The 124,143-nt window shown below is 50.3% G+C and overlaps 2 protein-coding genes and 1 long non-coding RNA gene across 5 annotated transcripts; 2 read left to right on the top strand and 1 right to left on the bottom strand.

The window, feature by feature from the left end:
- Positions 1–30,693: 30,693 nt before the first annotated feature.
- Positions 30,694–98,806, bottom strand: LOC308192630 (uncharacterized protein). Of its 3 annotated transcripts, none has more exons than XM_080586418.1 (5): positions 98,671–98,806; positions 69,113–69,188; positions 67,372–67,862; positions 45,735–45,788; positions 30,694–33,126 (listed from the first exon to the last, which is right to left on the bottom strand). In XM_080586418.1, exons 1-5 carry the CDS (start codon positions 98,734–98,736, stop codon positions 32,998–33,000), a joined length of 816 nt encoding a protein of 271 aa, XP_080442544.1. In that variant the 5' UTR covers positions 98,737–98,806; the 3' UTR covers positions 30,694–32,997. The 3 variants fall into 3 exon arrangements, with proteins under 3 accessions (XP_080442544.1, XP_080442543.1, XP_080442545.1); XM_080586417.1 differs by lacking the exon at positions 98,671–98,806 and adding an exon at positions 86,535–86,912; XM_080586419.1 differs by lacking the exons at positions 45,735–45,788; positions 98,671–98,806 and adding an exon at positions 86,535–86,911.
- On the top strand, positions 93,948–98,743 carry LOC308192776 (uncharacterized protein; the record flags this gene model as incomplete). The annotated part of the gene is made up of 3 exons (XM_080586689.1): positions 93,948–94,007; positions 96,190–97,823; positions 98,625–98,743. 2 exons carry the CDS (start codon positions 93,948–93,950, stop codon positions 97,294–97,296), a joined length of 1,167 nt encoding a protein of 388 aa, XP_080442815.1. The 3' UTR covers positions 97,297–97,823; positions 98,625–98,743.
- Positions 98,807–106,739: 7,933 nt separating the features above from the next.
- LOC308192633 lies at positions 106,740–119,944 on the top strand. The gene is made up of 4 exons (XR_013948949.1): positions 106,740–107,243; positions 108,493–111,935; positions 115,418–115,625; positions 116,108–119,944. It is a non-coding gene; the product is annotated as an uncharacterized lncRNA (long non-coding RNA).
- Positions 119,945–124,143: the final 4,199 nt, after the last annotated feature.

Raw genomic sequence — 124,143 nt, 5'->3', positions numbered from 1 at the left:
TATATATTATGCATGGATCCTCTTCTGATGTGTACTTGTGTACATATTGCATACATTTAGAAAAAAAACACAAATGATTTGAATACACATCCATAAATGCATGGGTATAAACTGGATTAGCACTTTAGCAGGAGTTCAAGAAATGGATGAAGTTTACATGTGAATGGAGATAGCTGAATGAAGGCAGAGGGCAGGATCGCGTGCCCTGTTTGCTGGGACCAGAGAACAGGCCCAGCTTGGGGTGCCAGGAGGCGGAGCGTGCCCCAGGGCCAAGGGCCCTTGCCAGGAGGCCACCAGGAGGCTGCGGGCCCCTGGGGCACTGCTGGTCCCCTGGGGCACTGCTGGGCCTGGCTGTCCCTGCCCAGCCACCCCTGGGCCCTCCCCTGCTCTGCCTAGGGATCCGTTCCAGCCCAGTGCTGCCCCTGAGCAAAAGCAGTAGAGGTGGTGGTTTTGGTCTCCTGTCATGGACCACATTCTGCTCCTTCTGACAGGCCTGGTTTCTCTCACCCTTTCCTTGCTCCTGATGATAGAGCTGCTCTGTCATGCTCTTTTTAGGGTTGTTGCAATCTGGATTTACGCTATAATCTCAGCAGACCTTCTCCAGAGCCTAGTTCAATTCCAGGTGTTCACAAGGGCTCTTTATTTTAATCACTGTAGATGCAGAGGGCCTGCACAGGTGCAGGACAGGAGAAACAACAGTTCACTACTTATCCTTTTGGGAAACAGAAAAAAAGAGCCCACCAGGTGGGTACACCTTTACTCTGACCATCCCAAAACAGGCGGTCAGCATGTCAAGTCTCAAAACAATGACTTCTGGGTTCCCTAGGGGACGTTAGTTTTGCTTATGAAAGGATAGAAACTACCAAAACCATAGTATGCACAAAGCTGTATCTTTTCATTGGGAGGCTGCTTTGTAATACAGACAAATTGCATTTGCCCTGCTGCCAACAAGCACGTCTCTGGGGATCAAGGCCTGGGCAGTTGGTGCTGGCTAAGCCCATGAGCTCCCCATCTGTTTCTTTTCATAGCAGCTCACTTGTGCTCCCATACAGATCTGATGTTAAAACCCGCTCTCTGTCGGTGGTCCATCTTTTGTTGCATTGTGTGTTACGAATACCCAAAGGTGGTCCCCAGAGGATGGTTCCAGTAAATGTCATGGTAGCTGTACTAGCTGTGGAAAAATCACCCATTCGAAAGCTGTTGGCACCCCATCAGTGATCATCTTGCCATTCAGAAATTAGTTTTGTACTTGATACCCACCACCACGTAACAGGACAAATCTGAATATTTCCCTTTTCAGCCAGGTACGTACATCACTGAATAGGGGAGACTGGATATCTCTTTCTCCTCTAAAGATAGCCATAAACCAGTATGTGGCCAGGCAAGGAGAGGCCACCACAGTATATGAGAAGGGATCTGTACAGCTATAAGCCTTCCCCCTTTCCTTCTCACAGCCTGTGTGATGGGTCATCACTATAATCTTATGCCTGCGTGCTCTGCAAGCCTCCCTCAAAATTTTTATATCCTGTTGGCAACAGTAACCAGTTCTTGTTGCAAGTCAAAGATCTTCTCCTGATGGTCTGTGTATGTGTCAAGAACTGCTTTTTCTCCTTAGCAGCATGCTGTGCTCCCTGTTACAACCCTGCCATGGAAGAAGGCCTACATAACTGATTCTTAATGGTGCTGAAAAAATGGAGGAAATAACCCATGCAGCCCTCGATACCCAACACTTGGAGAAGGCTGCTTAGTTTCATGGGTAAAAAATGTAAGGAGTCTATGAAATGTAAACTCAGGCTGGGTACTTCTCTGCACATCAGCTCACCACCCTGGGCAATTAATTACACAGCCATTTTTTCTCCCAGCAGCTGGCTGACAACCAAGCTGCCATTGTAGCTCGTGGCCTTACATACTAGAGAAGCTCAGCTCTTAAACTTCAGCAGGTTCAGCCTTTGGACTATTTGAGATGCTTTTCCCACATAAATCCTGCACTTTTCATGTAAAATTATAGCTGAATAACATGTCGTGTTTTCTTTTTAAGTAGTTAAGGCTTGTGCCTCTGTAACCAACCCCCAGACCTGCACAGCGGCCTGGGGCTGGGGCACCTTATTCTCCTGACCACATTAAGTGCCCAGTCAAGCAGCAAGCAGAGGTGGCAACAATATGAACAGCTATGGATGTGATTATAGACTGTATGACAAAGCTCACAGAAGTTTCTCACCCCAAATGCAGTCCTGGCCCCCCTAATGCCATAACGATGTTCACTGTGTCAAAGGAGGAAAGAGGCCTGGGGAAATACAGAACAGTTGTTTGGCTTAATAATCCCCCAGCGTATGTTGCCCTTGGACAGGAGGATGACGAGCGTATTAACTCGCAGCAGACCCTCAGACAAGGGGATCTCCCTCAGCGTGACTCCCCTCTGCACAGCCCGCTCCAGTTTCTCACGGAGCTCATTTGCCCCGCTCAGCAGCTCTGCATCAGGCAGAGCCCTCGCTGCTGTAGGTGCTGTGAGGCTCACAGAAAAACAGACGATTGCTGGTGGCTTTTAGGCCCCTTTTTGTCTGTAACTTCAGAACGGTGATAGGCCTCAGGGTCCTGCGCAGCCCACCCCCAGCAGCTTTTACTGTCGCCATAGCTGGGTGGAAAGTCTGAGCCCACCTCAAGGCTCTCTTACTTTGTATAAATGTACTCACCCTGTCTAAAACTTTTTTTTTTTTTTTCTGAATTCACACTGCTTAAATAAACAGTGGAAGACTACATATGAATCTCTGCATGCTGACAGCTTCACAGCAGTGCTGAGCAAAATCACCAGGACTGGATATCTGGCGTAAGTCATCAGAGACTTGCTCTACACCCCAAGCAAGTGCTCTGTGAGCTTCCTGCAGCAGTAGCTTGCTGATTTTGACCCAGTACCGTTGCATTTTCTCTCCACTCCTTTCAAAAAGCACAGATTAGAACAAGCAACCTCCAGATGGAGCTCATGATGCACAGACCTCACTGTACCTCAAGTCTCTTCTGTCTGCAAGAAGGGAACCCCAGCTGTAACTGAGGGTGTGTATGGGCCCCTGAAAAATACTGCTTCTCATTTCTCTAAAGAAAACTGACACTATGCCCATGCTCTGCTTTCTGGAATGAAAAGGAGCATTCACACGGTCGTTCAAAGCCTTCAAATGAGCAAAACACCTTTCGGTTACCTACTTGTGAAACTGGGTTTGCAGCACTGGAAAAAAACTTCAGGACACAGAGGGATGTTATTAACAAGTGTGCCATCCTGTAGCCAGCTCGCCAGGCCTTGCTCCAGCGTTCAAGAAGTGACTGCTTAAAGCTGCTATTTCCTGCACAGATCACACGATTAGTTGGTATTTTCTTTGCAACATGTGTTTACCTCATTATCATGCTTATTTTCCACTGCTACGAAACTTCCAGTTCTGTATTCACCTAATAAATACTCCTAAATTTATAAGGCATCAATGCCCTAAGGTCCATGAGCACCTAATATTTGGGCAGCTGGCTGCAAGACATTTTGGTTCGCAGCCTGTGCGTAAAGAACCATATATTTTGATATCTGTATAGCAGCACATTCTGCTGTTCTGGGGCACAGAATTACGCATACACACCGCACATAGCTGTAGACATGATATGGGGGTTTTAGGTTTCTTTTTTACATTCTGAGAATGAAGTGCTGTCTTAGGAGCTCTCATTTTCAGAGTGAATGTGAGGGACGATGTGGAAAGTGTTCTTTAAGTTAGAGGGAAGGCCTGTATATCAGCCTGATCTGCTTAATTATGCTTTTAAATTGTGGAAGTGTTTTGTTGATTGTGCAGCTGGGTGGATGTATACGCAGGTGTATGCACACTTTCAAACACGAATATATTGGTTTGTTTTTCTCTTTTGACCTGTCAAACCACTTGAAACTCAACTTTATGCTTTTGCTGGATGCAGTCTGCTGAAACTGCAGTCTGGGCATTTCAAGAGAGGCGTCTGTTTATGCTGAGTACCTGTTTCAGATCCAGTTTCTTGTAACACCTAGAAATGAGTTATTCCTGCTAAGAATAGCATATGATATGACTCCATCTGGCAGACTATTGCTCAAGGGAAGCTGTGTTGATGTTAGGCTGCTGGGATAGGAGGTCAAAACCCACCTGTGCTGACCCAAGTGATGAGAGCACTTGGACACACAGTCCGAGTGCTCAGCAGCTCCCACAGTCTCGAGTCAAAAGCACTGAGCCCCACTTTTTATAGGAATCATGTTTTACCCTCTATATAAAGATACATTTGCTGAGGTCTTGGCCACATGGCCAGCACACAACGTGTGCCGTACTTTGGTTTAAATGCAACATATGGACTCTGACAAAAATTAATGTCCATGTGAACTGCAAAGTCTTCATAAGTAAGGAAATCTTAAGAGCTGGCACATGTAATACAAATGGAGCAGAGTCAAGTCAGTTCCAAAAGGGAAAGATCTACCAAGTAGGTCATTACAGTTTCTTGTGTTTGGCAATGGATTAATTTATTTTTGTGCAGAATCCAGGGACTAGCAGACACCTTTTTTTTTTTTTAACCATATACGTTTTGAAACCTTTCCTCAAAAAATAGCTTTCCATTTGAGCTTGTGTCTTTTCCCCCACCAGACTGAATCTGGCCTGTTTTGCTGCTGCTGGTGCTCCTCTGTTCTGCCACTGCTTCTCCCATACTTTGAGTTCAGATCAAGTTTCCCCTATGGGGCAGAATCGCGTTGTGCTGAGCCACTTCCTTCATTAATCTTCATCCTCGAGCCCACCTCCACCGTATCTTTGCTCCAGAACATCCCCTTCCTCCTTCTGCCCTGCTCCTGCGTTGCCCAAATGATTTTGCAAGGGGTTGAACTGAGCCAGAAACCAGTCTGAACCATGCTCTTCTTCCTCACCCTCACCTCCCCAAGCAGAAGCTGAACCTGAATCTGTATTTTGAGGTTTTGAGTGGGGCTTTCGGTCGCAGTGGAACCTGAACCAAATATTTCTTTAGCTGGGTGCCTGTCTCTCAGCTGCCCCTTTTCTCTCAAAGCCTTTTTCCAGAGAGCCATCAAGCGCAGGCCAAAGCAGCCAACTCCCCGGGTAAGCCAGGTTCTGCCTGGTTTAGATCCAGCCCCGTGCTGATTCTGCAGGGTGCGCGTCCACCTCAGCCAGGCATCAGCTGGAAGGGTCGGCTCCCAAACTGCAAACTGCCCTGGGCAGGAGGTACGCATGCCCTCTGAACAGAGCTGAGCAGGCCGCTGGTACTGAACAGGCAGAAGGAGCAGGCATCAGGTGAGGGAACTGGGTAGCTACATCCCTGCCGTCTTCTCCCTAACCAGAGCAGAGTCAGGGAAGTCCTGAGATCTGCTCTCCTATGTTTCTTCAGGGGGGAAATGACAGAGCCATCACCTCAAGGTAGGGTGGGATGACGTTTCTTTGCGACAAGCTGGAAGAATATTGATGTGAAATCTCATAACTTACTCATTCATCTCCGTACTCCCCAGCCATAAATAACCACCCCATTCCCATTACACCTCTTCAAGAAACAGCAACCCGCAAGTCAGGAACATCCTCATTGCTCTTCCATGCTAAGGTAATTATAATGGGGTCTGTGACAGAAAGATGATTTATTTTCCAGCGTTGAAAGCACAGCTGTAAGTACACAGACCTTCTCTGTGCTTCCTCCTGAAACAGCCCTCTTGGCTTCTCAGGTGTCTCACCGCAGAACAGACGAAACCGTTTTTTCTCTCCAAATTAGCAGATTTGCCTGAGAACTGTCATCTGTGCTTGTGAAGCCATCACATGAGGAAACATACCGTGAAGCGCTGATGATCTGCAAATTCTCTTCTGCTGTTCAAAATATGTAGATAAGTATTAAAAGGTTTAGGCTCAGGCCCAGGCAGAATCAACTACTGACTCACTAGCAGCCTCTGACTTTCCTACAGCATTTTCTTCTCCTTGCCTAATTTGCCCAGCAGTAAAATGTGGTCAGTTTCACAGAAATGCAGATGTACCCGGAGAGTGAAATCTTGGTCTTTCTGAGGGATGCTGGCACTGGCTCTAGGACTTTGCCATGTTTGTGTAGAGCTTTGTTTCTTTGACTGAAAGGTGCCATCAAGTATCTTACCCCCTGAAGATGTGGGTGGTGTTCGGGGTGGGAGGAAGAGTCGAAAGAATGACTGGATCTTTCTTGTGCAGGAAAAGGCAGAATACAAACTGTGCTTGAAATGACTATGGGAAAACTTCTGTGGTGGCTATGCAGAGAGAGAGAGAGATGCAGGTATCTACAGCCAATATCGCTATCTTGTTTAAAAACAATACAGAATTTACAGCAAATCAGATTTCCTTGTTGTGTCTCCCTTCCCCCTATCTGTGACTTGCTGATATCCAAACCAGTTAAACTCTATAAGAGCGATTTGTCTCTGTACCATGTGCAGAGGCTTGTTTAATGTTGCTGTGTTTTTTAGCAAGTATCCAGCATCAGCAAGACTTGACCAGCAGGTTTTTTTTTCATGTTTAAGGAGGAAAGAAATGTCATGTCCCGAGCCATGAGGGAGGCACATGTCTAAATAATACAAAGGAACTGAAGCTGTGCAAAAGCCGGAGGAGGAGGAGGAAAATGCCAGACTTTCCGCAGCCACTCGGAGCTTACTAGGAAGAAGAATAGCTGCACAGGGCCAGACCAAGGCTTTGCTTAGCTTGCTGTCTGTTGGCTGTATAGAAGAAGAAGAAGCATAAGAAATCATGCCTATATGCATGTCAGAAGCTGCAGGAAGGAAAATTCCAGTTAGATATTAAGAAAAAGTCTTCCCCATGAAGGGGAGCAGGTACCCAGAGGGGTGTGGGGTCTCCATGCCCGGAGGGGCTCAGCACTTTGCTGGACAAGGGCCTGAGCAACGCCACTTAAGTTGGCTTGGTTTTCTGGGTGCTAAACGTGATCACCCCTGGAGGTCTTTTTCAGCTTCAATTATTCAAATGCATATACGTGCATATAAGTATACGTGTGCATATAAGTATACATATTTTAAAATATTTATCTATATGGTACCTCCTCTCTTCAAACTCATGTTCTTTGACACTTAACCTGTTGCGCTATTTGCTTGTCTTTTCAACGAAACGAGAAAAGTCCTTTTAACACGATCCTCCAGACGTACTTGCTCAGCGGTGCTGCTCGTGCAAAGTTCAATGAAGAGATGGTTCCTCCGGCCCTCGGTAGGGTTCTTGGCATGGGCAAAGCTCACGGAAGTGTTCCCAATATCTGATTTAGAACTATAATTTGAAGTCAAACTCAAAAAAGCACGCTACAAAACAGATTTCCAGGACCAAACCTCTGTATTTTTCTCTTGTGAGTCCAAGTAGGTGTCTGGCCAGTGGGTGAGGATGGTTGTTGTGGAAGTGGATGCTCAAATGTTGAGGAAAATTATGACCTTTATTCTGTAAGGAGTGATAGTGTGGAATGAGGGCTGTGTGTGAGGGAGTGAACGGGTTGTTGTCAGTTAAGCTCTGTTTTTAGTTCTTGCTTTGGATCCTATTACCTTTTGCACAGAAACTGAGTTTATTTCTACATTCCCTCCAGCCTAAAGCAATTTATAGCTCTTGTTCTTCCCCTGGTGAGTGGGTGGGAAGCTCTTATTTCAGAGTCCTTTAAATAACCAGACTCAATTTCACCCTCATAAATTTGATCTCCAACACACATCCCCTTACTAAATAAGCAAATATTTTTCCTAAAACCAGTTTGACTTATTCCTAGGTTGACCTTTTGTCAACAAAACATGAAGATATTATCGTGATTGGAAACACTTCTCTCAGGCCCATAAACCAGGCAAACAAAAAGGGGGGCAGGGAGGGGAGAAAGGCTGGGGCTTAAAAACTTCATTTTGGAAATGTCAACTGGACAACCAAACAGCATGAATCATAAAAAACAGTGAAAGAGGCAGAGAAACAATGTGTGAACAATTACTGCACTGAAAGAGCTGGTAATTCATTGTATACATAACAAATCTCTCTGTTAAGCTGGGAAACGGTATTTCACTTCATCCTGTGGCACAGCCAGTGTTTTTCCATGCAGGGGCTGGGTTCGGGTGGCATCAGAGGATGGTTCGGCTGGGCTCGTGCCCTTGGGCAAGCCTGGGCACAGGGAAACCTTGCAGAGGTCTACAGCTCGTGTATTGTGATGAATAGCTCAAGCTGGCTTTGCCAGGAGGGACACCAGGGGCACGCAGGATCCCTCCCTCCTCCATGCTGCAGTTGCCAGCCTGCCAGGCAGATTTTGTGTGCTGTGGGCGAGGGAGCAGCTATTCAAAGGCACCCAGCGAAACTGAAGGTGAGGGGTGTTTGCCCTCCATTTCCCCCACAGGACTTAGCCCGGGCAAGAACACCAGTTGTGCTGCCTCCTCCAGAGGTCCTCCAGCTCCTCCTGCCTCCGCCGGGCCCCAGCACACGCAGGTTTGAGCCATGCGGTGGCAAAATGCCCCAAAGCAGCCAAGGGTGGTTGGCGGGCACAAGCTGGTCTCAGCGCTTCCTGTCCCAGCCCAAGCCCAGGCAGGTGTCAAAGTGAGGCGAGTGATTTAAGCGCAGCCTGTTCAAACTGGCAGCATCATAAAATTCAGATCTTTCCAGAAGCTGAGAAATGCCATTCTCGTGACGTTCATGGTTTCAGCGGCATTGTGAGGAAAGGCCTGGGGTAAGCGAAGGAGAAATGGGTCAGTGAGCTCAAGAGTGGTGTAATTCCTGCCAGGAGACAGCTTGCTACTCCTCATGCAGGTCTTCAGTGGCACTGGTGCAGGGGAATCTGTCCCAGCGACCTTTCCTGGATGTGCCCTCTCGCAGGTGATTCCAGCCCCTCATCACAGCAGCTCTCGCCTGCTTTAGACGAGCTGCGTGCTGAGCTAGCCCCTGCACATCGCCTGTGCTGTCATCTGCCCCGGCGTGATGTGAGAGGGTTGGTGGAAGAACTGAACAGCGAGTGGGCAGTGCTGCAATAGTGGGTAAAGATATTGCAAGGAATACACCCAGGATCAGGTGTTGGGTCTGTTTTTCCATAATTCCCATTATCTGCTGTGGTTGGTAGAGTAACAGGGGTCTGTCTCTGCTTGCATGTCCATGTTATAGCTTGCTATGCCTTCACTGGATGTCATCCTTCCATCAGGGAGGTTAGAGAGGAGGGGGAGATGAGAACACAGTTCTTAACAGATTTAGGGAAAGACTGAAGCTGTAAATCAAGATCTTCAATACATTTCATCTCCTTTCCTTTCAGCATTTAGCAAGAAAACAAATGCATACACAGGAAATAAGGAACAGATGCGCAGGCGCATCTTGGGACAAATAAATTAACATGCAAGTAAGCAGTCAGGCGAGAGTAGCAATAAAGGGTAATTAGACCACACAGGCACCACCAGCACGGGGCTGCATCTCCAAATACTGCCAACACTCACAAGGGCCACAGCGAAGTGAACTCTTCTATTTTGGGCTGTGATGGCCCCAGGCCAGGACTTGGGCTATCAGTACCTGTTGCTTTGATGACTGGGTGGGTAGTGGTGCTATCCAAGCATAAGCAGTCATTGAGGGATATGGGAGAGAACCACAGACAACTCACCCTGCTTCCCTCCTTTTGGGACAAATTTCCTTTCCACAGCAAGTAGGCAAACTAGACGGAACTTCTGGCAGGGATCAGAAAGACATCACATCCTGTAGCTGTTCTTGGGTTTGAGTGTGGCCAGTACCTTCCCTCTCCCACCCTGCAGACAGAAAGATTTTTTTTTCTACTGAATCTACTGATGCTGAGACATTTTTCCCTTGTCCCCCGTTCTCCATAAAACCTAACCCACCAGCGTCCCACAGCACCAGCCTGCAGTACTGTGCAGAACACAAGCCTGCAGCACCCACAGAAATACAACACAGCCTTGATGAACTCCTCAAAGGCCAACAGCAGCCCTCAGGCATTGTACAGTCCTAGATGGCAGGGCAGGGTTTGGCTCTGAGCACCTAGGTCACCACAAAACCATATGCTTACCTTGCTCCCGGCCCCTTCTGCATAGTTTCCACAGCGCCTTATGTGCATTAGGCCGGCATCTCTGCATGTGTTTTACTCAAAGCTCTGCCCAGCCCTTTCTGAATAAACTAAAGGCGCAGTCACCGCAGTGATTTGTGCTTAGATCCAAGGGAGAATTAAGCTCAGCTTTGAGTGTCTGTTTATTTTTTTGCATTCCCCCCAGTTTTGATTGCATGCGTAGGAATGTGTGTAGGAGGAGTTTGTATTGCACTTTGCACCATCCACTGAGCAGCTTCGGACACCTGGTGGACTGCAGGCACCACGGGCTGGCAGATGCTGTGCTGCATGAGGAGAGGTGGCTGCCCTGCCATACGGACACCCGGGACGCTGTTGCTGTCAGAAAATGGTAAAAACATCAACGCGAACACAACAGTAGCTGCGTGCCATTGCTGTGCCCAGCTGTTGGAAAGGCAGTGCTGCTTACCAAGTGCTGAGGGAGAGGCTGGGAAGAAATGGGGTCGGCAGCCCCTTGGGCCATCAGAGCCCACGGGTGACTCCCAAAATGTCCCCACTGCCCCACCTTCAGGCCATGCCCACCCCTCCACACGCTCTTGCCCTCCAGGCAGCTTGTGCCAGCTGTGCTCAGGGTCTGAGATGGCATCTCGTCACCCCGGTCTGCCTGCCAAGCCTCCCGAGGTTGTGGCTGGCCAGGGCTCTCACCCAAGGCCTGGAGGCACAGAGATGTCCTGTGAGCCCCCAGGGGCATCAGAGACCTGGTGGAAATGTTCATGTCCTCCCTGTGGCCAGCCTGCCTCAAGTGCAGAGGTGAGCTGGTCAGGCCTCACTTGCTCCAGATAACTGCACTGCACTTTCCAGCTAGGCCTAAATGTTTGGTTAATAACTGAGCTAATTGCTGTGTTCCCCAGACAGGGAGGAAGTTGGGCTTTTGGAATTAAATGTCTCTTACAAATGACACAACTGTGCCCTCTCTTTCTTTTACCCCTTCCTTCCAACCACAACACACATTGTTCCCCCTCTATCTGTCACCTACCTCCCCAGGACCTTGCTTTTTGAGTCCTCACTGCACTCTTTTCTCCCGATCCTCCCTGCTCTCCTCCCTGGCTGTATGTTTCACAGATCACTCGGACATTCACGTGGAAGGAGCTGGACCTCACTCAGTCTCTTTGGTTATCATGCCTTTTCATTCCCAGAGGCACGCTGGTAACACCCTGCATACTTTCCCTCGCTGTTCAAGCATTTTGGTGGGGCATTGGCATGAAGGACTTCGCAGGCCACTGGTAACAGGAGCAGTCTGGAGAATATGTAGCACATATACTGCCCATCTCAAGCAGAGCACAGCGGGCAGGCAGGAGTGAGGTGGCGCTTCCCATTGCCAGAAGGCCATTTTGCTCCATGCCCCCCAGCCTTTTGCTGGAGGAAATATTTATCCTTTCCTCCATGTCTCAGGATCAAAAAGATTATTGCCTCTTCTGACCAAACATCCCACCATAGTGCACATGTATGTGGTCTCACCAGTAATTCCCACAACACCAGCTGCTGGAGCTTTTTGCTGCCATGTGCAGGATTCCCTAAGCAGCTCGTTGTGGTGAGTCTTGCTCCATAACCACAGGACAATACAAATGGAAGGGACCCGCTGGGCTGTATCAAGTCCTTTGCTGTCACAGGCCACAGTGTTGTAAAGACCTTGCAGAGACTTGTCCTTCGCTCTGTGGAGATATTCAGGGGAATGTTTGGTCAGCAGGAGTAATATTTATGTTAAGTGTGAACCAGAATCAAACCTCAAGCACAGGTTTCGGTCCTGGTTTGGCATTTCCTGAGCCAAATCCCAAACACATGTGAAATCTCTAAAACTTGAAGTCTGCATTTCACACTGTCTTACATGAGCGTGTGCCTTCAACCAAGCTATCTCGGTATTCTGCAGAGTAGAAATGACAAGCTTGCATTTAGCTGAAAGGTCCTGCCCAGGACTCGGTGTATTGCCCACGCAGTGGGTCCCAAAAAGCCTGACAGGCTATGGAAAGGTTTCTAGAAATCACTTGGGGTCCTGCTGAGAGGCAGCCACCTCTGAACACATTGCAGTACTCACTGAATGGCTTCCAACCATGTGAGAGCTTCATTTGTGAGGCTTCTAAGGAAATTGCATCCAGTTGTCATTGCAAAAGAGGGAATTTAAGGCATGCACAATGTAATTATTCCCACTGGGAACTGCCAAAACCAACAAGGGTGGCACCCCATTGCTGTGAAAAAAAAAAAAAAATTTAAAAGGAAGAAAAAAAAAAAAGAAAAAAAAAAGGAGGAAGAAGTTGTAGAATATCTACTGCTGTGTGTGGCCAGGACTTTGATGTCACATCTCCTCTGAGCGCAGCCTTCCCCCTTAGCCACCCCAGGAGCCCCCCTGGCCCTCCGTGCCACAGGGGAGCACAGGCCAGGTGGGGGGCAGAGGCGAGCCCCCCCCCAAACTGCCATGTGTGGGAGCACGGGCCTGCCTGATTTCCAGTTCTCATGGATTTCACTGGGAGCCTGATGTTCAGATATTTTTGAGGCTCCCTGCAAAAATGAAGATGACAGCACCCCACGTTTTCACTACTGAAGAGGCAGTAGCCTCATTTGGTGAGGCAGACAGCGGGGCCAGGCACAGAAATGCAGTCTGGGGGTGCTCTGCCCTTCTTCACCAGCAGCCACACTTGGTGCCATGGCCGGGAGCTCCCGAGCCGAGACCCCAGCAGTGCCACCGTGCTGCTGCTGCCCTTCTGAACAGACCTGGGAAGCAGCACCTGGATCAGATCTAGGTCTGATGAATCTGTAAAATATCCTCTCCTTTCTTCTCTAACCAAGCTCTTTTCCTCTGAGTGCGTGAAACAAAACATCGCAAAGAGCGAGCTCTGGGGGAGGCTGGGCCTGGAAGAGGCTCAAAAGAACCTAATCTCATTCTTGTGTGTATGTTTTTGCTTTGTATAGTCTTTTGTATATGCTGTAGCTCCAGATGTCATCAGCAGAGCCCAGCAACCAAGCTGTCAGTGACAGAGCAGCCACAGAGGCAGCAGGGCTGTCAGAGGCGTGGGCATCCCACACAAGGCCAGCACCGCCGCCATCTTGTCTTTACAGAGGGCCCGCGGCTCTGCTGGCATTTGCGATGATATTGCCAGGTATGAGAGAGCCCAGCGCCGGGTTGTTCGGAGGAATTACGTCTCATCTGAGCTCCCACAAGGAGGACAGCTCAAGTAAAACCACTGGATGGGGCTGAGGCCAGGAGCGATGGTTGGAGGTGGACATCTCGGGCACAGCACATTCCTGCCAGCTGCCAAAATGCATTGAGCATCCCACTGACAATCAGTTGTACAGTGAGATGGCTGAAACACAGCCTGATTCATCTCCAAGATCAGCTCTAGACTGCAGTAGTTGTTTTGATCTGTGCGTTAAATAGTACCAGTGCCTTACTGAGAGTACATTTGCAGAGGTTTAACAGCAATTAAACTCAGATGTATCTCTCACATGGGAGCTTGGCTTCAGTCAGTATGGTTTCAATAACGAAGTGGTATTTTGTTTACATGCCATAATTATGATATTAAAATCTATACACAAACCTCACTGGAAACAACTGTCTTTTAGTGTGTGGTGGTCTTTGCAGCTGACGGCAGGATGCGGAGGTAAAAGGTGACAAGACGGATCTGGTGTGAGTTTCCATTTGGTTAACCACCACAAACACAGCTGAGTGGGGTCCCTGGTGACTGGCAAGATGGGCATCGCTTCCAGCTCTTCATCCGAGAGGTACTAGATGCTAGCTGACATCCCCGAGCTCCTAGTGTGCACAATTGTGTCTTCCACTGGCACAAAGCATCCCAAACTGGGGGTGTTGAAACCAAACAGGGTCACAGTGTGGATGACGTGTTTTTCTTCATAGTGGTGGTTCTAAGTGTCACACAGCTAGGGCTCACGTTTAGCATGAAGGCAATGCTCCCCTCAAACATGGGGCAAGAGGATGTAGGATCCTGAATCTTGGCCCTTAAAAAAACATTCTGTAGGGCTGCTAGAAAAGACACAGAGTTGCATAGAGGAATTTACACTGTGGAGCATGAAGTTTTGGATGACCAGGGAGAACTTCAAAGAACTGACAAAGACAGTATGGCTCGGTGACTGCAGACATAAATGGGCCACAAGTGGCTCAGTGCTAGTTCTGGTTCAAAATCCTTTAGTACCTCATTTTCCCTCTCCGGACTCATATCTCCCACCTTGTGATCTTCTTCTCTATCTGGAGTGTGAACTTTTGGAGGAGGAAGCTCTGTCTATACTGAATGCATGACACAGAGATTTTGCCTTGCAAACTATACCCAGCATCCCAGTGAGGGCACAGCCAGCACATTTTGCCTAGGAGGTTATCAAGAAGAGGTAGCGAGAAAAAGCATTTTAAGGTCTACTCTTAGTGCTGGGTGTGAGCACCCAGCACCCTGCTCCTTTCCTGGGCAAAGTCAGACCATGATGGCTTGAACTGTCCTCTATCTTTTCATTGGAACTGGGGAAAAAAGCTCAATGCAGGCAAGGAAAGATGAAAAGAAGACATATTTTAGTGCTTTAAAATCTGTGGCCAGAAAGGAGAGTTAATTTCTTTGTCATGTGTTGAGTTGATAACTTTTTTCCAAGCAAAGGACTTGTGGGGAGAGAAACAGTCAGGGGCTGAGATTAAACGGTACCTCCAGTAATAAAAGCGAAGCAGATTTGCCTGTAGTGAGTTTTCCTTTCCGAGAGCCATGCCTGGATAATCTCAGTTTCTACCTAAGAGATAGCAGAGCTGTCAGGACATACTCCATGTGGCCACACAAGAAAGCACAGACCTGACCCCGTGGCTCTAAGGAACGAACGTAAAGGGGGAGGGGAAAAAACACCAGCAGGGGAAAAGAAAACAAAACCCAAATTCATATAGCAAACAAATGTACAGTTCCTATTTTTACTCAGTAATTTACACGCCTAGCCCCCTTCCTATTTCATCCATTTTTAATCTGCAGCAAGTATCTCTGAACTGCGCTGAGGCAATAAATCTGGGCCCCTTTGAAGACCTTGGGCAGCAGTGCAACAACAATACACTTTATAAACTAAACATTTTAGAGATTCGTTTTCCCTTTGATCTGCAGCACGGTACCTCCACTGCATACGTACGCGCATACATCCTGCTGAACCTGCCATGCTATTGTTCCCCTGCCAGTGACGATGGACATCAGAGAGATCCAAGCTGGACATAATACACAATATGCAACCTCACAGAGCACACACATGTGCACAAAGCCTTTCTGGTGAAAGAACATCATAAAAATTGTGACCACTCAAAAACTGATAAACAGAAGAATTGAAAGTCACGGTGAAAGAATTAATTGTTCAGAAGAAGGGACAGGAAGTGGTTGCAAGCAATTTTAGCGTTTGTTTATTTTTAAAGCACAGTGAGAGAAAAGGAAAGACATTTTATTGCATGATATCTTTCTCATATCCCCAGGGACCATTAGCAGGGTCACATCTATGAGATCTGTTACATAGATCTCTGCCCTTGAACTAGCAAAATAAGCAAGGCCAATAGCTATTTGTCATACTTTGTGTAAGCCTGCTCTGGACACTTTGCCTGTGGTTTTCACGGACAGCTGTTGACAGTGAAAAAATAACAAGGCACCAATGACTTTGCCACTCGAGCGTTCTGTCTCAACAGCTCACAATTTCATTGCCCCTTTATGTGTTCTTCATCCCAAATCATTCTCCAAGCAGAAATCCTCCGCCTGTTGAATGACACCATTCACAGCCTCTGCACCCTTTTTGTTTCAGAGATGAAAACTTACAGCCAGTCAGGTTTTTTTTCCTCAGTTTACCTTCTTTGTAGCCTTGTACTGACACTGCAGTAGCTATACATCTGAGTCCATGTGTCTCCCACAGCCACCCAGCTGAAGGGATGCAAAGCATTTATGAACAAAGCATTGATCACCAATTCATCACCCACGTACTTGTTAAATGCAGCTTCCCTGGACCAGCAATATGGCTGTAGATTAGCCGTTTGGGGCAAGAATTTAAAGCAAGTCATATAAGAGGAATCCATGGTTTGTGCTTAGTGTGAATTCCTGGGAAATTCCTCTCACTCTTACTTATTTTCTTGATAATCCAGCCTCCCTCTCTTCCTTGCCATTCTGTAAGCTGTGATTCAAACTCCAGAATACCAACTTCTGTTGAAGGTGAGGAGCTCAGCTGCATGCCTATATGAAGGCAGGCTCAAAGAGTGAGATGAGTTTATTTAAAGTAAGGTTGTCTTCCTGAATCTGAAGAGAGCCTGAAGCAGCTCCAAGAAGTAGAAAAGCCTTTATTCCATATTAACTTGTTCGTTTCTGGGACCACAATTGATTTAAGTAACACTGCTTGACTTATTAGCATTTTAGCAGAAATATCCAGCTCAGACGTCCATGCCAGGTCTTAGACAATTTCCTGTTTTCCTTGCTGCCATATTGCCTTTTGCCCAATTGCCTGCTCAATTGCCTTTTGCTCAGTAACAAGGTCTTCAGTTTCTCCCCTACATTTTTTAATGGAGATACAGTTTGCCAATGCATTGATCCAGTAGTGTGTCAAAACATGGACCCAAAGGAGTGAATGAGGCAAGGGAGAAGAAAGCAGGAAGGATCCCCAAATGCAGTTCAACAACCAACATGCTTTTCTAGGCTCATTCCTGCCACCTATGCCCAAAGCTGTGAGCAGGAGCTTGCCCCTCACAGCTTGCTGCCTGGGGAAGAGCTGCACCAGGCACTTACAGCCATGGGGCCGGAGTAGCAAGGCGGTACCTGCAACTTATTGAATCAACAGCTTCTTCCAACCCCTGCCCTCCAAAAAGCAAAGGAAGGACAAAACCCCCTCATCTGACACAAATTAATTTCATGGAAAGACTGCTGAGTGAGTTAAAAGCACACGGATGCATGCAGAGCACAAGCTCTGAAACCTGACCCAGTGCACGCTCCAGCGAGCCGGCCTGACGGGGCATCCCCAAATCTCCCCATCCCCTGGGTGCACACCGTGCTGCCCCTGGCTGCTTGGTGTCAGCAGGCGGAGGAAAGCACCGGTGTTCAGGCAGATGCAGGTGCTTTATCGCAGACAGAAGGGCTGAGCAGAACGCTGTGTCCCACGCTGCCCATTATGGGTTCCCCCTGTGGTAATTTTCCAGGATCCTTTCAGCCGTCCCCAAAGCGCTTGCTCTCCAGCTGCTTCTCAGCTAAACACCTGGGGCGAGGAGGCAGCAGTGCCGAGGTGCATGGACACAGTCGCTGGCTGCCTCGGGTGCCCCCGCCGAGTGGGAAGACCTGGCTGAGCACCAGGAGATGGGGCAGGGGGTCAGACAGGGCTGCAGACCCCCGGCTCCCTCTTCTCCACTGGTGCTTCGGGCCCTGGATTGAGTTCTTTGCTTTGCTGCCTTGTTCTGAGGCTACATACAAGCTCTCCTCTCCCCTCAGGAGCTCGGTTACCACTGCTGCGAGGAAGGGAGAGATGAGACCCATGTGTAATCACAGAGCTCCAAGATCTGGGGCTTCACAAGTATTCAAAGAGAAAATCCCAACGGTTAGGAAATGGGGTAAGTTTGTCTCCTGTATATCAGGTGGCACAGTGCAGGGTCTGGATGTGCAGTGAGATGAGGAGGGCAGTATTTTCCCCCAGACAATTAATTCTGTTTTCAAACTGTTCAAGTGGAGAGTAAATATGGGACTAAACAGTGCCCACATCTTCTTTGTGGCATAGACTTCACAGGGATGTCCCTTTTGACCCTCCCTGCTCCCAGTTTGCCCCCAGGTGCCATCCCAGCACACCAAGTCACTGCGCAGTGGTGACTGGCTGCCACACAGCAGAGATATGATGCCCATGAGCACAAAGCAGATGCCAAAGCATGGTGAGGTGCTGCCACTGGAAACACCTAAGAGCATTCCCTGGTCCTGGCTGTCATGCTCTCTGCTGAGGACCAGAGAAGCTCAGAAATTAGGGCTAGAAAGGATTTCAGGAGATTGTTTAGTCCAACAACAGTCTCAAGATAGTATCAGCTATCCCTGCACTGCTCCCAACATGTGATTGTCTGACTTCTTTAAAACATCTCCACTAATGGTTTTCCACCACTTTCTGGTGTGAGCCACTAGCAGGGATGACCTAGGACAGGCTCAACAGACTTGGCAGGGAACAAAATGAAGTAAACACTGAAGTGACTTTACTTTCCAGATCAAGAGAAGAGAAGAAAATCAATCAGAAGTAAGGAAAAGCATGGGAAAGTTGAGAGAAGCAAAAAAAAAATCTATAAAGATTTTCATTCTTGTCTCCTTCAAACACCCAAGAGCTACACAAAGCCCTGTCCCTCTCTCGTCACATCTGGAGGCCCGAGAGGCTTCCAGATGGTCTACAAATGAAGAGTTAGAGCCCTGTCAGCGCTCCACGAGGTAACATCACCACTGGGAGCTTTTGGGAGGTAACGCGTGAGTGTGACTATAAAGCCCCAGTGTTTGCCACAACCCGGCGCTGACCCCACGAGCAAGGCTGTGCTCAGGAAGTCAGTCTCTGCTCCCTCCCATTAAGGCAGCCCAAACCTCCTCGGGTCGTCAGGTGGTGGTGGAGCAAACGCCGGGGCCTTGACGCCTCAGCAAGCTCTAGCAATTGGCATGTTCACGTCCAAGGTTGCCCAGCGGTCACAGCGCTGTAAAAGCAGAGTAACTCCACTCAGTACACTTTGACATTACCACTGCTGTTGATCTTGGCGTATTATTTATCCATCTTCCCAGCCATAAATTTACTTCCTGGACTCTGTGACTGGCTTTATAACCGTAGTCTTTGCACTGAGACTGCGGAGCCCTCGGGACGAGACCTTTGCCTCTGAGCTTTCTATTTAGAGCTCTGCAGCTTTATGACACTAACAGAAAGAGCAACTTCCCAGATGACACTGCAGTGAGTGCCGAAGTTTTTGAAATGCTACTTTTTGGCTACTTAGAAGGTCACCGATAAGAGCGGGAATAAATCTCCGTCCGTCCTCGCATAAGCTACTACGTGGGGAGGAGGAGATCCTGGTGGCTCACTTGCAAGTACAACCCACAACAAACCGTAAAGTCGTTCCCCTGTTCTCCCAAACAGGTCAGCGTTGAAGTCCAGCCCAGCATCTCATTTCTCAGATGCCATTTCCCAGGTTTAAAGCCTCGAAGCAGGCGAGTAGCCCCACTGAATTATCTATCACCAGAGGCTCAGCTGTCTGCACCCTTCTTTGCACCAAGCTTTGGGAGCTCGAGCATGACCAGGGTTTGCACTGCACACTCTAACGCCTGTCGCTCAGAGAGGCCCAGAGCTCACCCAGCTCCTGGCTTGTGCGGGTGACCTCAGAAGGCATCTGATAACAGCACGGACCAGCATCCGTCAGCTCACACGCTGGTGCCCCTCCTGAAGCCAATGCTTCCTACCAGCCTCCTCGCTCTGGACCTCTGTGAGCAGTCTGCTGTGGGTCTCTTTTCATTTGGGTGAGTAAATCTGAACAATGCTTTCAATCACTGCCCGCCTCGGCTCACAGGGGTCCCCTGAGTGCACCATGAAAGAAGAGGCACATATGGGCTGGATTACAGGGTGGTGCAGTGGCTTTTATAGCTACAGATTCCTGCATATGTTTCTGAGCAGGACGTATATATTCGTACGTCAAAATGCAGAGAGCCCCCAGGGTTGAGGGCCTTCGTTTCCACAAGTCCTTCCTGGTTGCCCTCTCTTTGGAGGACTTTACAGACACCTTCCAGAGCCTGTGCTCTGTGCTGCTGATAATCAGCTGTCCTACTGGGCACGAAGACTTGCTTTATTTTCAGAATAGAGGCCAAACTGAGGGAGTCATTTAAGCCCGTGAGAAGTGGGTGTAACACCATGATTTACTGGCTTATTACAGCCACATAGGCACTGATTTTGCATGGGTAAGGACAACTGCAAAAAAAACAAGGGAGGAGACAAGGAGACAGAGAGTAAATCCACAGAGATCAATAACGTTACATCAGATTCACGCTGGTTAGTAAACCAAAGGTTGCTGTCTGCTCTTCACAAAGTTGGTTTATCGCAGCTCTAAAGTTTACACCACAGTCATTAAAACCAGGATCTGGCTCCTGAGGCTTTAGAAATAAACTCTTTCTCCCAAAAATCTCTTCTTTAGTGATCCGTGGGCTGAGAAAAAGAGACAATGATCTGTGGATGGAAAAGCAACAAAAAATAATTAAAATTAAAAGGCGGCAAGGCTCCAAAGAATTTACAGATGTCTCTCCTCTCCTTCCCCCCACTTCTCCGTGGTCAGCTGTAAATATTTATCTGGCAGGCTGCAGTGAAAGGCATGGCCCAAAACACTTAATCACAGTTTCAGTGTGGCTGCCCTCCAGAGCACCCCGAACTCGGGGGACGGTGCTTTGTTCTCCAGCTTTGTTTGAGGAAGGCACCTCTATTCTTGCTCGGGCAAACACAGGCTTTGAAAAGCAGCTCATAACACCTTAAATATCAACTGCTGGATTCTTTTATTGTTTTCCTCTTTTTAGGATTTTTTTTTTTTTCTGAAGGGCCTGATTTTCTGTTTTAAACCCGAGGGAAGGGGGTCAGCTAACCCTGCCACCCAGCTGACAGCACCTGGTGCTGTCTGCCCAACAGAAGTGGCAAAGGAGAAGTGTGAAGTTGGACTGCATCAGTCAGGAGCTTTGGGAAATCTTCCCCAGAAGCAGAAGGATCATTATATTTCTACAATTCTCCCCAAAGTGTTTCACAGGTGTCAATCAGACACAACTCCCTCTACTCCAGTGAGGGTGGCTGCTCTGGGTGCAACCTGGTAGCCCCTACATGTTGGCTGGCCCAGGAGAGGAGTGCTCATGGTTTTGGTCACAGGTGTGGTATCGTGAGGTCTCATTACCTCATTTTTAAGTCATCTGTGCTCACACGACCGATAGCCCAGGGGTTAGCCTTGCTTGGGCAATTTCCTGTGCAGACCTGGCCTGCCCAGGACATTGGGTACAAATCCTGCAGGACCAGGGGTCTGCCAGGTTCTCGCCCCACCTGCGAGTCTGGCCTCCTGACACCGACCTCCATGAGAGGCAATTGGGAAGATTTCCCAGTCCTTGATTGCACCTTCCCCCACCCCGCACACAGCAAACCAGCCCTTAGGGCTCTAAACCCCATATATTCACTCTCCTCTACACTGCTACTTAAGTTTGCTCCTGCCTGGGCAGTGGACCACGGCCAAAATTCCCTTTCTGATAGCTCCCTGGGGGTCCCCGCGTCCCCAGGCCCCACAGGCCCCGGTGCAGCGCGCTGCCAGCGGCCGGAGCCGAGGACTGCTGCGCTGAGGGCCGCCTTCAGAAAAACAAAGGCAAAACGCTTCCAGCAAGCACGCTTCGTGTGGCTCCGCTTGCCGAGAGCAGCTGCCTTCTCCTTGGGTTGAGGTTAAGGGAACGCGTTTTGTGTTTAAAGGGGAAAACAAACCAGGAGCTTCCTCTGGGCCTCTCCGCAGACACCAGCTGGGTGTGGTGGGCAGAGGTGCCGATGCGGGCTGCCAACGTGACACACGGGCTGCTCCTGTTTTGTCCTGTCCAAGCTGTCCCTCCTTTTTATTTCTCTTCAATTCTTCCTGCCCCTTCTTCTGCATTCAAATCCAGAGCAGTATCTAGAGGCCATAAATTCCCAGCAAAATGCCGCTGTTGAATTCCCTCAAAGGAGCCTTTGTGCTGAGCCTCTCCCGGGGGCGCACTCTCCACTTTTCCATGGAAGAGCTGGTAGAGGAGAAGGGGAGGACAGGACCACAGCACGCAAAGCTGCAGCCTCCATGAAGCACAGGCAGCCCCGTGGGGCCTCCCTCGAGGTCTCCCCCAACTCCTGCTCAGCCCCACAGCAGCTCAGAGGCAGCCGGCAGCCATTTGGTGTCCTGGCTTCCAGCCGCCCCGACCAAAGCGTGGCCCAGTCTTCCTTCTGAGAGGAGCTGAGACGTCCAACCAAAAGCCCTATTGCCACTTCACTGCAATGATTATTGCCTCTGTCCCCAGCTGAAACACAAGTGTATTTTGTTTTTCACAGCTCTTTGCAATTTTCTGCAGGGAGGGACGCGCATTTGCAAAGCAGATCCACGCGTGGCTTCACATTTCCTCGCTGGCCTTCACTGCGTTGTCATTGCCTCACCGCTTATTGCACACAGGTTGGCTTACCACCTGATTGTTTCTCAGTCAGTCTTCCTGGGCGATGAGATCCGCTTCGCTTTTTCCTTCCTCGCCACAGTTTCCAGTGGAAACGCTGCTCTGTCGGCACATCTGCAAACGTGCAGGGTTCCTTGAAAAGGCAACTCCACTCATTTAGACGGGGTGATCAGTAACCACACACATAATTTGGTCTGAGGTTAATCTGTTATCATATCAGTGGCTCTTGCAATTTTTAACAAAACTCTCGGGGCCTGGAGAACTGTTAACCCCCCCTCCCCGTAAATGTAAATACATGAACATCTCAGTTTCCTTCAAAAAATAAACAACCAAGCAACTCCCTTCTCAGCAGTAATTATTGTGACCTTGCAACTGCGATGCGAAGGGAAGCTGAAAACGTGCCCCAGCTGTATCCAAAGGTTTTAAGAACCGAAATAGAAGAAAAGCAATCAGACTTCAAACTGCAATTTTTAATCTTTTTGTTTTGTTTTGTTTTGTTTTAAGACAGGGCTGTGAAATTGGGGGCTTTATTTGGGATTTTGAAGTCTCTGGGGCCAGTAATACTGTACTGGTTAATCCCATGCTCTGACAGATTACAGCGTCATTAGCCGGTGGGCCATGGGATGCTCTTGGAGCAGCATCTCCTCTTTGGGCAGGCTTTCCCAAGGGGATGTCTGATTTGACCAAAATGGGCTGCTGGCTTTGCATTTCTTTTTGGGCACTGCACCATCAGGAGTTTCCAGTCTCCTTAAGCCTGCCTTACCCGTGAGGTGACTTCCCAGCATCACACCCTGTAATCCACAAAGGCAACGGGTCCACCTTCACCACTTTAATTTTGCCCCCACGTAATAAACAACCTGAGCTTTGTGCTGCATGCTTTCATCCCTGCTCCTTGCAGGACAAGCCCAGGTCATTTATCAGACACAGAGCGGAGGGCAGAGCAACTAAAGGATCAAGAGACTTTTGCTTTTTCAGAGGGAAGAAAGGCAATCCCACTCTTGTGCAGTGTATCACCCATCCATCCATGCCAGCACCGTGCCATCCACTCGTGCAGCTCAGGCTCCTCTCTGGGCTCTGCACAGGGGCACAGCTGTCACATGTCCTGGCACATGGACGAAGCTGCCCGGAGGAGAGATGCGAGGTGTGAAGCCTCAATAAATACCTTGTTCGTAGTCATGCACTCGGGCAGCACTGCCCTAAGCCAAAAGCGCATGGGCAGAGGCACAAGGAGATAGGATTCCTGTGACCCACAATTACAGTGTACGTTCTCCTCTTAACTGCTGAGTTAGGAAATTTGGTAGCAAATGCCTCATTTATAGAAAAGCAGCCTTGGGAGCCAGGGAAAAGCACCCTGCACCACTGAGGGAAGATGACATCCCTGCAGCGGGACCATCCAGATGGGCTCTGGAGATGCAGGGCAAAGCCTTCGTGCTACCAACAGGTTTCTCTGAGGACCTGAATGATTTGCTGATTTCCTCAAAGTGAGGGGCTTTTGTTTGTGCAGTGCTATAGCACTACCAAAATAGCAGGAAAATTCAGTGTTTTGGTGTGCTCAGGAAGTATACAAATCCTATTTACCTCCAATATTGTGTTGTCTCCCAGAGGCAATCACAAGGCTACAGTCCACAGAGCACCACAGCATTGAAATCCACGGGAAAACAGAGATAGAAAGTTTAGGTGATTTAACACGAACCATACGTGCTGCTCAGAGTTTTCTGAGTAGTCCAGCTTCTACACATCCTCACTGCATTACAAAAATAAAGCATCGTCTCCCCTTTTCTTGGCTTTGTTACAGGGAATGAATCTCCCCCGAGATCGTAATTGCTTCAAATGCTCTCTGCTCTATTTATATTTGATTTTACCCAGTGGTTTCAAACAATTCTGATCCTGAATGACTGTTGATCTAGGGCTGTACCCTGTCTAACATCTGCTTTGAAGGAGCTGCGTGCAGGTCTCTTTGAATAACATTACACAGGGCACGGAGGACTTGGCTCTCCAATTAAAGGCTTTATAAAGATCCAGTCAGTACAGTGTTTATCTTCACAGACAGAGGCATGCGATCACGATGCTTTTCATATTTACGGACCCAATTTCAGGCTAACATCTGTCTTTCCACTCTTTGCGAGATGAAATTCTGCCCTCAGATACATGACTGCAGCACGGAGGATTTACTCCGTGCAATGGGAAGCAGGACTCAGGTGTCTATCTCTAGATCCAAGCCCTCCATCCTGCTCACGGCCATGTGCCCAACACAGACATGATCCTGGTCCTCCTGGGGGTCTAAGACATGCAACGGGCTTTGTAGCCTGGGCTCCAGCCTTGGCTCTGTCTCTTTCCCCCTGTGCGACCTCAGCAGGAGCAGGGGACAGCAGGGATGAGCTCAGCCTGTCACAAGAGTCAGGTCCTTCCCCTCACTGCTCTCTGACTCAGTTTCCTCCTCTCAAAGTGACCGTAGCTCTCCCAGCCTGGGCCAGAGTGATGCTGGGACCTTGCTTACCCACCATGCCCTGCCTACAATGGGTTTTTCCTTCCCTGCCTGGTGAAAATACATGCAGGGAGCAGCCCTGCTGGCAGCGTGCCTGGCAGCTCTAGCGCCCGGAGGTCACAAGAGAGGGGCTGCATTGCTTGCTGTTTCTGGGCAGAGGGGAACATTGGTGCCCTTCTCCGAGCACACAGAGACCCCCTTCATCACCGGGGTGAAAGGATGCCTCCTCTCCCCGCTGTCGCAAGGACTGAGACACCGCTCTGTCTGCACGGTGGCAGAGGCTGGGGGCAGGAGGAGCACGTAAAACAGACAGATGGCTACACAGCCAGCCCGGTTATTACCGGAATAAATTGGGTAAATCACAGGCTAAGCAGTTGCTCTCCCTGCGGTAGAAGAGGATCTGACACCGTGATTGAAAATTAGCAGCATCTCGGAGGCAATCGCGGCCGGGAAGCTTGCTGTGCTGGGAAGCGCTGCCGAGCTGGGTGTCGCACTCGGACTGGGTTATTACTGCACTTTAAACCACAAGAACAAAATGTTTGGGACATGCTAATGACACCAGGAGAAACAGAAGCATTTTGATTTGGTGGTAATTGTTGTAATTATTTTCTACCAGCGCAGACACAAATATAATATAATGGGTCTGATTATTTATCAGCATTGAACACAAGAAAGAAAACAATGCCGGTAAATAGCAGTGGGTTTATTTTGGGGAAGTGTTTAGAGCTAGGAGAGGACAAAACACCGCTCTTCAGAACAGGAGCTGTGAATGCTTCACGCTGAAGGTCTGACAAAGGTTTTCAGGGTTCAAAAGAGCTTTATATAACCAGGGTTTCACCCTGCTGTATGTGGCTTGGTCGCACTGCCCGAAGCCAGGTCTGCTGGGCAGTCTTCTGTTGAGCAAGATCCTCACTGAGGTCTTTGCTAAACGTCACCTGTTGGCAACAAAACCACTCATGGTGGATATCATTTTGGGGGAGGAAAAAAAAAAAAAAGGCAAAGGTGCCTCAACCGTTTCTAGGCAGGGTACACAGTTTTGTCTGCATTAAAGCTTTCTTGTCACTGACACTGATGACTGAAACAAGGTGGGCAAGGAAAGGAACAAGGATGAGAAAATTTGTGACCACTGTCTTGCACCAAGACCCCAGTACCAAAGCCTTTGGGCTGGTTAAAAGTAGAGCTTTAGATGAACCTGAACCAAGAGGCGGTGAAGAAATATGGGAAGACATGAAAGAGACATGGGTCAGACAGAGGAGGAGCATTCATGGAGGCCAGGGAAAAAGAGGATTGAGTCAAGTGGACACACAGGAGAGCCGTGAGGAGACAAGGACAGGTCTCAGACCAGCAGCAGTGCAATACAGGGCACCGAAGTCTCACCACCCTTCAACGGGCAGCAAAGACCATGAGATCCACTGGTGTGGGATGCCAGCATGCTCCAAGACTACCCTACACTGAGGACAGATGCCTGGGAGCAGTGTTGGCTAGCCTACTTTGGTGTCTCTGCAGGACATACCAGAGTGAGAACAGCAAAGTTCTCATGGGATCCTTCAGTAGAAGTTTCCTCATACTTTCCTTGTCAAAGGGGCTTTGTTGTCTCCATTCATCGCCCCACTTGGCACCCCGCTCTCGTGGGGCTTTCGATTCCTCCACTCGTTTGACCTTGGAGCTACTATGCTGTGAACGTGTCAGACGGGAACATGCAATCAATACTGGCCAACCCACTAACAGACGGAGCTATTATTACAGCAGGCAATGATGTGAGCAGCCACAAAAAGGAAAACAGATTTTTGGGCTCCTCATGTGTCCGGAGCTATCTGCACATCCTGTCCCGGGTTAACTGAAAACATGTGGTCAAGTCCTGTCAGGCTGGCTTGCAGCTACAGCCTTCGCTAGCTCCCAAAGCGCCTCCACCTTCTATTTCCTCACCCCCTTTCTTGAATAAGCCCACTGAAATCTAGCTCAGGAAATGGTGAGCTACCAACATGCTGAAATGTAGTTCTTGACATTGATGCTACTCTCCTTCTGCAGAGCATTGATGTTTTGGCTGCATCCTCTTTGGCTTGCTCCCGCTGCATGGGGGTTACCAGGCGCTGGAGGACGTTTGCCCAGAGTTTTTCTTACACTCCAAAAGTATTTTGCATGTATAATATACGTATTATAAACCTGAAACAGTGCTCAGACCAAACTCACTTCGTTCCCATGACACACCTGACCCAATAAGGGGGAGATACGTGGGAAACTTGAGCCCAGGCTGTGCCCCTGTGGCCAACATCAGCACCGAGCCACTGCCGGCGGTTCAGGCTTGGTCTGGCCACAGTGAGGGACACGATGGACCTGTAGGAAGCCCACCCGCAGCCAGGCGGGTAGGTCAGCAAGCGGCCCACATCTCAGGCTGCTCCCTGACACGAGCAGCTCAGTAGGTGCACCAGGTCATCCCCAACCTCGTCGTTAAAGAGGTGAGGGCCAAGTCGCTGCTGAGGCCTCACACCTCCTCCTGGGAGGGGAATGGGTTTTTTTGCCCCAGGCCTCCATGGAATAGGACTAGGCTTTACCCAGACCATTTGTTATAAACCCAGGATGCCTGAGAAAACAAAATATGCTTAAACTGCTTTTGTTAATAACACGAAGAGCATGCTTTGTAAGAAATCAAGTGGACATGCCTGTTTGGAGGCACAAGCCCACCTCGGACCCTGGCAGGAGTGAAGACTGTCCCGGAGAAGGGTGAGACGGAACTGGCACGCAGCGACCTACCGCAGGAGACCTTCCCACCCCTCTGCCTCCCTCAGCCGGAGATGGCATTTGTGCATGCAGTGTTTCCTGGGGGATTTTTTTTTTTTCCTTCTTTCTTTCCATGTCTGTATCCAGGTAAACATTTAGCAGCCGCAGCGTCCTGTGGCACAGGGTTCCCCGGTGCAACCCCACACTCCGCGCAGAACTGCCTCCGGTTGTTTGCTCTGAACCTGACACCTGCTAGTTTTATTTGATGTTCCTGAAGGTCTTGTCTGAGGAGGAACAGTGCATACAATCACTCTTTATTTTGTAACGAGGTAGCTTTGTTTTGAGTCACTGTCGTCCAGGTGCCTCTTTCTTTTTAATTCAATGGTGAAAACTTCCAAGTGCCTCAAGGACACAGATCAGGAGTTCATAATTGTTTTTTTTTCTTTTCCTATACAGTACTAGTATGGAACATTGCAGAAGTCTGCCAGTGGTTACCAAAAATGGTTGAGACCACAGCTACAGCAAAGAAATACTTGTCACCACCCCTGCTTTCACATATGTAACGTATATGTAATATGCACTACCTGCAGACACCTGCAAACACAGCACAAGCTTTTCTGCCCATGCCCCAGATGGGGCAACCTCCCTGCCAATGCTTGAATACATGCCCATTGCCTTTAGTCATCAAAAGCTTCCTTACACTTCAAATATGCATAGCATGCCATAAATATAAATGCACTTTGTGCCTATACAGCCACACTGTAAGAGCATGCCCCATCCAACCCTAACCTGCTACATGCCCTTAAAGGCATTCTTCCACCCTGTGCCTTACCACTACATGTTACGCAGCTTCAGAAAGAGCAAGGGAGAGCCCTGGGTTGTTTGGAGGATATGGTCCATCCAACTGGAAGTTCTGCATCTTTGTTGTTTCTGTGCCCAGTCACGTGCCAATGGCCTCAATCTAGCTGCTGATTTCACCCATTTTCCCAGTCAATCTGGTAGGTAGGTCAACACTCAGTTGGAAACAGGGTGGGGGGTGTTTTTTTTCTCAGCATCATCATGTTTTCTAGCATACAAATGGTGAGTATGCTGCAAGGTGAGCTTCACACTGAGCTCTGTCAAAGACCCAGGTGGGCACAGGACACTCTGCTTGAGAGCAACTGTAAGAGTGCAGAGATTTCTGCAGTCCAATGAAACACACATGCATACATATGTATATATATCATGTGTGTGTGTATGCGTATACATACACATAAGAAAACGGACAATGCAGAAGGGCTGATTTTGTGCATTGGCTGCAAAGGGAACGGTCAACTCCCAGGTTATACATATAACAACCTGTTTTGCCATTGCTGTGAGCTCAGTTCCGTTCTTTTATTTTTATAAGGCAACAGCACTAACCTGATTAATTCACTTTAACTGGAGAACGGTATTAGCCTAAATGGTCCCACTTAAATCTCAGAGAAGCCACGGGCAAGCTCTTCAAACAGCCGCCTGTCCCCGCTCGCTCTCCCACAGATGATTAACACAGCTGAGCTCAGGCCGCCTGAGCTGCACCTTGGCACAACAGCCCTCATCTCTTTGCAGGGTTTGTTTTCTGCTCTGAAGGGAAACACCTGCACGTCTCCAGCAAGATCGGCTCAGAGCAGAGAAAGCTTTCAGCTTAGAAGTTACAGGCTCCCCTCCCACCAGCCACAACCCAAAGCTGGTGGGAGGACTCGCCCTGGAGCCGGGAGCTCCAACAAACCCAAGGGCCCGAGGGACCTCTGCCAAGCTGACCACACTCACTAGTTGCTTTGCTCACACCACAGCCTCACAACCAGCAGTGGGGGGAGCATTTATATGAGGTATTTTGGAAGCCACGAAGGTGAAAAGCCTCATGCCAGAGGAAGCAATGGGGCACAGTGGCTACAGCAATGAGATGCCCTCAGGAGACCACAGGTCTCGTTTCTGCTGATGGCTTCCTCAGTGGTCTTCAGGAAGCCTTCCCCCATGCCAGGGTCCAGCATCCAAACAAGACTGATGTCCTTAACCCTCTTTGTAAGGTATGCTGGTAATTATAACTAAGAAGTACCACAACGAGCTTAGGGGATACCACTAACCTTTTTTCTTTTAGCTTCAGAGCTGTTACTGCATCCTGTTTTACCACAAAAACTGCCTTGTTTTGTCATTAGCACAGAGGCCCAGCTTGCAGGGAGAGGTGAGGGGTGGGCACAACCTAATGTCACCCAAACACACGCTGCAGAGCTCGACTGCAGCCCTGAGGGCACCAGGAACAGCGCTACGGCCCAGCTCGCCCAGGCCACGCAGCTGGCTGCACCCCATGAAGCACCACACCAGCTTCCTGCTGGACTCCAGCACAGAGCACAGCTGATACAACATAAGCACACCCCTCTATATGCTTATAAACTCGGAAACGAGCTCGGTCTGGTAGAGGCCTACAGATGAACAGGCTGATGAAGCTGTGGTGGCCAGTGAATTCTTGAACTACGTCTAGGCCCCGGAGATAAACACACAGAAGAGGCAGGCTGTTCTGGAAAAAAAACACCACAGAGAACAGCAACTCTGTACAGGAGGTAGGAGCAAAGGGCCCAGGGGAGCCAACAAGTGCACCTTACAGCCCGTGGAAAACAGGCCAAGGCCAATTAACAACGATCTGCAGCTGACAGAGAGGGGAGACTGCGAGATAAGAGGGATGGCACAGAGCCTAGAGAGGATGGGAGCTTGGATGGAGGAGTAGGAAAGGCCTCCTGGGAGTGATCCTAAGTAGGGCTGTTCAGGGAAATTAAGCCAGTATCTCTGTGGGGCCTTGAAAAAGGGGCCAGGTCTTCAGGCAGTAGCCTGTGAGATGTTGGTTAAGATAAATTGCTAGGAGCATGAGGGAAGAGACAGGATTTAGTTCAGGGAGATAGCAAGGGAGGGGAATGCAGGTTACGAGTACCTGAGATAGTGTTTTTAGAGCAAGATCCTGAGGAAAGGATGAGCTAGAGCCATGCTGCTGACAAAAGCAGCATGAGTGTTCTGGCTGTGAACAAATGGGCTGCTGAGAAACCTGGGAAAGAGGTATAAGACTTACCGAGGATAAAATCACAAGTACAAGAGCAGATGTGGGGTCACCCACCCTTTTGTTTGTGGGATGGAGGTCTCCAGCAAGGTCATGTTCAATCCCTGTGCAAGAGGCAGGTCACTCAAAAGCCAAAGGGACTTTCACTGGAGGGAGCACCAGTGAGGGCCAATATTCTGCACCAGGCCCAGCCTCACCTATACCCTTGCCCATAAGCACGCAGAAGACAGCAAACACACGAGACCCACCAGAGGTGTGAATATAGCAGCTGTTACGCTTTATTTCATTATTTTTATTTTTCCTTCTGATCGAAAAAGAAGAGACAGAGAAAAGTTACAAAAGTACTAAAAGGCAACAATATTGGCAGGACATCCCCGTTCCCACCCATGGGCCCCCCAGGGAAGGCAGCCTGCAGCATCCGGGGACCAGCAGAACGCAGCTCCAGGGCCGAGCACTTCAGCAGCTCCCATTTCAGCAGCGCTGAGGGAAGCCAGAGAGCACGGGGCCGTGGGGGCTGCTGCCCCGACCATCTGCACAGGGAACGCGCCTCTTCAGATGGGTAGCAGGCTGCGGCTGCCTCTTCCCATGAGCACGGGGGTTTGGTTTGAGGTGGTGATGCTTCCCGTCCTGCCCTGGCTAGCTCCATCTGGCAGCAGATAAAAAGCTGAGGTGTGCCATCAAAACAAGATAAGCCGAGTCTCTAGAGGAACAAGAGGAATGAGTAGCGGAATGGGCCTGTGTCAGAAGAAGGGACTTTTGCAGGGAACCACAGCACTCTGCCTGAGGCACCTCACCAGCCAACCCAAGCAGCCCTAGCAGTGGCCTAGCTGTGATGGCCTGGGGCCAAGGAGCAGGCAGAGCTGGGGCAGCCTCGGGACAGACATCCCCTCACCGCCTGGCCCAGCCGCTCTGCCTGGGGAGGGAGGAGGGCAGTGGTGGGGGATTCAGGTCCCCAGGGCTTGGTGGCCTTCAGGCTTTTCCCCAGTTGTCTCAGTGAAGGGCCCAGAAAGTACCATGCATGCTGGTTTGCTCTGTGGCCTCCTACTCGGAGCTAGACTGACCACTGGTCTCATCCAAAGAGTGGCATCAAAAACCTTCATAGTAGAACAGATCTAAAACTAAAATGGATCTTACATTACTCAGAGTTGCTCCTCTTGATCCAGACAAGTAAATTACTTGCACCCAGCCAGATACAGGCTCAAGGTGGGGAATGCCTAAACAAAGAGGTTACTCTCTTCACCAGGTGCTGGCAATGAAGACTTATCTGATGCAGCAAGAGGAAATGTTTTGTTCCTCTGCCTCACCATGACAGGTAAGAGCTTCTCCCATTAGCTGCTGCTGCCTCATAGCACAAAGCACCCATGTGCCTCAAGGGCAGACCCCAGACAAACTCCAGTGGTAAAAAGGCCGACCACTGTCCTAACTCCTGTAGGACTGTCCATGGAGAACTGTCCCTCAGCTTCATTCAAAATCCCCTCCTGGTTCTTCCACCAACAGGTGACCATGAAACAAAGACCCCTTCCTCCCACTCCATGCTACATCTGGGAATACTCGCTCCACTGGTACAGAAGCTGGGGGGGGGGGTCTATCTGAATTTAATAGCCAGCCTATCAGGGGAGGGGAAAACTTGCTGGACACATCTGATTTGGTTGACTTTGGTGATGTCAGTTGCCTTCAGCATCACCACAGGTGCAGCAGAGTATTGGGACAATGGCATGGACAAATGCTGCATAACACAAAACACAGACAGCCTCAACAGAGAGGAGACCCAAGAGCACACAGATCACCCCACCGCTTCTCCCTGGTGATACCAGGGGAAGACTGAAGGTGGACATTCTTTTCCTGTGGATGGCTGAACACGGACCCTCCATTCTGTAATCTTATTCTAGACACCATTCTACAATTTCCTCCCATTTAAATCCTATTTTATATATTACTGAGTTGCCAGTAGAGCAACTGAAACATGCAAGTACATTTTCCAGTTACCCTGTCCCACATCCCTCTCCTGGAGTCTTCCACTCAAGACAGCTTGAGGTGAACGTGATCATAATCTCAGAGAGAGATCTTCTTGCTTTGCAGGCAGCCCTGTATAGCCTCTGTCTCCAATCCTGAGCTCATTTCTGACTGGGAGAATGGTCAGGTCTACACCACAGCATTGTAGACCCAAGTACTCTTGGAAAATTGACTGGACTTGGTGTCACAACCTGATCACTTATCACAGCCGCCATGTGGACCACACTAGCCCCTGAACCCCTCAGGGATATCTTCAACTACCACATCCATGTGCTTGCCTCAGTGGCTGCCCTTGCAGTTTGTGAACCTGTCTCATTTTGCCCTTGAAAGACAAAATCTCTCCAACTGCCAATATTCAGAAGTGGCAATGGTATGAAACCAGTCACTGCTGCAAAGCCGTATGTTTCCTGCTGCCAGACTGTATTGCAAAGATGTGTCATTGCCCCCTTCTCCCCCCACCCAACCCCCCTGGGCATCACCACGTCCCTTCTCACTGCCCGGCAGGCGGTTGGTTGATAGTTCCTGAGGTTTTTGGAGAAATTCCTTCAGTAGGCACATGACGGTTCTTCCACTGGAGCTATCGGGCTCAGAGGCTTCAAGGTGCTGAGGGAACGGAAGGCAAAGGTGGATGGATCATACACGAAGTGGGGTGGCGGGCGGCCTCCGTTGATGCTCTGCACAGGAATAAAAAAGAGGGATGAAGTCAGCACTCATGTAAGCTGCAAGCAGTGAAGTTCTTGCCTCAAATTCTTTGTCTTGCCCCCATCTCTCTGGTACAACCATACCCCCACCCTTGAATGGGCGGTCATGTACTTAGAGCAAACAGCACTAGCACATTCCCTTGCTCCTAGGCCTCAGGAGAAAAGCATGCCACCTCCCTCAAAGACCGAAGTCCCTGGAATCCACACGACCGGGATTCACGGCACCTGTAGCCACTCAGGTATGTGGAACAGGGTGAGGAAATCAGCAATGCCTTTGGAGACACAGAGTCCCAACAGCATCACTGCCAGAATGTATCATATAGAAGAGCTGAATTCAGGTTCTCTTGTCTTTGAAGCAGAGATCTACACTTTTAGAGCAGGGAGATAAACCAGGCCATCTCTGAACCCTCATTCTTCAGTCTTATTTTTCAACAGGTCTCCAGTAATAATTTACGAATCACCCTTTCTCAGTCCATGAAGTCCCAGACACTGAAATGCTCCAGAGCTTTGGCTCTAGACTCTACAGTTTAGGCTTCACCACTGTTTCTTCTCCCATCCCATTTACCGCACCTCCCCTTACCTGTTTATTTATTTATTTATTTATTTTTCTGCTCTGATGGATTTTATTTGATGCTTAAATTTTCTCACTTCCCATCCACCTGCATCCTCTCTGCTCTTTCCTTCTCCTGAAATCACTTCACACCCAGGAGCATTTGACTGGCTTTTGGGGTAAGCTCCAGATTAGCAGGTCTCTTGTGGGCAGACTTGAAATTCAGAAGCTCTAGAGCTCTTTGGACTCCTGTAGAAATCAGCCTAAGGGCCAGATGCTCAACACTGCTGGAAATCAGGCCTTCCCTAGGTTTTAAGCATAGGCTAGAAGGTGACACCCAAGCCAACTCTCTGTCTCACACCAGTTATTCTCCAGGCCTCCTGGGAGGGAATTTCCCTGAATGAGGATTGCTTACACGTAAAGAAAAAAATAAAGACAGATTCCCAGAACAGTCCTGGCTGTGAAATGGATACACACATGCAGCACTGACAGAAGCTGACGTTACTTGTAAAGCTTTGGGACTGTCTGACCCGTGGTTTAATTAACACATTCCCAAAACAAGTCAGCAAGGAATGGCTGGGAAACACTTGGTACAAAAAAATCCCACCTGAAGCCTCTGCAGCTTGGTTTGTACCGTGGCCTCCAAAGATAATTCTCTCCCCTTCCCCTCCTGGTGTTCAGAGCATGGTCAGAGCTGATCCGAAGTGAGGAGACCAGAAATACCCACGCACCGTGTGACAGGATAGGAATGCTGCTCCCCACTAGACCTTCCTGGGACCCGTGGATCCCAGAGGAATAACAATACCAAATTAGCCTTTCAACCCCATAGCATACAAAGTGTTTTCCATTTAGATCTCAGGAACTTTGTGTTTGTTCCTTAGGTGAGCAGAAGCACCAATGGGGGTGACCTCCTTGCAGATGCTCTTTGGCCAGGAGAGGAGGTCCCACTGCTCTCCGGGCACTCATGCTCCTGCAGAGCTCATTCCCAACAGACAGGTGCAAGCTACTGATGAAAAGTTCAGCAGCTCAGAAACTCATAGAAATGCCCCAGCACTCATCTCACTCCCATCACTGATGGGAATTGTCACTTGTTTTCACGGATAGTGGAAAAGGTCCAGCAAGAGAGCTGGCCTGGGCTTGGGCGTTATATGCCTCCCTGTTGCCTTTTCCACTCCTTTTCTAGCAAGATCCACAGCGTCTCCTCACCCAGCTTGCACTGTGGGGCTGTTTCTCATATAATTAGGCTTTTTAGGAGCAATTACCGACTCTGCTGTTTCCTCTAAGACAGAGGCACTTCCAAGCCAGGTCTTTCAGACAGCTGCAACCACGTATCAGCACAGCGCATTGATGTTTGGGTACCACCTGCCTCTACCCTGGATGGGTTTTAACTTGTCATCATAGGACAGGTGCACACAGTTTTTCCTGGATAGCTGCCCAAATGATCCAGCTCACCCAAACACACCAGATGAAAGCTTCCAAGCCTGGCCTTGGGTGCAGGAGGATCTGGAAGCCTCTACATCCAGGATCTTGGTCACAGCCCAGCCCCAGGGCGCAGCCTTCATGTCAGAAAGGGCCTCTAAAAGCCAGCGTGGGCAGCGTGTTCCTGCCTAGCTGGTCCCTCCTCTGCGAGTTGAGATAGGCATTTGAGAATGGAAAATGCCAACATGGTGCTTGGCATCAGCCGTGCCTGGAGTTTCAGCCAGCAAATCATGCCCTGCTACATCCCCCTGACACCTTGGCCAGCAGCATAAGAAACAAGAGAGGCAGATTTAAGGGCCTTTACTCAATAGCCACCTGCTGTGGGGTTATATATGGTGTGTGCTCTGGCAAGCCCCAGAGCTGTGGGGTAACGTAGCAACCCCTATTCAAAGCTAAGGGGCAGAATAAATCAGCACATTTGTCCTTCTGCAGAGCAGAGAAGGTCCCCTGCCAGTGCCAAGAGGGAACGGGAACAAAGAACCTGGCAGTCCCCCCCATTTTGAAATGCCAGACAGGATTAGGGAAGGCAGCTGAATCAGTTCGTTTCTGGCGGACAGCAGATGGAAGAGAGGCTGGGGAGAGACGGGTCCAGAGAACAGACGAAAGTCATCCACAGGACTCACCAGGCTCTGGGTAGGAAGGAGCTGTGGGGCTGCCCTCTGGGCCTTCTGGGGGCAAAGCGCCTTCCCAGGGCTCCGCGAGGGAGACGGGCACAGAGCGAGTGCCCGGCCAAGAGAGGGATGCGAGAAAACAGGAGGACGCAGAGACTCACAGGCAGTTAGGCCGCTGCAAATTAAGGTCAGGGCGCACCCAATCCTGCCTCCTCATCGTGGCACCTCTCCAGTGGCAGCAAGACGATGGCTTTTGACAGCCCAGCCACCGGAACAGCAGGGTGGAAGGTGCCCTGTGCCCAACTGCAGGCGTCGGAGAGGCAGTAATGCAGCTGCCCTCATGAGAAGACCCTGCCTGATCTGCAGTTGTTCACAACCTTGAGCAGTACGAGTCCATCTTGCACCTGCTCCACAAATGGAGACAGGGCATCTCCTCTGCTAGGGACCTTGCTGGAGGGAAGAAAGAGCGCCAGTATGAAACGGCCCCGCTCTTCCCGCTGGACTGCGTGTTTTCTCTGGAGCTCGTACCCCTGCTCTAGGGATGACCAGGCCTGCTCTGGCTTAGTCCACGACACCATTTGGGATCACAGCATGTGGTGGTCTGGCCCTGATGAGCAGTGCAAGGCAAAGCTCCGTAGGTCTGTTCCCAGAATGAGGAGAGAGATGGGGCCAGCTGCCAGACAGGGGAACACGTCCCTCCCGCCCCGCTGCTTGGGCCAGCTGCCTCCCCGCAGTCAGTGCAAGCCTCCCAGCCCGCCTGCCCTTCCCCTTGGGCGCCCAGCACCGGCCCGTGACGCCGGGGATGTCGCTTCTTCTGCGGAAGGCTGTTTGAGTTGCCCCTGCTGCAGCAGGCCCCGGGGAGCTTGCCACAGACCTGCCTGGCAGCCCCTGCTGAGCAACCCCAGGCCGGCTCCTGCAGAGGCTCCTCGGCGCGCGAACGCCGCGCGTCTGACATTAAAGCCGGCTGCGTTCACTCCGATGGCATCCAGGCAGCCGGGTAACTCGCACAAAATGGAGCCTAATATGGGCCCCGCGCTAACGGCAATCATTAACCAGAGCCCTCCATTTGTTAGGCAATGTATTTACACAGCTGGAGAACAGCCTGAGATACAGCCACGCAGCTGCCGGCAGGAAGGCACCCGCGCCTGGGTGCGCGCTGTCACACACACGCCCGTGCCGTGCCCCCTCGCACGTGGCCCTGTGTGCACGCTCACCTGCTCTCGCACACCTCGCTCCTCCCCCGGTACACCTGCGCTTCCTTCGTTGCTCCTCCACGCTCCTCCAGGCGTGCACCCACTTCTTCCTGGTTCCCTCCTTCACACACACTTCCCACATGTACTCAACTTATGAACCTGTACCGTAGTCACCACCTGTACTACCACCATTAAAAAACCTGGTGAACAAGCAAGCTGGCTTGAAATATCTCAAACACGTTAACATAAAGCACACCTAAAGATGGTATGGACTGTGACTGGATGCAGGTGCCCCAGAGAAGAACAAGGAGATTAAATGACACAGAAGAAATCCAGAACCTCAGTCATATTAGCAGCCCTCAGAAAACCAAAGACACGGGCAACTGCTCCATAAACCATCTGGGACATAACTGTACATTTTGGCAAGGAAGGAGTACAGAGGAAGAAGATAAACAGGTAAAGGGTAAACTACTAACACAAAACCACATTGCTCCTAGAAACCCCTCCCTTGCCCCTATGAAGTCTGGGAAAATGTCCAAAACGCAGATTGTGAAATAACTTAATTTTGGACTCATAATTCCACGGAAACATGGTTCTCTTCTCTGGACAAAGCAAAGGCAAGCATGGCTCCAAGCACACTTTCAGATGTGGGAATTACAATCCCCAGAGGAAGGGGAAAAATGAAGTTACCTAACACAACAATGTCCTAGAAGGGAGTGGTGTGCTAGGGGTGATACAAAACAAAGATCTACTTAATACTCTTTGCTTCTCTTTCATAAGAGCTCTAGGATCCTGGCGGGACTCAAAATCGGATCAGCGTGTGCGCTCTGCCAACCCGTTCCCTACTCAGGGCCAAGCCAGCACAGGAGTCCCTTCTCTGCTATCCTTGGGCCCCGGCGGCTGGGAAACGCTGCAGAGCTCCGCTGAATGGATCCTGTCTTCCAGTGGTGGACGCCTCTCAGTGGTGGGTGAACGATCCCTTTGCAGCCCGTAGACTCACTTGTTAAAAGTCCTTTGGGATGAAAGGCACCATGTAATTGCAAGTTGTAAAGGCGCATCCGATTCCCACCACCACCCCGCGTGGAAAGGAATAAATCCCCAGAGGAGCCTTGGCAAAGACAGGCGCCTGCCCGCGATGCTGCCCAGTTGGGGGACAGCCGCCCTGCCCAGGAGCGGGCAGCCAGAGGCACTGCCGATATTCGGGCAGGGCACGGAGGGAGTAACGGCTGCATGACCCACGGCAGAGCCTTGAGAGGTGCAGTGCTTTTAATTCCACCTCGTCCTCCTGCCTTTCACCCACGCCACGTTGTTAGAAAAGAAACTGGTGACGCTGCAGCTTTGATGTGTGAAACCAGCAGCTGTGAGCAAGGGAGGGGGACCCCCGAGCCACATCTCTAATCCTGGACACGGTCCCAAGCAAGCAGCTTCTCATCACCTGTGCCTCAGTTTCTCCCGCGTAAAGCAGGAGTACAATACGTAAACCACAGGCAGGCAGCCAGGATGAATAACATCTCTGTGCTTTGCGACCTCCTGATGAGAAGTAATTTCCTTTCAATTACAGGCTGGCTTCAGGCAGTTTTCAAGACAGTCGTTGACGAGCAGGACCAGCTTCTCCAGTGGAACAGCAATTCACATCTAACTGCTTCTTCATTAACTCCGGTAGGCCTCTGACAATTTATTCCAGTCACAAACCTGGAACAGCTCAAAAAATAACTTTCCAAAGGCAAGCCCCTTCCCTCTCAAAAGTCTCTCCATCACCACCAGGTTCACGTGCAGTTCAACTTCAGGGGACAGCCATGATATAGACCATGACAACATCGGTTTAGGACCGCTCTTCTATTTTCTCTTCTAAGACAAAGATCAACTCCAACTGCTGTCCTAAGGAGGAAGAGCAAAACTTTGCAGTTAGCCCTGTTTTTCTGTTTTCTCCATTGCCCTTCCCTACAAGGCTGAGAGGAAGGCCTGTCACCTCCACCAGCGTAAGGCTGCCCGACACCTACTTCCTTCTGCGCAACCACATCGCAGAGACCAGTTCAACAGTTTACAAACACCTCGCTGTTCCTCTTACAAAGGAAGGAAAAAAAAAATCCCATCCAACATTTGCAAATGTGTGTACGGAGTTGTCAGATGGCAACTACCAGACTTAGAGAGGTGCCACCAGGCAGACAACACTGAACTTTTCTGGAAGGCACTTCAAAGGGCCGGGCAAACGCTTGCTGGTCACTTGCCCAAGAGCAGGAATGGGCCAGCTCCAGCTCCAGGCCCTTGCTGGCACCAGTGTAACAAGCCTTTCTTCTCCTCTCTCACACATCTTTGAGACGTGTCTTTGAGAAAGCTGACTGCAAGCTTTGACTTCGCCTGCCTGACAATCTGAAGGATGGAGGGTGTGTGATGAAAAGGCACAGATGGGTCATTCAGAGGGGCAGGTTTTCCAGTTTGGGAACTCACCATCGCAGGGTCCCAGTGAAGATCCCAGTCTGAAGGCCACACAAATCTCTTGGGTACAAGTGAACGAATCCCCAGCTTCCCCTTTCTTCCCTGGGGGGCAGGAGCATCCTCCCTGCCTCCAGAGCGACTGCAGCAGGCTGTCCTCATCGGCCTCCTCATTTTGGGCCGGGAGCCCCAGGCACGGTTCCTCTCTCGATGTCAGCACGTGGTGCCTACCCGAGCATGTGCTGCTCCCCGTTTGGGAGGCCAGGGACACCCTCTTCCCTGCGGCCAGGCAGGCCGGCACAGAGCAGCGCGCTGCTTTCAACTTAAAGGGAGCCCAAATTAACGCTGCAAAGTGAGTATTAATTATCCTGGCACGAGCAGGCTGCGAACACATGCCGACGCAGCGCGCTTGCCTCTGGACAAACCGCTCCAGCCGTGGAAGCCAAGCGCAGGAAGTGAGCGTATTATGGGAGAGGTGTGTGGGAAAGGAGGATTGCAGCGCTGGGGACTGGGAGCGGGAACGGGTGCCAGGTTCCCACAGCCATGCAAACAAAGGGGAGCAGTGGGCCTGGATGCAGCGGTAAAAGATGTGCCCAAGCAACCATCTCGGACCTGAAGCTCCGCCAGAAAAAGGAGCGGCAGGGCCACTGCAACCCTCTGCTGTCCCCTGCCTTCCTCTCTCTGCTCCATCACGCAGGTGTAACCCCAAAGCCTCCAAACCCAGCTCTCTCAGCAGAACATGCCTCACCACCCCACAACCCATTTCCTAGCCACACTCCCTGGCCCCGAACCACAGCACAGCCACCACGGACACACGGGGCTGCCCCAAGAGCAGCGCGTCTCCAGGCTGTCCTCACCACCTCTCCACCTCCCGCTGTGCTTGCTCCTAAACCATACTCACAACCCTAGCCACGCTGCAAGACAAGGGCTGAGCTGAAATCAGGATCTCAGCACCCTGATTCACCAACCACTCACTACTTTCCCAGTGCTGCGCGGATCACACAGCTCTGGGTTATTCCACAGTGTCTACTCTGCAAGCACTTACATGATTTAACGGGTGCAAGGGCATCCATGGCAGGAATTTATGAAAAGCAGGCAGCCATAAACATTCTCTTCTTTAACGGAGCAAAGGAAAGAGACGTGAAAGTCCCTCCTCAAGCTGCTACGGACAGGCTGAAGGCTGGTTAGCCTTTGCTATGAGATCCAATAAAGGCAGTGCTAAATAAAACAGTGTCTGGAGCCAGATATTTGGGTTAGTTTTTAAACAGACGGAGGCATTCCATCCTTCCCCGCACCGAGAAAACTCTGGACAAAGTCTTTTTGTCAGGAAGTATTCAGATCAAGGCCTGGTGTTCTCCAGGGCTTGCCATCACTGCACAGAGATCTTCAGCAGGCAGCTAGGTGGCTTGGCTGGAAGGAGCACGGGGGGAGCTGGTTTCCCCAGCAGGCCAAAGGACATTCGTGCCCTCAGTTAGCAGAGGACCTTCTCCAGTTTGCTCAGCGGAGATGCCCCCACCAACAGGAGACAAAAGCCTGCCTAGGTAACTGGAGCGCTAAAATCCCCACGAGGGGACAGTGCCCAGCACGTAACCCAAGGACGCGAGTGGCCAGAAGGTGAGTCTCCCTGGTTCTAAAGGGCAGCTTCTGGGTTAGGCACTCAGTCACATACTAAACACAACCAGGAGGGCTGGACTAACTGACAGGAAGCTGCAGTTTGGGATCTCCGCTGCCTGAGATATCGGAGCTGTTTAGACTGCATGATACGGTACGGAAAAGGACACAGCTCGAGGAATGGGGTTTGAAGATCAAAGCTGAAACCTCAGCCTTCCTCACACTCTCTTAAAGCAAGTCACAATCTTTGCTGGTTTCTCAGTTTAACCCACTCTGAAATTGCAATCATATTTATCTGCCTTATTTATCTGCCTCTGGGATGTTATATTTAGCAATGCTTGCAAAGCACCTTGGGAGCCTGCAATGGAAGGGGCAACATACATGTATATATAGATAAACACACAAAAAGAGTCTTCTGACCTCTTGTGAAATCTTTACTGCTTACTGTGCAGCCTGAGCCAGAGGTCTGCACCAACGTTACTGTCACCTAGTACGCCTTGCATTTGTGAACAGCTCAGCCAAAACAACTCAGGCCAGCATATCTCCTGCTCGGCTCCAAGCTGAAAAGGTCCCTTGTTTCAGGAGAAGAAAACCCAGCATGTTTCTGCAGTGGTCTTTTAGGATACAGATGTGAGAGATAAGAGATGGGGAAGTCATTCCAGGGATCTGGCCCATGTCCAGGCGGAGGGTGTTCTCAAGCACCGATAAGATCAAGGCAAGAGCACAGGAGGTTTACGTTCCGATTTAAAATTCTTATTTTATTTTTTTACATAGCAGAAAACACCTCTCTGATCAGGCAGTTTATCAGATTGGCCTTGAAATCCTTACTCTCTCTCTGCATGTCCCAACAAGAGCTCTTAAGACACCCAGGGGCTTGCCAGTTGTGTCTTCTACCCACCTACTGCTCCTGAGATAAGCCCAGCTCCTGCTCCTGAGATAAGCTCCATCAGTCTCATTTAGAGACTGCAAGCAGGAGTTCGTGAAGGAGGAACGAGATACGTGACAGAATCGCGACCCTCACCCCAAGAGGCTCCGGACAACTGAAGACTTGTATTATGGACAGATTCTGGAATTACAGACAGATTACGGAGACCGACCCCTCACCTTGCGCTGAGGCATGCTACGCTACGTGCACCCGTTATGCACAGATCCATACTTCATACGCACGCTGTCACCTCTGATTTGTCTCTGTGTGCCTGCCCACAGGGCCTCATTCTCCTGATCCATTATCCTTTACTGGGGGCGGGCAGGCAGAGGGACAGGAGGCAGATTTCTTTTAATACATTTTTTCCTCACTTACAGGCCCTGACCTCTCAAAGCTGTTATTCCCCAAAACGTTTCAAACGTGACCGAGCTGCTGCACATTTGGGAAGTTTATTAACCTGTCTGAATCCCTCTAGGTTCTTAGACTTGTCACATCACTGTCTCATCATCCCACATAAGAACTGCTGAGCAAGTGGAAAGGCTGCAGCCTAACACCATCTGAGCTGGCCCCCAGGAAGCTTAAGTACAGGGAACAATGACAAGGTGGCATCTTAGCGTTCAAACAGCACATGGAAAAGCAAGAGCCAGCCTGGGTCACCTGCTCCAGAAAGGCTCTCTAGGAGCACGATAATTTCCAAGGGCTGAAACAGTGTTCTAGTGTCAGAGAGCAAAGACAGGGCTCCTCCGTCTGACTTTCATCTGGGAAGGTCTTCCAGCAGAACAGGGAAGAACAGCACGGCTGGGATGACGCAGGAGAGAGCATCACCTTGTGTCCTGACATGCCAGCAAAGCCCCAAGACATCAAGGCAATAAAAATATCAGTCAGGAGGAGGGTATTTTTAAAAGCATGTGTTATCTCACAACCACATGAGACACCGTCCTCACCAAGAACAGCATGAAAATGCTTCACTGACATTACTGCGCTAAGCATGCCTACTGGCTGGCAGGTCACTGCCGCCATCACCCTCACACTGGAGGGAAAAACAAGGGTGCATACATAATCCTTTCTTCTCCAAGGTACCCAGCAGCAGAACCATGGGAAGAAAGCAAGGATCTCCGATTCACATCCCTTGCAAAAACACTGCTTCTCTGCCTGCCCTTCAGATCAGTTTGTTCACTGCATCCCCATCCAGTTCTACTCTGTCTGGATGTCACTGCCCACCTCAGGTCAGTAAGAGGCTGGATGCTCTTCACCTGAACTGAAACAAGAGCGCTTGTACATCAGGGCTTCCCTGGGCTACACCGACACAAGCAGCAGCCTGGTTCACATGGTGACGTTCTTTATTCAGACACACAGACAGTTGTCAGGTTCCTCCTGTAATCAACTCATTTGTGAGGAGATCTGACTCCATTTCTTCCACCCCCATCACAGCGGCGCAGTCACAACGGCCAGCCTGTGTCACCCAAGCCTCAGCAGCAGAGAAGCAGGCCTCTCACCTGGCCTCCTGCTACCATACTCTGCAAGAGGCCATGTTCAGGAGGGCCTCAGCTCAGAAGAACCCCCCCCAAGTGTACCAAAGTGCCTGGTGTGCTCACAGTTTCTGAGGGCTGGGCAAAAGCCAAAAATAACAGAATGGCTGAGGTTGGCAGGTGCCCGTGGAACAGGCTCTAGTCCAAAACTCCTGCCCAGAGCAGGGTCGGCTGCAGGATGTTGCCCAAGACTCTGCCCAGGCATGTTCTGAGTATCTCCAAGGACAGAGACTCCACAAGTTCTCTGGGCAACCTGAATTTCCTGTGTTTCAGTCTGTGCCCATTACCTCTTGTCCTGTCCCGGGGCACCACTGAGAAGGAATGCTGTGCCAAGCACGTCTTGCTGCCCAGATTGAGGTTTCCCTTTGTGTGCAAGCACAGCATCACCCTTCAGAGGTATCGACCTCCCTCAGCTGCTTCCAGAGCTGAGGCACTATACTCAGCCAGGGGCCTGCTGCCTCCTCTCTGAGCTGTGTACACAGAAGTTCCCACAATCACTTGAAAAAATGGAAGCAAAAACGCTCCTCTACCTAACAGCTCTGCCACCAGGACGGAGACTGAAGTACCACACGCTACCGCCATGGAAACCGCACGAGCGCCTCAGGTAGCGCTGTCCCAGCTCGGCAAGGCTGGCCAGAGAACCGCGGATGCCGTGCCATCTGTCAGAAAGGTGTCCTCTCAGTTTCTGCTGTTTATTTCAGCGTGAGCTGACGTGAGCTCAGTAGGGAGCAAAGGGATAATTCTGTCTCTCAGGTTCTCCAGGGGTTCTCAGAAAGCCGCAGTAATGAGTTCAGGCCCTGGGGAACCACCCCACTGCGGTGTCCCAGTCCAGGGACACCCAGGCAGAACCAAAAAAAAAAAAAAAGGAAAGCACATGGGGCAGGGGTAAAAAGAATGCGATAAACACATTGGACTAGAACAGGATTAGACTGCCAATAGGTCTGAAGGACAGGCACCGTCTGGGGAACACTCACAGGGTACAGGAGGAGACAGCTCCACTGAAAACAACTGAGGCAGGAGGAGCAAAAGAGAATACAAAACAGATCAGGATTTGTTGTGCAGTCAGAAGGATCAGGTCACGGTGGGACTGCTGGAAGTCATGAAGTGCTATGGTAGAAGGTACACGAGGAGTCCAAGACACACCATCCAGCTCTGCTCCTGCTCTAGCCAGCCCCACCTGCTCCTCCGCCTCTCAAATAACCAAAGTCACCCCCAAAACGGTGGTGGGCAAGGGCACTCCCCAGCTGCATACACACACACACGAGCACTTCTGGGTACACAAAGGCATCAACCCCATTTCCTGCCAGGCAAAGTGCAAACCCCGAGGGATCCCAGTCTGCCATTCACCCTTCTTGCAAGACATCGTTGCTGGCTATAATTACTGCAGTAGTTTTTATCACAAAGGATATCTGTTTTCTTCCCCCTGAGCTGGTTTTGCCTGCATATCACAAATACGTGGAGGATCGTAAGGGGCTCAGGAGACCGAGGCACTTGTTTTGGCTGCAATGTGCAAGGTCATACACACTTCTCCTGCAGTGCCATACAGCGCTGACTGAAAGAGAGCCAAGGTACCGACGCAGGAGATGGGGTGGTTGAAAAGTCAGGAGTGGGGTACTAGACACGAAGACTCGGAGGTGCAGACAGCACAAAGTACAAGCAGGAGAGTGGGAACAAACCTAGACCAGCTACATGTGTGTGCAGTCAAGAATGCAAGGTGCTCAGACACTGCACTGCCATCCCAGCTGCAAAGCCAGCCAAGCAATCTAGCACTCTCATCCGGCTCTTGTCTCCCAGTCCCACATCCCATACCACTCTGCAGACACCACTGCAGCACACTGTCACAGTCCCTGTCCAGAGCCGTCTACCACCAATGACACTCACTCCTGCCAAACACCACTTGCCACCCCAGATCAGCACGTTTGGTCAAGAAGGATCCAAACGACACCCTACAGGACAGCTATGCATAGCAGTATGAGTTCATCACAGGAGACGTAGAGTTTTGCTCCAAGGAAGCTTTGAACCCATGGCCTCCAAAATGGAAAATGCCTCTGTATGATTAGCTTCATCAGCACTCAACCTAAATTGCTACTACAGTCTATATACTCCAGATCAGCAACTTCTGTTATGCAGCTGATCAAGCCAAAGGAAGCCTCCAGAAATAATCTTGCAGGTGTAGGTGTTTGAAGACAATCACCACATTCAGATATTTGTGGAAAGATGAAGGAAGTGCACCAGTAAAGGGCAACTTACACGAATTTTAATTACTCTAGTCTTCGTTCCACAATTCTTCTTGAGCAGCATTTTCTGAAAGAGAATTAGAATCCAGGGATTAGTAGCAGTAGCATGAGGGAAGAGAAAGAGAGAGATTGTAGGGAGCCTCTTTTCATCAATATTTAATTATCAAACAAGATGGATGGATGGACGGTTAAGTGAGGTATGAAAGACAGGACTGAGAATTACCAGAAGTGGCCATCAAGCAATCAGCCGAATCTGAGATTCTCTCGCCCAGCCTAGACAGAGTCCTTTGGCAGTGGCTGACACCCCAGGTTTCAAAAGGAAGTACAAGGAATGCCAAAGAGGAGGAAATGAAACAACTGCCTAAAAGGAATTTTCTTCCTAACTTCTGTCAATTGGTGGCTAGACTCCGCCCTGAAGCAGGTGAATTTATCTTCCTTTTATGAAGAAAAACAGCCTATTTAATGTAAATGTGGACGTTCCCATAATTTAACAGTTATTTTCATTATGTTTATTTCAAATTACAAAAGAAGTAAAAAGCACCTGCCCACAGCCCTAAAACCCTTTGCTATATGCTGTAAGAACCATTAAAGTCATCATAACGCATGAAACACACAAATTAGCAACCAGGACATACTTGAAACAGTTATTACTTCAGTGTAACTACAGAAATACACGGGTGAGTTGCAGCTCTATCCCAGTTCTGAGGCAGCGCTCTGAAAGTTGGCAAGTGAATAAAATCATTCTTTCCCCTCAAAAAAAATCCAAAAAAATACTCAAAGTGGAAAAACAAGGCTTGAAGAGAAAACACGTTCTCCATTAAAAGCACTTCATTTTTTATAGTGAAAAACTTGGTGATGGGGACACGATAGGAAGAAACTTCTCCAGCAGTTTTTGAAAGAAATAATAGATTTTCCTAGCTCCTGACTGTTTTCTACAATTTCTACTTGGAAAGCCGTGTAAAGGGTGGGAAAACACTTCTCGCTCCACACACACACACTTTAACAAAGCAACTGAAGTGTTTTTCAGATGACATTCTTACGACAGAAGACCTGTGGAAAAACATCCCACCATCCTCCTAACACGGACAGTAAATAGCGAGATCTTCCTATTTCCTTGCTTCTTTTGTTTGTAGTCTTCCAGTCTTCCTGCTTTTTCCAGTAAAAGGACAAGATAAAAGTAACAATAAAAGACTGGAAATACAAAGTTTTAAAAAAGAAATAATACAGTTATAGCACCCCCCCCAAAAAAAAAAACAAAAAAAAACCAAAAAAACACTGAAGACAGTGCTCAGATGAAATATATAATTTTTTTCCAGTAGAATATACTTGTGCAGTGGGAATCCCACTCCTCCAACAGCTTCTGTCATTTTGTGCTCCACAAACACATTTTTACAGTGCTAATCCACACAGCCACCAAAAATTTGGAAAGGGGACTGGAAACCCACACACTCTTTCTACATACACTAGCCTCCCTGATCCAAAATCCATCCCTCAGCACGCTCGCAGCGTGCATGTGTGTCTGGAAAAAAGACAGACGCTGCAGCACATCTTGAAACTTGAAAATGGGTACTTCGGGGTCTGAGAAAAATGCAATTCATTGTCCAAGCACGCATGGGGATGAAGAGAGGTGCTGTAAGGATTTTGAGATTTTTCTTTTAATCCTTCTGCAGGTGAATCCCAGCGCTGCCTTTTGTTATTCATCAAGGGACTCACTTGTGGCCACAGCTGATGCCTCTGCCCCTAGGTCTGCACTGGAAGCACAGGCTGCCCTGTCAGCGCAGCCCCAAGGCGTCTTACCTGAAAGGACACCAACAGGTCTTTGCACAAACCAGGTAGGAGGAGACAGGGAACTGCTGGGCTGAGCTAACCCAAGCCTGTGCTGTCCAGCCGAGCAGGGAATTCTCAGAGAATTCCTATAAAAACGCAGGGCTCTATTCCCAGCCATGCGGCACGGCAGTTACTGTGAGTCTGGTATTCACCGGGAGGTTACTGCCTTTTTTTTTTTTTTTTTTTTTTTTTTTTTTTTTTTTTTTTTAAGTCCCCCTGCAACCACTCAGTGAAAAGACCGAGGAGCACGAAGAACCTGGTGGGGCTGACAAACTACAGGGTGCTGGGAAGGGTAATATGAAGAGTTGTGAGGTCTTGCAAAGTTTCATTCTCTCTGTAAGCTTTTCTTCTAAACTGGCTGAACCCCGACGGACTGAGGAGCAAGGCTGTGACACTGCATTCCACAAGGCCTCAGCAGCACCACAGGATCCCCTGCCCAAAGGGGAGAAGCGCACACCTCCCAGTCCAACCCCCACCAAGGTCCCATCCACAGATCCCCTGAGGACTCCATAAGGGTGCCACAAAACACAGTTCCTGAACTACAAATTAGCAGAGGCAGCAAGACCTTCCATGTGTGCACCCTGGCCTCTTATTAAGACAAATAAGGAGGAACAACAGAGACAGCAATTACAGCTGTGCAGCTACCTTTAGAGAAGATGACAAAGACTGACTGAAACGTTTGAACTAGCCATGGGTGGATGACAAGCTGCCAGACTCCACCAGGAGGAATTCAAGTGCTCAGCTGTATCCTAAGATCTACGCTTCTGGCAGAAAACGGAGGTGCCCTTGTTGCTGATGCTGTCATGAGGAGCTTTAATCATATAAGGATCTTAATGCTATTTGCTACAGCTCAGAGAGGTTGCATTGTGTAGCAGGAGCACAATATCCTACCTAACAATTTGCATGAGTTAATGGTGATCTCTGGTGTGCCTCCTGATGGACTCAGGAGTAAAATCAAAACATGACATCCCTGCATTTGCAGGCTGTAAAAGCAGAGCACAGGCCTCAGCAGAGGAGGCCGTCTGTAACAGACGGGTTTTCCTGCATCCACTTAGACTGGAAGCACATCGCCACCACTTGTGCTGCACTCTTCAAGCATCACTGCAAAGGTCCAAAAGTGTCAGAAGAGACACAACAGCGGGAGGAACAGAAGGGACAGAGAACAAGCGAGCCACATGATCCTGCAGCTGAGAACAAATAAATAAGCAGCCAGTTATTGAATGTTATTCTATCTAATCAAATTGCTTCCACCTCACTTGTAGCCACACGCTCTCTGCACCCAGCATAGCAAAGCCACGCTTTACAGACAGTAAGCTAAGCATCTTTACAGGGTTATCCATCCTTTTTCTCTCCAAACCTGAACGCAGACTTTTGGATGAGGAAACAGCAACGCTGTGGAGCCTAGCAACAGCTGGGGACTTTCCACGGCAGCCTCTCCTCATCCTCCCTCTGGAGACCTCCACGTGACAAGCCAGCCACGAGACGGAGCAACTCATTAACTCCTATTTGCATAGATGCAGGCAGAGATGAAGTACCATCAGTTTGGCTACATGACTTGCAGTAGCCTAAAGCCAGGAGTGACCAGCCTGTAACAAAGGTGACACATTCAGTTTAGTAGCCCTGGGATTATTCCTAACTACCAGGCCAATCTGGAAATGTAGTTTTATTTCCTCGTGTTATTTTTCAAGAGCTACGGCATGGAGAAGAGCAGAGATTTGCTGAAGGTCATGGAGAATATTAGTAGCAGAGCTGAGAATAAACGGTAGGGTTTGGTTTCTGAGTCTTTCTTCCACCTGCAGAAAAGGAAATGGAAGGAAGAGAGGCAGTGCCTGTGCTCAGCCTCCCTATTTCAATTAAAAAGTCCCTCCCGCTGGTCTCAAACAGAACCCGTTGGCATCAGAGCTGAGACCTACAACTTGGGAGCACTATTATTTACATGATGGAAAGTTTATTTTACGATCTGCTGTGGCTTCTACTTAAAAGGAGGAAATGACATGACTAAGGAAATGTGGAAAGTCTTTTTGAGGGCACAAAAGTTATGCCTCACTCTAAAAATACAGTGGAATTGGAACATTTTAGGGTTAAACTCCCAGAAAACAGCAAAATCAGTTCAGGCTAAGAACCCTCCCCCAACAATCCCACCTCCTGTTACACAAATGCTCTCTGCTCATAAACCAGTGACTCCCTCCCTCTTGATAAAGTTGCAGGGATTGGAAGTGATCATTTAGAGGCTTGCATATTTACCAAGTAACACACTAACGAACCCCTGAACTGGTATGCGTAGCTTCGTGGCACAACCCTGCCACATCAAAATACCACACTGACAGCAGAGACGAAACACCACCCCTGCCCCTTCTCAGAGCAAAGCCCTCTAATTCAGCCTCACTTCAGGAGAAATCTCCAATTAGGCAGTAGTGCTTGAAGTCCTCTAACACTGATTAGAGCAGTTCTGAACCTAACCCAGACATTAAGTGCTGCATGCATGTATTTGCTTACACACACAAGCTACTGTGTCATCAAGAGGACTGTAATATATATTAACATACAAAATACAAGTATTCTTAAGGCAAGGTCATTCTAGGAATAGCATAACTCTCAAGAAGGATGAATTTACATCACACTACTATGATTCAAAAATAAATATTTAAAAAACTCTGACAATGAACAGTTAAAAGGCAGGCATCACAGCTTAATTTTCAAATATTTAAGTTTGGACAATCTCTTGAATCACTGTACAGTGCAAAGTATCAGCTTGTATATTAATAAACGCCCTTCGTTTTACATCTGCTTTTTATATGTACGTTTCTGTTTTTGTAATGGTTTCATTTTCACCACCTCCACAGGACAAAGCAACAGTTCTATTGCCTGCTGATTTTATTATTATTATTAATTTAGCCTTATCATCTGATTGTAGTTTTAAACCTAAGGACCTGTATACAGGTGGATGCAGCTTAGATATTAATATTTTTCACAAACAAGTTTAGTTGATTTGGTGCAAGAGCGCATAGGAACTTTCAGTTAAGTTTAACCCATCACTTAATTTATATTAAATCAGCACACTTAATTTTGAGTCACCAGCCCTGGAGGTCTTCAAGATACATGTAGATTTAGAACTTAGTAGCATGGTTTAGTTGTGGTCTTTAGTGATAGGTTAAAGGTTGGACTAGATGATCTTAGAGGTCTTTCGCAACCTGAATGATTCTATGAAATGCTACATACTGATACACAACCAACTCGTTCCAACTTAAGAGGATTTTCCAGAAGTTTTCACTTGTTTAATGAAAAACATTTCAAAATAATAATAATAATAAAATAAGCCTGTGTTCATTAGATGTACTGTAACCTTACTCTAAACCCAGTTTTTAGAAGAACATCCAGCAGGACAACCATTGTGCCTTTCTTCAGTGTTGCTGAGGACCATCCACAGAAGAACGGGTACACTTTGACTGAAGGCATGGATGTCTGACACTCATTGGCATTTTAAAGCTTTTGACAGCACAAAGTTTTAAGCAGACTTAAAAAAAAAAAAAATAAAGTCTCCTCAGTTCTCTAACTCGCTTTGCTTCCATGCTGTTAACACTACCAGCCAGCTCCCCAGTTGTCCCCAGTCTTCCAAAAAAAACAGGAAAAACACGGCAGTCAAAGCTTGAGTGTCTATCACAAGAAATAAACATAGATGATGTGGCTTTGTTTGAAAAAAGAACTGAAAGAGGAAGCTCTACAAAGCGCCAGGAAACATTACAACGTAAAGAGAAATTGCACTCCTGAGGGCACAGCAGAAGGCTGAGGTGAAGGGAACACGGGAAGAAAGAAACCATGCCCAGTGATGCAATGTCCATAAAGAGAAAAACCAACCGAAACCCAACGAGCCACCTTCTGGGCCTGGCCCCTGCCTGCCGTGGCTGAGGCAGGGAGAGCGTGCAGAGGGGTAAGGCACAGGGCAGGGGTGCGGGGGGCTGAGGAGGCCAGGCCCTGCACAAAATGGCTGCTGTGCAGCACACCTGCTGCGGTCCCACCTCCATCTTACCCTGTGGCACGGGGCGGCCGGCTCAGAGGGCCACAGAGGCAGGAGGCCCATGAATTAAAGGAAGGGCATGGGCTAGGAGCAAGCAAAAGACTTTTAAAGCTATTTTATAGGCTGACGATGGACTTTTTATTTAAATTCCTTGGCACTGAGCAGTGCTGCTAGGAGATGAGCATCACCCAACATGTCCACACACCCAGTCCCTGCAGCAGGGCAGCATGAGGAGGCTCCATTTCAGCCACCGCCTTAAATCACAATTATCATGTCAGAGGCCAGACGCTGCTCCACCAGAAGTCAAATAGCCTCACGGCACTCTAAAATGCAAGCTATTTCAAGTGGTTTGGCCAACAGTCTCTTCCTACAAAAACAAATCCCAGCGTCCAGAGGCTGTAAGCTGTGGTGATACTGTGGAATATCCTGAAAAGCCTTAATTTTTGTTGGAAGTTATTTCTATCCTATATTCCATCGAATTAGTCACTGAAGTTGTTGGGGTTTTTTTGCCACATTTATCCTCAATCCATCTGAAACCCTTTCAAAACAATGCATTTAGTCTCTGAACACTGTCATAAAAGGCCCTCATCTCTATCAGACAGAGGCGCCCAGCAAGTGCTGCAAACCCAACGCCCTTATTTTAGTGTAAAATAGTCCTGCTTAGTGCCTCTGGACAGGGCAGCAGAGGAAACGCTCATTAGTATGTGATCACTAAGAATAAATTCAAATAATAAATAAAGCAGAAGAGACCTTCCAAAAACGTGTACTGTAGGGACTTGCCTAGGATCATACGCTTGGCAAACAGCAGACCATGAAAGCCACAACAAAATGACTTCTGTGGTCACAAAATCCCCTCCAACATGATGTCATTAGTCACCCCATTGTGAGCATTACTGGGAAGGGTCTGGCTGTCACTACTAAGAGAGGGTGGTAAAAACCAACAGCGAATACGAGATGGCCCTGAATAACAGGTCAGTTTTAACTGCAGGAACAGCAAGTCTTCCCACAAGGGATCACTCTGAACAAGAGCAAGCCAGTCAAATCTAAATCAGGAAAGACACACAGGTGATTACAGCAGAGTGGCTGCTGGGCCTAGTCAGTGCCCACTATGTAAGAGTTCGAGCCAAAGCCTGGCCAGCAAGGTCTGCCACCTGGCAGAGCATCCGAATTCCCACCACTCCCAAGGCCTAGAAAGCAGATAACATTATTGAGCTTACAAGCTGCTCTTTGAAGCTCTCCCTAAATATCACGCTGGAGCCACAGCTAATGCAAACACAGCTACCTACTTACACAGTTATTGTCTAGGCAAACAGACTTCCAGCCTGTCTGTAAGTGAATGGTTTTCTACTGTGCCTCAGTCATCTTTGTGGTGTACTGTTTCCAGATATGCTCTGGATCCATACGGAAGCCCTGTCTCCCTAGACACAAATCAACAGGCCAGATTTGCCCTGGCACTTTTATCACTAGCCCTTTGATTTGAATTTGGGGATGGGGGAACTGAACGCTCTGTATGGAGCGTCTCTGGCTCAGCTGCCACTTCCCCTGCTGGTCTGGCAGAGTCCAAGTCTGCTGATCTGCAGGGTACATCAGATGGCTCATCTATTCATTCCTCGCCAATCCCAAATCCCTTGCTGAGTTTTCTTTGAGGCCTGAAAAAAATGCAGAACTCCATTTGTTCAGGAAATGGACCTGACTGAAAACACCAGCACCTGTGGAGTAACAAAAATAAAAAGAAGGGGCAGGATTCATTAATTCCCTATCACTCATCTGCACATGCCAAAGTCACCAGAGTTCAAATGCTGGGCTCATTTGAGCTTAGGAAGGGAGGAGGGGTGCAAAGGGAGAGGGGGGCTCTGGTTTCACAGCTGCCAGGCATGGAAGCAGTTCCTGAGAAAAAGCTTACAAGGATTTCAATTCAGGGTTGCCAACGTGACCATTTTGTCCCTTCATTCTTGGCCTTGGCTCCAAAGCTGTCTACAGAGAACGTCCAGCCTAGTCTAACATATCATCTGATGTCTCTATAGTTTGTCTCACTTTTGTAGTTCCAGCTTGCAAAGCCTTGGCTTGGATGTGACTCCAAAGCCCTCCTTTCCCCATGGGCTTTTGCCACGGGCAGAACAAGGGCAGAAGGCACTCTGCCTCCTGCTGCTTTATCTGGCAGCAGTGCACTGGAGACAGCAGTGCTGGGGGCTCAGGACAGGCAGCCCCAGACCTCTCTGCTGCTCTCTGCTTAAACCCTGTCTCCTGAGTGCACCAAGAAGGGGTTAAGACATCAGCACAAGTCAGGCAATAGAGTAAACAGTTTCCTCTAAGCAGGAGGACACAGAGAAGGCTCTGAAACTCACACAGCTGTATACCCTGGGAAAGAAGAAAAAACAAAAATATCAGTGAAAGGTACAGACTTGTCAGCTGTGACATTACAGGGACACAAAGAGGAAGAGAATTCACAGATGGCTGCTTCGAGCCCAAAGGACACAGGCACTACCAGAGGGTGTCCCGGATGACCCTGCCACCACCCTCAGCTAACTGCAAACACTGCGAGACGCTCCGAAGGCTCTGTGGTTTCACGGGCCAGCCACGGGGCCTCATGCATACCAGACAGACAGCGAACAGCCCGGACATCTGGGACATCAGGCTTCCAGAAGAGTGCATGCTCGCACAGGTTCTGCCCGGCAGAGGAAAGCATAGCTGTAACGCATGGGCAGCAAAAGAAAAAAAAAAAAAAAAACAGCTCTCAATTGTTTCAGGTCTCTAGATTTTTAAGATTTTTTTTTAATGTTTTTAGAGCCAACCTGAATGGTTTTGATGGTGAGATCAAGTATCTATGGCTAAAAGGATAAATTCTTAACCCTGAATGCCTGTTTGCCAGCCCCAAAACGTACCTTAAAGAGTACAGTTAGCAAAATGGACTTTTCAGGAGGTATAAAAGCATACAGTACCTATCACTAATCCACTACAGAAGACATTCAGTGGAGATCAATAGGTTTGTCTGGGCAGAACCTGGAATATGCACCTTTTCTGTGGATCCTTAGAAGGTTGGCCTTGGTGGAGCTTCTCAAAATAGGACAATGTGGGATATACTCACTGCACTAAATCATGGAAAGGATTTTTCAGTGGAACTGAAGGCACACAACACAGCTTGTTCTTTACAAGGGAAGCCTCCAAAGGTGAGTTAGAGTTGCCCCCCATCATCTGCAGCAATGCAGATGCACCCCTCAGGAACCCCTGCCTTGGGCTCAAGGTGCTGGGAGCACTCACAAAGGCAACTTGAAACAGAAAATACACAAGGTCCTACCTCCAGACGAGAACTTGGATTTGTGGAGAAACTTTGAACAAGCCAAATGCTGACTGACTGCATAAATAGCTCTGGGAAGCCAAAACAAGCCTGTCTCAAAGAAACAAACAAGCAAACATCCTAAGCCATGGGGCTTGCTTGGGCTCCACAGAGTCTGAACATAGGGTACTGAGCCCCACTTCTTCCGCTCCCAAGACACAAACACACACATGTATGTCATGTCTGCACAGCCCCACAGCACATTTCAGCATCTCCTTTCGCATGACTATGCCTATCTGTGAGATCCCATTTGTTTCCAAGGGCACATGAAAATTTTACATAACTAAGTAGTATATTAGAAATTACAGGCCTAAAGATGATTAACAGACCAGAGAGACTTTTTTTTTTGTCTTCATATAAATATCCAGGAAGCAGCAATAGTAGAGCATTAATAACCACAGAAAGAAATGACGAGGTGGCCCAACCATTACCACCTTCTCCACTCTACCAGCTACTTCTCCCTGCTGAACCTCACATACACAGCAGTGAGAAGGGAACGCGCTGAAGTGGCTGGCCAGCTAATAGGATAAAGGCCTCTTACTCCAGGGAGCTAATCCACTTATACAGCATGTAATTAACCACTGTGCTCAGAGACCGTTCTCCCCATGCCCACAACCTGAGCCAGGTCCCAAGGCAGCGGTGCCTGCCCGCACCTGCCCTGCGGCATGGGGCCTGGGGTGCCGTCTGTGGGATGAAACTCAGAGCTTGTGGTGGAGTTTGACCCGCCAGCTCTGAAAGGGCTGGCCGAGGCCTGTATCCGTGTGAGCAGCAAGGATTTCAGAGGAGACCATGTCCCCGCCCGGTGCTTTGTCCTTCCCTCTAAGTAGGTATATGGCTCCTTTCAGAGCTGGTGATGGGCACCAGACTTTGATACCCTGTTGCATCCCCTTTGTCCACATCCTCATGGCTGCAGGTGGCTCAGGATGACACAGAAACCCCTCCCATGTGAGGAGCAATGCAGTTCAGCGAGCAGAACTTTACACGGACACTTCATACACGGAGCTTCAGCATCTCCATTTGTCCATAGGTGCCAGCATGGGTGACACATCACTCCTGCCAACTTTTTGAACCTCCCCTGTGCAAAAGCAGTGACATGCCAGACCAGAGCCAGAAGCAGGCCACTATACTTCTGAGCAGGCATCAGCAGAGCACAGCCACCCTTGGAGCTGCACCCATGAAGAAATAGGTCGAGTACTGTGGACTTTACGTATGCCACTCCACTGTCTGCATCAAAATCCACTTTGCAAATACTTGGAAATAAATCTTCAACTTAACAGCCTGTAAGCTACATACTGGAGCCTGTATAACATGTGCCAGTACTCATGACCGTGCACATCAATCTTAACACAAAAATAATTCTGTACTTCCTTTTTCCCCAACCGTCATGCTTATGGAATGGTCACAACCTAGGACCAAGAGAGCTCTTTCACCCGCTACACTGCAGAAGGGCAAAAGTTCAGATCATCTCATTAAAAGAAGAAAGAGCAGAGTACAAAGGCAGACCTGGATGTCTCAAGGCCAAGTTCATTACGATTCCCTGTGGAGAGAAAGGTTGATAATAAAAGCAAGAATTTATACCACATTTATATGAATATTTTTGAGGGTCTTTGAGTGATTGGGATGCTTGCATCTGGAAAGCAAATGAACCAATGTCTCAACTCAGCACCATTTTATACGGTGGACCAAGCAACAAAGAAAAGTCTCAAAGTTGCAGCGGTAGTTACTGCTGCTTTCTACTTCTAACCCCACCAGCAGCCACATCACGAGATAATCAGATTTTTTCAGCTTCTTGTGGTTTACCGTTTCACCCCTCTCTACGGTCTTTCCATAGGATGTTCAGCATAACTGCCCATAGCAAAAGAGGCTGCAAAATGCAGACAAGAAAGATTAGTACATCAAGAATACCTTTCTCACATTCTTGTAGCAGTCACAGATTTGAGAAGAATATTAGGTGTATAAATAAGAGATACAAGAATACTAAAAAGATGCCATGCTACAAGTATCTCTATTTGATCAAAGTATATTTTCCAAGAGCACCACTTCCACTGCTCACAATTACACTCATTCCTCTAACAACACTCAGAAAGTAATAGAGCTGGACATGCCACTCAGGGAACGACAGGAAATTATATTAAGTTGAAAACAACAAGTTAAGAGCTTCATTTTATAGTGCATCAGATTCAGAACCACAATGAAAATGCATGTACCACAGCCACTGTGCTATTTCAACCAGCGCTCTGAACAAAGCACCGCAGCTTAGGTTTCAAGACTTTCATTAAGGTATGCTCAGTGCAGAGCCTTATCATCTAAGCAGGTACACCATGTTCTTGTGTGAGGTTCGTCTGTCTTTCCTGTACAAACAGCAGCAGCAGACTTTCCTGAACAAACCCAGTGGCGTTCCCTGACCTGTGGTGGTTTCCCCAGCTGCAAACCCCATCCCCTGTAATGGAACAAGTACAGGCTTAGAGCAGTAAGAAAACCACGCATCTGACTGGCTCTGCTTTAGTATAAGTAGAAATATCCCTAGGAACTATATGGATTCCTTAGCACTGAATTTTGGAAAATGCTTTGTTAACCTGTTCCTCATTTCTTAATTGTGTTACCCCCACACACCATCATGCCAGAGCCTGTAGGAGTGTCTGACGAGCCTGTGAAGCAACACGCAACATAGGCAATTTCTAAACTCTCCACAGGTAGGCAAAAGACTTATCTATGCTGTCAAAAACGAGCATGCCTACAGTACTTGCAAAGCGACTTGTGAAATAACTCAGGGTTTCATCCTCTATATAATTGCTCAACCTAGTTTTTCCACGATAAAACTTAAGGTGAAATTATACCTTGCAAGGCTATGGGAGGATTTTAAAACATAAGCATATTTTTAGAAACAAAAATAAATTTTCTGTCCTAGCATAGACATGACCACAGACTTCTCATTTACGTTAAGTTTCTAACACTCTGGAGAATCCTGAGCTTTGCAAATTCATTCCTATGGAAAGTTTTTTAAATGAGCAAGCAAAGTCTAACAGAAGATTGAAAAGGATCATTTTCAGTGAGGAAAACCAGCAAACTTTATAGGGTTTATGTCAATTATCTTAATTTGTGCTTTTTTAATTTACCTGTGGTCCCCAGGACACCTATGCTTTTCAAACCTTCCATTTAGGGGAAAAAATGTAGTTGTATGTTTCCAGCTGGGGCCAGAGGTCTCTGACTTACCGATCATCGTTTCCTCAAAATCAATCACAACTCAGCTGGCAGTCTGGGAACACAACTCTGGAGAAGGGCAGAGAGTTTTTGGAGAAGGGCAGAGAGTTTCAGAGGTGTATCCACACTGGTTTAACACTCTCTCTGTTTACATGAGAAGTAGATGACTGTTGAGTGCCTCTTCCTGCGAGATGAGCTATGGACCAATGCCCAAAACTCCCACCGACATCAACAGGCTTACAGAAAGGGAGAGCAGAGCCCAGCAGCGCGGTTCTCATGTGAGCCAACAATAGAGAGGCTATTCAGAGTTAAGGCAGAAAATCAGAGCTCAACCCCAGCCCACGCCAAGGACAGCTGTGTTGTTGACAGCCAGGCTGGCTATTTTACCACACCAAAGATTCTCAAAAAACAGTATTTCCTAGAGTGTTTGCTCTAGTCACACACTTGGCCTTAAAAGCTCAGCCAGCTTCTGCCCACTGAACACTAACGGCTGCTGTGGTTTCGAGTCTCAGACATGCTCCGGGACAAGCTGCCTGCTTTTGGCCTGTGGTAGCAAAACCCGAGCACAAAAGCCTGGCGTTGTCAGTTAATCTGCACCATCACAAGACCGCTCTGTTTCTGCCATGTCCAAACCCACACCACCACCTCCCTCCCTCCCACTTGCAGGCCCCACCAGGACATGGCAGGGTGCGAGTTGCACACCTGCAACACCACCTCTCCAACACCAAGACGAGCTGGACGAGGAACGTGGCCTAACTTAAGAGATATAGGGCTACGCAGTGCCAGGGTAAAACAGGCTCTCACTTTCCATTTCTTGCTACCATCGTTTTCGTGTAGGGCTTTGAACAAGCCTCTTGCAGGCTGCTTTTGAAACAGTAGCAGTCCCTGTTACCTTGTGGGTGCCGCCTGGTCACTGGTCTAAGTGCTTAAGTTGGTATTCAACGCTTAGTCGTGGCAGCTGGGGAGGAACAAAGGAAAAGGCCTAACCCCTTTCTTCCACTCATTTCTGTTTCTCAATCTATATAACAAAGTCAGGGAAGCGATCAGAAGACTGACACCACCGCCACATGCTCTCTGGACTACACCAGGAACTGGCTCCAAAGAGCCAATCTCCCCAAGCTCACCTCACCCATCCTCTCAAGAAGTTAACTGTAAGGCTTTCTCCTTTTCGGAGGTTGTTGCCACAAGCCAGAGATGTATCTTGTCATGCCTGAGGAGAGATCCATTCACCCGCAGACCAAATACAACACGGGCAGTTACAGCATATGGCAAAGCCGCCTGCAAACTCCTTCCCTCCCCAGGCGCAGATGAGATATTTGTATCACAATGAGCCACATGCTGAGGGAGGAGCGGGGAGGGAGAGGTATCGGGCCAACAAAACAGCCACGTTGGGACCCAACCCAGGCACTCCTTCTAGCCCAGACACACCAAGGACGAGGGAGAGGAGGATAATCCTGCTCTGTTCTAGGACAGCACTGTAGAGAAGGTCCTGACCTTCACTTACAGGCAACATCTATTAACTGGTCTTGCTGAAAAGTATAAACAGGTTGCAGCAAAACTTCTTAATCCGCCAGGCCCTTAAGGCTACTTGGGCTGAATTCAGAGAGAGAGGGAGGGAGAGCGCGCCAGCATTATCCTTCTGTACTGTACTGTGTCAAAACAAGAAACAAAACATCCTTTGGAAATCCTTCTTCAAAAAGGGCCCGCAGCAGGCAACACACAAGAGACAGCACAGATACACGCCAAAAGGATGGCCACCCTTGGGCATCCAACCCCGAGCCCGCTCTGCAGCGGCCACTCACCCCGCCTCAAACCAGATTTTGACCCGTTGTGTCGCTGCTGCAGTGAGGGTCTCCAGGTTTTGCTAAGAAGTGCTCTCTGGGGCCTGCTGGCAGCCCACCACCACCTACCACACTGCCCGCAGACGTGGGGCACTGGGCTCTGCCTCCTGCTGGTTCTGGAGGTGTTACTCTCAGTGGTGCTTTGAGGGAGATAAAACGATAGAGGTCAGGAGCCCAATCTTGTCCGTTCGTGTGCAGAGATTCTGGCAGCCACTTTCAGAGGGCAGCACCTTCTGGTTTTGCTTGTTTTGTTGTTTTTTTGCTCAGAGGTGATGTGTTCAGGTTTATCTTAGTAAAGAAACACTGCCTGCTTTTCACTTGCTGAGCTAGTGCACCTCTTCCAGTTACCCCGGGATGGCCCACCACAGGCTCCCTTGCCCCCATTCGCTCCCTCCAGGCCCACCTACCCCTCACGGTCACACCAGTAGCTGAGGCCTCACATTATCCAGCATCACCCAGAACATCTCCCTTCAGTCACATCCCAAGGACACATGCCAGTGGTGCCCATATGCCCATTTGATCTCTCCCTGGTCTGCAGCCAAAGAAACAGCTCTAGCCTAATACCTTCTTACCAAGCTTTAGAGCTTAGAGAAAAAAGAAAGACAGCAGGGTTGGGAAGATAGCCAGCAAGCCTGCCAATCTAAATGATAAGCCGTTGGCTTTAACCTTGGGTTCATAATTTACTGCCTCTGGTGCCAGGTGCTATTATTGTCCCTTCGGGAACCTTAATACAAAAAAGACACTACAGTTGTTTCTACCCATTCCTATCCTCCTCTTCCTCCTCCTATCCCACAGATCTCTCAATACGTTCTCCCAAACTTCAGCCACATCTAATTTCCTTTCCTTACCCTGTGTTGCTTCATCCAAGCTCTCTAGCACACTCCAAATCACTCTGACCGATCCAGTAACCACACTCTCCTTCAAGATCCAAAGCAGCACCTCCAGGAACCAGGTTTCAGATGTTTCCACAGATGTTCTCGCTCCTGGCTCATGCTTGGACACAGCCCAGGTAGCACCTAGGCCCTGTGACAGTCTAGATAGCTATATTCACCAGCAGGCTGGCTTCCAGGAAGAGGTGGTGAAGTTACATGGCTAGATATCTGGGGAAGAAGAGCCAGATGAGTATTTCCAGACAGAAGCACCCATACGCTGGTTCACTCATCCATCTCCCTCTTGAACTGTTGCCCCTTTGCACGTGTTGCAAAACCAGATCAAAAAAGCACTCAGGCAAAACAAGGAAGGGATTAAGGGAGAACAGCACCAATGTTTGGCCCTAGAAATGGACGAGCCAACACTCTGTGCCTGGGCTGACACAGTGGTGGAAGATGTCCAAGGAGAGATGTGTGATCAGAATGGCAGCCTGCTAGCAGCACACCTGAAACGTGAAGGGCCTTGAAGACGATTAGGGAGCTGGAGAGAAGTCCTATGGGGAAAGGTGGAGAGAGCTGAAACTGTTTAGCATGGAGACGGCTCAGGTAGGATCTTACCAATGTCTACAAATACCTGAAGTGTACAAAGAAGATGGAGCCAGGCTCTTCTCAGTGGTGCCCAGTGACAGGACAAAAAGCAATGAGTTCAAACTGAAACATGCGTGAACATCAGAGAACATTTATGAGGGTGACAAAGCACTGAAACAGGTTAACCAGAGAGGCCGTGCAGTCTTCCTGGGAGATACTCAAAAGCTGTCTGGACGTGGACCTGGACAACTGGCTCTAGGTGGCCCTGCTGGAGCAGGAAAGTTGGACAAGAGGACCTCCAGAGGTCCCTTTGAACCTCAGCCACCCCATGAGATTGCTCTAACCTCCATCATGCTGATGTATGCTGAAAGCTTCAGAGTAGGACTGGGTTAGCCTACCTGGCTTGCCCTTGGCATTTAGAAGCAGCCACCGTGGCAGCAGGTGAACTTCAGCCTTGCCATCAGTGAAGTGAAGACATCACTTTCCTCCTTCGGGAAAGGAAAGAAAACCCTTACCTTTTCTAGGAAGCAGCTAGGCTAAACTCTGCGTGAGTTACTCTCTACCCTGCTCTGATTCATCCAGCCCTGGCAGCACACTGGCACTTCCATTACAGCGTGTTTTCGCAGGGATTTGATAGAATTAACCATCCAGAGCACGCTCGGGGATGCACAGCAAGAGACCAAGATATCTGCTGCCTGGCAGAGGCACAACCGCCTCCTCCAGGCAGGGTGGGGCTCCCCATGCCTTCCCCTTGCTTCCCAGAGCTGGGTGTTCTCAGCGGGCACCCTTCCTTCCTTCCCTTCTGCAGGCATCGGACTGCAAATGCCTTCATCAGCAAACCAGACGTCAGCTGGGGGGCACTGAGCCAAAGCATCCTTACAACAGACGTCAAAACAGAAGAGAACATCTCCTCGCCTCCTTCAAACAGGCAAAGAAGGAGACACCCCTGCTGTGCCCGCTGCCCATTCACGTGGCACACGTCCCGAGTCCCAGAGACTCCTGCCACCCAACTATATCCTAGAGCAGTCTGATACATTTTTTTTGTCCACAGACTTTCCTGTGCTAGGATTGCCTTGCAGCACAGCGTTTGTTTCACAGGCTACTTCCTCACCGAATACTGGCAGGGGTGAGACGGACAGGGGCTTTGGTGCCGGAGGAACAGCTGCTGCTGAGCATTTTGGGGGGTAAAAAAATAAAAGCAAAATTGCAGGAGGTTACCAGAAGGTAGATTTCTCACTCTGTAATGGCGCAACCGGTTTCTGCAACAGTTTCCTTACTACGTTGCTTCAGCAGGCAAACTACCGCGCTGAGGGACGAAGAACTGCTGCAGCCCAGCTTCTCAAACCTGGGGTGGACACGTGCTGGCACCTGGCCCCGGAGGAACGGGCGTAAGCCATTACGTTCGGCAAAGCCACTGAGCTCTGCTCGGTCATTCTGGAGAGCGAGGCCCAGCACGGAGGGAGAGCCGAAAGCATCAGCAGCGCCAGCACTAGGTTTTCCGGCATCCCCTGAGCACAGAGAGGCGAGCTCAGGAGAGCGAACAGATGATAACAATTTTCAGTAACTGACAAGGGCTGGATTCAAACAGGAGGCCAAGAGGTGAAAAGGACTCACGAGCTCACACGTTCTCTGTCTGGAAGCTATTTGTCAAGTCCCGGAGAGGCAGGCAAGGGCAAAGCCCAGCTGTGCTAGGGTTCTGAAATTTCACCCTGGATGCATTACCAGCCCAAAGCCCAAGTACCTGGGCTCACACGCTGGTCCTTGCTCTCACCTTGCTCCCCCTGGCAGGGTGAGAGCCCACAGCTTGCTTTCCTGTAGCCTCTGTGTGACTAGTATCACGCTGAAAGCCAGCTTTTGGTGCTGATCGCCCTGCCAGGCCCAGTCCAACCAAAATGCTGATATTCAAGCATCCGGTAGAAGGACTGTTGGACTCGATATTATAGCTAAGCCCTGATCAGAGCTCATGCTGCCCCAGGCCACCAGACAAAGCCAAGACAAAGTTTTCATCACCCGTTAAGCACTGAAACTATTCACCTACCAAAAGAGTACAGCGTCTGCAGTGACAAATCCACGTGCTAGTACAGGGTATGTTCTCTTCTGTGCTGGCCCTTTTCATTCTAGGGTCTCAAAGCATTTTAAACAACGCGTTAAGCCTCCATTAGACAACGGGTGCTTGATACTATCTACTCATACATGCAGTTAAATCATAACAGAAGCGTTTCACTTGCTCAGGACTACCTAATCATTTCATAGCATAACGTACCCAGGTATGCAGACTCTGCTTTGTATTTTAAAGTGATGTTTTCCCTACCAGCAACCTGCCCACAGAGAAACGAGGGCAACTTAGGTTTCTCTTCCTGCCAACCCAAAGCCGCCCTCCTTAGATTATGATCTCCCTCCCTGCACACGCTGCACTGAGATCTACTTTCACCTGCTTGGAAAGTCACAGGAGCTCCAGCGAGCCGTGCTAAATGGCACAGGAGGAAAGGCCCTTTGCTTCCTCTCTATCCCCTTACACAGCATGTCAAGAACAATTAATCTCATCCCCTGGAACAAGCTCAGCAGCTCCAAGCAGCCTTTGCAATACCCTGGACCTCCTCACACCTCTGCCCGCCCCCGTGCACCCTGGTGCCTCCACCTCAAACCACCGAAGGATTTCCCTGCTCTCCTTGACCTCGTGAATCAGCCAAAAAAAGCCAGATCTGCCCACGTTAACAGGGTGCCAGTCTTTCTGGGACACACACGGCCTTCATTATATGGCAAGTGGCTGGCAGCAGGACCTGCGTGTAATGAGGTTGCCGTCCAAGGGCCACGACCAAGGGGCAGCTGGGCGAGGGCATTCACTGCAGCAACACGGGCGTCTGCACGAGCCAGGGCGTTTCAGCCCAATTAAGGGAAAGAAAAAGTCTTCTAAGCTAATTTTCCAGTCCTTTGGAGAAGTGAAGAAAGGCACGCATTGAATTCCCCTTGCTCAGCCTTAATAGGGAAGAGGCTGAGTGGCCAGCTGACCAGCCAGGGTGGGAAACAGGCCCGGCAATCGCCCGAACTGATGGCTGGGGCAGAAAAAGGCAGGATTGCACTGGCCTATGAAGCTGGAAACACGTGGCCTGGCACCTACCCAGAATGGGACTTTTCCAACCTGCTCCTGCGCAGCCTCTCCTGCTGAGGGAGGCCGAACTGAAAGGTCCGGGTGATGGAGATTTCCATTTATCCACAGGCCATGGAGGTAGAAGGACAGCGATACCCTAACCCCTTGAACGCACTCAGACTGCCCCCAACCTACTTTTCTCTCCCAGACGTGCTCCCCTGCCTTACCAAAAGCCATCAGACCACCGGAACACAAAAAGGCCTTTGGACAACACATGCCACCAATCCCTGGTCTTCCCGCAAAAGCTGCCTTGTTTGCTCCACCCTAAGAATAGCTGAAGCACCCCGACACAGAGCTGCTCCATGCCACAACCCTCTGGACCAGTCTTCTATCACCAACCAACAAAAACAGCACAACTTGATACAGAGGCAAAGCACTCACCAACTTTTCAACCACCCTCATGCAGCCCTAGCACGTGCACAAAAGCATCTTCTCGTCCGAGAACTTATTTGCTTCTAAAACTAATTCATCTTGCCTGATACCGTGTAATCTGTCAGCTCCATGGAGCCACAGGAATGCAAAGGAAGGCTCGGGGAGGAGAGCGGCGACCACATCTGCTGCTCAGAAAGGTCTCTATCTGATCAACTTTATCAGCTGTATTCTTGCGGGCAAGCACGTGAGACGGCAAGGATACAAATCACAAAGCAAGAACGGCTTGATGCTCGGGGCCCAGATGGAGCCTCCGAGCAGCCCGTTAGTATTATCATTGCTCATTTGCATTGTTTTCATGACTAAAAACCACATGCTGCCCAGACATTTAATAAGAGGCATTTTTGTTGGAGCACGAAGACAGACCGTGAAAGAAATGTCCTGCTCCTGTTTCACAGGTGGGGAGTAGAGATACTGAGCAAGACTTGCCCAGTTTCACAGAAGGGTTCTGTGGCAGAACTCAAAACCAAAATCAGATTTCACATCACTGTCATAAGAAACAAGTCAGCAGAAGTCTGAATCTACAACACTTCTCTCATAATTTTCACAGCAAAAACAAGCACAGGTGGCAAGCAAAGACATGCAGTGAATGAGACTTTATATTTCTTCCTTGATCTAGAATCATAAAGCCTCAGGATCATACCAGCTGAAAATTAACCAATTTAAAAAGATAAAAATAATACAAATAACCAGACTGTTACAAAATTCAGGCTGCATCTCACTTTGCGTGGGTTCTCCCACAATAATGCCCCCTCCCCACCCCAAAAAAACCCCATACATTTCTAACATCAAAAGCCATTAGCTTAATATCCTTTTTTTAAAACAGGGATTCCACACCCTAGAAGTGGAAATGACATCTACAATAAAAATGTTATTAATGAGAGAAGGACTAGATTTCAACTTCTTTCAGAAAAAATCATTGCTACGATTAACTCAATCAGAGATTAGCCTACGAACCAGAAAGCAAGTCATCCTTACAAGGTTTCCCAGAAAACCCACAACAGTTTGGAAGGCTTATTCAAATCAGCCTCCAACCTGCTCAGAGTTTGCCCTTTGCCAGCACCCTCCCAAAGACACTGCCGAAGGGGACTAAGGGCAGAGCAGGTAGATGCTATGCCCAGAATCCAAATCAGAGAAAGCACCTGGGCAGAAAGAAAAACTTCTCCATTTACTCACACGCTCTGAAAAACAGGCTGGGCACAGGCTCTTCAGCTTTTTTGTCTCCTCTCATTAGAATGAGAGACTAATTAAAGTCTGTCGGTATCTGTGGCAGATCTGGGTGATGCGAAATGCAAGACCGGGCCTTTTCAATGTTCTGGGAGCAGAGACTTGGCAAGAAGGTATGAGAGGGCGATGAAGAAAACTGTACTGAAAACAGAATTGCGTGGTGTGTATTCATAGTATGCATGCTGCCAGCAGGACTGAGAACAGGCGGCTATGTAACGAGGAAACGGAGGGGTCTTACAGACCTTGGAAAATAAATAGCTAGCCCTTTCTTTTTATAAGTGGGTCCATCTCATAGGCTTAAAGGAGGCACTCTTAATGGGGATAAAACTAGTACATCCAACCAACCAGAGGCAGCAAAATTCTTCCCTAGTGAGAGGAAACTGAGCTGAAAATAACTGTCTTTAACTTACTGCAGTTTACCAGGGGCAGCAGACATTTGCAGATATTCTTTCAAGCTGATGCTCTACCAGTGCAAGAAGGAAAACAAATAATGAAGAGCAAGCTGCAATACTAACTCTGCAGCAACACCTTCCGAAAGAGCAGCACCAGATGAGCACTGCACAGGCCAGCCCACCCCCCTGTGCACCTTCCTCAGCAGAGCCGGGGCAAACTCCTGGCATGATGCACCTCAGTCCCAGCCCCCTAAAGAAGTCCTGCAAAACCAAGAGTAATTGCACCTAGAGCGAACAGTCTGCATTTGCAAAGTGTTAGGAACATAAAAAGCAGTTTCACAAGGCTGTAAAACTCCTAGGGAGCAGGAAAGGCCAGGCCCAAGGATGTCAAGAAACTCAGACGCCTATCATCAAATCCACATCTACTTTCACCACTCAGGTATTTCTTTACACACCCCTGATCAATTAGTTCATTTTGGAGTTAGTTCATTTTGGAGGTACGGGTAAGCTCATGGCAGCAAAAGTAACCTGCCTGAAGTGATCTCCAGCGATTTTGGTCCTGTGTCACGCAATGAACTGGACGCTGTGGGTGCTGCACTCCTAATGAGTAGCAAGTAGCAAGAGAACGGCTCAGTTGTAGCAAGAGCACCAATTACACCTCTGAAGCCACGATCACAAGAAGCAATCCTCTGAATTTACTGAACCCTGCCTCCGTAACGCTTTTCCATCTTCGCTTCTCTCAAGCGATGCTGCTTTCCTCCTGTCAAGTTCTGCCTTACCTGCTGCATTTTTTCCAGGTCAAGGCTGGGCCTGCGGACCTTATCCCCGTATCCCTGCCGATGTCTCTTACACGGCATGACTTGCTCAAGGCCTGCCCCAACGCTCGTGAAGATTAAAGGTCTAGAGGCCGGGCTCCGCACCAGAGGCTGGAGTCTCTTGGGAGGGGAGGCACTGAACAGCACGGGGCTCGGGCTGGCGTGCAGGCCATCGGCCTGCTCTGCGACCGGCTTGAAGGACATGGCGCACAAGTTCTTCACTTCTTCGTCACTGGAGGAGGTGTTGTTGCTGTCACTGCAGCAGGCAAGCCTGCTGACCTGGGACCACTTCCTCTTCTCAGCAGCAAACTCTCGGTTGATGCGCTCCAGCTCCTCTTCTGAGCTGTGGCGATCCAGGCTGGCATGGAAAAGGGCCCGCACCTTGCAGCATTGGTTCTCCTGATTCTGGAGCTGGTTGGTGGCCAGAGGGGTCAAGGTACAGTTCCTTCTTCTCTCTGGTGGGAAGAAGAGAGAGAGGAATGACAGTATATCTGTGTCCCACGGCATACACAGGGACTGAGCTCTCCTGACCCATTTTCTTTACTTCCTTCCAAGCAAACGTCTGAGCTGTTTTCCACATTTTCTTCCACATAAGAAATGCCCCTGATGAACGCTTCCCCCTCAAAGTTTCCAGGTCTTTGTTTAGTCCTTATTGGTAGACACCTGCTTGTAAGCTGTCAACTGGAAGCCTAGCTGCACGGCAAGGACATGGACTTGCTGCCCACCAAAGGTGGAGAGGACACGATCTTACAAACGTGCTGTTAGGCATTGACCTCTCGCTAGAAACACTGAATTCTAGTGACCGGTTCTCAGGGCAGAGAAAGCACCTAGAGTTGTATTACTACAAGCAGCACTTCTGTAGCTCAGATAGGAGAGATCTGGTTTCTGGAGACAAAAGCCCTCTTCCTATTACAAAGCTTGACATATAAAAGAGCCTGCCTTCAGCCACAACCTGGGACTGCTTTACCTGTTCTGCTCAACTCTTTCTGGGGTAAGTATACGAAGCAAAACTTTGAATTTTGACAGGACATGCCCTACGGGTCAGGAATCTGACGACTTCTGCCCTTGCATAAGATCCACCTGAATTTGTGGTAAACTGTGATAAAAATCAGGTCATGTACAAACAGCAGAGACGTAGCATAACTCAGCAGATACATTTACCACAGATTTCATCTACAGCTCTAATTTGCTTCATACCATGTCCAAAACCTCCCTTCTAAAGATCTCCAGCTAGATTCAAAAACAGAGCTACCCAATACCCATGGTACAGGAGGGAGGAAGGGCGCTAATCAGACAAGCAAGTCCAGGTGGATGGGAAAAAGGAAGGTCAAGACTGGAACTGGCAAGAAGATGAAGCTTTGAATAATGATGATTGAGATGCACAAGCATGGAACAGAAGATCCATTTGTACTCCCAGCTCTGATGCTGACCTGACTGGAGAGCTGACTGCCCTGTATCTGTAGTACTGACGGCTTAACGTGTGGTTAACAATATCTATCTCTGGTAATAAAAGTGTGACTGCAGCATCTGATTCCACCAGCTTCTCCCTGAGAGGTCCTAAAAACTTCAAGGTGCCTGACTCAATGTATCTGTTTGGGGGTGCAGTGGGGACTGTGAAGGAGGCACTTGCAAGAACCCAAGTGAAAAGCAAAATGCACTTCAGCTGTAGGTAGCATCCCAGGACCCTCCTGTCTTGTCCCTTTACCTCTGTCGATCTGAACAAGTTCCTGGTTCTCTCCCTCAGAGTCGTCGCTGTCCTCATCACTTGGGGGGTAGGAGATCTAGGGGGCAAGGAGAAAGAAAAGGCTTCATCATGAACACTGATCATTGCCCTGCTGCTGCCCGATCCACTTCCCCCTCCTGCCCCTCTCATATCCTGCAGGCATCCCCCCCATCTAACCGCACGCACCCAGCCACAGCACCTCCCCACATGCACATCCTCATCTCCCGACCTCAAACTCCCATCACATCCTCTTACTTGCAGCAACACAAAACACGCAGCCTACCGCTATTTCCACCTTGCTGCACCACCAACTCTTTCCCCCCAGGCACAACGAACGTACCCTGCTCGCAGCTCCCCAGATACCCAGCTTATAACCACCACGGCCTACCACATCCACATCACGGGGACAACTGAATCTCCAAAACCCACCTCTGAAGAAAAACAGAAAAAAAAGACATCCTCTCAACAGTACTATCATCATGCAAGGCACCCATGTGGATGCAGCATCTTGCCATCTTATTGCATCTCTTGCCATCTTATGTATGCACCCACATTTCCCCCTTGAAGCCGCACACGTAAGCCACCAAAGAACAGACATCTTGCTTTCCTACAGCACGACTGAAGAACGTAATAGAAATAAAAGCGTGAACAACATTATGCTCTCCCTGCCACTACCACTTCTTACAGCTCCACCGAACACCCTTAAATATTTGCTCCAAGAGAAATGGCACCTCGTGGATTTTGTCTGTCAGGGACTTTCAGAAACATTTGCGTTGGGTCAGCCAATGGACGTGAGCATGCCACTTACTGCATACCCAAATACCGCTTAATCTAAACACTTCCTAACTGTAACTGAACTCAGTAGCTACCTCTTGAGAAGGGCTGAGAGAGCTGAAGTTTTTGCATACTGGATCAGAAACTCGGCATGAGACGGCTCTACATAGAGGAAACCCTACCTACCTTGTTCCTAAAGTGACTTTTGTTCTGCTGCATGCAGCATACCTGGAAGTTATTACACCAGACCAAACCTCTGAGCTACGCAGCTCACTATGTGGCTCTGGCAGTGCCAAAACCAAGTGAGTCAAAGGAAAATGCAATACTTCAGAAAAAACATTTACAAGAGACAGTTTTGGAACAACATGATCACTGCAAAGATGAGCTTTATTATCCCTTACGCCTTTTTATCCGGAATAACAACAAACATCCCCATCATTCTTAGCTTTGTCAGAGTCTTGCAAGTTATTTGCCCACAGCAGTATCCAGTGGCAATAGGTTTTAAAAGATTACATGCTGTGTTTCCATTTTAAAAGTGTTTGATGTGCCGTGCTTGGCTTTTATAGAAGGTGAGGCAGCAAGCAACCATTACCCTGACAAGGACCCGTTTCCTCTCCACCACTGTTCCTAGGGAAACGTCCTTGGAGCATTTCAGCCCCCCAGACACCCAAAAGAGCAACTACGCTTAACTAGGTGCCTGTGACTGAAAGTCATGTACAGCTGATGCAGAGAAATAGCAGGAACAGCAGAGAAACACTGACTGATGCTAAATTTGACACCATGAAGTCAACCCACCTACTTTGTCACCATCCTCCAGGTTTGTTTTTTTTTTTAAAAAACCCCCAAAGAAGTCTGTTGCCACTTTTTTTTTTAAGACATACCTTACACCCTTCCATATTTACATTGCCCTTTAAGAAGTCAGAAAATATTTTCCCACCTTACTGGTCTTTAAGCAACTTTTTGAGTTGTCAAATCACAAATGGGTGAAGTAGCCCAGATTTACCCCCATTTCTAATATTCTTGAAGTAAACGCAGGGGGTGGCTTTTCCACCGCAACTACAATTTTCTTGTATGTACTCCCGAGTTATTTAGCAAAGGCAGCTGGTGCTGAGGAGCACTGCCAAATTAACAGGCCTCTAGTTGTCCCCAGAACAGGTATAATACCCAGTCTGTGCCGTGGTAGCTCACAGGGGCAGACGACACTGAGGTGCCCTCGTGATGGCTGCTGGACAGTGGCCTCATCTTCAGTGCATAAGCTCGGGCTCCAATTCTAGCTTGAGAGGTACCGTCCTCAGTTTGTGGCTCGCTTCCACGTGAAAGCAAAGCAACAACAACAAAAGCATTTGGACACCGCAGGGTCTTCAGGGAGGTTTAAGGTCCCTACGTGGGAAACCTCCCAGCTCTGTTTTTTGCACTGTGTAAATGTCGACACACGGCGTGGCACTGCTTCCCAAAAAGAGGCAGTGACACCTAGCATGTACAGGTCAGAGCTACTGCACAACGTCGCTGGCTTGAGATGATTACAATAGGAGCTAGATTTAAGTTAATGATTGATGTTTTGAAGGTCCGTGTCTCCACCGGTCCTGGGCTTCCAAAACACTCAGTCCTCCCTGTACAAGTGCAATTTAGCTGGCCCTGATCTCATCATGGATAATTAGTCTTTGCTACGTTCTCCCCAGTCACACAGGCAGCCCAAAACTAAACCCCTCTGAGTTGCCTTGGGAAGAGAAACCCTCTTACAAACAAGAAGAAACCAAGTCTGTGGACTCGGTCCCACTGTATATAGCAAAGAAATTAAAGTGGTAGGACAATAGAAAAGGCTTCATAGAAAAAAAAGGGCTCCCACAACCTTGCTAATCAACCTCTTGATGGTAGCCATGGAAAAAAGCAAGTCGCAGTTGGTTACTGGAGCAGGTGCTTATGAGCAACATATCAAGTGCTTTTCAGAACCAATGCAATTACAGACATCTATTCAGCCACTCTTCCTAGTACCCATCTTCTCCCGCAGAAGAACATCACACCAATAGCACGTCTCATGACACTCAGACTTCATTTCTTCCCTTATTCCTACTGGTTTATTATACCCTTGTTCTGGAATACCCATTGATTTTCATTATATACAGCACAGGCTAACTGCAAAAGAGCCCTAAAATCCAGCAACTGTGGAGCTTATGCATGAATGAAGTAAAAAGATGACAATGCTCAGAAGTCACATTGCCTCTGATGTCCCATGACCTGCACTACCTTTCAAAGAGTCCTCTCATTTCTGACTTTGTGTGGGTTACACATATGCAAATACCCTCCTGCTTGGTCCTCACATCGTTCAACCAGAAATACCATCCTCCCCCCACATTCATCATTTAGCAAGGTTTTCTATTTTAGCATTGTTAAGTTATCCTTTTATTAGAAAAATCTTTCCACAAATTACATCCTGGCTTTGGGAAACGAAGTCTTCCAACCTCCACAAGCTCTCACGTATGAGATCCTAGCTCCCAAGTTCCAACCCTAACAGGGAACCATTCTGTTTACAGCAGACAAACATGAATCTCAGAGTTCAAGTTGTACACATAAAACTCTTTGCCATCACATGCCGCACAGGCAAAGATTAAGGGAAGATCAAAAAAAGGACTGGACATTCGTACGAATAACAAAAAATTGCAGAAACTATAAAAGGTACAGAGAGTCAAAGACTGACGCTCTGACAAGTTGGAGATAAATGCTCCCTCTGTTGATTCTTCCTAGGTTTCGACAGCGAAACTTTTGTCTCTTCAAAAGTATTGCACTAAACACAGGGGTGCTATGTTATGGCCTCCAGCTTGCCTGGAAAGCTCTCCATCTTGGGTTAGCCACAGCTGTACTTCTGTCCGAGACAGCACAGCCTTGTCTGCCTCACCGACACAGAACTGTGACACTGTGATAACAGAAAACTTGATCTTCACATGTCAGAGATCCCACTAGATCATGATTTGTTCGCAGCATACGAATTGCAGCACTGTTTAGATTGGAAGGGACCTCCTGAAATCCTCTAATTCAGCCCCGATCAAGCTGGGTCAGCAAGAGCAGGCTGCCCACGACCGTACCCAGTACGCTCTGTACTGCAATGTGCACAACTGAAGAAAAAAAAATCTCCAATTCACATGGACATGTGAGTGTTTACAAGCCGTGGCACAAAATGAGCCAAAAAAACCAAACGTGGGTGCCATCCGCCCTCTAGTCTTTCTTCTGGAAACGCGTCGGATCTGAAGTTCAAAGACAGCAGCCTCCTGCTGATGAGGATCTCAGCCTTACGGCCAGGTCCTTTACTGACGTTACTGCCCCGTGCACTTGGTATCACACCAACCTCCAGTGCGCAAAGACGGGCTTGTGTAGCATGGCCAGATGGCATTTAAGGAGAAACGAGTGTTAAGCTTGTAACTTTGAGGGAGATTTAACGTAAAAGACAAATGAGCAGACGTAAGAAGCAGCTAGAGACAGAAAAATCTTTGTCTCCTCCACATTGCTGCTTGTCAGATGAGTAATGATAACTAGCTGCGGCCAGAATCGCCCAGGCCCTAAAAGGCCCTGTCACCCTTAGAGTCTAAAGGGCTGAAATACTGCTGTATTTGTACAATAAAGAAACATCCTGTTAAACTGCAGTTCCTCTTGGTCTTTGCTTAAGGAAGAGAAATTAACTTGCTATCATATGATCAGAAGTAATTCCATTAAGAACTTCTAAGAGCTTACAAAAGGAAAGGCACTCTCACTCCCAGGGTGGAACCAATCTTTCCCACCAGGCCTCACTTACGGGCTGCACCATCCTAAACCACACCAGCGGGGTGGCTCGGCACGGAGGAGGCTGTGTGCACAAAGAGCGGGCAAGACAAACGTACAGCTCACTGCTTGCAGCCTGAAGGGCTGGAAGCCTGCAGACGAGCATCCGTGAGCAGGGCAGCACACCTTGGAACACGTGGAAGTGAGTGCAGACGGGTTTGCCTAGCCGTTTCTGTGAGCAAGGGTCCGGATGGGATAAATATTTGGGCAAGGATGTTTCCACGCTGCTGGGGAGGACAGAGAAGTTCCTCCCCTGTGCTGACCGCAGTCTGTTCTGACACTTTGCAGGAGTGATGCAACTGCTGAACCCCTGAACACATCCTCGACACAAGCCATTTTGTGATGGGAAAGGAGCAGGGGGGAAATGAACTGAGAGAACTCGTTCCCTTCAAGCTGGAAAAATCCTGCTCTTCCACAGCTAAGGGCTTTCCCTACACCAGCCAAAGCAGCAGCTGGGTTCCCCTCCTTCCAGCATGAACCACAAACGCATGCAGGCCGGAGGGCATCATTCCCAACCCCTCTCTGGGAGGAGGCAGGGAGTTTACCTCGGGGGAGGCCGCTTTCCTGGGAGAGGCCGATGCTGCCTGTGCTACCGCACACGAGGCCGCTTGCTACACAGGTTCATTCACTGGAGCACCCCAGGGAAGCTCTGCAGCAAAGTCAAGCCCCATCCACGTGCCCTGGAAAGAGACCTTGCTGAGCTGGTCTCAGTCACTGGTTCCTGGCACAAAAGCAGAAAGGGATGATGAGCTCAAAGACTTACTTGCATTTCTGCTCAGGGAAACCAGTTTCCACTTCTTCAGACTTCAGCTTGAAGAAATGAAACCAGTACTCAGTACTCACCTTCTCCCTACCACACTACCTACAGAGCAGCTGCCAGAGACACAGCCATCCTACTTGAATTCAGTTAAAAACATTTTACTAAATATCCCCACTGTTATTTTTCCACGTCAACAATTGCAGCAGTTGCCATGGGACGCTGCCTGATCTTGAATTGAGGGAGGTGCCATCCTTCCAATTACAGCACTGGAGAAACTCTGAATTAGAGGGTGGGAAAACGAGACTATGAGATGCTGGAAGGCAGTTACATGCCATGGAACAACATGAGGAAGAGGGAAGGAGTGAGTCAAACAGACGTTCAAATTAACATCTAACTTTCTTTATCTTTCAAGCTCTCCTTTAATTTTTATTTTAGAGATACTCAGCATTACAAGGGCCACTTAATGCCAGCAAACCAAGCTGTAATGCTTCCTCTCTCCTAAAGAAAAGCAGTAGAGTTAGAGATTAGAGGAAAAGCACAGCTCAGCCTTCAAACATCCACAAGTGAAATATGACTGCCCTAACTGCATGTGGATTTTACAGCTGGGGTCCTTCAACAGCTAGGTTTCCAACCATAACAGTCCTACTTCGGAAAATCCTTCTAACAATCTTTTTTTATTACTATTATTTTCCTTTTTAATTTTTCATAATAGCTCTGCCTCCAAACTTCTTTAGCCGTTTCCTAGCAAATGGCTAGGATTCAAACCCAGGGTTCCCTACCCTTGAGCGCCGTCCTGCTTGACAGAGCAGCTGTCTGGCTGAGTCAGTGAAACTGGCGGCAGGCTGGTGGGACACAGCACTCCTCAACGCCATGTTCTCCAGGCCTGTCCCATACCAAAGGCAGCAAAGCCATTCCTGTTTTTGCAGGAAAGCTGCAAGCACAGCCAGATATCACCTCCTGCCTAGAGCCTGCTTAACCTCCAGTGGTTTCCCAGATCTGAGGGAGGGAGGCAGAGTCACTCCAGAGACCACAGGTTGCAAATAGAGGACTTTTTATTCTGAATGCCTACCTTACACAGACACCAGCAAGTGTGGTGACATAGTGATTGGTAACTCTCAGGATGCAAGTGGGGAGAATAATTAACCACAGAACATGGAAACTGAGCTTCTGTTCTCTCATACAATGACTGAACTTGATTTCCAGAAGAACAGGCTGAGGTGGGGTTACCTGGATCTTAGGGGACGAAAATGCCGGGCTTACACAGAACTGAGAGGCCATCAGCAGCAGGTAGGTGTGGAGATGGGTGCTCCTCATTGGTTTCAATTCCTTCCCCTCATCCTTCTGGAGTCCAATTTGTACACATGCCTCAAAGGTACTGTTTGCATGGCGAATTCATGTTTATCTACTGTCTACAGCTCCTGGAAATAAGTTACAATGGTGGCCAACCCTGACTAGAACTACAGCGACGACAGGGCTTTGTGATTCTCATTTGCAAGCAGAGTGCATCAGAAGACTCCACGCAAAGGCATGTGCCGTGGCTGTGCTGACCAAAGCACAGCTCACACCAGACCCACACGGCACAGCCTGCAGTGCCTCAGCTGCCCCACATCAGCTCTCGTGCAGCTGTCAGCATCTGCAGACATCCACTTCTAAACCTCCGCCTCTGCTCCCCAGAACTAAGCTGAGATCATTTTGCAGGGGATGACTAGAGATAATAACTTCAGGGGCTTTCACAGAACAACAGCAAGTCCCGGTGCTTCACCACTGCCCCGGAGAAGCACAGCACGGAGCACCAAAGAGCGCACGGTGCGTGAACACGTGGGCTCCGTAAGTCACCAGGAGCAGCACACGTCTGATGCTCTCTGATCACAGGGAGCTGAATTCAGCCGACGTCTCCAGTTGAGCTCTGCTGGTTTACAACAGATAGGGATCAGGTCTTACGCACACGGATCAGGTGAACCGCAGCAATAGCCTTTTCCATCAGCTCTTGGCAACTCCACGTCCACGTTTCCAGAAGCTCTTCATGAATACTGTTAGAGCAGCACAACCAAGATAACCCTTTTAAGTTCCACTCAAGATAAGCCTCCAAAAAGTCAGTACATGCAAAAAGATTAGAACAAGCCCAGATCTACCCAGCAGAGACCACCAACACAGACACCACTGATATACGCACATGCTGCTCCCACCAGCAAAACCTGTGTGGTGAGAGAGGACACGAAAAGGACTGCTAGCAACTCAAAAATACTTTAAAAAGCCTCGTAGGCAGAACACAAAGAGTACCCAAAACACCCCAGATGTTAGAGAACTTCATTCAGCTTATTTACCTTCAAAGCCACTATAAAAAACAGAATCTCTTTGAGTAAACGTAGCTGCAGCCCCATTTGGGGCCATGATTTAACAGGTGACGATGCTGGGAATTACAGATGGAATGAAGTGGCTGCAGTCCTCACGCAACAGGTGGATGGGGTCCGGCAGCAAAGGTGGAAGTACAGCCTTTAATCCTCCAACTTCCTCCCCATCTTCCCAGAGCACTGTGCTTTACTGCTTCTGCAGCGTGGGATTCGGGGGAGTGCTGCAGCTCCATGCAGTGAAGCGCACCATCCTTTCTGGTAGCAATATTTTTACAGTTATTGCACATTTTACAGTTATTAATTTTTTACAGCTACCCCTACGTTACTAGCTTAAGAGGCTGGTTAAGGTTTACATCCCTTACTGCGGTACCAGAAGCCATACACTCCTCCACTTCCACCCACAAGCAAAGCTTCCAGATGTGCCACTTCTTCCCGGGAGGTCTCAGCAAGCCTCCTCCTCTCCTCCCACCAGCCAGGTTGTGCTCAGTGCAAACACCCAGCACAGCCCCGCCTCAGCCAGCAGGCACCTCAACGTGATGGTGCCACACTCTATTTTTCTCTCCACTTCTGGTACTCTGTCTCGTCAGCAAAGCCACGAGTAATGAGATTTATGGCTCAATCACATCCAAGTTTCAAGGGTTCTCCTGGAGGACTAGGATCCACCTGCTACCTTTCTCACACCATGCACGGAGACTGCATTTCACGTGTATAGTGCAGAAGGGAACTAGCAAAGAAAACAACATCAAAACGAAGTGTCAGGAGCACGTGGCAGAAAGCAGCAGCAACCTGCAGAACAGTTGTGCTGCAGAGACCCCTTAGCAGGGAGGTCAGCTCCCAGCACCAAGCCCTAGCACTCCCCTGGCTCCCATCCCGCGGGAGCTGTGCTATTCAGCAGTGTTGACACCACAAAGCACAGCAGCCAGAAAGACAAGGGGGAGCCTGAAGGATTAAAGACTGCAGCTCCACCTTCATCATGGGGCCTCACCCACCCTGCAGGATGATCCAGTGACTTAGCTCCATCTGCGATTTCCAGCCCATTTGCTGCTGGGCCTCCACTCCACACACGGACCGAAAGCAAGACTATTTATCGTGGGCTGACAACTCTCTTGGACGTGAGGGGAGGACAGCACAGGGGACACCAAGACCTGGAGGGACACCTATAGCATACATGACCTTAGAGCACACATGTATGGGGAGGAGAGGACGGGAGATGGCTGCTCACACCACCAACCGCTCCTGCTTAGCCCGCAGGGATCTAGAGGCACTCCTCCCAGCTCGCACAGCATTCCCAGGGGACGAGCTCGGCTGTGACACTGCGGCGCTGAGACGATGGGCCTTAGCACAGGCCAGCTTCTCCGGCGCTTCGCAGAGCCTCCCCAGCATCGCGTGGGTCTCCTCAGCCAGGGAAGTGCTGCCTGACAGGAGCTGGCATAAACAGCACGTCTGGTAACAGTTTTTCCGTTCTCTCCTCTCAAGACCTGGAGAGGGCAACTGCCATGGCCATGAGATACTTCGCTAGCCGAGGGGAGGCTGCTTGTGTTGGGAGACCTCGCTTGACATTCACCTCTGCTCAGCCATACAGAACTGCGTTAGCCAGATTTGCAAACACAAGGAACAATGCCTTACAGTCAGGCTGGAAAACGCATTTGGAGCACACAAGACGTTTCAGGCTTCTCGGCCTCTAGAAATCCCACGTTAACCCTTCTGAGCGCACGCAGACACAAGTTGTTTCATCTCCATGGATTTATACCTGGCTTGCTTCGTTTCACCACAGAGCAAGCCAGTAACATAGGATCATCCCTCAAGAGCCAGCTGGTCAGATGTCTTTAAAGGCAGGCGTAGGACAATGCAAAATTTTTCCCTGACTCTGTGTGTACCAGATCCGTTCCTGATAGGCACGAAGGGATTCCCAGAGGTTCCCACTTGGGAGGATCTAGCCAAAGGTGGTGGTCTCTTCATCCAGCCCATGGAAGGACGGGCTACAGATGAGTGGCACAAATACAGCATTTTGTTGTTTACCCTCTCTTTCAACGTATGGGCCAGAAAGCACAAAATTACAGTAATAAGCTGCAGCTTCAAAACAAACAACAGGTTATCCTTCAGCAACACAGTTAGTGTGAAACTGATTGCCTCTGCATGTTTTGCCACAGCATTGGATGCAAAGATTATACATAGGTTCATGGGGCGGGGTGTGGGGCCTGGACAAGTTCAGGTAAAAGGAGTCCACTGGCACATTAAGGCAGAGCAGTTCTGTCTTGAGAAGTCCCTGAGACCAAAGCATACTGCAGTTCTTGAAGTCCTCCCCAGGTGCGCACTTTGGGCCACTGCAAGAGAAGATAGGACACTGGGGGAAACAGATCCTAGGTCTAACATGGGATGGGTGCTCTTAAGTCCCCTACGTATGGAGCAGGCCATACAGAGCATGCACCTATGTACAGCATTACAGCACGAGTGGGTGCACAGAACAAAACCCAACAGTGTTTCTGCAGCACCAGCTCACTTCACGCACCACAGAGAACCACTGATGCAGCGGCCAAGCACTGCATGCTAAGCTAGCACCATTTCAGGTGAAGAACAGAGCAGCTGCATCGCACTGCAGCCCTCTGCAAAATACTACTGAAGGGTTTGCAAGAACTATGTGATCCATCAGAGCCAGAGTAAAGCATTTCCTATGGGAAAAAATATATATATATCTGTACATACACACAGACGCAGTTGACTTTTAAGCCTCTAAATTATGTCGCTTCATATGCTCTACACCAAATACCACTGGTCTCTCCTGTTAATTACCCTTTGGCCACAGAACTTTCTTCATTTCTTCTGAATAACCAACTCTTTGGAATGAAATAAATAAAACGCACACAAACAGGCTGGCTGCAGACAACTGTCTGGAACAACCATTTGGCTTTGTGCTCAATAACTGGGTAACAGGACATGGGAAGATTATTTTCTATTTTTCCCAGCTTATATCTAGACACCCTCTCAGCAAAGAGGAGTAGCTAGCTGACCACTGGTCAGCTCTCCTCACACGGGAAATTCCCCGTTCAATCAAAGGAAGTTTTCTTCTCATCATACCCGTGCAGAACATGGCAGATTGTGACCTCTGATGCCAAGAAGTAAGAACATCAGCTTAGAACAAACAAATTCAAAGCACCTGCATTAGAGAAACAGTGTGACCCCATTAGGAAGAAGTAGGGTAAGACCCATTTCTGAACAAAAGGAGAGGAGGGGTCTTTGTGCCATTAGCAACTTGAGTTCTCCACTCTCCTTGAAACTAGTGGCTCAAAAACTAGGCTTGTAGCCCAGTCAAACCGATTAATCAGCTACCCAGGGCCAATCAATATAGTTTGTTCGCTAGAAATGTCAGAAATCAAGGTCTGTCTATTCTCACTGTGGATATGCATGAATGCTGGGGTACTTGGATGTACTTTATCCAGGTATCTTAGGCCCTTTCATAAATCTAAATTCAGATAAGGACCATCTGCCTTGCAGTCAGGCAACAAACCTCATCCATGCCCAAAGTGGGAGATATTACTAATTAAAACCTCCTTACAGCTCCTAGGCTCGTGCACTGGTTACTCTTCTCCTCAGAGGTGTTTCTAGCTCTGAACTCTCAGGTTTTCACATATGGGCTGATGTTGGATGTTAGAGCAAGGGTTAGGAGTCAATTCCAGGAAAGGTCTGCAAAGGGCTTTACCCAGGTGTTTGCTGGGCACCATGACAAACTAACCCAGTCATCTTAGTCCCGTATGAAGGCAGCTTGCTGAGGAACACAAGCCACGACCCTGCAGCCCACCAAGCCTGAGGGACACCTCTCCTTGGAAGATGCATTCCAGTGGAGAACAGACGTTGATCTCTGTTCCCAGCACCACAGCCCACACCTGGGCAAACTGCTTTGCAGCAGGACTCTACTTCTACAGCGAGCCTGGATGGTGGCTGGCTGCCCACCGGGAACAAGTGCCCACAGTACTTCACTCTCCATCAGGCTATCAAGGCCGGACTAGAGAGGCTACGACGTGAGCTCCTCACATGCTGTACCCACACAAGCCAAGGGGACTGTGGGGCAGCAGCCCTATTCTGCCAGACTGCCTCAAAGCAGGGAGGAGGTTACCATGGGTCTGGGAAGCAAGAACAGAAGAGAGCAGAGAAATGCCCGGAGGCACCCTGTCAAATGGGGCCATCCGTCCTTTACCTCTCGGCCTGGGCCGCAGAGGAGGCAGGCTGTGTCACAGCAGAGCCCATACCTCACGGGGAATGCTTTCTGCACAGATAAAGGTCACGACTAATTGACTTTTCTCTAAATCCTCGGCTGGGTGTTCGCACTGAGCACTTGTGGGTGGTGCTGGTGCCTATTCAAAAACAGCTTAGCTGGCCGGCTGCGCCGGCCAACGGTGCCGAGAGGACAAGCGGGCTCTGCCCACGGCCACGTACAAGAGTTACTGCAGAAGAAACCAGCCCCGAGCGCACACATACCTGCGGTGCTGGTTGCTAGGACGAGTTGGGTCACCCAGCAACCCGAATCCCACTGAACGGGGGGCTCCAGATAAATGCGTGGGGGTAGAAAGGGCTGGCGCTGCCTACACTGTGGGTGGGAGTGCATTTCCCACTGAAAAGGGAACGCAGCCCTTGGTTCCCATACTGAGGCATCCCAGTAACACTTCTGTGACCCCAGACATGCTCCAGGAACAGCCGGAGAAGCTGGCCAGACTGGCACGCTAGGGCCAACCACCGCTGCACAGAGAGGTCCTAAGTGGATGTAAGCTCTGTACCTAAAAACCAAACAAAAAACCATAAACCCACTGCTTTGCAAAAGCCATAAAAAAAAAATAACTGATTACCTAGGTCTGCTTCCTATTTTCACTTCAAATGGGAGCCATATTTCTGCTTGAGAAAACTTTTAACATCCCAAACAGTGCAACACAAATTCAGGAGCTGTAAGACGATGCACGACAGCAGAAAATTAAGTAGAACTGCACTGTCCAGCGAAGTGAAATGGATTAATCCGTTTTCACTGAAGAGCAAAAGTTAAACACACAAGATTACATTTTCAGAATTCAATTTTTCATTCAAATAAAAGCAAGAATTGGAGAAAAGAGGAAAAATCATGAGATTTCTTTGTGACAGCGGGGGGGATCGCATATGAAAATATAGGCTAGACTCAAATAAATAAGTCGTAAACAAGGCCAGCTGAGCAAATGTCTCACTGAACTACCCCAGTGAACTTCCCCTTACGCCATACCTATAAGATCTGATTTTTCTGAAGCCCCACTCTCTGGAATTAAGTAGTTACAGAAGATTATCAGTGCTGGACAACTGCACAGAAAAGACGACTAACCTTGAAGATTCAGAACTTAGAAGCGAGTAGAAAGAATTGCAGACCTATTATTTTACAAGGCCTCAGGCAGAGGTCTCAGAAACTTAAGCTTTCTGAGTGGCTGGGATTTGCTGCTCTGTTCTGCCACAGCTAAGTATCTACCACAGCATTTTTAACTCACTAACATCATTTTAGTTTTGAATTATCACCGTTACCAGGTGTTAATAGGAGGAATAGTAAAGCTTCGGTGTAAAACAGTCCTCCGGCAACGAACCTGTTCAGCGGGACGCGCTGAAAACCTGCAAAGGAGAGAACAGCTTCACGCACCACGGGGGACTGATGAAGCTAAGTTTTCCCTGCGCCAAGCTGTCTTCAGCCAGGCTGAAGACCAGTGTCTGGCCGAGCACGTGACAGGCAGCCAGCCCAAAGAAAGAAGGAAATTAATCTGCCCTCATTCATACAAAGCATGAGCCCTTAAACTAATCCTTGAGCGTCTACCCACTGTGTGTCAACATAAAGATGCTACTTTGCTCCTTTCTGAGAAGAAAAAGCTGAAGTGTTTTAGCGCTCTTGCTCTGCAGAGTAACCAGCTACTGCTGGGACGGTGACTCTCAAGCCGCTGTCTGCAAGCCCGAGGCTCACTGTGCACGGCCGACTGATCCCCTTTCACACAGGATCGGGACAATTCCCAGGGGCTCCTCGGGGCCAGCCAGCCTGACCGAGTCTCAGAGCTGCCCCCAGATGCAGACGCCAGCAGAAATACCTGACGTGAACCGCTGGTCCCCATCGCTGCACACGCACATGTACTGGCTGCAAGGGTACATGGAGAGAGCCGCCGCGGTGGCTCTGTTAGTGCCTCGCGCTTCCCTGTTAAGCAAGCGTAGGGCTAGAATTACACAGCAGAGAACGCACTTCTGTCACCAGAACAGCCTCACGTGTGACTTCATGTCGCTGATCTACATTAAGGAAACGACAAACGCGTCCTAAGCAGTTCTAACCCTGGCCAAAGAGGAATGTGCCCGATACACGAGTAATTTGGCAACTTCTATGGATTAAAGCATCAGTTGCATCGCCTCCGAAGTTGTTTGTGTTGACGGCGAAGCTGGAATGGAATTGCCACCCTTAAAGCACTGAGCTCTCTTAAGCTGCATGTTCCAGCCAGTTGATTTTATACACCACAATCCAACTGTTTCATTCTGATAACACCTAAGGCCACTAATTAAGGGCTTAGTTTGACTGGCAATGTGCAGACTTGTTCCAACCAGATGCTCCCTGCCCCAAGGAGCTTGCTTGCAAGCAAAGCTTACAAAACAGACACCTACACTTGATCCACTACACAACTGCACGGGGACACAAGAGTCGATGAGGGATCTGGAAGAAATGCATCTGTCTGAGAACCCCTGCCCCAGTTTGTGGGGATGAACAAGGTGTTTCGTTTGTAGACAGCTCACTGAGTCGGCTGGAGAGCACTTCTGAGGGCTCAGTATCAGGACTGCATCTCATAAACTGCAACCCCAGGATACACATTTTAAAAGCTGCCCCAAACAATTTGACTTATGTTTCAAGAAGGGCTACCAGTCCAAAGCTATGAAAGAAAAAAAAATACTAGGCTGTAATACTGGAAAAACAGTTAAAAAAATCAGATCTTGAGGCCTCTCCCACTGCCCTTATTTGCAGCATGTCACTACCGCGTGGCACAGCCTCCTTTCCTCACTCCTCTCTCCTGTCCCACAAAGCCTGCTCTGGAAGAGACCCAGATGCCACCTGTTATCAAAGATAATCCCTAACCTGTACATTCAGATCTGCTGTTGGCACTCGGTTTCTAAAAGCCAGACAGAAATTGGAGGTTTCCAAATCTGGCCTAATCTCTAGCAAGTAACACCAGACCGTGGAAGCAAGAGATAGAACAACAAGCTGAGATGTAAGGCTCCCACTCACATAGCCATTATTAAGAAAAAAAGAGAAAAGTCCATTACTATCACTTCAAAGCATCCTGGACTCGCTTACTTGAGGCAATGGCAACCGCTCATCTTCTGCAAGGGGGGGGAAGACTAGAAAGACCCATCACAGGCACACGTGATCAATTCAGGACACAGTACCAAAATGAGATCTTTAGAGCGGGCAGAAATTTCATCCTGAAAAGGTTCCCAAAGTTTGGATGCCAACCCAAGGTCAGTCAAATCTCCCAAGTTTACAAAAATGAGTTGACAATTTACCCAAGGACAGTCTCCCAGGACTTTGCCTGGTTGCAGTGCTGTTGCAAGCCTGAAACACAACAGCAGTTTGTTTTCCCTTGAATTTGGGAACTTCCAACAAAGGTCATAAAGTGCGAAAGCAAGTGGGTAATGAAGGAGAACAGCTGCTAACCACACTGCTTTTAAAGCTCAGCAAGCTCTTGGTTTCGGTGGTAGATGGAGATCAGTACATACCCAACCCAAATTAGTTGCTTATTCCCCATTTACACTACTGCAGACCTGATTTTATGCTCACACCTAACTTTTCACTAGGTTTCAGTGACAGCAGGATGGGGCCTTTTAAACAAGGCACATACCATGCATGCCAAAATATGCACACACCTGCGCAGACCTCAGACACAGATGAAGATGAGGCGGTTGAGAGGACACAAGCCCAGCCTGTGCCTGGCAGCCCCGCAAACATCCGAGGGCAGGACAGAGATGGTGCAGCACATCCCGACTCACTGCGGGCTCCACGCACAGCGCAGCCACGGGAAGCTCCCACGCTGCTCACCGCTTGTGGCACCTCTCCCACGTACACACCTGCAAAGAGATCTGGCCCAACACCTACGACAGAGCACTGCATGCTCTGTTAAGTGATTATTGTGCCGGTACAAAGCTCAAATAAGACCAGGTGGCTGCACAGGGTCCCCAAAGGCCTACAAAACACACATAAACCCAGAGTTTGAAAGTCTGGCTTTCTGCCCGTATGCATGTATACCAGTCGTCGTACCACTCCCCGCAGCAGGCTGCAGCGCAGCCTCATGGGCTATGTGTTAGGCTTGCTTGCAAGTGACAGCACAAGCTTAAGTCTGTCTTCTCAGCTGAGCCTGCAAAAACGCAGACCACCTGTTTCCAGCACAAAACCTTGGCACTCATAAGAACAAAATGGCTGCAGATACCCACTCCTGTGGGTTTCCCTGAGTGCCCCCAAGCATCCTGAAGTCTGTATGTATCCCTGAAAGCTCCTACCAGAGCATCTCATGGTTTCACAACTTGCAGCTCCAATAGACAGTTAAGCTAAAGGAGGCAACCCCAGCCACAAGCCCCAGAAACACAGCATTCAAAAGAAATCCCCCACTGCCTCTGCACAGAGGTGTTCTGCACTGAATCCGTCCACCACAAAGCAACGTCTATTTTATTTCCAACAAGATCTAAGCCTGCCTTCCCCTAGAACAACAGGATCTTACCAAAGAAGTTCACAGGCACAGAAAACTTTGAAGCACCATCAGTACCTTTCCTAACAAAGTTGCCATCAGCCTGTCCAGAGCGACCGTGCAGAAGTGCAGACGCGCTGCAATCCGCCTCTGTGTAACACATACAAAAGACTCCACCAGAGCCTGGTATATGGAGCCCCAGCCCCCATCCCAGGCAACGAGGGCTGCCACTTTTCCCGCATCCCTCCTTGGATTTGGGGCCAGGCACTACACTTCCAGCAGCACTGATGCAGGTCCAAAGGAACTTTGCTGATTTGAGGGGGTACCCCTCGATTCACAGCAGTTTTGCTGGATCAAACCCGGTAACCTTTTGTAACTAAGCTCATTGTGACTCCATGTTTGCCCCATCGCATGCGGTTCAGAAATTCCTCCATGCATTTGGCAGGAGAGGTTTAGGTATTCTTTATCCTGTATCCGTGATCCCAGCTTTTCGTCTGAATGCTAAACAAGGACATAAGCAGAGTTGGGAAAGCCATGGGTGAATGCACGGAGCCAGACTGCAAACTTCAGCTCAGATTCCAGCCTTCTGGACCAGCAGGGAGAGAAATGCAAATACTGAGCTGAAAGGCATTTCAGGCAAATCATGTTTGCACAGTACCTAGCACAGGGGGGTTCTAGCCCGGCTGGGAGGCTACAGATTACACGCACGCAAAGGTACCTGGAGGGACACGCAGTTGCCTCCGCTGCTAAACGTGCGCCCCGTTAAAAGCAAACACTTGCAGGCTGAAAAACAGCCAAGCGCATCTGCCGTTACCTGCCGGAGCGGGCTCTGCCGGCACTTCGGCGAGAGGAACGCAGCCCGGGCCAGCTCCTGCTGGGCACCCCGGCCGAGAGGCAGCCGGCCCAGCAGAGGCAGCGTGCGGAGCCGGCAGCCGCTGCCACCCCCGACGCTCGGGACCTGTCCGGCGCGGAAAGCAAGGGAGGCGAGCGCGCCCTGCTCTTACCTTTAGCTGGAAGGGCTGGATTTCGTTCAGGGTCTGGCTCCTGAGCTTCTTGGTGAGGACCTTCAGCATGGTACAGAGCCGGCGAGGGGTTCGGCACACGCACGCACCCGCATGTGCCGAGCGGCTGGGCTGGGGGGGGGCGGGGGGGGGCGGGCGGGGACCCCCCTTCCCAAAACCTTAATGATAATAATAAATAAATACCAAACTTCCCTCTTTTATTTTTTTTTTTGGTGGGGGGGCGGGTTAGTTTTTCCTTCCACGCTTCGCAAGGAGCCGCGGGCCCGCTCACGGCAGCGCCCCCCCCCCGCCGCCCCCGGCCCCGCACGGCCGCGGCCGCCCCGCGCTCTGCCCGCAGCGGGGCCGCGGCGCCCCTTGGGCGGCCGGGGCGGGCCGCGGCGCTGCCGGGGCCGGGCCTCCGCTTAAAGGAGCCCCGGCCCCCCGGGAGGGGACGGGGGGATGGAGAAGGGCTCTGTGAAGCGGGGGGGGGCCGCCGGGAGAGGCAGCGGGGCGGCCTCCGGACAGCGGGACGCGCTGCGGGGCTGGGGGGGGGGGGGGGGGGAGCGTCGGTAAGGGCTGCCCGGAGAGGCTGCGGGGGCTCCGTCCCCGGGGATCTTCAGTAGCCACGTGGAAACCTGCTGTAGGTGGCCCTGCTTGAGCAGGGGTTGGACAGGGGGACCTGCACAGGGCCCTTCCCACCTCATTCATCCTGCAGCTCTGGGTCCTCGCCTGCAGCCTGCCCCCAGGTAGAGGTACCCATCCTTCCCGTGCTCCTGCGGGGGACGGGTCCACAAGGAGCAGTTGTGCATCCCACCTCAAGTCCCTCCGGTCACCCAGACAACTTATAGAAGGCCTCTAGTAGCAGGGAAACCACCACCGCCGCCTCTCCTCGCAGTGCGACCAGGATGGCATAGGCTCCTACTGCACCAGCCGCCCTACGGAGCTGCAGCAGTCGCTTTTCCAGCGCCCCGTGTCCCCGGCCAGTTCCCCACCACCTCCCTGGCAAAACAGCCAGGAAAGTTATCGGGGATTGACCGATATGCTTCCAGCCACTTTGAACTCACAGGAAGCCACCGACAGGTTTCACAGAGGCACTAGCTAGCAGAACTAACAAAGGGCTTTTAGGCACTGCCAACTCCACGCCATATAAATTCCCCCTGTCTAGGTGAAAGGCTCCTTTCACCCGCTACCAGTCCCTTGGGGCCAGCAGAGCCTTTTGTCCCAGCCTTTCTCCTGGGAAAAGTTCGGAAGCCTTGAGGAGAGCTCTCTCAGCTCACGTATGAATTCTGGAGCAGCACAGGCTGGTTAACGTATCAGTTGCCCATTCTCAGCCAGCACGCCTGTAACAAGATAAGGAAAGAGCATTTGTAAACTGCATGCTGCAGAAAAGAAAAATAATATCTTTGTTTTAGGGGAAAGGGACTCAGGTCAGGGCCAGTTAGCAAAGTATTCTTCTTGAAGGACTGCAATAGGCACAGAGTCTGAGCCAGAAAATAACCTCCTTGCCTTTCTGAGTGGTGCCACCTTAGATGCCTGCAGCAGTAAACTAACTCACTTCTTAAACTGTATTTGCTCTCTGAATTCTGCATTCACACTGTGGACTTATTTTCACCTGTTTTTTTCCCCCAGTTCACACCAAATTGAAGTCACCATCCAATCTTAAGACTCCAAGTCACCATTCATTGTTCTAGGTTCTTCTGTTTCCTTACTGCATGAACACAGGAAAACAGGTAACTGCATATACCAGCTCACTAGCCTGGCATCCTGCCCCTAAGAGGAGAGAATAAAAGGCCAGACGAAAGCAGAAATCCTCCATATAGATACGCAACAGCGCATCTGTTGTGAGGTATGAGTTACTCCTGACCCCTAGCTGATAACTAAGGTACATCCAAAAGCCTGACAACTGAGAATCTCTTACCATTTTCTTACCCTGGTGAAAGTCACTTAAGATTATTTTTTTTTTCTTCATATAAAGCCAAATTCCCCAGGCCTTTATTTGTTCCTTATTCAGGCACTGGAGCCAGTGGCTTCACCCGTAATGGTCTGTAAGGTACGACCCATAAACCACAGTCAGCTTAAACTACTGGGTACGATCCCTTTCCCGTATTCGAGCTCTCCGGGTTCAACCACTGAGACAGGCACGCTCCAGGGCCTGGTTGTTTGTGTCCGGACAGACAGAAGCTGAAGCAGCTCCCTGCAGCAGACCAGCAGAACCTGCCCCAAACCCACAAATGCCTCGCAGCCTCCCCCTGACCTCAGGCCACCCCACCGAGGTGCAAAACAGCAGCAGTGACCGCAGCCCAGTGGGTTCACTGCTGGGCCGCTTAACCTGTTCCCAGGCCAGCGCTGCTCCCGACAAGCGGCACCACGGCCTGTCTCTCACCCCACAACTCCACAACCACAACGCCAGAAGCGCCGTGATCAGATCACAAGCTCCCCGTTGATCCGCAGCACCCAGCATCTCCTCTGAACGCAATACGGGGATGCGCTGCTGCAGCCAGCAACAAGCAATTGCAGGGCCCCGTAGTAAAAGAAGCCCCTGCAGAGAGAAGAGCGGCAACCTGTTGCCACAGCTCTTCCTCCTCATGCGATCCCTGCCCCACAAACAAGGCCCGACACGCGAGCTGGGCACAGCGGGTTATGCCGCTGCACCATGCATCAGAAACACATATGGGCTGCAGAATATTACCATGTAACTTCTACCCAAGGATAGCAAAATACTTTCCAGGAGCAAGTTTTCTCCTTTTTCCAATGGAGAAAACTAATATTGGGAAAATTACTTGACTTTCTGAAGGTCACAGTGGAAAGCCGTGGAAGATCCAAGAACACGAGCCGTACCTCCTGGCCCCTGGCTGCATGATCCCAGACTACCCCGGAGTGTAACCCAGCCTGTTACCGGATCACACTGCTGGAGCTATGCAAAATTCAGTGGTTTCACTTCCCAAGCATTTCATGTGATCAGTTTGCTTGGCTTTTGGTTCCTATGGGTTTCTCGCTCCTGGAGTTTTGATCTGAACACTGGGTTCAAACCAAACCCAAATCTCAAACCCAGTCAGAGAGGCCAAGTTTCCTGTGGTCAGTTGATAAAAACATGAAAAATTCATTGCATAACATTTATGACAAGGCCACGTGCCTGCTCCAGCATTGCTCAAAAACCTGTTTAAGTTCCTGGCAGCCAGGCCAGGAGCCGAAGGGAGGCGGGTGGCAAAGCCTCCCCTGCAAGAACAAGTTGCGTTGTGGTGACAGAGAGGGCAAGAGGGCTGTGGCGGGATCCTGCTTCACTTCCACCAAACCCACGTGTCGCTGCCTGCTGCTGGCATGGAGAAAACACTCCTGGAGAACTGCATTAGCTGTTGAGGTGCCGCATCTTTGCCCACCTTCAGAGACATTCCTCTGCGGGAATCCTGACCAGCAGCAGGGGAGGCCGGCAGGGCGGGTGAAGACAACGCAGCGAGGATCAGTTTAATACAGAGATCCCCTCCGAGCTGTTTCCCACCGTGCCGGGAGGACAACCCAGCACCCCTGCAGCTCGCGCTCCCCGTTGCGTAGCGCTCACAGCGTGAGACGTGAGATCAGGAATGCGTGTGGGTGCGGAAGGCCCCAGCAGGCAGGCCCGGCCAAGCCTTCTCAGGAGGAAAGGGGCGCTGATTTCACCCCTGGAAATCACCCGGGATTTGCGCTGCCCACCTCGGCCTCCCTCCCCCTGTGCCGCAACGGGAGCGTGCCCCGCCTGGGAAGAGGCTCAAGTGCCGCCTGTTGGGCATCGCCCCTTATTACACCAAGAGAAGGAGATGGCTGAGCTGGGAAAAAACCGTCCGTCCATCCGTCCCCTCTCGCTGCGGGCGATGTCCGAGAGGAACAGCAGAGCTGCAGCCAGCGCCGGGCACGGAAGGAGCATCCGCTTGCCAGGGGTGATGGGGAGGGAGAACAGCAAGGCAGAAGCGGGGTGAAAGCTGAGCCCGGAGACGTGGGCCCAAAGCCGGGCACGTCTTGAACGGTGCCACCAAGCAGGGCCATCCACCAGCTGCCTCAGCTGCAGTTCAGTCGGTAGAAAGCAGGGAGCCCATAAAAATCATGAGCGTTGTTCCCAGAACAGTACAACTGAGGAAACTGAGGCAGCTGGGGCATTCCGCATGGCAAAGGGCACCGGGCTCTGTCCATGAGCCAGCCGCCAGCCGTTCACAGTAGGTACCACGGGGCGTTTCTCCTCACGGCGTGAGGATTGCCTGTAGGCTCCTCCAGAAGGAATCATCTCCGACTCTGCCTTTGAGCAATGTTCTGCCTCAGAGAGGCTGCTCTAAGCAGAGTCCCCACCTCACAAACCATAACCACCTTCTGACACAAGTGCTCTCTGAGCTCTACCACCGTGGTCTTCACAGCAGGAGCATGGGGCAAGCAATTCATAAAGATCCCATAGCGGAGGGGTCCTTCACGACTGCCTAAGGCTACAGGTGCCCACAGGTGGAAACAGGCCACCATTACCTTAACAGCTACAAAAGAGATGGCAAAGCCGACCCGAAACTGAGCCAGCCGTGGTCACACACAGTTTGGATATTCAGGGAGTGTCAGGAAGGAGTGTTCACAGATGGCTGACACTGACAGGTCTCTGTTCCCTTTTGGATGCCTGGTGCATCTGAGTGATGAGCCATCTAGGGCGCATGCTTTTGTGGATGTTGGTTTGACTGACACAAGTGGGAAAGAAGCAGAAGAGAAACTGAAGAGAAAGGTGTTCCGAAATTAATGACCCCTACTATTTGATGGAGAAGCACTGACCATGCCAGCATAGGCCACATGAGTGCAGTAAGAAAGAGATGATCCTCTTAACAGCACTGCTGGGCAGCCCCATACCTGTTAAAATCCCCTTGGTGCCTGCTCTCACCCTGCAAATGATTAGGGCCAACTGGAAAGTCGGCATGTGGCTAATGCACTGAGAACTAGGGAGAGACAGCATTGCCATCACAGTTTACACCACGCTTCTCTAGCTGGTGCTGCAAAAATTTGTTCCTCTGCAAAAGGGGACCCTGAAGGGGCCCCATGAGACCCACGGGGCTGTGGGGTGCATGGGCAGCACTTTCAGGGCAGCTGGAAGCTCCAGGACAGCAGGGCAGCCTGGGTCCTCAAAATGGCAAGCGAAAAGGAACCATGACTTCTGGCTAAAGGGTCTCCGACCTCCTCTGCTCCAAATACACTCACTGCAACCACCTGACGTCTATTTCTTTTCAAACACCTCAATGGTAACAATCCCCAGCTGGGATCACACAGTGGTTCTGAGCCCTGCCATGCAGCCAGCAAGGAGCAGTCAGTCTAAAGATGAATGGGCCATCCAGTCTGCACATCCCACCCCCCAGAGAGGGCCAGCCTACTCATCAGCTGCCTCAGGCTTGAAGTCTTTAGGTCAAAGACAAGAAACCTCAAACTACAGTACTTAGAAGGGCAGCATCGGAGAGAAGAGGCCCAGGGTCCTGCAGAAGCAAAAGTGCTAAGAAATGAGCACTCACTCTCTGCAGAAGGGTAAAATATTATTATGGTTGCTAGTTTGATGGGGGAAACTTCCTTTCTGGGACTTCCCAGCTGCCCAGACAGCCTCTGGGCTCATACCAAGTGTATAAACAAGACACAGCTTTCAACATCAAAGAGGGTTCCCACTTCCTCTAGCTGGGCACCCCATCTAAATCTGCTTTTATGAGCAGTTTCAGTACTTCCAAGGAAAGGGGGGGGGGGGGGGGGGGGGGGGGGGAAGCCATGTTCGTATCACTGGGGAAAGAAATTCCAGGAAGAATTTCCAGGAGGAGCAAGTCTGATCCTGCTGCCTTGCAGTTCATCCCTAGCGTGAGCAGGGTGCCTCCGTGAGCACAGCCTGGCTGCACCCACGCTGTGACCTGGCTGAGCCAGCCTGGGGGGCTCCTGGCCACAGTGCCTCATGCAAGCCTGGCCAGAGCTCTCAAATTTCCATCAGACAATCAGAAAACACCAGCCGGACACCAGTGATGTCTCACAGAACAGCATAGACTCTGCAGCCTCACACACCCCACCTCCAGCTCATCAGTTGGGGGACGATAGTTCTGTGTCCACTGAAGCCACTGTGCGAACTCGTGCTGTGGAGACGCTCTTAGTGAGACAGGGAAGGCTGGGGAGAGATACATGAGTACTGCCTGAGGCCTCTGCAGCAGTAAAAACACAGCAGAATCCTCAGAGAAAGGCTTGGAAGTTAAACATACGGCCCTTAAAATAGCTGTAGAAATGAAGAGTGCTCTCATGACTCAGGGTTTGTGGCCACAAACCAGCCAGAAGCCAACAGAAGGGGTCCAAGCATCCAAGTCAAATGGCACTTGGAGGAAGAGAACAAAACAACCTGGCCTCTGCCTCAAAAGCTCAGATCACTAAACCTGCCAAGGAAGGCTTCTCTGACGAGAATAAATCACAAGCCTGTCATCTACCCTCTGCTTTCTGAACTCTGACAGCACACTGCATCTGTGCATTCCCCAGGCTCTTCTAGAAGCTGGGGCCAAACGCTGAAACCTTTATCGGTTTCTTAGAACTAAGGACAGTTATTGGCAAGCTATCCACCAGAAATCCCAGTTGGAACAGTTCTCCAGGCAGCATGGCTGTATAAACAAGGATGAAAATGGCCTTGGGAGGCAGGAAATGAGTTCGGGATCAGAAACAGCAAGCTCTGCATGCAAGCACGCTAACGCTAAAAATGGTAGGAAAAGGGGGCAGGAGAAGGGATGGGCGAAGACAAAGGGCAGAGAAGGGATGGGAGCGGAGCATTTTCACGGGAATTTTACCATACGCTCCTCCCTTATGTCCCTTTGCTCCTAGGGTAAAGCCTCTCAGCCGGGAGGCGCTGTCAGACAGAGGCAGGGGCTGGCAGGTCGGTGTTGACACGACAGGCACGGCCTGCTGCCGTCCTACAAACCTCACCTGCGGAGGGTCCGGCTGGGAGAAACCCTGCGAAGAGCCGCTCGCGCTTCATTTTGCCTGTGTTATACACCAGCCGACCCCAGAGGGCACAAGAGACCAGGACTTTGCCTCTAAACCCGCTCGCCCCTTCACACCCAGGCGTGGCGGGGCAGGGAGGGAGGCCGGGGGGGGGGGGGTTCGTTGCTCGGGGGTTTTCCCAGCTCTGCCCCCGCGTTCCCGTGGGCCGATGGCAGGAACTGGGATTACCACAGAGCGGCAAGGAGCCGCTTCGGGCTGACGAGCACATACGCAAGCATCTAGCAGGAAGCTGCGCTTTATTAGCCAAAGGTCTGGGTGTCTCCCAGGCAGGCAGCCAGGGAAACGGTCCCAGGCTCTGCGTGCGCCCTCCTCAGCGCTTATGGCCCGGGACGGTGTCCCCAAATCCCACCCAGGGCTGCCTGCTCGTTGCCCAGCGCCGTGAGAGGGGCACTGCGCTTGTCACAGCCCGCCACCATGGTCCTGGCCCTCAAGGGGTACGACAGCACGGCCCCTGCCCAGCCTGACTGCGTTTGGGTGAGGCAATGCAGAAACAAATTCTGTCTTAGCTTCCACACCGCGGCCAGCATTGCTAGAGGTATTCACGGGTGGTTTTCTGGAGTTTGTTTTTGAAAAACTTTTCCTGCTCAGCTGTGTCCTGGCTCCCTGGTAGGCGGGCGATGGGCCCAGACACACAGCATCAGACCCCCCAGGTGAACCTGCTCACACCTCACGTAGGAGCACATGCAGCAGGTGCATGCGATTCAGCCTCTGGGAGACCCACATAGCTGTGTAGCAAAGAACAAGAAAAATAGCCAAGCATCACCACAGCGTCAGAGCCATCCCAATGCGTACGCGCACATTGAGCAGGCTGTGGTCAGGACAGACAGATGGATACTCAAGTCACGCATCGCCTAGGGCAGTACCAGACTGACCAGACTCACGCAGGTAACGAGACGCTCATGTCAGTGCTCGTCACCAAGCCCTGGCCTAGGTACTCTGATGCTAATGTGGTGTCTACATTGATAGAAATGAAGTTCAAGTTATGGTAAGAGAGGTTAACAGCCAGAAAGAGGTACGAGAATAGCGCTATGATTAGACCAGACAGGTGGCTCAGGTGACTTGGAGCACTGTAATTGTCATCCTCACCAAAGAAGCTACGTTCCTCCACATAAACGTAGGTTTGCAGCTGTCAGACACCTTTCTGTGCCACTCACACAGTGAAAATTCAACAGCACCATTCCCAAGAGACGTTACACCACCAGGACCAGTACAACTGAATACACTTCCAGTGGTGTTCCTCTGCAAAAATCTATCCAGTCCTTCTGTGATTTCATATAGCAAAATTAGCGTAATCTTATAATCTCCAGGTTTAACCTGAAGGCAAAGAAAGCTCTTTTCTACACAGCCTGATGAAAATTAGCCAGCCTTTGAAAAATTGCTGTTTCATACGTTTTTTTATTTTTTCGCCTCTTATGTTTTGGGTACCTTTGTTCCTAAAAATATAACAAAAAATGTTAATTAAGCAGAGTTCACTGTTGTTATATGCCACTGTCATGATGGCAGTGATAATACAACTGTGTAATTACAACCCATTTTACCTTCCACAGTGTCTGCTATTTAGGAAAAAAACAAAACTCAAAAAGATCATTATCACCAGGAGTCCATACTTTTTAGCTAAGGTGGTAGAAGAGTTAAAGAACCAAGGCCCATGTCCACAAAAAAACGCAATGCCCCATAAAATGGATCTTGGGAGAAATAAAGTATGTAAGTCCAGGCATGCAGCCCTTAAACCCCTGCCTAATCCCTTGGGCTCCTAGACTACGTCTATACCAGTAAATTAAACGTGCCCAGGACTGTTCTCTGGCACTGAGGCCCCTGGCACAGGATGGCTTGCACCCATAACATTAAACTCTTTCATCCTTCGAGCAAGACGGTCTGGTCCAAAGTGGTTATTGGGAACGGCCCCTGGCCCACGCTAACTCCCTGAGCCATGCCTGGGAATTGTTTGGAAGAGTGTGAACTGGCACAGACCAAACCCATGGCAAGAATAAATTAACAGGGATCAGCTAATAACTTCATAGGCAATGGAGATGTAGCGCCCCAGAACACTTGCTGGCATCGATGTGTCCAGAATCTGTATCACATGCATGTACAGTATCTATGCATACACTTATATACTATCTGTATATACTTCCGTAGAATTTTATGTACTTATATCAAGAAAAAATAAAAAGCATCAAGTTTGGCCTGTGTAGGAAGGATTTCTTGGCAGGAATGTGGTGGATAGGCGTTCACGTGGCTGGCTGACTACCGATCAGCAGTCCCGACTTCCAAGTGTCTTCATTCCTCCCTTCCACATTAACCTCAAGTTTCTGCCTTTCCAGACCATTTTATTCTGAATAACTGAAAACCTGGGGCTACTTTTTTGCACTCGTCTTCACAACTGGAGTCTGCATTCCTCCATGCTTAGAGGTGTTTGGAGGGTGACTTTTTCTGAGATTTGCTGTGTGAATTTCCAGCATGGTCTTACATCTATGCTGCACGTGAGCTAGCATGAAGCGTGAAGCCCAGGGCTCTCCTCGTGCCCACCTTGCCTGTAAGGACACCCCCTGTCCATCCAGTCACCTTGTTTCAGAGATGGCACACAAGCTGGCCAGCCAGCAAACCATGCCAGGGGGAATATATAACAGCTGCTGCTGGTGCGTGTCAGCGCTAGGAGGCCTGCAAACAGGAGTGCGAGCCTCATCTCCACGCTACCCATACCCCACGGGTGAGCGAGAGTGTCTCCAACAGCCGAGGGCCCGAGCCAAGAGCGACCCACTCGGTGACTGACGCCGCTGAGTCAGAAGGAAATGACCCACTCCGTGGCAGCGCCGCAGGGACACGCTCATACGCGTGCACCGACAGGCAGCGCGCTCCCTCACCCAAAGCAGCTGCGGATGCGCCCCGCAGCCGGGACTCTGCACCCCCACACCCCCACGGGGCAGCGGGGGCTCCCCGCAGAGCCGGGCGCGGCCGGTCACGGAGACCTCGCTCACCCCTCGGAGCGTGGGGAGCCCTCCGGGGGCCCGGAGCTCGCCTCACCCCCCCACCCCCAAAGCCGCCCGGGCTCTCTCCGGCCGGCAGGGGGCAGCAGCGGCCCGCACCAGCGGCCGGCCGGGCCCGCGCAACGGCTGTAACGGCCGCCGGGGCGAGGCCGCCCGCCCTGAGGCGGCTCGGCGGGGCGAGGAGCCGGGCTGCGCCTCACAGCGCCCCGCCGAGGGGACACCGCGCACACACACACAGGGCGCTGTCACCTCCCGGCAGGGCCACCCCAAGGGGCCCGGTGCCCGGTTTTGGAGCCTGCAGCTCCCCCAAAACGCGTCCCCGGGGTGGGGAAGGGGTACCCCCAGGGCTCCCGGCACCCCAGCGGCGCTGCGCCAGAGGGGAGCGCAGGCTGAGCCGCCATGTCACCGAGCACACGGGTCCGGGGTGCAGGTACACCCCGCTCCGGGCTCCCTTCGCTGCGGTGCGACCCTTTTCTTGTAAAAAAAAAAAAAAAGTTGGGACATCGGGGCCACTCGCAAGAGTGCGTGTGCAAGTCCCTGCCAAGAATTTCCAATTGTCAGGGCTCGCTGAGTTCCTTCCCCTTCCTCCACCCACCAAATCCTGCTGGGTTACTGGAAACGCCGCAGCCGTCATACGGCAGTGTCTTCAGGCCACCTATGGCAGAACGGGATTTTTCCAGGAAAGGCACGTTAGACCTATTGCACAGTACAGAGTCAGTCCCGACTCGTGTTTTGCTGTTCGCAGCTGCTCTGTTTCCCTTACTGAAAAGGGGTGATCACATATTTTTGACAGCATAAGAGAGGAAAAAAAAGCTAGCTGAATCTCTGTTTTCCAAACTCCAGGACACAGCCTGGTCTGTGTAATTAACTCTGTCACCACTGTGCTGACCAGCAAGCAGGTGGGCAGGTTACCTGCACAGTGCCACCGCCTCCTCCAGACCCTAGGAAACTTGACGGGGGAGGGAAACAACCGGGGAAAACAATGTTGTCTAAGGCTCAGAACAAGGCCACAAGAACAAAAAATTCTAGGTTACAGGATGAGCTTTTATTTCCCAAATCCTTGGTCACATTTCTTAACCCCTGAGCCTCATTATCTTCAATACAGCAGCAAGCATCTTAGCACCTGCACAGGGGCTGGAACACTGTGATGAAGGTCACTATGTAGGCACACATTTTAATTATATTTTAATTATACATACTTAAAAAGACAATCAGATCTTTTTACGATCATGACCTCAAGTAAAATCAGAATGCCGATTAACTCGAGGTGGAGAACACACCATTAACTAAGGTGATGAAAGGGGTAAGTTAGGACTGCGAGGTTCGTGTTCTCTTTCTTAAGGCTGGTTTATGCTTCAGTTTTGCAAAAGCTAATTAGCTTTTAAGTACTTTGGCTCCCCAAGCTGCAAAATGGGGAGAATTGCCTTTTACACAGCAGCAAATGTGAAATTTATTTAAATAAATAGCACTGGCAAGGTTTGTGGAAATTGTCAGATAAAATTTGTCACCTAAGAACAGAGTACAAAGTAAATACAGCCGATAGCTTTATCGTGAGGGGAAATAGCAAATATCTTTGTCTTCATGACGCTGAGAAATATGAAGAATGAACAGATTCTTTTTACATTATTCCTTGCATTTACTTGCTGAAACGCTCCTTATTAGATGTTTAATTTGCTACTAAATAGGACTCAAAAGAGCCAATGTGCTATTTTCTTAGCACATCAAACACAGCCCCACAGAGAGCGAAACGCGAACAGAGAAACAACCAGAAGCTTTCTTGTACCATCAAAGATGTAGGAAAAGAAGCAAGGAAAGGTGGCAAACCACAAAGCTTGCCCAACAGAGAGGCCAAGAGAGGGTAGAGAAGCATCAAAAGCAGCCACAGGCGTATAGGAGGAAAGCTCTAGTGAGTGGGAGGAAAACAAGGCGTAATACAAAAATAAAGCCCCCGGCCCATTTGGGCACACTGAGATTAAAGAGCAGGGGCCAGCCAAACCAGCAGCTATCTTAGAGCTCTTCCCTGGGGAGCAAGGCACTGGGCATATAATAAAACAGCTTCAGGCACTTCTGTTCACACCCACTCTCTTTACTACTTGTTCTTCAGGCAACTGGAATCTTCCCCCCGGGACGGCTTTCCCCAGCAGCCTTACCTGAATCCCTAAAGACAGGGCTGCTTCATTCTGCCCCTGGAAACAGCAAAGGACTGCACCCACCATGCCACCCCTGCCTGCTCCAGCAGAACTGCTAAGCTACAAAATTTGGTGGAGCAACTTCTTAGAGACTTCCTCGTCACAGGGGTTTTTAATCAAATCCCAGGTGCTCAAACTCGAAACTGACCTAAAACATGACCATCAGAAAGTGATGCTGGCCAGCTGTGCTCTATAATCACAGCTATGACGGCACACAGCAAGCCAGCTCTGTGTAGGATTGTGGTGGTGCAAAAACAAAAAGGCAGGTAGGAAGTCTTCCCTCTCTCCCCAGTTCCAGTGGTGATATGTACACGGGAATATCAGTGCTTTGTAATGATTTTTAGGTTATTCAGTTCAGGGCCATCTGCACCCCAGCGGCATAGCCAGCGCAGTGTGGCACAGCCCACAAAAACCTGGGTGTAGTGCAGGTGGACTCAAAGCTGACCTCCTTCTAAAGCCCTTTTCTGCAAGGAGTCATCCCCACAGCCCCACTAAATACGCTCTTTTCAATTCTGGTGCCTTCTGCTGGGACCTCTTCTTCTAAGAACCTCCGGCCAAACCACCTGCTGTTTTTTTAATGAGATGTGTGGGGCATAAAGGACACAGCCTGGTCCCCACCACAGACTTAGCTCCCCACGTTGATGGCAGCATGCTTTTGGTGCAAAACGATGAGAAGAGTCCGAGCATCAGAGCTGTTGTTCCTCCTGGCTCAGAGATTCACTGGAGAAAGCTAAGTCCCTTGCTTTCCTAGATCGGAGAGGCTTGGCTCGGTTCCAGAGAGATTAAAGGTGCTGAGCTGGGAGGGAGGGGAGGATCAGATCCTGTCATTAATAAAGGGCTGGTTGCAAGTCTGCGGAAGGAGTCTATTCCATTATTGAGATATCTCCCTTCCCTCTGGGAAGCATTGACCTGGAGGAAGGGTCTGAGTTCCGCGTAATTCTTCAGGCAGGTCATTAAGCAGGAGACTGGTGGAGGAAGCAATTTCTTCAATCTCTTCTTCCTGCTCCTGTCTCCGCAGGCCTCTTGCGCCGTGAAACAGAAGTGTTACCTGTGCACAACCCTTACTGATTGCCAAATGTTGGGAAAGCTGTGACTTCAGAACCGGTACGAAAAGGCCACTGAACTGCTAAAATCCCACAGCACCCAAGCCGCAGCAGCCAGCTTGCTCCCTGCACCTCCTTCCGCTGCCGCAATAAAAAGTGAGCAGCCCCGAAGTCGGTGCGTGCAACTCGGAGCAATTGAAATTGCACAGGGCCTGCTTCCAAGCCTGCCATTGTGCAAGTCTGGGAAAGGCACCAATTCTCCCCGTGTCCCCGACCCGCCCCCCCACGTGAAACAAAACACCCATCAAGCAGCAGGCTGGCTTGTCCGAATCAATTAATAGCTGTCAAACAATTTCGGTTCCACACAGGTCTGTCAAAGCCATTATCAGGAGTTTGACACTGGCTATCACCCACTCCTTCAGAAAGAAAGGGTAAAGAGAGGCAACATCAGGCAACTGCAGAATGACCTAGCCTCAGAGAAGGATTTGACATGGTGCAGATATTTAACAGTAACATTTATCCAGCAGGACTGACGTTCACTAGACTGGAACCAGGCAGTCTGGTGTTTCGTAGTCGCCCTCTTAGCTCCTAAGGCTCAGAGCCTTGAAAGATTTAAGCATCTAAAAAATGTCAGCTGCCTGAAACCTAACTACCTTTGCAGAGCAGGGCCTCAGGATAAGCCTGCTAACCAGCAGAGCCTAACTTTATGCCACGGGGAATGCCAGCCCTGATGTCTCACCTGATACCTGGGGGGAAGCGGCCGAGGATTCAGAACCCACCTGGTTAATGAAAGCAGCATGGTATCTTGCTTCTTAATAGGGAGCTATAATCAATGTTAATCTTTTGGGTGTGCTACTAAATACCCAAAGGGGATGTTTGTTTTGCAATTTCCCTCTTCCCTAATGGCAGCTTTTCCCTGCCCTGCACAATCAGTCACCCTGCAGTTCGCAGCTATAAATATTTTTGCTTGCTTGATAGCTGTAGTGTTTCAGTGTCTTCCACCTCAAGCTTCACCTCATCCATTATCCAGGGCTCCCTCGTGACAGAGCTCCTGAGCTGACCTTCTCCTGTTAAGGTGCACGGGCTGTTAGCATTGTGCAGGCTTCGCTTCAAGCTCTGGATGCCAAGCTGATCCATAGCAGGCACCTGAGGGAGTGGTATCAAAGGAGAGCAAGCTCCTGCCTTGGGCAACTCGGAGAAGATGCGAGCCGTTTGCCTGAACCACCAGAGACAGCAGAGATGTCCATCTCTGGGGAAGATGGATGAGACACGGAGGCAGGGTAGACTGAAGAGGGGCACAGAGAAGGAAAAGGACAGGAGGGGTAGCCGTGAGAAGGGAGGGCGGAAGCATGGGGTGGGGGAAAGGTGAAGCAAGCAAGCAGTGGAGGAGAGGCATGGTGCCTAGGGAGGAATAGGGTTTGAAATAAAGGAGCAGGGTGCCTGACAGTGGGCATGGCTTAAGGGCAGGGACGAAGGCTAGCTGAGGTGAGGAGACAGCGTACACGGAAGAGCGGAGATTAAATGGAATAAAATGAACACAGTTGTGGGTATGGATGGAAAAATCTAACCGCAGATACACTGAAGTTCCAGCTATGGAAGCAGTTTTGGAGTTGCCATACAGTGGACTTAGCAAGGGCCAAATAAAATTCCAACTGCCTTTTTTGGGGGGCTCAAGAAATGTCTTAACGTGATGTCTGTGACTGCAGCGGATTAAACCTCATCACCCAGAGATTCTTCTCAGGCGTAAAGCTTGGGAGGCTCGGGGATTGTTGATGAGTAAACAGCAGAAGAAGATAGCATTAGGATTTATGGGGAGAGAGGAGCAGGAAGGGTCTGCAGAGAATAAGAATGGATTAAAGGAAAAGGACTTTTGTGCTAGCATTGTTCCTAGCTTCTTGGGTGACTGTGTGCAAGTGCCCTAAATGAAGCTGGCTTTGCTGCAGGCTTTCCAGCTAATGTCATTTTAATTTCTGACATGTCACTAATGGGGAAATATTTAACATGTATTTATTCAACATCACTAAAAATAGTCCGGCAGTCATGGGGGAAGGAGGATAGGGCTGATCAATGGGGGAGGTGGGGAGAGGACCTGCGCTTCTGTAGGGACTCAGATGTGGTGCTTGCAAATGGGGTTTGGAAAGCATCTCTCCCAGAAACCTCTGCCATGAAAACCTGCTGTCAAGTGTCACCCCGGCTCAGGGAGGGAAGTAGCTCTGTACCTGTCAGATTCTCATTAGAAACAAATACTGTTTCCCTGGTAATGAAGGAAAGGCTTAATCCATTTTCATTCCAGGTGAGCATGTTCAGTATGTTCAGCGGGGTGAGTCCCTTCGCCACTGTTAATACTCGCTGTGTTAGCAGTGGGCGGTAATCCGGCACGTCTCGATGTGTTTCACAAAGTCTGCAGCAAGTATGGGGCAGTAGGTCAGCTGGGAGATAGCTAGGGACATCACACTCTTCCCCCTTCTCCGGCATGGTGCAAAGCCAGGTTGCTGGCTCCTGTCTCGTGCTCCTCCCTCGTCTCTGCACGGGGAGCCTTGGACCTACACGGAGGGGTGGCTGCATCTCGCCCCAAGGCTGGGCAGCATGCTGGGCAGGGGACGTGGCACCCTGCCCCCCCTTGGTAAACCTGCCCCTGCCTTCCCTGAGTGCTGGGAAGAGGATTTAATCCTTCCCGGGCTGCAGTGACCACGAGGTCCTGACTCCTCCAGCCACTGGACTTTTGGTCAGTAAATCACAAAGACCTCAACAGCAGTAAGAAGCTGGTTTGCCCGCAGTATGCAGCTCTGTCCCTGTGCTTGCTCATTAGAGATGGGCTTGCATAAAATGCTAAGGTTCAAGCCTCCAAGAGCACCAACGGAGTTCGGATCCAGATGAGACAGTGCTTGGATGCTTTGGTGATTGACACCTTAGAAATTACACAGATAGACGGAGCACAGTGGAAATTGATGGGACTTTGCAGCTTTGGCTCTTCTCTGCTAGTTATAATTATTTAAGACGATGTTTCACATCGCATTCAGACTCCTGTGCAGATAGCAGCGGCAGAGAACAAGAGATCTCAGCCACCTAGGAGAGGATTATGTGGATATGACAATGTTCAAACCCACTGGGCTCTGCCACGCTGCATTATTTAAGCCCAGTAACCAAATTTAGTAACCAGCCCCTGAGGCGCTGAGAGAAAAACACAGAGCTCCCTTCCCTCACAGCCCTCTCGGCTTCCTCCCTTAAAGGAGCCATCCTTTAAGGCTTTTCCCTTCCTCTCGCGGCCCCACCAGCCAGGCCTGATTTCCCAGTGCCGGGAACAGCCGAGTCCTTTGCACGGGTGTAACGCCTGGCCCGGGTACCCGCTGTCACGCGCACTGCGAAGCCACAGGAGTCCAGTGTGGAGTTACCCCGACGGGAAACAAGATCAACCCAAGCTCCAGGCCTTCGGGATGCAGGGCACAAAAGCTGCAGCTGTACAGGGAAGCATGAGCTCAGGTGCAGGCAGGACATCCCTACGGACAGCCTGCCTGGACCACGGGCTGCTTCCCAGCCGTACAGCTCTGCCCCGACCACCCGTGTGTGCTGAGGGTGTTGGTGCTGCCCTCTCTGCCCAGACCACGTGAAGCTTTCCAGGCTCTCGCCTTCCTGGGAGCTTTGCAGCTCCAGCTAAACCCGTGCCAGCATGCGCCTGCTGGTAAAGTATGTGGGGAGAAGCACTTCTGGACACACCGACAGGCTCAGGCTTGTGCTCGGCTGAGTTCGCTCCTTGCCTCCCTCGCCCACCAACGCTGCAGCGGGCGCGAAGAGGTGGGCCCGCCTCTAACTCCCCCAGGTCTGGCCTGCCCGCAGCGGCAGGGCTTCGTCACTGCTCCACAATGTCACAGCGCCAAATGACGGTGATCATTAACCAATTTTTGAAAGCACTGAGGCAAAGGGAGCCTGGGAGGCTTGGGCAGATCCTCTTCAAAGGCCTCTCACCTGGCCTGTGCTCGGTGACCAGGCGCCAAGCCACAGCAGGCCCTTGCCTCCCCAGTAGGACAGGAGCGCCCACGTCCCCGTACGTGACCAAGCTCTCCAAAGCGATCTGTGGGAAGGAGAGGTGGAACGAGGTGAATATTTAACCAGCACTGTGTCAAGTGCAAACACATGTCCGCCGTGTTGTTTTATCATCACGGGGCATTGGTCTCGTACAGGCATTTGAGGCAACATTACTCCCCGTGGATTCTGGCAGAGCTGGCTCGGGACACCCAGCGTTTACCTCAGCATGCGAAGAGGTCATTTCAGTAAAAGCCAAGCTCGGCCTCAGGGAGCCACGAAATAGTGCTGAGACCTGCTGGTACTCTAGGTGACTCCCGACACCGTGGTTATTAACTGCAAGGCGTGCCCTCTCCCAGGCGGCGATCGGACGCCACCGCCTCTTAAAACTGTCTGCCGTCGTCTCTTAGATCCCTCCCTGGCCTTCAGCCCAATGCCCTGGAGGCAGCGAGATGGAGACTGCTGTTTACAAACACAGCCTTTTAAAACCTTGTGTGGAATGAGAAAAAGGAGCAAACCCTGCTGAAGTGCCCTGGGAGGAGCAGATCTAATCAGAGCTTGCTGGAACATCTTCCCAAGCCTCTCCTGGCATGGATGAGCCACGGCTGAGCTGCTGGGATGAGGAGCAGTGGCCGGCCAGCAGCTACAATCGTGAAGGCCAGACCTGCAAGAAAAGAGAGACTTTGGGGCTGCATGGATGTACCAGCCAGCCCACAGGCCTCGTGGACTTCTTGTTCCACTCCCAGACGCTTAGCTGTGGGTATTCAGGATTGGTCAGGCTTTTTAACTTTGTTGTTGCTGTCGTTCTTGGTTTTTTGTTTTTGTTTTTGTTTTTGTTTTTTTTCGCAATGCTTAGTCCCGCCATGCCAACCAAACTGCAAGATGTCTGTCTTTTTATTTATCGCATACCTAGAGTGCCACGACGAATACGGCCCATTGCACCAGTTTGCCTACGCTGCCCCTACCCCACAGTGATTTTATCTGGAAACCACAGTCTCCTTCCCAGTATTCCTGGTGTGCCAGTGGCCACCAGAGCCGACACCAGCGCTGGCCTCGGATAGATGGTGCCGGCAAGTGGGCGAAGCTCGGCGTGAGCCAACGTCGTCCCATCAGCTCTCCCCTCCTCTGCACAGGCCTCCACCAAGGGGCTGAGGGGCTGTGCCAGCAAGGACAGCGGCTGTGCCAGAGGCACGGGTCCTTGGGGAGCCGTCCTCATCCCACATGGCTCCCCCGGGGCGCTGTCAGCTGCTGGGCGTGATGCCCCAGCACGGGGCGATGTTCTGTGAAGGCCATTTACTAGAATCCTTTCTGAGGTCTTGTCTCCCGGGGGGAAATTCCCCAGCACCGCTGTTGTGGGATAAGCTATTCTGCAATAACTTTTAAAATAGCTGCCCATGGGGACGCGGTAGGCTGGAAAAAAAACAGTCATTTTATTCTGGTGTGATCACTCCATTTCGTGAGCCAGGCTCTTTGCCCTCCCTCCCTCCCTCCCTTGCGCTGGAAATCGGCATGCTCGACTCCGCTGCCAGCGCTTTGCAGGCAAGGGTTTGAGGGCCGTGGTGGCCTGGCTGTGCGGGCTGCAGTCCTCTCCTCGCTGCTTCCAAACGAGCGATACGCTGTGCAAACGTGCAGAGCTCGCGTGCCCCCCGCTCCTGGGACGGGATGCGAATCCTCAGCCCTCCCGAGGGACCCGCGTGGAAGCCAAGCTGTGAAAACACAAATAACGGCCCTGGTGAGAGCACGGCAAAGCCTTCCAGCGGCTGTGACTAACACCAAACCGCTTGGTACAGGGCTCCGTGCCTCTGCCGCTCTCGGGGAGCCTCAGAAAGGGCATCGCTGGAATCCCTGCCCGGGGAAGGGGAGCGCGGAGGAGATTTGGGCGCCCAGCCTGGGATTTCCGACGGCTGCCACGGCAGGCAGACGGGGGCCACGTGCAGCAGCGCCGAGAGCAACTCGCAGGAAGGGCAAGGCGTGAGATTGTTTGTGTGAAGCGTATACACCGGGGCTGGCTGGGGGCAGCCCAGACCTCTCTGTTTTCCCGGATCTGGAAGCGAGGCCCGGCCTGCCCGCCGCCCAGCCCTCTCGTGTGCTAGCAGGGATGCGTCTGCAGCAGCCAGCAGGCAGGCGGAGGAGGTTTCTGGGATGGGCTGCTTGGCAGGGAGGGAAGGGGCGAGTGCGTGTGGAAGAGGACAGATAAACCAGCAGCGCTCCTCAGCTGCGGTGCAGAAGCAGGCCTCAGGTTTCCTCCCGGGGCTCGAACTTAGCGTGACGGAGCCCTTATCAGCCGCGCAAAAGCACAGGGCACAGAGCCGCCCCTGCCCGCTGCACCGGGCCCGTCCTGGGGCTGTGGGCTCCACGCGGGCTCTGCCCCGGCCTGGCACAGCCGCAGCCTCCCTCGGGGCTGAGCTGCTCGAAAGCCGCAGGAGACACGTGCAGGTGGCAGAACAAGGAGGCACAAGCTGCTGTCTGGCACCGGCGGGATGAGGCCCCGGGGCACCCTGCCTTGGGGCTAGGAACCTGCTGGCCACCCGCATGCGGAAGCAGGCTCAGGAGAGACGCCACGTGCAGGGGCGCTGAGCTCTGCCCTGCGTCCCCAGCCCCACAAAGCGGGTGCCGCCGGTGTGGGATCTTTCCCATCAGATGAGCACCGGGGCGAGGCCGAGGCCCATCGGTGGGTTCTCTCCCCGGCAGGACCATCCTCCCTACAGCTCTGGTAGGACTTGAAAGCGGCCTGCCCTGCAAACCGTGGCCCCGCTATCGTTTGCACTGAAGTCCAAAAGCGTGAAGAAGATGAGTCTTCTTGTTCTTGTTTCTTTTTTTCCGGGCAGTCAATAGCTAACCTCCGGGATCCGGCTGCTTACGAGGCACGGAGAGAGTTTCTAAAAGACGGCGATAAAGAGTACGTGGGTGCCGGGGGAGGAGGAAGGCGGGGAGGGGGAGAGGAGGGATACGTATGTCACAGCTTACCTCAGAGCCAGAATTAGAAGCTGGGTTAAAAAAAATAAAATCACAGCAGGAAATAATGTGTGGCTTAAAATAGCAACATCAAATGGGAGCGAGAATGGGGAGTGGGTGGCATTTGAGGTTGCTGCTCTGTTCCTCCCTCAATGGCAGGGTGATTAATATGTCTACGCTCCTTGTGTTTATGTAACAAAGGGCACCAAAGGCCAAAGCTGTATTTTCACTAACACTGCAGGGGAGTCTGTGAATCTTTTCTTCCACCCATAGCATTAAGTGGGAGGATCTGCACTTGCACTTCCTGCCCCAGAAACAAACAGAAAAAAAAATTATCCACGCCGCACCAGTGCACACGCAGTTACGTTTCCGTGGCTTGGCAGGGTGGAACAGAGACCCTGCAAGGCTTTGAAGGTTCGTCCGCCTTTCATTGCTCCCCACAGCAAAAGCCCGTTCCCGGCACACCTGTAACCGTGGCCGGCTCGTCTCTGGCTGGAGGCTGCGCTGTAATAGCAGGCAAGGTAGCACTGCGTGTTACTACACATTTCCGTGCTCGCTCTGTGCATTCGTAATGAATCATAGATCTCTGAGATGGGTCATGCAGTCTGCCTCCTTGCCAGCACAGGACCGTTCCCAGCCACGTACTTAATCCCTCACGTTTCTCTTGGGAGACCGTGATTGAGACTGATCAGTCTTTCTTTCTCCCTACGTACCATGTGTCCTGAGAACCGCAATGAAGACTGGAAAGCACTCGCAGTTTTGGTCAGGAAGAAATATTTCTTTTGGGTGCATCAGGAAACAGTCAGCCCCCCACATCACTGGTAACCCCAAAAAAGCAGAGCCAGGTGAGGCATGGCACTTGTTTTTTAGGCTGCTGTGATCTCCTCTGGACTCATAAGCAGAACAACCCTGCTCTGCGCTTGCAGAGAAAGGTGGGAGAGTGTGCAGTGAGCCCCCGGGGTGCAGGAGGCTCGCCCCTCGGTGGGACACACTCGGTACCTCCAACTCATCGGAAAGGCAGCGCGGGGCTGCAGCTCAGCCCTCTGCGTGCCCGGTCCCCGCAGAGCACAAAGCCGAGAGCAGGGCCTCCCTTCGCCTGCGAGCAAAACGCACCAGCCCGCAGCCCTGCGCAGGCACTCCTGCCAAAATACCTGCTTAGAGGCGCATAGCACAAGGGCAGATCCGTCGTGTGCTAAAAACCTGCTGCCCAGACCTGATTCTCTGGCACTCCGACATCAGCGAGTGTCTCTGACATCGGCCGGGACGTGCTGCTGTCGGAGGAAGGGGAATCAGGCCCGGCTCTGATGCACATCTTCCCACAGGCAGGCAGGGCAGCACGCTTTGTTTAAACACGGCCTGCTGGTGGCTGCAGACAGGGATCACTCCCAGCGACTCAATCAACATGCATAATATCCTGCGAGTTAGCTCCAGCCGTGGTAAATATCTCCACCATGCTTTCCCTCCAAGCAAATATAGTACCTGCATGGAAGAAATTCCTCAAGACGTTTCCTGTCTGGAGCCGAAGCCTGCCAGGGACCGAATTTCCTGTGAGGCTAGAGCTGGGAATGCAAAGCAAAGAAGCTAACAAGAAAACGCGATGATACACATTTGGACCTGCTCTACAAAGATCCTCTTCAGCAAGCATGTTTCCCCCCCTGTTTAAATAAAAAGAAAGCGGCCGGATTTGCAAATAACGGCGGGGCTATTTTTCATTAGTAATTCTTATTTTTACCTCACTGCTTCTCTTTCTGCCTGTTTTTTCCAGCTGCGATTCTGTGACTTACACATCCTGAAAATGAAAGGGGTTGTTTTTGCCAACAGCAAAGTGCTATGCGTCCTTTCAACCATCTGGAAATAGATTTTTTATTCTTCCCCTCTCCCAGCCACACACGCACGTGCACACACACAACTGAGCCTTTGTCTCTCGGAAATCATTTCCCGCACCAGAGCTGACGGTCACGAAAAGAATTCAGTCCACAAGTTCCACAGGCATTACAGGGCCGAGGCAGAACAAACAGGGGGACTTCCTGGGCACTTGTTCTTATCCAAACTGCCACCTCACGAGCAAGAGAGGAATGCAGCGGAGCATGCGGGTCGGTGGCTGGAGATCAGGAGAGGTAAAGACTCCCGAGTCGTTTGGTTTGGTTTGGTGTTGTCCTGGCTCTGCCACAAACCTCCTTTGTCACTAAAAGCAAGTTGCCTACTCGCTCAGTGCCTCAGCTCCCCCGGCTGTAAGTAGGGATGTGGATCCTGCCTAACCCCGGGAGATGATCAGTGCGTCCATGTCCGTAACGTGAGCTGATGTCCACAGATGAAAGAAGTAATCTGAAGTGAACATTACCGTGATAGCTCTGTGCTGAGACTAATAGAGTCAAGCAGGACAGTCTGGGAGCCAGAGACAAGACTTGATCATCTCTTGCCCAGAGGCACATGTTAAGTGAGCTGTGTCACCACGCTCTCCAGATGACTGCAGGTCTGCAAGAGGAGACAAAGAAGATCCAGAGCCGTACCGACTGGTACAAACACGCTCACGGTGTCCAGCTGAGAATGAGTAACAGCTGCTTGCTCATCACCCTGATTTCTGTCACTACTAGTGTTTCTGAATGCTGAAGTGTCCCAGCGCTGTGACTCAGGGCTGTGAGTCACAGGCTGCGTGTCTCTACCACATGGAATCACTCACTTGCTCTCTCAGATGAGATTGCAGAAATCACAGATCATCTTGGGTCTCCTGCAGTGGTAAGTCTGAACAATACAGGCAGATATTTACAAACACATTCAGGAAAGATTCATCCTTTCTCCACTGACTGTCTGTCAAGGATTCATGTTAGAGATCGCTTTCACACCCACATCAAAAGAACGAGACAAAATGTAGAAGTCTTATTTTCCTTACACAGACATTTAATTCCTATACACCCAAAGCTCTAGGAAATCCGGACTAGACAAGTCGCGGTACAGGTAGCACTCGGCCTGTCGCCTCCCCTGCTTTTACCGGTCCCCTCGCTAGCCCTGAGGTGCCTCCAGCGGGACAACGCGCTCCTTCTTGGCCCCTGATCGCCTCCTCCTTGCCTGTGCTCTCCGGCCTGCCTGGTAAGGAAGCCGTGGTGCAGGAACGCAGCGCTAACCTCAGTGCCAGGCTGCAGCGAGACCCCTGAGAGGACACCAGCTACTCCCGAGGCGCCCTCACAGCGGCGAGACCTGCGTTGACTCCCTCCAACGCAGCAGCTTTCCCTTCCGCAGGCTGCTCCGGCGACCGGCCCCGTGTCCAGATCCCGCATCCAGCCTGCGTACACCCTCTGTTGACACAGGTGCGGCCGGCACGGGCGCCGCTTCCTCGGGAGGTGAGGCGGCGGGGGCTCGCCCCAGCGCCGAGGTGCAAAGCCCCGAGTGATCTCACCGGCGGGGAACCTCCCGTGCTGCCTGCCCCTCCGGCACCGCGCTGACAAGAGGGGGGTTGCTGACACTCACCAGCCTGCCCCTCCGGTGGCAGCGCGGTTTGTGTTGGCAAAAGCGTGTTTCTGTTGGCACGGGCCCCCTCCCTGCATTGATTAAGTCACGCCTGTTTTGTTTTTTGTAGGGGCAAATCTCTCCGCAGCAAGGCGTTTTGCTGGTGTGAGGATGTGGCAAGGAATCACTCCCGCTGCTTACAGTGCTTACAGTCGGCCCGGATCCTGCTCCCAAACCCAGATAAAAGCCTGCGGCAGCCTCGCCGAGAGCTTTCTGTTTGCCGAGACAGGGCGAGTGCTCTTGTGAGCCTGAACGAATGCAGACAAACTCCGAGAGCCGTAATAGGAAAGCAAACACAATGCTCCGAGCACAGGGACTCCCGGCTGATAGGAAGTGACTTCAGCACGCCAATTCCTCTATTCCCGTAACTCTCTGTGGCCTTGCCAATAATCCTTATCGTCCTTGCTGAGAAAGGAGTGCCTTTGCTAACTGATTACATCCTCTTTTCCTTACTGTGGTCAGCCGGTCGCTGCATGCCAGAAGCAGCTGGCATGATTGATAGATAAGCACATGTCTCCGTGCATTTTCCTCTGTCTGCTGTAACCACATCCAGCTCTGCAGCAGCTCTGGAAAGGAGCGCAACGACACGGAGCGGTTTGGTCACCGATACTAGTTTTCTAGAAACACCGACCCAGCGAATCTCAACTTCTCTCCAGCCTTCCATGCGGGGTGGTCACAGCCGTCCCTACCACCCGTGACCAGAGCACAGCCCAGCGAGCCCTGCAGACGAGGCAGGGCCGAGAGGTGCAGGGCTCAAAGGGACCCCGAGACACCACCTCCCAGCCACTGCCCTGCGCTGAGGCCGCGCTGGGTCTAACAGCGCGCCGCAAGACTAGCCAAAAAACCTTCCTGAACCAGAGCCTGTCCAGAGCGGGGATGAGTGCAGCTGTTGTGGAATTTCAGCCGGTTTGATCAAAGCTCTGTGCACCCTGCCTCACTTCAGCATTTTTTGTTAGCTTGGAGGTATTCTTCGAATGCAGTGGCACAGTTCAGTGAAGTGATAAAACGCTTCAGGATCACCTCTGCTCCACGCACGTCAGCCTCTTTTAAGCAGCACATCATGACAAGAGGCTTCTCGTGCCAAATTCCTCTTTGCTTTGAGTCACAGGAGTGACATCAGAGAAGGAGTTAGCCCGGCTTGCTAAGTGACTAGAAGGGGGCCAGTCGTATTTGCTTTTTTCTGTACTAGTTCCTGGAATCTGGTTTGCAGACGCAGCCCTTCCCTTGCTGTAAGCTCACGCAGTGAAGTGGGCAGGGATGCTCAGACAGCATCTTCCTTGACCTTTCTGGGGCTGAGATGACTTGTTGCTTTTTGAAGACTTCTGAGAAGCTCCCCCCAGCCTCTGTCCCTCCGTCCCCTGTGCTGCATCTGCAGCGTCCAACCACAGTCCCTGCGGAGGGCAGCGTGGCTCGCGCAGTGACGACGCTGTGCTCTTAATTTGTTCCAGCCTGTTTCACGCTGACATTTTAGCACTGACGTCATCAGCTGCTGAAATTTCATTGCTGCTGCTAAGAATAACAGCCCTTCTCGTCCCCCACCTTGCACCAAATAGTTATTTATTAATACAGGAGGGATGCAGGCTTATCTCTTCTGACACAAATCGGGTTCTGGTGGTTAAAAGAAGGAAGAACAAAGCACCGAAGACGCCTGCATGTTCCGTCAGGCTGGGACAAAAGGGGGGAAAAAAAGCATGTTTTTAAAAGGTAAGAGCCCTTCAAAAACCTGATGGGAAAAGTTCAGACTGATTTGCTTTAAGTCTTCCTTACTGGATAGTCTTAGGCGCTATGCATTGCTTTAACAGCCTAGGCTATGGTCCACCCCAGAAGTCACACACAATGCCCTTTCCAAATTCTCCAAGGCTTTGTACCTTGAATATTTACTTACAGTGGTGCAGCGTGGGCACAAAACACTGCCAGATCAGAATTCCCCATTGACTTTGGGGCCTGAACCAAATCCCATTGATTTCCGTGGGAGGATTTCCATTAACTGGAACGGGCATTGAGTCAAACCGAAATTGGCAGTGCTTTGCACCCATTTGGCATAGTGCAGTTGTCTGCATAAGGTGGAGAATTAGGTCCAAAGACACCGAGAAATGCTTTAATTAAGCATTACTGAGGAGAGGGAGAGAGCTTTTCCATCATTAAGCCGATAAACTGAATTTGTTCCATACTTTAAATGGCGAGGGGTCAAGATTTTCAGACGCTTGGTCTGAAGATGAAGCCGGGCGCTTAGAGGGCTTCCAAAAAGACCTGTCCGAAGGAGCTCAGGCAGGTGTGGAGCAGGAGCTGACCCCTGCGGCGGCCGCACGCAGCGGGGCAGCAGCTCCTGTGCCACCGGGGGACCTTGTAGGGGCAGCGACTCCTCGGTCCTCCCTTGCGGTCAGGTAACAAAGGCCCAAAAAACCCGACACACAGAGGTCCTGGAAATGTTATTTTCAGGCCGCGCTGGGGAAGTGGGCAGCTGACAGGGCTTCCGTTGCAGAAGCAGACCTGAACCTAGACGGAACAGCATCCGGCCGAGGAGAAAACTCTCCAAACGTCTTTGTTACGGCTTCCCCATCGGCCCCGAGGTCTCCGGCATCATTTCCTACGTTGCTGCTGACCCTCCTGGGGCACCCTCCTGCCCTGCCCGATCTTCGGGATCCGCTGGGCTCTTTGCCTCAGCGCGTCCCGGCGGTGAGACCCGGGGGGGCTTTTCAGGAGCCGGCCCTTCCGAGCGATGCTGCGGTTGCTTGGCGGGAGCGTTCCGCCGGGCTGTTAGCTTCCACCTGGCCTCGAGCACTGGGCTGAGCCTTGCTGGAGAGCGCGGGGAGGCTGGTGGCGAGCCGCGAGAGCCAGGCTTCGCTTAGAAGTCCTGGGGGCTGCGGGAGACGAGCGCAGCGCCTCCGCACGGACTGCAAGCCTTCCCCGCGCGATGCTTCGCAGGGGCAGCGTCCCAGCCCCTGCCTGACCTCCCCGCACCCCCAGCTTTATTTCGAGCACCACGGAAACGGCTGCAGGTCAGCCGCCTGCCGCTGGGGGAGCCCAGGGCAGGGCACGGGGCCGTGCGGGACGGGGCCGTGCCCCTGCGGGCCCCCCCCGGGAGCAGCCCCCGGGGCACCAGGGCCTGCGGCCGCCGCCCCCTCAGGCGCCGCTCGGCCCCGCCCCTTCTGGGAAGCGCCGCTCCCGCCGCGCGGAGCAGCCAATCGGCGGCCGGGTATTTGCATATTGCGCGCGGGCGCTGCCGGGCCGCCGGGAGCTCGCCTGCCCGCTGCGGGAGCCGCGCTGCGGGGCCGGGGCCGGGCGGGCAGCGGCTGGGGCACGGCTCGGCTCGGCTCGGCTCGGCTCAGCACGGCCTGGTCCGGCACGGCGGTGCTCGCCCTGACCTGACGGAAAACAGTGCCCCTGGCTTTATATATGCCAGCCGTTGCGGTTGTTAGATGCCCGGATGACCCTCAGTGGTCTGGGGTGCAGGCTTCAAACCTGTAGCTGTCTAGCGACAGAGTGGTTCAATTCCACCTTTCGGGCGAGGGGCACAGCAGGAGCCCTTATCCCCTGGGCTGATGGAAGAGCGGAGAACAGCACTTTTCCATCCGGCGAGGGAAACCGTGCCCATGGGGTGCTCTATTCAGACACCTGGGCACAGCAAGTTTTCCCCTTTTACTGCTTTCCCCCAAGCCCTGCACTCTGTCGTTGACCATCCCCTCAGAGAAGACCCGTGCTGGACGGATGAAGTAGCCCAGCTCAAGCCAGCAAAGTCTCCCAAGGGTGCCTGGGTGACAACTCAGTTTTTAATTAGATTCTACTAAGCAGTTCTCTTTAAACGGTGCCACACATCCTACAAGAACAGAAAAGAAGTAAATAACAGAAGCCATTCTCTAGATCCGCTCCATATTGACTGTAACCCATCTCCCGCCCACGCTACAACAAAGATGCTTCACTTCAGCAGTAAGCATGGGTGCTAATAATGTCACCCAGCCCCATGAAAAATAAAGGTTAGCGTGAAGCTAGGAAACATATTCTTCAAGCAGAAGGCATTTATTCTGTGATATCCTATCGCAACAACTCCAGCAGATGCTTCGCAGAGCCTCCAGTTAGGATGAGACCCCCAAAGCAACCCCGCCCCAGGGGATGGCGAGGATTCAGAGCGTGTTTCCTCCTCATCCCCCAGTCGCACAGGCAGGACGGGGGCTCGGGCGGAAGAAATGCAACGCTAATCGTCAGCTCTCTGGCATTCCTGGGAGCATTCGGGGCCGAGAAGTGTCATCCAGAGTTGAGTAGGGAAGCACCTCTGAGGACCTAAGCCTGGATGACTGTGCTTCCTTTGCACGAAATGACTCACTCCAGCTGAAAGCCTGGGAGGAGAAGGGAAGGGCGCGAAGGGCCCCGCTGCCACTCCTGCTTGGCTGCGATTGCGTCCAACCTGCCTGGCATCGAGTCAAGCAGGAACGAGTGGCCGTGGTGAACACACTGGCCGGTGATGGGCAATCTGATAAAAATGACTAAATAAAATAAAATAATTAAAAATAAAATAAAATAAAATAAATAATATAAAGCAAAATCGAACAAAATAAAATAAGACAAAGCAAAACAAAACCAACCCAAACCAAATAAAACAACGCCAACCCCCTCTGCATCCCGCATGCCACATGCCCGCTGTCTTTACGGCCTCGCAGGAGATGCGCCCGGCGCAGCTGGGAGCGCCGCGGGCCCCAGATGGCTATCTGCTCCCGGCCGCCGGCCCGCCTCCTCTGCCCGTAACAAACTTTCTGTGAGGAATTTCGCCTCAGAAACTGGTGTCTGCGCTGCAGTTTGGCTGGGGGCTTTTGTTGGCGGGGGGCGGCGGCGGGGGGGGAGGAGGTTGGAAAGGCCTTGGCCCAGTAGTGGGCAGCTGAAAACATTAAAGTTAGATGCCAGTTACCAAGTAGAACATAATACGGCTCTTTCATGTGGTGTTTATAACTGAACATGCTGTTTTGTGTTGGCCTATTTTTTTTTTTCTTCCAAGAAGTAGTTTTGGATTAAATTATGACAATTACATTCTTATAGTCACCCCCCCTCCAGCCCCCACCCGCGCCCTGCGTGCACACAGGCACAAATGGGAATTATGTGCTCCGAGTGCGATCTGAACTCCGCAGCCCGGGAGCTGTGCCTGGCATTGAGTTCACTTTTTTTTTCTTCTTTTTTTTTTCTTTTTTCCCCTCCAGAACAAAAAAAGGCCACATCCATTCCACACTCTTTCATCGCCTTCGGATGAAGTAGGCCGGTCAGACTGCTGGTGTGGGTGACTTGTCCTTGAGGGGAGCTCATGGCGAAAACAGACTTTCAAACACGCAAGAGAGGAGGCCAGGGAGCCCCAGCGGTGAAGGCTGTGGCGTGCCGCACAGGGTTTGTGAAATCCTGTGTGAATACGTGGTATGCAAACACCCCCCCCCCCCCCCCGCGCCGAGCTTCTTGCACAAGCCCCGGTTGGCTCACGTACCTGGGCAGGGCTTCAGCTGGTCGGCGATGGAGGAACGTGGCATGACACGCGGCCTGCCCTCGGGGCCGGGCCCCCACACGCGCCCCCAGCACGGCAGAACCGAGAGAGAGCACGGGAGGGAGGTTAACCGGGACGGGGGCACCCCAAGACCCCGCTTTCGCACCTTTTAGCTGACACGGAAGGGGCCGAGGCCGTAGCAAGCAGGGCTCCCTGTGTTTAGCTGCTGGTTTTTTGAACACTCTGGTTTGAGGCGAGCGCCGGCGTGGAGGCCGGCGTAGATGACTTGTGTGTAGCCGGGAGGTTTTTGCAAAATACTATCAATGTCTTGCCTGAGTCTGCTTTGTTTGCAGTCACTCATTAGTCAGCCAAAGCGTTCGGCGTTTGAACCTGAATGTCACTTTCTTCCCTGACAAAGGGCCAAACGAAGAGGAGCCAAAGGCTTTACCGCTGCTTAGAAGGCAAGCCAGGGGTTACTCAGCGCCACGATGCACGAGAGCCTGGCTTCTCAGCAGAATGCAATCTGCCTCCTGTTGTTTTCCCCGTGGAGTCACAGAGCGGCGAGGAGGATGTGCTGGTGACAGATGGCTGACGCGACTCGCGAAGCGCATGGGTGACTGGGCTGTGACTCAGCAAGTGTTTGGGCACGGGAGCCCCGCTGCTTGAGCTCTTGCACGGTGACCGTGGACCTGGCCGGGTCTCCTGGAGGGCCAAGCGCGGGACGTCATTTGAAGTCTGTGACCGCTGGCCTCCATGGGAGGGAAGCAGGCACACACAGCCTGTTAGAGCAGAAAGTCAAGCTCCTAATTACTGTTTACATTGGTAATGGATAATGTCTTAGTGCGTATAACTACATGACCTGCCAGTGGTGCTTAGATGTCCTGCTAGCCTTGAGAAAGGAAACCATTCAACATCCTGGCCTAAAGTAATGACAGTCTTGCTTGGAGGGAGTAGCCCTCAGAAAACTTCTTTTTCAGTCAAGTCACTAGAGGGGGACAAAGACCTAATCTGGGTGTGCAACCATGCCCCAGCTCTCCCGTTGCAGCTCTGGGAGACACCTTGGAGAGGCAGAAGCAAAGATGGCCCTGGTCTTCATCAGATCTGAAGGTGCCCAAGTGCAGCAGGACAGCTTTCTGGAGACCGAGGAGACAGCTGGGGGTCAGCAGCACATTGGGGAAACGAAGCCAATCCTTTCCCACCAGAAGCAGGATGGCGTACACGCGTGCATGTGCAGTTTAGCAGCCTCTATGTCAGCTCTGCCAGCGCTTCTCCCTATTCCTTAGCTGGCTGGGGCTTTTGAAGGCTAAATTTTTCTTCTTTCTCCTCTTTTATGAATGGCAGAGAGCTGAATTCACAGGTCTGGATAGGTGCCAGGTGTTATTGTTGTCTCTGTGAGTTAGAGACGTCATGGAAATATTGGAGGACCTGAACTCGAACAGAATGTACCTGTGTGCATCCCACACGCACGCAGAGAGCCAGAGTGGCCGTAGTAAGCAGCAAGGCAGTGTTTGCAACTAACATATTGACCTGAAGTGCTTAAAAGCCACTACACACACTCCCCTGGTGAAATGTCGACTGGAATGACTCATACAAATGGATCGTGATACACAGTCCTCAGCCCAGCCAGACTGTGCTTGGAACCAAGGCACTCCCATTTTCTCCCCTCCAGCATACTTGCCTGACCAAATCCAGGACTGAGCCATTTGGCTCTGACTGGAGCTGGTCAGAACATGTTTTTCTTTTCTTCTCTTTTTCCCTCTTTCACCCTTTGGAAAATGTTGACATTTTAGCAAAGGGCTAAAAACCCAAACCCTGAATATTTTCCATTGGAAAATGCTCAGGGAATGGGAGGGGAACAATCCCAAAATTGCCAACAATCAAATCTCTTTTGCTTTTAAGCTTTTTGGGTTTACGAGAGGGGGTCACGTTTGAAGGAAAGCAAACACTTTCTATGAAAATATTTGTTCTCTTCAAACCCATTTTTTCACTAGAAAAGTGTTCCAACTGGCATCCTTTTTACTGAAGTTAGTTTGGACATTCTCTACATCTAATTTTGGAATCGGCCTGAAGAAAAACTAATTCCGAAATGTAAATCTTTTATTGGAATATAAAGCACAAATGACACATACAGCACAACTTTGAGATATATCCCAATGTTCTCTGTGTGTCAACAGTCCTATTTACACAAATATCTCAGTCAAGTTTGGAATCTGGTCTCTGGGACGCCAAGCTCCCAAGGCTTAGTGCTCTGAGCACATTCCTAAAGGGAATCTCTCTTAATAAGATCACATCAAAGGCTGTAAGGGAAGCAACAGGCGCTGAAAGGCATATTACCTGTAACTATCCCTTGAGTAGCTGATAGCACAGAAGCACTTAAAAAGCATTTTGTTCTGATGTCTTCAGCTAATTTAAATTTCTGTCTGAATTGTAATGTAGGCCTGAAACATCTGTTTCATCTTGTCTTTGTGTATTATTCTGCTTTGCTGTAAGTTAAAAATAAAAAAGGGACAATGTTAGCATAACAGAACACACATTTGGAGGAAAGGAATTATGCCCTAAACTTTTACTAAATGTGGCTAATAACAGGTTAGAGTTTTAAAATGGAAAGATCTTAAAACAAGTATACACTGGTCATAAATAAATTTGGGCTGCAAAGTAGCAGAAGCCTTCAAAACAGCAGCAGAGTGAAGTTCAGAATAACCTCCTAAGAGGAACAATGGGAATAAAAAACTGAAGACAGATCTCAATCAGTTGTAGGATATCATGACAGCAGAAGAGGAGATTCAGCGTCCCATGGGTCCATTCTCATTTTTTGTGCCCCTTCCCCCATTTTTTTTTCACACTAAAGCTTCTCAGTTCTCTTTACATTTGCTCCATTATGGTTTAGAGTTGGAAGTGCTGGACTTTGTTCTGACTTCGTTCTGCTCTCTATCACTTGTCACTTCCAGGTTTTCCTGAACTAGTCACTGCTGTTTGAATTAGGTCACCGCAGAAGAAGGGGTATGTTTGACTTCACCAAATCCCTGTTTGTTATTTTCTTTTCAGTCTGGGAACATCTCCCTGTCATCGTTAAATCTTATAAAGCAGTGGGTATAAAAACATAATGATGCAAAATCTCAGTTTTGTACCTCATCTTTGTCAGCTGGGGACAACTAAATTGTATGTTGATAAAAGGAAGAGGCTGCGAATGTCTCTTACACCTTAGTGGCAAGGAGGAACACAGGGTTCCTAAAGCCCTGCACTGGTTATGTCTGTCCTCTATAATATTTTTTCAACATAACCAAGCAATTTTTCATTTACAGACCTCTACTCTTGAGTTAATAAAGTCAAAATATCAAGAGCTTCAGTCCCTGAGCTTGGAAACACAACTGCATGGAGGAAGCCACAGCAGAAACATGAGAAATAGCCATCCAGAGATGCAGAGCTGTAACTACCCGTGGAAATGTCACTGTGTGAAACGTAACTACTGGGAGACCAAACAGATTAAGCCAGGGCTTGTGACTGTTGACATTCATGGAAGCATACTCCACAAATCCAGCTTCCCCCCCAAATCAGATTCTAGCTTCCTTCCAATAATCTGAAGAGGCAGCAGTCTGTTCATATAACCTTCAGACCAGGCTGGCAGAGGGACTGAGTCCCTCAGTGAAAACCGAAGAGCAGCCCTTCTGGGCCAGAGCAGCGGTCCCCCAGCCCAGCAGTCTGCTCCCAGCTGGGGAGGAGAGGCTGTCCAGGAACAGCGCACAGCCCTGGGCTCTTCCCTCTCTCTTCCCCTTGCATTTCCTCGGCATTCACCTTTGTTGGGGTGGGATGCTAGATTGTACATCCCACCTATTCCCTTTAGCGTCCATTTAGAGATCTGCTGTCTGGGAATTCGTCTATTCCCATTTGGAGCCTGCTGATAGTGTTTGCTTCTGGAACCTGCTGGGCCAGCAGCTGCCAGAAGTTCCCTGCCTAATGTCATGTAACTTCTTTATTCTGTTTTAAGCCTGTGTGCTATTGGTTTCAGTGAGAGCTCCCTGTTCTTCTGTTGAGGGATTTGGCTACTAACAGGTCTGCATTCACCTCAGCCACCCTAATTCTGCGAACCTCGTCATTAACCATCAGAAAAATAGCTAAGGATTGCAATACTGGGTTGCTCAGATCACTCTGTTCCTGTCGCCCGCTGACCTTCCCAGAGCAGTTTTATGCCTGCAGCACTCTGGCTGTTACCAAACTCAGATGGGGAAAAAAAAAAAGACAGCAAAGCAAATGGAGTGCAACTTCCTTCCAGCGCTGTATTCCCTGTGCAGCTGCCCATCAGCGATGCAATGGGTCCATTTTGTGGTTAGGAGTTGGATGCTGATGGCCCCATCCTTCCCTTGGGGATCTGCAGTTCCCTGCCCAGCAGGGGGCTGCAAAGCAGCGAGCAGGATTTCGGGGAGGGTAGGCTGGCAGCCCCGGCGGGGGTGTCAGGGGCATCTTCCAAAGTGGCTTTAATTAATGAGCACATGTGCAGCGAGGAGAGTTACAGCATCCCACTCAAATTGTTGACTTGGAGCGCTTCTGGAGACAGCCGTACTCTGCTCATTAGGAAAGAGCTTTTTTGCAATGCCCTTGGATTGGACGGCTCTTGGATTGCACCACGAGATCAAGTCCCCGTACGGGCTGCCTGCCTTTCGGCTGCCAGCTCCAAGAGGGTTGTTTTTCTTGTCTCCTCATTCTCAAGGAGTGCTCAGCCAGATGGCCTGTTTTCGAATGCACTGTGCGTTGGTTGGATGTGTGTTTGGAGAGTCTGCCAGCTTCACGAGAAGGAAGAAAGAGCAAAAGAAAGGGAAAAAAGCACCATTTGGTATCTATCTCTGGGACCCAGCCAGAGTTGAGGCTCTGTTTGAAGAAGGGGGGAGTCTTAAGAGAGAAACTCTAGACAAAATTGAAAGCTGGAAAAACTTTCAGGCTTGACAGACTGGGAGACTGAAGTTCTGCACAACACCCATCCACTACCTGGCTCACTCGCAAACATGTCGCAGATTCCCTCAAGAGCCGTAGTAAGAGCAAGCAGCAGGCATCTCTCGCCGCCCTCCCAGTGTAGCTCACCTGCGGGCTGAGATGCAGAGAGGTGACCCAGCCAGCCCGTCCTCTGAGGATCGCTGGTGCCGCCTGTGGCCTCTGGGATTTTGCTCTCAGTTCACCAAAACCTGAAATGACAACATTACACCCAGCTACATCAGCCCAGGCAGTGGAGCCGCAGTGGAGTACGACAAAACAGACACCACCGGGGCCCAGCTCTCCAAGGAAGTAGCCTGAATTTTACTACAGGGCAACGCCATTTTCTTACAGCCCGTTATGTTAGCTTCCCAGAACTACCTTCTGGTGATTTGGGGAAGCAAACAAACAGAGGCCAAACCAGAGCACCAGCTTTTTCCACCACTCGTTGGCAAATAATTTGAACCTGACGAGAAAAGTCTGGTGGTGACGGGGAGGGGAAAGCTTTAAAGTTTGGGTGGATGGAGCTTGGCTTTCTTTACTTAACTAGATGTCGTGTTGTGGTAACAACACATTGTTCCAAGCAGCAGGAGGAGGTCTTGTTAATCTGAGCCGGAGAAAGCCATGTTTGTAACCATCCCCGCTGGCTGACGTGCCACGCTGTGCCTTACAAGCAAACTCGCCTGCTCGCTTGCTGAAACCATGGCACAAAGAAGATGCTTGCAGGAGTGTGCGTAGCTGTGCGGGCGTGTGGTAAGAGCAAACCCCACGTCTGTGCTGATTGCATCAAATTATTTTCACTGAAACGATCAGAAATCGCGGGCCATCAGGGCAATGTCTCCATGGCAACACAGCCTGGGCTGTGGGCAGCCGACACTTCGGATAGCGGGGGCAAAGGGGCTGCTCTCGCTCCTCCTGCCCTTGGCCACTCAGCCCGGGCAAAACCCCAAACCCGCCGGTATCTGCAGCGTGTCGTCAGCACCTGTAGCTCCCCGGGGCTTCCTGGCTGTCACCGCACCTCGTCCAAGAGGCACACCGTGTTCGCCTGACAGCGGTGGCCAGGTCAGCGGCTGTGGTCCCCAGTGTGCGGAGAGCAGGACCCTTCCCCACACGCAGGCTGTTTGCAAAGTAGCGTCTTTGACTCTGTCCTGGAAGGGACTGGGGATCAGCCAGTTCTAGAGAGGGTAGGCAGGCTGCACGACGAGATCCCCTCTGACCCCAACAGGACCCAGTTTTGGTAAATAACCCTGGCATAAAAAACGTATCGCAGTACCTACATTGCAACTCAGGTTGTTACAAGAGATCTGATTCTCTGACAGAAAAAAAGATGGGAAAATCCAACAGTAAGTTCAGCCATTCGCTGCAGGACTCTAAAGGCCTCATTAAGGCCTTCAGGTGACTGCCTGATTGTCACCGAGTGCTGTGGCATGGAATTGGTAAGGGAAGGATTTCGGTCTTTAACTGCACAGAAATTCAGGGCCTTGGGGGTCATAACATGGCTTTGCCACGTCCCCGTGGACAGCCTTGGGCTGGTTCTGCACCTCTTGGCAAATGTAAATAATACTTACCATGACATTCATGAGAGTACTGTTAGAGGGAGGCAGCTGCATGTTTACATAGGTCCTTGGTGCACTTTGGGTGGAAGAGCAGCTAGAAACAACATCCAGCCATCCGCTCACCCACGCTGCACCGGCTGTGTCAGATGCCAGTACCAACCTCTGCATTTTTCCCATATGGTAATTTTCACGTGCTCTATTTCATCACCGCAGTGCTGCCTGACTCCTGGACAATGCATCCACAGCACGTTGCCCAACACGGGTCCTCAGGCACAAGCTGACAGGCCAGTCTGAAACAAACAACTTCCTCCAAGTTATGTGGCTGGGTGTCACTGCATACCTATCATTGTCCAAGGAGGGAAAGCTCGACAAATTGCCCAAACATGGGATTTTGGAGTTTTGGGTAGAGTTAAGAGTGGGGAGGCCTGTCCTCCAGCACCAGGCCTGGCTGCTCTGCCACCAGCCTTTGTGTATAGCTGTATTGAGCCTGGATGGGAGATCTCTGACAGGTGAGGGATGAGAGGCTCAGACAGTCTCCTCTGTCCAGCTCGTGACAGTCTGAAACACACCTCAGCGTGCCATGGGTCTGTGATGGTACCGTGTTTTCCATTACAAACTACAGTCTTGAGTGTGACCACACCAGAGCTGAGGAGCAGCCACTGAGATAACAGGGAGGATAGCTCCAATTTCACTGTAGAGCAGATCCATCATGCACCATCCTCCTTGAACGGCTTAGGGCTTTAAGAAAGAGTGAACTCTTTCTCCCCCAAATGGCCAGCCTCCTCCTTCCTGCATGCTTGACCTTGCCCTGCATCCTCAGGAGCACTCAAGGCATATTCTTGACTTCCTCAGAAAAATAATGTTACCACCAAGAAGAAGGATAGATTATGAAGAGCACACCGAGCCTCAATTTCCCAGTGTCAGGGGAAAACAACTCTTTGTGCTGGTTCTCCAAACAACAGGAGATGGGATGACAGGCACAGGATGGAGCAGGACATCAGTAGCAAGGATATGACAATTGAAGCTGGAGACCTGGTTTAAGTTTAAAGCCTAGATATATACAAAGTGGATGGTGCCTGGGATCCATACTGCTTATGTTGACAAGCCTACGCAGGCTGGGCATGGAGCCAATCCTGTTCTGGAGCGTCTTGCTCACATCCATTCTCAAAGTCCATGAGCTTCCCATGATTTTGTTGGTGGTCCATATCTCCTGTGGACCATATGTTTGATATTTACTGTGGAAAGCAGAGGTTAAAAAGATTAGAACTCCTTTTGATGTTAAGAGATAGAAAATCTTCAGAGAATGACTTATGGCTAGAAATAGCTCTGTCAAAGTCAAATGCAGAGGTCCTGTTTGACTCATGACTGGAGTTGGATGTAAGGACAAAGACAGTTGCTTTAAAAAATCCTGGTCAAAGGTAAAATGGAAAACCACAGAGTGGAAAACAGCACAACACATGTTCAAGAAATTGTACTCTAAGATACAAATTCACTTCATTATCGCATTGGCTTTTAGACTATGAGCACACAATGGTTCAGAAGGCTGTTTTCAAAAAGAGCCTGCACAGAAACACACACACACAGGTAAATACAATCCATGCAACTATTTTCTTAATACTGCAATTTCTTGGCAGGCATTTTACCAATACTTTAGCAAGGCTTAACACTGTCTACCACAACATTCAAGTTAGGACATTATGATCTGGATGGGTGGACTATCAGATGGGTAAAGAGCTGGTTTCAATGGTCAGGCTCAGAGAGTAATAGGTAATGTGTCATATTCTACCTGAGGGCTGTCAGCAAGTGGGGTACCGCAGAGGTCTGTCCTATTTAATGTCTTTAGCAGTTATCAGGAGGAGGAAATGGAGTGCTAGCTCGCCAAGTTGTGAGATGACATGAGGGTGGCGGGGGGCGGTTGAGGAGCTGGAGTGCAGGG

The sequence above is a fragment of the Anser brachyrhynchus genome (genome assembly GCF_964034855.1).
Source record: "Anser brachyrhynchus genome assembly, chromosome: 3".
Lineage (NCBI taxonomy): Eukaryota > Metazoa > Chordata > Aves > Anseriformes > Anatidae > Anser > Anser brachyrhynchus.
This window is presented reverse-complemented; position numbering and strand designations above follow the sequence as displayed.

Bases quoted from the DNA above. Each gene is read 5' to 3' on its own strand.
- LOC308192630 (XM_080586417.1), bottom strand. From the start codon at position 86,603: ATGCTGAAGGTCCTCACCAAGAAGCTCAGGAGCCAGACCCTGAACGAA. The intron at 69,189-86,534 runs GTAAGAGCAGGG...CTTGCCCCCTAG, and splicing joins TCCAGCCCTTCCAGCTAAAG to ATCTCCTACCCCCCAAGTGA. The intron at 45,789-67,371 runs GTAAGGCAGAAC...ATTCTCTTTCAG, and splicing joins ACCTGGAAAAAATGCAGCAG to AAAATGCTGCTCAAGAAGAA.